The 144,179-nt window shown below is 41.9% G+C and overlaps 1 protein-coding gene across 1 annotated transcript; it reads left to right on the plus strand.

The window, feature by feature from the left end:
* Nucleotides 1-6,512: 6,512 nt before the first annotated feature.
* Nucleotides 6,513-82,433, plus strand: cfap46 (cilia and flagella associated protein 46; the record flags this gene model as incomplete). Its single annotated transcript, XM_084076051.1, has 57 exons — nucleotides 6,513-6,561; nucleotides 6,656-6,789; nucleotides 9,316-9,450; nucleotides 10,665-10,729; nucleotides 12,438-12,602; nucleotides 12,848-12,928; nucleotides 14,040-14,180; nucleotides 14,384-14,483; nucleotides 15,029-15,127; nucleotides 15,550-15,740; nucleotides 16,757-16,982; nucleotides 17,736-17,853; nucleotides 18,897-19,026; nucleotides 24,672-24,796; nucleotides 26,311-26,426; nucleotides 27,325-27,437; nucleotides 29,528-29,740; nucleotides 30,654-30,855; nucleotides 32,551-32,700; nucleotides 33,760-33,870; nucleotides 34,755-34,936; nucleotides 36,354-36,485; nucleotides 36,727-36,889; nucleotides 37,613-37,685; nucleotides 38,057-38,192; nucleotides 39,192-39,375; nucleotides 39,855-40,011; nucleotides 41,368-41,585; nucleotides 41,705-41,848; nucleotides 42,336-42,497; nucleotides 43,231-43,379; nucleotides 44,209-44,307; nucleotides 44,389-44,449; nucleotides 47,488-47,637; nucleotides 49,365-49,565; nucleotides 49,667-49,773; nucleotides 50,297-50,479; nucleotides 51,464-51,614; nucleotides 55,442-55,639; nucleotides 56,332-56,367; nucleotides 57,044-57,232; nucleotides 57,500-57,607; nucleotides 57,858-58,040; nucleotides 58,626-58,802; nucleotides 59,812-59,909; nucleotides 61,145-61,221; nucleotides 62,027-62,184; nucleotides 62,327-62,433; nucleotides 63,013-63,101; nucleotides 64,138-64,311; nucleotides 70,218-70,358; nucleotides 72,611-72,698; nucleotides 73,016-73,128; nucleotides 74,864-74,942; nucleotides 75,283-75,419; nucleotides 81,891-81,992; nucleotides 82,306-82,433. The coding sequence occupies 57 exons, from the start codon at nucleotides 6,513-6,515 to the stop codon at nucleotides 82,425-82,427; spliced, it is 7,692 nt and encodes a 2,563-aa protein (XP_083932177.1). The 3' UTR covers nucleotides 82,428-82,433.
* Nucleotides 82,434-144,179: the final 61,746 nt, after the last annotated feature.

The raw sequence follows: 144,179 nt of genomic DNA on the forward strand, positions 1-144,179 counted from the left end.
ACCAGAGATGTACAGTAGATCAATATTAATGAGCCCATTAAAATATATGTGACCTTGATACTATAATACTACCTCTTTTTTTTTACCGCTGCATAAATAAATATATTTTTCTATGAGCATTAAGACAGTGTGCGGACTACTTGTGATGAAACATAACACACAGTTCAACACACATCCAACAAGCTTGTACCCCAGTTTACCACCAAAGTAACGTCACAACATACTAAGGTTTCACATTTTCAAACAGTGCTCCTTGCAAAAACTATTAATTTATTTTATGGCCACCTATTTTCTGCCAATCTGCTAAGTCGTGCTGTCTTTAAAAGGCAGTGTAGTTCCACCAATAAACATCACCAACTTAAGAACCACTTCATTTAGTGTATGGGTCTCATGTTCCTCACATATACAGTACCGTATATTAAAAGGTTCTTAATTCTCATTACAGTTACTGTACGGCAAATGATACCTACTGTATATGGAACATTGCCATACTGTCCAGTGTCCATGGTTTGATGGTGGTAGACCTCTAGTCGATATATTATATAGTGCAATTCATTTGCCTATGGGGGCAATTAAAAACACAATGCAAGTGTCTATAAGCAAAGGACTTCAAGTCTTTCAGATTTTGCAAAGACAAGCCAAAGCTATTCGCCCACAGATGACACATTTCCTCAACCTAATCCTCAACCATCAAATAGGGTCTATAGAGGAGGACATGATCAGTATTGCGTGGTTACACAATATTCTAAAATATGATGCGGTATATAGGCCTTCGCATATCTTACCAAAAGTTTTCTGCATGAATTAATTTTTTATGTCAAATTGTGAGATTTGATCAATAATTAATTTGACCTTGTTGAGGCCCTGTCTCAACGATGTTATTGCTGTTTTTTTGTTTCGTTTAGTTTTAGTTTAGTTTAGTTCATTTCGATCCACATCACAGTTACACAAAACATTACACACTATAATTAAATGTTTTCATGCTGTTTAACCGAAAAGGCATAGGCTGAAGCTCATATCTTATTTATGCCTATCCTTCATACATGTCGGTTTAAGTTATTCATAGTTACAAGACACATTGCTATTGCAGGAGTTATCCAAGGCATGTTGAAAGTTACCTCAGCAGGGATCCAAACTAATATGTCTTGGGTGAGAGGTGAATTGTGCATGGAATAGTGAGGGATTATGGCAGCTAAAAAATACCTCTAAACAACTGGGTAAACTGCCTGAGATTCATTGTTCTCTCCCACACCCAACAGTTCTAATTCCAAACAATACAAACAAGCCTATTCAATATTGTGTTTACAAAAATAATCACTGTATTAACACAAAGCTACGGAGCCCCAGAGTAGCCATTGACAGAAAAATAAAATAACTTGTGGCCTTGAAATACTATCTTGTGGCCTGAAATTATTATTTTCTGTCAATTGCCACTCCCGGGCCCCGCACAAAGCTCAAGGGTTCACTTGAAAATATATTCCTACTTATAACAAAGCCCCATGTTACCTAGTGCTTCTAACCTCTGTAGCTCCAGTCATTGATTACTGGAAGAAATGCCATGGAAAATCAATTTGTGAAACTGTGTCTGCTCCAACTTGTTTTATCCAGTCATTTAATGAACCAGAAGTTTGGCCTGTGGGCTGCTTGGTATCTCACACTGTTCTCTATGCTGAACACTATCCAGCCCCTGTAAACTAGACTGCTAAAAGGATTAGTTTCAGCCCGAGTACTCCTCATTACCACTTTCTTTTTTCAACAAACACCCTCATTAAAACGTCTTCAAATCAAAATAAAATAATAATATATAAAGACATTAAACATAGCTAAAAAACATTTTTGATTAGTCTTCGTTCATGCCAATGCACTGCTTCTAATGTGATGCACAACGGCAGCCTTTTGGGTTATCCCTCTATTCATCCACTCTGGAAAATTCTGGCATGATGATTTGCGCTTTGTTTATCTTTGTATTCCACCTTGGAGTAAATCAATGGAATTGATAAGATTGTCTCACATGGATTTCTTCTCAGATGTGGCTGGGATGGTTCATGAAGATAACTCTACACAAGGAGTCATTCGTGGTAATATTATTTTTTTATTTGAAAGAGGCCATGAGTGTGGAGTAGTTCTTTCTCTGAGAGAATGATAAAAAAATAATGTATTGGCCATATTTTTCTTCTTTGGACTGAACATGCATGTGAAGTCATTCAATTAATTTTTGTTCATTCAATTAATTCTTTTGGTAGGTGCCATAACATATAAATGTACATTTGATAGACTGATGTCAGTCAAATGTAGATTCATACACCTTTATATGTGTGCATTTTGCATGTTTACAATCGTTGTCAACTGTCCCAATATTACCATACCGACACCGAACAGGAAAACCTGTTCCGCTGCCATCATTACGCATTCTTAAATTTGTGATGTCTTTTTGAATATAATGTTGTGTTAGCAGTACTCTTTGCAGTCGAAGAAAGTGCCTATTTGAAAGTCTCTACCATGTCCTGATTCCCGACGCTAAATGAGGACACGGGTGAAGTGGTTCCCTTCTGAATGCTGATAACCTTTTGCTGGTGTTAAAAAACACTGTCCTCCTGACACCAGGTAATCAGATCTTAAAAGGTGAAAAAATGACAGCTCTCCTGCGTTGGAGCAACCAAGGCCATGTAATCAGTGTATCTGTACAGGGAGAAGGTTGTACCTACCTGCATCTCATTTGTGTAGATTAGGAATAACTAGACCATACCCGGTCGGCGCAGCGCATCCGTGGGGGGATATGCGCACATGATCTGGCAACCCGGGAGGCAGTTTGTCCCATAGCTGGGCAGCCGCAGCTATGGGACGACATTCTTTGACACAAAAACGCTAATAAGAAGCCGAGATTTGATTAAATTGAAAAACGGGCTTCACAGTTAAGTTCAGATGGTAATGGTCAATGGCTGTGTGCAAAATCAGAGCAATTGGTCCAGCCAGTGGGGAGAACCGGGTAGCTTCACCACCACCACTACAAACGCACGCACAGAGGTTACTAGAATTATAGTAGGATAGTAGGATATTGGTGACAGGACACACAAGGAGGACAGCGCCTGACGTTTTGGCCATGGTGTTCACTAAGTAGGTGCTGGAAAAGTCTGGTGAGAACAGATTGAGAACAGATTTAAGTTGGAAACTGCAGGCTCCCCTCAAGCCATCCCTGGTGCTAACCTCATTTTCAGTTATCGCTATGAATAGTCACCGATGAACGTCACGGTGTCTCACATCAAAATAGCAGTATAAATTGTTCGAATCATCTGCGGAGGGCACATTGAGTAAGAAAAGGCCCTGTTGCTTCCTGTCTTCTCTGTCCATCTTAACATTAAGCCCAGCCCTGCCCAGCCCAGGTTCTCCTTGCATCTCCATCCTTACTCTATAATTGTCTCCGCCAGGCCGAAGGCGTGGCCGAGACTATGTTTTCGAAACTGTGCTGTGATCAAGATGTGTCTGTCAGATTTTTCGGATTCTAATCCGATTGACTATGATTGTCTTTCAAAGTTTGCTGGAGGGGCCTATTTTGCACAACATACAGTATGCTACAAGCACTGCTGGACCTATCGGCGGGAAGCTTTACATTCACACTTTCAGTAGGCCAAGGAATCATCTCCAACCACCCCCCCCCCCCCAACTTGGCCAGTTATAGCGCCACCAGGAGACAGATTTTAGCAAAACTATTTTTTTGTTAATACTCCTACATTCCAATTGGCTATGATTGGCTTCAAAGTTTGCGGGGGTTGCCGTTTTTCTCAAAATGCCACACATCATGAATGCAGTGCCCGATTGCTGGGTAACTTTGCACACACATTCCCACTAAAGCTGAGGAGCACCTTTTTCTCGTTATGCATGTTATTCCTGATGATGCCTCTGAGCTAATTTCTTTTATGTTGAACTGTTTCCATATCTCCCTTAGTGAAGGCAGCCTTCCTCTCCTTGAGACAGTATTTAATTTCTCTAGAGACCCAGTGCTTCTTGTTTGGTAATGTTTGAGGGGGGGGGGGTGGTGGCAAGGGATATAAAATAAAACAAAAGATATCTACAGATATACATAGCATATCCATCCGGTACAGTACATGAGGTCAGACATAGGGTACCTTACAGCATACATGATATTAGACATTAAGCTGCAAAAATAATATCAGCACATTTGTACCTGAGATTATAATGCAAACTGCAAAGAGTATAGTACATTGTCAGATTCAACCACATAGTCCACAAAGGTCACTTGGTCCACAATCCACACAACATCAAAACAAAAGTGGGTCAAGTGAGAAAGGTCAATTATATTGACCTTTCAAGATTCTACTTGATAAGGGTTAGGAATGGACTGTTTAATTGAACTGCCAATTAACTGGGATAAATGGGGGCAGTATTTAGTGTTTTAAATACTGTAACTTTTAATTTTATATTATTCGTAATTGTTTTTTGTTTTGTTTTTTTAATTGTGATTATTTTAGTTTACTGTGGTCACTTGTATTTAACATGGCTATCGTTCACTTTGGGACAAATGTTGTTGATTTAAATGTGATATATATAAATGAAGACTTGCCTTGACTGGTGGGACTGGGGACCGCCCAGTGATAATGTGGGGACCCCCCTGGGGGTCTCGACTCACAGGTTGGGAACAACTGGGCTACACGACGATGAGTGGGATTCATGCTCTCTGCATGTGCCAACGAGTGTAATTGAGCTCCGTTCCGTCAGCAAGGATAGGACATCCAGTTTTGGAGCTAGCAACTATAAGGTTTCCGGTTGCCTTCATAATAAGATCACGAATGTGTAATGTTTTTTAAAAGACACAAATCTATTTTAAAAATACATTTACTTTAACTGGATATTCATTTGTGTTTGTTACATATGTATTGTTTTTGAACTGTTTGTCCATTATTGTAATAATGCTGCCTCTAGGCCAGGTCACTCTTGGAAAATTATCATGATATAATATTGTTTATTGCAGAAGCAAATAAACAGTGATAAAAGTAACAACAAAATATGCTACAAATAATAATAGTAGATCAGTGCAGGTGCAGGTGTTCGTGAGAACTGTTCCATAACTGAGCGCCCCTGAACTTGATAGAAAATTGATACAGACCAGTACTACAGAATGTTGGTGAAAATTGAGAGATAATTTGTAAAAAAAACAACAACTGGCAGGCCGTCCAGTGAGGCCAGATGTAAGAAAAGAAAGTGCCGTTTTCAGACAACAGTGGACACTGGACAGGCGCCGGCGGACACTACCGACACTTCTGACATATGCACGCGTGTGGGGACACCTCCCCTACAACGGCACACTCTCGGATAAGCCCGAGAGGTGTAAAAAAAAGTGTGGCGGACTGTCCAGTGAGGTCAGAGGTCAGAAAAGTCCCGTTTTCAGACAAGACACGTGTGCGTATATCAGAAGTGTCAGCAGTGTCCGCCGGCGCCTGTCCAGTGTCCACTTTTGTCTGAAAACGGGACTTTTCTGACCTCTGACCTCACTGGACGGTCCGCCACACTTTTTTTTACACCTCTCCCGCTTAGCGGAGAGTGTGGCGCTGTAGGGGAGGTGTCCCCGCACGCGTGCGTATGTCAGAAGTGTCGGCAGTGTCCGCCGGCGCCTGTCCAGTGTCCACTTTTGTCTGAAAACGATACTTTTCTGACCTCTGACCTCACTGGTTGGTCCGCCACACTTTTTTTTACACCTCTCCCGCTTAGCGGAGAGTGTGGCGTTGTAGGGGAGGTGTCCCCGCACGCGTGCGTATGTCAGAAGTGTCGGCAGTGTCCGCCGGCGCCTGTCCAGCGTCCACTTTTGTCTGAGAACGGCACTTTTCTGACCTCTGACCTCACTGGACGGTCCGCCACACTTTTTTTTTACACCTCTCCCGCTTAGCGGAGAGTGTGGCGTTGTAGGGGAGGTGTCCCCGCACGCGTGCGTATGTCAGAAGTGTCGGCAGTGTCCGCCGGCGCCTGTCCAGTGTCCACTTTTGTCTGAGAACGGCACTTTTCTGACATTTTCTGACCATTTATCCATTTAGATAAATTATTAATGTTTAAAAAAACGTTTTTGTTACACAGAAACATAATATGTGTTGTATAGCTTCGTTTAAATGCTTAATTTGTAGTTTTAATGTGCAAATTAACCGTTTTTCTACTTTATTTTTATTTTTAGAGGATACTCTTATTCTGAAGAGATTGTCCACCGGAAGTCTTTTATAGTTGCTCCCTTATAGTTGCTGACGGAACACCGCTGTGTAATTGTACCTTTGCGCTTACCGTCCGTTCTGTTGCTTAGATACACGCACTACCAAACAAACTACCAACATAAGCGTTGTGTCCTGAATGTTTTGGCGAGGAGGAACTATATTTAGCATAGAAATGTATTGTTAAAACTTATACGCAGCCTACAAAGACGCTGTTGCTATAAATTGCAGTATCATGCTGCTAAAATCGTTGAGTTAACGAGCCATCACAACAACCACCTGTGTATATCCCACACGACAAACATGGACCTTATGATTCGCCAGTACCTGACCAAGGCACACGAACACCACGGTATTATTTATAATAATATGAATGTGTTACTTTACTAGCACGTTCTGAAACTATATCTTCTCCTTGTGTGACTGTTGTTACTCACTTTCATTAGACCCTGGAGGAGTTGAAGCAGCGTACCGCCTGATCAGAGACGCAGCTGCAGGAGATGGAGGAACAACCACACAAACAGCCTGCTGCTACTTCTCCCCTGAGCTGCACGTTCTGTGTGCAGAGGAGGCTCTGCAGGTGAGAAAGAGGACATTATTGGGCTCTTTGTTGAGCAATAAACATTCTCATTCGATTGTGAAGTTGTTGTATAAATATGCAGTGGTGGAAAAAGTAAACTTTTTTTTTTTTTTTTTACTTAAAGTAAAAGTATCAATACTGCAATGTAGAACTAACTGCTATGGAATTCAAAATTGACTTGAGTAAAAGTACAAAAGTATTGGTATCAAAATATACTTAAAGTACAAAAGTAAAAGTACTTTATGCGGAATGTCTCATTTCACAAGTTTTCTAATGTATGATATGTATAAACATCTTTTGAAAATAGCAGATCTACAAGCTCACAATGCTTCGCATGTGAAAAATTGTAGAAGTACAATATTTGCCTCTGAGATGTAGCCTATAGTGGAGTAAAGTAAAAAACACCTCAAAATTGTACTTAAGTACAGCACTTGAGTAAATGTACTTAGTTACTTTACACCACTGGCAATAAACATTCACATTTGATTGTAAGTTATATTTATGCATGATGTATACGAAGAATACATCATGCATAAATATGTGTGTAGGTTTCTAATGGGGCTTAAAGGCTAGACTAATATCCTCATATTGTACAGAAGTATAGAATGTCAACAGTACAACATACATTACAAAGTCTGAAAGTTATTACAGATCATAGAGATTAACTTAAAGAAACCCCCCAAATTAAAGTTTAGGGTGATGACACATTAATGACCTGCCTGGAACCTGGAACTGTTTTGTTGTGTAGGCGGGGAGAATGTCATTTGGGAATCATTCCTGGGGCTGGCTGTGGTAAGACATGATGTTTCAAACAGCCTCCTGACATGAGAGATTAAGCATCTGACTTTAGAAACAAAAGGAAGGCCAACCCTTCCTTGAAGTGTAGTGAAAACTTTCTTCAGTACACAGCACTTTGACCTGAAGGAATGTAAATTAATAAGTGTGTGACCCTACAGACATTGACTGACTTGTTTATACACAGAATCTAGTCACCCTCCTAATTGGATAGGAGATCTAAGCAGTGCCTGACATACACTACAGAGTCGGGTAATAATCTTGAACTGAATGGCAAAACTGTATTTCTTATTTGGTGTTATTTTCCCAGTCCAGGTTTTGAGTAGCCTTTATTGTGTAAACAGATTTCTATTACACAGCTGATATTTGGGAAATAAAGACTTCAGGATAGGGCATACTTATAGTGGTCATAGGTCACATTATGCCCTGTTATTTTTTTTCTTTATTAACTATAGGGGACAGTGCTGAGTCTGCTGACTCTTAGGTTTATTGTCACATGCATTAAAAATCTGTGCATTCCAATGAAATGAAATGCTTGTGCTTAGCTACTACCTATAGGTTATTATAACAGAACAAACACCATACAATAACATACAAAAACTGATTTGAAACTAAATGAAAAATAAAATACAGCCTAATGCAGCCTATAATCACGATGAAATTAAATACATTACTGCAGCAATACTGTACCTGTGAAAATAAAGTGCTGTGTAACATAACATTCAATAAAGTGCTGCATAGCTCATTATTAATGAGCATTCAGTTAGGGCTAGTGTATAGACATTATTGTCATTTGCTCAGTCTAACTGCCTGGGGGTAAAAACCATAAAACGTGCAGTGTGACAGGCAGTGTACTGCCTGATGGCAGTAATATAGAAAGGTGACGAGGGCGAGTGTTGTACATTAGCATCTTTCCGCCAGTCAGCAAATTATTGTCTAAAAAATCTCCATGAATTCAATGCTTCATGGGGTGTGTAATTGACAGAAAATAAGTAATTTTTTGGGTGAACTACTCCTTTAAGGGACAAGTAGCCAATTCACTAATATGTTCTGAACTGCCCTAGGGCAGGAGGATTACCATATTGGGCAGTATTGGTATCCCTAAAATGAAAAGTACTTTATATGAGCTTAATAATTTGCCCAGGCCAATGGCACATTAGTTGTACTGAAATGTGCATGAAAGCATTTTTTTCAACTTACCCCAGCATGTAAGCTATTAAAATATGCAAATATTTTGTGGTCAAATTTGTTTTCATGGGAAAAAGCTAACAAGAAAAATGTAAGCAAATCAGACATGCATTAAAGGACTTCCAAACTTATCAATCATCAGTATCAATAATGCAAAAGTAGGGGCGTCATTTTGGGTCCCAGGGGATGGCCACCCCCAAGCGTTAAATAGGGATCTGGGAAGGGGAATTGGGAAACCACCAAAAAGCGTTGCTCATGCGCTATATTGTGTGCAGAGGTTTGTGTGCAGCTGTTATCACCAAACCTGGCCACAGCGGGACATGAGTGGTGCGTTCATGCACGAACAGCTGCATTAATTAACATGGAGCGGAAGAAAATCAGCGTCTTTGCGCTTATACTTGCACGCCTGGTAGGTTTCAAGCGTAAGACATGTTTTTGCCACCCTCTAGTTTTTTTCGGACATGATGCCTCTGATTAGAAAAATGCTGATGACATATTTGAGGGTTGGATTATCTATTTTAGTTTGTGGTGCTTGTGTTTCAGCTGGGATGCTGTGAGATCAGCACAGCGTGTCTGAAGATGTACTTTGAAGGCCAACCACCTGCTAATCAATTCTTGTGTCGTGCCTACCTCTGTGAGGGCCAGCTGACGATGTCCCAGTCGACCACTGGGAGTGTGGTAAGCATAGTCAATTGGACACATCTCCAAGAGGAGTTGTGTGGGTGTGTACAGTTTTGTACAACATGCTACAAGCACCGCGGGAAACTTTACACACACACTCCCAGTAGGCACAAGATGCCACACATCATGAATGCAGAGCCCGATTGCTGGGAAACCAAGGAAGAACCTCCATCCCAAATGTTTCAATCATGGTGGCGCTACAACAGCCCACTTCACATTTTGGCCTATAACTTGTGATTGAACAACCGTTGGTTCTAGTTGGAACTCGTTGGTTCAATCAACATACGTTGTCCAAAACTCACACAAATCGGTACATATTATCTCTGGGGTCATGTGATCAAAATGTATAAGTTAGATTTAGCAGATCCCATTCCAAGTGGCTATGACCACCCGGCCTGGCGGAGACCTGTGCTCTGAGGAGGACACTTCTTGCTCTTCTTGAGTTTGTATTTTTGTTCTTATGTGTTTTTTGTTGTTGGACAGACTGTGAAACTGAAATTCCCTCTGGGACAATAATGTCTGATTATGATTATGATCTCAGACACTGCTGGAACGATTGGAGTCAACCTTTGCATCATGCATAGTCCCAGTAGACCAATTTTCTTCAATTTGGTACTATATCAGGCCACCTTATGGCCTATACAACCATTGGTTGGTTGTACAATCAATCTTTCCCCCCTGGATTCCTTGGTTCATGATGTGACTCCACATACAGTAGACTATGCCCATTTCCACTTAACTGGATTTTCTTAGTTTTCTTCAAAACACACTTTTTGCTACTACAGTACTCCTACTCATGCCATAAACATGTATCATTCAGATGTTTCATTTTCATTTCTGAATCTGATTGGCTATAATTGCCTTGCAAAATGTGCACAAGGGACCTATTTTACGAGGTGCCTCTTAAGTCTAAACAATACAGTGCCAACGGTGATTTAAGTTGCACCCATAGGTCATCACAAATGCTACAAATGAAACTGTTTGTTGCAGAGACCTGATTTCTTCACCATATTAGTTACACATGGTCTTATCAGTCTTTTGCTTTAAATGTGTGGGCGGGACTGGCACAGTAATCTGTCTTCATGGTCATGTATTTACTAATCTCTCATGTTAGAGGATTATCTTCATTAAAGTATTAAATAGCACAGATTGAAAGGTAGACGATACTTGTTTGAGGATGTAATATTTATTCTTTCCTTTCCCCATCTCAGGAGGACTTTGAAAAGGCTGCACTGTGCTTCCTGAAGGCGATTGAGATATCAAAGGACAAGCCACGGTATGCAATTCGGCAGAAGTTAGCTTGGAATTCATTGCCCCTCAAAGTGGCAGGGAAGTTGAATCATTTATCTGTATATCGTCTTTCACATTGTCTGTCAGGAGGAGCAGTAATATTTGAACTAAGTAAAAGGAATTATAAAAGAGAAAAGGGCTGGAAGGAGGAGAAGGATGTCATGTTCATGGCTCTGCCAAGTTCAGTGATAATGCAAAAAATATATTCTGGGACATTAAAGACTGTGATTTGCTGAGAGCGGAGTTTCATTTCAACAACGCTTTCTCTCCCCACCAACCACCCACCTCATGTCCGCTGGTAGTTAAATTATAATAAAATACTGCCATGTTCTTATGTATATTATATGAATGAATTGTATGCCCAGCCCGCATACGTTAAAACAAGCCAGTGTCAAACAACAACAAAAGGAAAGAAATTACTAACGCATCTTTCATAAATTCAGACAACCATCGAGTAGGGAAGAACTAAATCACGGACAGAAGCTTACTATGTATTATTGAAATTTCAAAATATACCATATATAATTAAACAACCTTTTCTTGACCTCTGTACCAGGCTCTGGAGATTAAGTTGGCAACCTTGAACAATCTCATGGGGTGAAATGCACAAAGATGTAATAAGAACCATCAAACATTATCTTGTGTCTTGAGACAAAGGCTCTGAAGCCTTCACTTAATGAACTCGTAATATGTCAAGAGATGCTGAGTGAATGTTCCAATTAGTCTAACAGCAAAGGGAATACATATCTAGCACATGTAGTCCAGACTAATGCACAGTACACTCTCTGGTGAATAAATTAGCAATATGCAAACAGCCCCCCCCCTTTCCCCTTCATTTCTCTCAAAGTTGCTAGAATACATATATAGATTCTATAAATATTCTATTTCTCTTATGGAAATGTACTATGCAGCGGATTCTCCTATGGCTCATTGAGTTGTGGTTAATAGATTTGCAATGCTCATTTGTAAATCAGACAGGTTTCCATCCAAAGTTGACACTTGGGATAAATTGGTTGGGTTAATTGAGATGTACCAAGATATTGGATAGCTCATATATATACATATACATATATATATACATATATATATATATATATATATATATATATATATATATATATATATATATATATATATATATATATATATATATATATATATATATATATATATATATATATATATATATATATATATATATATATATATATATATATATATATATATATATATATATATATATATATATATATATATATATATATATATATATATATATATATATATATATATATATATATATATATATATATATATAGCATGCAGCCATATCAATAATTGGATGGCCTGCTTTCACTGCTCCGTTATCTAGTTGTTCGCTTTCCTACAGCCCGGTTGTCTGTGTGTCCCCTCAAAAGTAGACCAGTCAAGTCATAGCTCACGCTACTGAATGCATACAATCATGATACAGAAACAGACCAGGAAATTAAGTGAAACAAGTGAAGAGAGTTTGTTGTATCATAGTTGTTAATGTATGCATGTAAAAGCTTCTGCTTCTTCTTACCTACACATATTGTAGCACTTGCGACGGATAGCATTTTTTTTACAACGAGTCCATGCTGTTATAAGGTTCACGCCTTGTTCCATTACTTTTTATTGTTTATTTTTATGTATTTATTTATTTATTTTACCAGATATCACTTTGTGGTCTTCAACGCCTCAGTGCTGTACTTCCAGGCAGTGCGGCCTCTCCTGCGTCCGGGTCTACGTACGCACCTTGTGCCTTCACTCACACAGGTGGTCAGAGCCCTGGAAGAGGTAGCAGAGCAAGACCTCAGCTGGAGGGCTCAGCTCATGATGCAAGTGCTGTTCTCTCTGTCTTTTCACTCACTACAAATCGCCTCACATCAGTGTCCAGTGCCGAGTACAATCCTTAGTGTTCATTTAACAATGAGAGTGTGCAAATGTACCCACATGGTCGTACACCCTCAAAGTTACAAATTGATAAATTAGCTGTGTATTTTACTGGGTATGTTCATATGCTGTGGAAACCGCTCTGTCAGATGACTTTCTGCTCTTCTCCGTTCCTTCCCTCTCTTTGCAGACTCTTGGTTGAGTGCCTTGTGGACTCTGGGAACATGAAGGATGCTTGCAGTTTTGCCAAAGTTACAGAAGATTTCATCAAGTTGAATCATCTCCTCCATCTTTATCCAAAGATATTTACCCTACTGGTAAACATCTTCCCTTTTTTTTGGCACAGTTACAAAGTCCTCTGTTGCATGTTCTGTAGATCTAGATTTTTTTTGTGGGGGACTCACTTACAACATCATTCTTCTCTCTATAGGTACAACACAAGCTCTTTGAAACTGACTGCCATGAAATTACCCAGCAGTGTACCGTTATTTACAAAATACAGCAACTTAAAGAGTAAGTGACTTTAAAAGAAATCGGCAATCCCTTTGAATAAAACTGTTGTTGCTATTTTAATTAGTTCTGTAAAATTGCTTCATGATTTTGTTTTATCATTTTTTTGGCAGAAAGCATTACTTTTTCACATTACAGTGATGAAGGCCTGTCTTATTTATCCCCAACAGACATAAACTGTTTTAAAAGGAGTTGGGGAGAGAGTCTTGATTTGGTTTCATAATGTTTACTTTGAAAAAGCATTTTGTGAAATTGTTCTAAAATGTTGCTGTGTGTGTTTGCCTTTTGTTTTAATGCATCCCTCCTAATCCGGATACCAATTGAGTTAACAAGGTCACAAATGCTCCATACAGTAATGAGCATTAAGGCTAACACAAATGCCTTTTGAAGCTTCCAGTCATAACCCATGAAAATGTATTTTCACAGCTTGCCGTGCCATACGAGCTAATAGGATTTACAGTGGTCTGTTATTGTTTTTCCTGCTCCTAAAGCTTTTGCTCTCTAAAGCCAACTGAGACCCACTGTGACTACTGGACTTGGGTCATTGGGGCAGTCATACTGCCTGGGCAGTTACATTATCAGTTAAGCGTGGCTTATGGTGGTTAAAAGAGGTGGACAAAACCTGCGCCCCTACCCCCCACCCCTCTCTGCGGGCGTGTACCGGACGTGTCAGGGCGCCTTATGGCTCACACGCTCAAGCTGTAGGCATAGCATGACTCACTTCGACCCCACCATCATCAGAATTACGTAGGCTATTACGCCTGCCTGGGGTTTATTCAGTGATTAATGCTTTTTTATGTGTGCGTGACTGTATGTGTGCCTGAGCGAACTCGTGCATAAACGCATGTTGGCGTTTCTCCTGATGTCAACAGCAACGCAGACGAAAGCATTGAGGATAAGCTGAAGAAGAAGGAGGACACTGCAGCCAAGCTTAAAGAAATATTTGATCTCCTTGTGAAATGCACAGTAGGACGTACTACACCCCAGAGCACCCCCATCCCTCCAGTAGACAGGTGCGTGACCCCCTGCTTACCCATCACATGTCCTCCCCAACAGTAAAGCCACAATTCCCCTCCTTCCTCGCGGTCTGATCTCTACCATCGCACCTTGAACTCCCACTATAATAAATCCCCATATGGCTAAACCATGGGATTACTGTATGGCTGTATGGTCGCGATGTGAATTGCATAAACCGTATTTTATCTTGGGTTTGCAGAGTGGCCTTGCTGTTAGAGCTGTCTCTGCTGTCCTTGCAGCTGAAGCATCCGGAGACGGCTGCTGACTGTTTGAAAGAGCTGAGGTCTGCAGGAGACACCGTGAGTGACCGATAATCACACAGGACCCACTGTGTTAGCATGCATTTAAAGCTGTGCACCGTCACACATGATGAATTTATGCAAATTAATACACGCAATTTGACGCCCACGCTCTGCGGGGGAACACATGACAAGAGATGTGATAAACCAGCTGAGGGTGTGTTCCCATAGGGGCCTGCCACTTTTCTTCATTAATTTCAGCCATTTAAAATAGATCTGGTAGAAATGAGCACTTTTACAGGCTTCTTGTCTGCTGATGGATCTTAACCACATATGCCTGATCTATACTTTGTCGTACTCCGGTATCGTGGAGTGAAATTAGCACATTTACAACGCTCACAACTTGTCTTGATGCTGTGTGTTGTACGCTTCTAGATCGACATTGTGCGCCGTGTCACCAATTCTCTTTTGCCTATAATGACATGCCCAAAGTAGAGATGCCAGGGTTTTAATCACATCTCCCCTTCATGCATAGATAGAAAGTACGCTGTGATCATTTCATGGACCCAGCCGCCTGAAATCACAACGAGAACTTGTCTTTGCAGACTGCGGGCCAGTGCATAATGATGGAGTGTGTCCAGTGTGAACTCCGTCTGCTGAGTAAAGAGGCGAAGATGAACGACTACTCCAAAGCCTGCGTGGAGGTGCTCCATCATGTCCATGACTCAACCCTAATGTGTTTGTCTCCAAACGCATGTTAATGAGTGCCGTGAAGTCTTTTTATCTCATCTGATTAAAATGTAGAATGCGTTTAATACAACTGAGCCAAGCCATCAGGCTATCTAATTGGCCAAAGATACATTCCACTAGTGCTGAAAATACCTATCATACTTGATTGATTACCATGGCGAATCTCGTGTTAACTACAGACCTTGTTAATTTGTACACCAGCTTGAAGAAATGTTTTGGGCCAACACACACACACACACACACACACACACACACACACACATTAAATCAATACCATTGAATGCTCTGCTTGGTCTTGTATAGTATCCCTCAAGCGTTGCAAAAGTCATTGCTACTGGAGAGAGATAGCCTGTCTGTCCGTATTTGTCATTGGAAGGAGCGCTTGGAGGAGATACGCAAACTGGATCAGTGTCTACAGAGCGCCGAGAGAGAGGGAGACCCTGGCTCCATGCAGGCGATGTGTGCTTCCCAGTGGAGGGCCTGTCTGCCCCTCCTGCAGCCCAACCTACGGAGGAACATCAAGGCAGAGCTCCTCAGGGTGGCCCAAGTGCTGGAGAACACGCAGAGGTGACAATGATGCACTGATGGTTGTGAGTGCCAATATGCACAAACTTGTGCTCCTACCAGAGCACGTGAGCGGAGCGGGTGGAAATGCCGCTCGGCTCTCCAGGGGGCTGGTTTCACGCTCGCTATTCGCTCACGTTGACTCCCTCCACGCTCCGCTCCCCGTCGCTCATGTTGATTTGCGCACCTCTCGCTCCATGCTCCGCTCAAACCGGGTCGCTCAACAGTAAAAAAAAAAAAAAAAAAAAAGAGAATTTTTTTTTTTTTTTTTGGGGGGGCTTTTATTGCTTTATTTGGAGAGGGACAGAGAAAGTAGTCTGACAGGAAATGGGGAGAGAGATGGGGGAAGACACGCAGCAAAGGCCGTCGGGAACGGGACGCGAACCCGCGGCACGCTGTCTGTTAAGGGATTTCAACCAAGGGTGCCTAGACCGCGACGCCACGGCCTAGGCCAGAACGAGAAATTCTAATGAAATCTCGGCTGTGCACTGGTGGATGTCTGTGTGTCTCTGACGGTACGTTTTAACAGCAGGCGACTCGGGCGATCGCGGGCGACATCGCCCAAAAGATAAAGAAAGTCTATGAGAGCCGGCAACTACTGGCGATCGGGCGAAGTGGGCAGGGGGGCGATGAAAAATGGATTTTCTTTATCTTTTTGGACGATGTCGCCCGGGATCGCCCGAGAGTCGCCCGCTGTTAAAACGCACCGTGAGTCTGTGCGACCGGGCATGCTCAAACATTCGGTGCGCGGCCCCCGCCGGGGCGGCTTGGAGCGGCAGGCGTTCCTCGCTCTGAGTACCGCTCCAACCTTTTTATAAACCAGCTCCGCACTCACGTCAAAATCGCGTGGCTCCGCTCCGCTCACATGCTCTGGCTCCTACCCGTGTAAGGGAGTTTTATATGAGATATTGTTGTTTTGAGGGATTCTTTTCAGTGATGTGCATGTACTGTTTTTATTATGTGGATTTTATTTTATTGTGTGTGTGTGTGTGTGCGCGCACGCTACATTCTTTCCACAGTATGTTGCTGGACACCCGCTGTCAGGTTCACTCTGAGCTGGCAGTGATTGAGGAGGAGGAGGGACGGTTTGATGCGGCGTGGACACACCTCCACAAAGCCTTGCTATTGGATGACGGGGCGTGCCGAGAACGTCTTTCCACAGCAGTCCACCTCCTGCAACTCAGGGGGAGCCTCTGCCAGGCCACCGCCAGGACCGAGGACAAGGCAGCGATGCTTCTGCAGCAGGTTCTCTGTCATAATCACAATATTTTTATTGGATTTACAGTAAGTAATGTATTTTCAGATACCAGTAAAGCGCTCCTTAACGCAAATTTTGAATCAGCCAATCACAAAGCAGCAACCCAATACATAGTCCAACAAAATAGTCCAAAGGATTGGTCCGCTCAACTCACAACTTAGATCAATGCCGGTTGCAGATTCTTAAACAGCGTTTGTTTTTGTGACTGCTACTGGTGCATTAGAATACATTTGAAAATCATTGTGAGTGCGGATGTTCCCTTTTGATTACACTAGATCTGTCATCTGTAGCTATCACCTAAACTGCAATATGTCATTGTACGGTCGCTTTAAGATAAAACCAGGTGACATAGGTGGAATGTCACACATTATAGGGTTTCAAAGCCACATTTAATGGTTTATGTGCGACACAGAAGAAAGCACGTCTGCTGAGTACAGATTATACAATAGAAAATGAGGAGCATCATAGAAAACATCTTTGAGGGCGCCCGCTGGCCTAGCGGTCCAGGCGCATACCACATACACTGGTAATCCAGCTTGACAGCGTGTTGCGGGTTCGACTCCCGATCTCGACGACCTTTGCTGTGTCTCCCCCCATCTCTCTCCCCATTTCCTGTCAGCCCACTGTCCTGTCAAATAAAGGCATGAAAAGCCCCAAAAAATATCTTAAAAAAGAACCTCTTTGAGCATCATAGAAAACATCTCTGTCTGTCTCTCTCATTCTCTTTCTTTCTCTCTCAGGCCAAGAACAGGCAGCCTCAGGACAAGACCGATAGCCGCCCGTTGCTGGTTGAAGTTGGTGTCCTGTTGGCCCCAGATTCTTTCCAGATGGTGCTGGATGCAGACAATTCCTCCAAAAGTACTGACCTTTTTCTTTTTTGCCCTCAGAACATTTCACCAAAACACAACATCACATTCCAATAGATGTTTTGTAAATCACAAGTAGACTCTTCATACAGCTAGCCGGTGCAGCTAGTCGGAAATCTGAAGCCCTTCCGAGCCTTATATGTTGGGTCAGTGAGCCAAGGTTCGGACATGAAGTTAAGCTGAAAGCTTGACTATCTCGAGCCCCATTCCAGATGGAGGGTTTTTCTTCTGAGGAAACTGAGTTCTGCTCGGCTGTTGTTCACAGCAAAGCCACTATCTCCATCGACCCTGTGCCGTACAGTCAGTGGAGCGTGAAGCCCTGAGGCGGAGAGGGGGATGGGTTCCAGGAAACCCTTTGATCTCAACCTCTGCAGGCTCCTTGGTGCTCAGGATCAAATGAGCATTCAGCAATCCTAATGACCCAGAGAAAGGCTTTCCGCTGACAGCTAGTCAAAGTGTCGGCTGCTTCCTCAAGTGCTGGGTCAAACATTTTGCCCCCCCGCCCCACCCCCAGTGAAACCTTCTTTGTATGAACACCTCGAGCGCATGCTCGAAAACATAGCCACTTAATGACTGTTTTGAACTTCAAGCAGCTCTTTTATCAATAATTTGTCAACACCCCTCCCACCAGTGAAATACACATCCACTGGTAATTGTGCTTTACTCTCAGATTGAACAGTTATGTTTGATCTGATAGCTCTGCTCTCGATTTGTTTTTCGTAGCCTATTTAAACAGAGGTGGAGATGTGTGAAATGGGCCTTTTTTTACGATTACAGCCCCTTTGGTTACCCTTTGTCTGCTTGAGCAAACATCATATAAATGATAAACCTATGTAGTTAGCACAATTAGAATAACACGATTGCTAGACTGTTAAGCATGCATGCTAGCTGAGCAATTTAACTGTGTGTGTGTGTGTGTGTGTGTGTGTGTGTGTGTGTGTGTGTGTGTGTGTGTGTGTGTGTGTGTGTGTGTGTGTGTGTGTGTGTGTGTGTGTGTGTGTGTGTGTGTGTGTGTGTGTGTGTGTGTGTGTTTAGTCCCTTCAGGCAGCCCTGGGTCCAGTCCAGTGGCTCAGCTCTCTGCTAAGGCTCAGCACCACTCTGGATCTGTACAGAGGGTGGAGGGGCACCTGACCAGGCTGGGAGATGACACCAACCACAAGGAAAGGTCAGCTGTGTGTGTGTGTGTTTGTATGTGCTGTAGCTACTGGCTAAATAACATTAATAAATAAAAAGTAACTGTTGGCAAGCTACTTCAGAACTATGCCAAAAAGGAGGGTGCATCTCAGAATCGAGTGCCAGATAGTGATGTGTGAATCGACCCATATACCCGCGGCCCGCGGGTATATGGGTCGATTCACACATCACGGGCCGCGGGTCGGGAGGGTTTGTGCGAGCTTCAGTAAAAATGATCACGAGTTCGGGCAGACTGGTCAACATACACCAAAAACAAACATAAAAACATTGCGGTAGCTCCTATATCTCTCCCTCCCTCTCTCTTCCTGAAATCGACCTGAAATTATGTTCAATGTGTTGCTTATTTTATCAAATTATGCATAGCTGCGTCTGTTATTATCCCCTCATTGTACAGCCATGTTAACTTTAACTATGGCTTGTAATATAGGCCACCGTATCTATCAAATTAATTTTTTGATGTTTATTCTTTAAACAGAAATATGTATCCTGTGTAAAAAACGTAACAAAAACAAAATGCTGCTAGGTCACAGCATGCCGGCCTGTTGCTGTCCATCATCAGTGGTGCTGAACCATTCACCAGTGGATGCATGTAGATCAACGTGGATATTTAAATTTCCAGTGCAGGGAGATTACAACAGTGAAAGTCTGTTATGTGTGGTTTCTGATTCTCTTATGTACACAATTACAATAGATAGATACGTAGGAAAAGGGTTAATTGTCTAATTCGTCCCTGCAGAGCACAACCCAGCCCAGCTTTTACTGAACACAAGGTGTGTGTCTGTCTGTCTGTCTGTCTGTCTGTCTGTCTGTCTGTCTGTCTGTCTGTCTGTCTGTCTGTCTGTGTTTGTGTGTGTGTGTGTGTGTGTGCGTGCGTGCATAGAAGCGTCTATGTAAGTGGGGTGCCAGGACACTGAGTCATTTCAAATTCATGTGAAAGTTAATTTTTCACTTCTAATTTGTAGGTAATGGTCTATAGAACAATTTGCCTCAAGGATAAAGAAACCAGATTGAAAAAATAAATAAATAAATTGCCCTATTTCCAAAATAAATATGATTGGAGCATATCTAATATGATATTTCACACAAATGAGACAGTATGTGGGGAACTAGAGTTGCATATGAGAATAAAATACCCCACTCCCGTGTTTTATTTTGTACATACATTTTATAATGTACAATTAGTTATACTATCTACTGCCACTATAAGGCAGGTTAGCAGGTGTGTCTTAATTGTTCAGACTTGGTAGCTTGTTAGTTAGTTATCAGACAGTTTGAAGGTAAGCAAACAAAGTTTGCTACGGATGCTTGTGCCTTTGTTCTTTGCTCTTGATCACCAGTATTACGCCAGGTGGATTCCAATCTTTATCAGAGACAATCTGGTCTCCCAGATACAGTAGCATTAAGGCAGAGTTTGAGAATGGACACTGGACGATAACTTGAAGCAATCAGCGTTTCTCATCCATACAGTACCAATCGATCAGGCACACAAGCAAGCCAACAAAAGGGCGAAAGGGGTTGTTGGGATAATTGGTCTGACAGAGAGCCCTGGAATGTTGGAACGCTGGATCGTGTGTGGCCCAGAAATCAACCGTGTCGTTGAGGAATTTACCACTACAAACAACAACGATGATTGGGAAGAACTTCATCATCACGAGGAAGGCTCTGCATCTCAACACCGATTTCAACGGCATGCCAAAGGCCTGATGGAGGTGTTGCTGAGCAATGGGAATCCCTTTGAGGAGGGCAGTAAAGACCTGTTTACTTTAGACAACAAGGTGTGTGAGTCTGCGGCTGCTGCCGTATCTGTACATCAACTTGAGTCTGGGGGACAAGACCAGTACAACAACTACAGGAAGAGTGTGCTTGAATCACATGACAAACTTCTGACGGCACCGATCAAGCGAAACAAATTATTATTGTTCCATGCGAAGAAAGCATAGAAAAAGACAGCAAATAAGCTGTGAATGCAGCACTTTAAACATCATGCAGCGCTCTATGGGAAAGCTTTTATTGTGCTAGACAGCCGCAGGGGAGATTTGGAAGGGTTTTTCGTCACAAATGTTCATCATAGCCACCTGTATTGTCATCTGAGGGAGCCCTCAACTCTTGTGCCAAGTCAGATTTGTTGGTATACATCATGGAAGCCAGTACGAGTACTGACATTTCTGTCGATGAGGAGTTGGTTGCGGCAGATGTTTACGATGATGGTGGAGTACTGATGCATTCACTTCCTGGTACAACTGTCCTTGGGAAGACCTTCGATTCCTATTTTGACATGGTATTCTGCCCAAGAGTTCAGCATGACTTGAAACGATCAACAGTAGACATCGTCTGTGACCAGTATCGTGAACTAACAATCAAAGGGGGCACAAGGGAAAAACAAGGAACAGGCACCCGACAACGTGTATCTGGTACTGCCAAAATCCCAGCAAACTGGCAAAAGTTTTTGGCAAACGTTGACAACAAGAAGGAGCTGTTCTCATTCCTTTCAAGTTAGTTAACAGATGGACCGTTTTCAGATGACATGGATGTCTACATCACTGCAGGTGATCTGGAAAAAACAGTCCACCAATGGATCAATGCAACCATGAGGAAGCTGACACTCGTGTCCTAGTACATCTTCTCCACACCCTCCGAACATCATCACTTGGGATGGCGCATACTGGAGACACAGATGTTGTTGTAATGCTTCTCTGTAATTTCCATCACATCCAGGCTCAGAATGCGGCCGCGGAAATCTGGATCTCCTTCAAAGCTGGAAAGACCACTAGAATGATCTCGCTGAATACCATCGCCACAAACCTGGGCATGACGACATGCAATAGCCTGGTAAACCCTCCCTCCGGAAATCTCATTTTCATTCGATGTCAGGAAGGAGTCTGGCATGAACGCCCATTCTGCAATATTGGGGAGTTTCCAGCGAAATCAGGACCTAACCGCGCCTATCAGCGTCGTCGCTCATCGTTCTGTGATTGACAGCTTACGTTGGCCAATCAGGTGGCGAGTTCGAGTGAGCCCGAATGAAGCCGAGTGCAGCCTGAGTGACGCCGAAAAAAGACGAACGGCAGCCATTGTTGTTCTGCGAGTGCCTTCACTTCTTACTTTTGTTGGTCTCAAACGGTCTCAAACTTCTTTTTTGAGGCACGGAATTTACTATTAAGATATCGTTTGGATAGAATTTAGTTGTTTAACTTCATATATGTGGTCAATTAATCATGACAGAGCCTATTTAAAAATATAAATTCAGAGAACCGGGAGGGGCGGGCTGTGACACGCATGTATCCGCATAAGGCAACCTATTTTGGGCTGGGCCGTCTCAAAAGTCCCGGTGCGTCATATTAGTGACGGAGGTCGTAAAAATCCACTGCAATTGGCTGAAGGGGAAAAACGATCATTGGCTGAGGGGGTTGTCAGTCAACGGTATTACTCCCGCCCAACTCCAGCCCGCAGCCAATATTGCAGAATGGGCGATCATGCCAGACTCCTTCCTGACATCGAATGAAAATGAGATTTCCGGAGGGAGGGTTTACCAGGCTAGACATGCAAGGCCATGGCTCTCTTCCATGCATTCACTGGATCAGACAGCACATCGTAATTCAAATTCAAGGGTAAGCGATCCTGATGGAGGAATCAGGTCCATGATGCCTGTCCACAACCCCACTGATTATGGGTGGAAGGAAGAGGACGGCAAGCTGCTTCCCATTTGGACCACACTGCCCCTCGCCAAGAATGTATTAAACCTAGATGTGAAGTGCACTTGTAAAAGTACTTGTATGCCTACCAACACTCGGTTCAGATGCATGAAGGCAAAGAAAGTTGAAATGCGCACGTCTGTGCAAGTGTAACTGTGAGAACTAGCTGGACCAGAGCAATTTCCAAGACTGTATGTGTGAGACATTGTTTCTTTATTAAACTATTGTACATATTGTGGTACAGTTAAACCATACATAAAAATGTAACTATTGTTGTATCGAAGTGTAATAATATGTTTTATCTCACTAGAACTATGATCCTCTTTTTGTTTGTGGATATGCACCAATACTGGAAAACATGTTTTTTATTTGTGTAATATGCTTGAAGAACCAAATGCTACTCCTGATCCTGTATCCATACATATCTCATATGTTCAGATCGGATAATCATATAAAAAGTTACAACAATTAACATATTTTGCTGGGGCTGGTAGGGGGTTGGCAACTGCCGATGCCCCCTAGAGGCCAATTTTTTATCTTTGTGCTTAAATCTTCGACCAAAATTGTTCTATAGACCCTTACCTTCAAATAAGTAGTGAAAATGAAACTTTCACATGAATTGTAAATGAAAATAAAAAATTACATTGACACGGAACCCCACTATAAATTCTCTCTCTTGCGCGCTCTCTCTCTCTCTGTGTCTCGCTCTTGCTATCTCACACGATCTCTCTTTCTCTCTCTCTGGAAAGCAATTGAATGGACTCGCTAGTGTGGTGTAGCCAGCGAAAAGCTGACACTTAGTGTTTGAATCATAACCTTTGATTGACTGATGATAAAACTTGACACAAGAAACAGACTACAGATTACAGAACATTTTGAAATATAGAAATGCATTTATCCATCTAACCATAGGAGATGTGGGAGATATTAATACAGTGCCCAAGTTGTTGTTGGTCTTGGTCTAAAGCTATAGCAATGCGCAAAAATGTGCCTGACTACACCTCATTTTAAGACCATCGGTGCAAGTACATTTGCTACTTACACAACACGGCGCTGGCTGTGAAAATGACTAAATTGATGCTGCACTGTGATGCGTCTTGTGCTTGTGTAAGATATGGCCCATATTCTTGCTATTAAAAATTGTTTTGATGTCTGCACAGTGCACAAAGATTGCAAGTCAAACGTGTGTGTGTGTGTGTGTGTGTGTGTGGGTGTACTATATGCGTGCATGCATGTACTGTATCCTGTGCCTGTGTTTGTTTGTCTGTCACTGTGTGTGCCTGTCACTGTGTGTATTGGGATTTGTGCCAGCTCTTGTTTCGATCATTACGTCTGTCAGTGTAAAAGCATTCTGTTAAGCCAGCTGATATGTCAACTCTTCTCGGTAATTGTTTATTCACTTTAAAGTTTTCCGTGAAGGTGAGTTAGAAAATTGCTTCCGTCCTGTTCCCCGCCAAAGTTATTAGCCGTAGCTTTTACTGAACACAAGATTCTAATGAATGCTTGGTCCATAGGGGCCCATCTGAAGCTGAGCGTGCGAAGTGTGTATGGGAGTCTTGTCTCCATCTGTTCACAGTAAAATCCTGAGTGTTAATTCCACTCTTGAGTGTCCAAATGGAACCTACTTAGATTATTTATATTCTCTCAAGAATTGTATTAACACTCAGGATTTTTCAGTGTTCCCACTTCTCATCCCTCCTCTTGAATCTCACTGGTTTACCGATATCATTACTGTACATCTAAACTGTGCACACATCAAAAAGCATTGCCTCTATGGCAGGGAAGAGAGCATCACCATCAAGATGGGGGGGATTCCCAAAGGAAAGCCTGCATTATTGATGCACTCCCAGTAAACAACCTCACATAGCATGCTTTCATGCTCTTGACCTGACCTCCACATTAGTTTTTCCCCTTGTTTTTCCAGGGTGAAGTTGTGGGCAGCGCTGGTGAAGACGGCCAGGAAACAAGAAGTTTGGGACGTTTGCCGAACTGCTTGTCGATTCTGCTTGCTTTATGATGATGGAAGGTGGAACGCTTCTAAAGTTGAGAGTAAGGTTCATTGAAGCTGTTACAATGAGGATCTACATTTAAATGTAAAGCCTCCGACACTTTACCAATGGGTTGCATGTCTATAATGTCCACAGTGATAAATATTCTCTATATCGCTGTAGTAAGCTGCAGCAGCCTAGTTTATTTATTCTAATGCCAATGGGTGACGGAAGAACAGGCAGAGTTGCAACTGCATTTAGTTGCAGAGCACAGAATAAACATGAATGAAGTAACCCGACCAACCCATGGTCTATTTGATGCTAAAAGTTTTCGGACTGGAAAGTTCCCCCAGCGATACCGAGAAGATGGACAAGTAGGCCTTGAGTTGCTGTCTTTTATATGCACTTCATAAGATAAATAAATGTAGATGAGCTTGAAAAATGCTGTTCCTTGAAGTTAAATTCCCATCGAATTGATTGAGAGGGAGACAGACAGATGTTTGGTTATTGCATGGCTTGAAGCAGGAAGTTTACATGTAACATCAGGCAATAATATGTAAATGAACTGCGGAACGCATCGTTCTGTCTTGGGACAGTATCGTCTGTTTTGTTAATCACAGGGATAATAAAGAAGGAAGAGGAAGTAAAAATGGAACATTTACAAACACTAGTACTTATGCAATGGTAATTCTGGTTCTTCTTTCAGCATCAACTTATTTATTGTCACATCACAAGTTTACACCAGTTACCAGTTACATTTTAAGATTGAACATCTGGATTGAATGGCTTGAATTCTGACTATTTTGTGTAGTTTCTGTCTAAGCCTAACCAGAATGTACAGGAAGCAATGTTTTATCAGCAATAGTAGTGCTCCAATAAAAAAGCTACTTCACAACAACAATGTTGGTGTAACTAAGATATAATAATACATATATTTTGCACATGCATAGAATATCTACTACGAGTCAATTCTTTTGATTTTGAGTGTAAAACCGACTTGCTGTAGCCTGGTAAACCCCCCTCCCTCCGGAAATCTCATTTGCATTCGATTTCAGGGAGGAGTCTGGGATTGCTGGGGAGTAAAGCTGCCCGGTCCGCTGCGTGTTAGAACCAATCAGCGGCTGCTAGGGGCGGGATCATCCAATCACCTGCCAAGTAGCTTGAAAAAATGAAAACGCCGTCTGTCATCGATTCTGCTACCGGAGTCTCAGATGGAAGTAGGCTGTGAAACAAAATGTGTGTCAAGCTTCTTCCATTTGACGGAGTCAGGATAGACTTGCTGCAGAGGGATAGCGACTTGGCTAGTACTGTAGATACTGTTCCATATGCCGGATGGACAGTTTGCGGCTGATTGCCCCCCCCCCCCACACACACACACACACACACACACACAGACACAGGGTATAAACAATATCTACACCCTGGCTTCTTGCATGGCGGAGATAATGGTCCATGCCACATACAGTATATAATATAGCCTGCATATCATGTCTCGGTGTCAGTAGTAAAGAGTAAGGAGAAGGTGACGGCCAATTCTCACAGGCGTCTAATTCCAATCTCATTTCAATCCAGCAGGTAAATGCTGGAAGCAAGAGATTCACAAGGAAGGTGGTAATGGTCACAAACAGACCCAAAGCTCAGAAAGGGACTTACTCTGCCTCCTAGCGGAAGTTTGCTTCATCAATGCTGAGGTAATCACAGCACTTCTCTAACCTGTGTCCTGCAAACATGCAAACTAACCTTTGTCCTGTGTCCTGCAAACACCCCAGCACACATGCACGCACACATACGTTAAGAAATAATAGAGTAAACAAATATAGCTCATTTAGTTTTCAGAGTTATACTTGCCAGCAACATTGATTGAACTATCTGAGACGATAGGAAAATTACATGAGATATATTATATTTTTTTAGGATGGATTCACAATATGACATTGAGAACAAAGAGTGCTCACAGCAGCAGACATGCATTATGGTATTTTAATAAGCCAGGGTGGGGATGGATGGTAATATACCGGATGTTGTTTTGGCTGGTGCACGAGTAGTTATACTGTTGTACCCACATTTCATCAAACCAGTTGATTTGTTTACGTCCACAGAGACCTTAACATGGCAGCACTTCCAGAATGAAAATACAGCAGATGACCTTGCCAAGACCAGATACGGTGTCTTGACGTTGCTGCTGCACTTATAAGTGTCTTTCTTTGTACTATGGCTCACAGCTGGCTCTCTCTTGCCTTATAGGAACGTTTTTAATTCCTTTTACAAATACACACCTCCAATATGATGGCAGGGGGCTATTTTCTATTTTCATCTTTCTAGGCTCATGTTAGTTGTCTGCTGCAGTAGCCGAAGACAATCATTTCCCGTATCTTTGGTCTCTAGTTGAGTTGTAGTGATAAGTCAAGCAATTTCACGCAAATGTTCAAGATCTCTTGTATGCACACATGTGATGCGTGAGCTAGTACTAATTTCACTAATTCGTCAAAGTGGCTAATGTTGTTTTTATGTTGGGGTTATGAATGGTGCAGGTCATGTCAATATTGCACTTTGAGAGGAGAAATGTAGGCGTTTTGTTGTCTTGTTTTGGCCACCATCCAGAAGCTACGAGCAGAGGGGGTGCAGTTCAACAGCCCTGCCGTCCCCCCAGGGGAGAGAGGGGCTCATGTGTCTGCAGACGATCCACACTGGGCTGTGTACAGGTGGAAACACCCACCCATTCATACGTACACTATTGCACACACACACACACACACCCTTTCACTCTCAATGTTGCATGGTGTCCTAGGAGCCATGGTAATCCCAAGCAATTCTATCTTTAGGAAAAAATATCCTTCGGGATAATTAAAATGATGTTCACGCTTTCCCGTTTAATTCATGTATTATTTTCATGTAATAACTTAAAATAACTCAAAATGACATTCACGCCTTCCCTTTGATTAATGTATTATTTTCAAGTAATTACTCAATTATTTCCAGCAGTAATTGACTTTTGCACAATTTGCATTACTTTGTCTCCCAATGTTTTGTTATTTAGTTTTCGTACACCACAGTCTGGTAAAAACATAAAAACGGATTTTCTAATACAGTATCTCATTAGTTTTTCCTTGTAAATGATGAAGAACACGTCTCTGTTGACTGTAGTAGCTCTAAAATCAGCAGGAGCTCTAATTGCTGGAGGGCAGCACATGACATCAAATCTGCATGTGCACTGCATGCACCCACGCATATGCATAATATGTACGAGTAAGCATATTTTACAAATGCTATCAATTTAGTCTACGTTTTAAAACCGGAATAAATGCATACAGTATAATGTAAAGCAGCGCTGGCAAAAGCAAAAAAATCACAAAACCTCCCAAATTCACAGTGTTACAACATACAACACTTAAATCTATAGGATATAAAAATGCTAGTGTGTGTATTCCAAAACGTTCCCTTTGGCAAAGTCATAAATGTCGTTATAACAATAGACCTTGTCACAGGAGCATCTTCAGATTTTAAAACTTTCTTTTATATAGCATAATGATACCCCTCAAAGAATAACTTTTATCAGATCTAGAATGTTTGGTGTCAAAAGGTTTATGGGTGTTATTATACACTGGGCACAGATGCCATCTGGATAATTGCCATCTGTCAGAAGTGCCAAGGGTCTGATATTTGAATGAATTATTATTCAGTGGTGGGTCATTAGAAATCACATGCCAATACTTCATGATAGCGTTTTCATCATATAGGTCTTATGAGTATACAGTAGATAGTGAGTGATTCATGTTTTTTGCACTTCTTGTTTAAAAAGTCAGATTGTGATATTGTGAATATTATAGGACTCATCAATACACTCCCTGGCTAGGAAGTGTTGTTCCTCTGAAGCCATTGGGTTTCGGGGGAGGACTGGAATGCCAGCAGGGCTATCAAACTAACCAGTCGTGGAAACAATTTGACTTTAAGTTTTTAATTGACCAAATAGTGCATGGTCAGCAATTATCCATTAATAAAATATGTGACAAAATGCTACATTAATTTGTGGGAAATGTAACCATTCGCCTGTAAATAGCCCGTCGGTGCTGATGACCTGTCCCTGGTGCTCCAGTCATTTAACTTTGCGGTGCTAAACTTGTTAAGCATCACTTAATCACTCTTGCTATATCATTAGCACAACTCTTCAAGCAGACTTCAATGATCAGCAATGTTGAAAGTTATGTTTGAACCAATCTGTTTTATTCTCATCGTAGTTGTCAGCTTTATTCTTTCCTAACAGAATCCTCCAATTAAGTTGTGTTTCAATTATTTATGTAATACACAGTATATGCTTTTACTGTATATATTTCTGTTTAATGTATTTTCTGTTTAATGTATTATCTGTGAAGCACTTGGCAACTTTGGAAAAGTGGCATTACCTCAACTCCCTTTCTACTGTGGTAACTTTCTTTCTAAATTCGATAATCACTCGAGGAGTTAGTTAGATGTTACATTTTCTGCCTTTCTTTCTCTCGCTCTCTCCAATACAAACTGTCGTCTTCTCTTTTCCTGTGTGTGTAACTACTTAAACCTTCTTTGAAACTTTGTTGATAGGAGTCCCCAGGGGTCTAGACTTTATTCCTTTTTTCCATCTACACCAAATATCTTAACCCGAAAAAATAGCCGATCTACAAGCTCGCATCTCATTGTGTTCTGATGCGTTGTGACCTTGTAGGCCGGCTATTATCGTTGAATGTTCACCTAGTATGACATGCAGAAGCAAGGTACGAACATGCATGCGTTCTCCCCCCCCCCCCCCCCCCCCCATCAGAGACTGGATCCAAGATCTGTCTGCCTATGCCACGTCCAGCTTCCTGCGGGCAGCAGAGCTGGGCTCGGAGATCAAAGAGCATTGGGTGGTGGCCAATACGGCCGTATACCTGTGGAATTACAACAAGCACCTGCTGGTGGCTGGAGAGTACCGCCACCTCATGCCAACATTCCAGAGGCTCGTGGGGATGTTCAGACAAACTGAGGTCTATGGGTGGGTGTCTGAATCACTGAATCACCAAGCATTGCTCCTTGTTTAACCCATTCAAACCATGAAAGCATCTGTGTAACCACTTTATCCATATTTTATACTTTGGCACAACATGTGTGCAAATATTTTAATATGTATTTTTAAAGGGAAACTTTCTGAGGGTCCCTATTACAACATATTTTGAGATGGGGTTGGCGGCCAAATACATATAATTTTGGGGGTCCTTGACATGAAAAAGTTTGAGTACCACTGATATAACAACATTAGTTTTTCAGAAAACTGTTAGGATTTTGAAGACATTTGTCTCAGGTCTTAATGGGTTAGAGGTCATAGTGTTATCAAGCCTGAGGGTGATACAGTCTGTATACATTTCTAGGCCTTTAGCATACCAAGCAATGGAGGAGAGTTGTTTCAATTCACAAATATGCTAGACTGTTGGAGCTACTCCATCAGCAGTGAACACGAGGCAGACTAATTAGAACTTTAAAAAAAACTTTTACAGCCAAGTAAGCCTTGCTTCTAAAAGTTCTGAAGCGTACTGAATGAGTCACCCTATTCCCACGTGCTGTCAGAGTCACCTTTTTAAGATCCTTTTTTCAGTTCATCGTCTGAGGAGCTGTGCCTTGGTGATATAACAGAATAAGAACCATGTTAAACTCCAGGCTGTGTGAGACAGAATTAAATGTTCATGAATACTGACTGAACTGACCTAGGGCGTAGGGGTAATTATGTGAATTTTGATTCATTGATATTCCCCTGCTGTAGTATCCAAAATATTATGCAGACACATTTACTCCAATTTCATGGGTATACTGTATAGTTAAGTTATCTGAAAAAGTATTTTAGGATGAAAGCACCACATCAAGTGCATTTTTTGTCCCAAAATTTTGTGGAACACTCTTTCTGTGTTGGGCAGAGATCGTATTCTGTTTGTGCTGCTGTGCGACGCCGTGGCTCGGGGCTTCATCCAACCCCTGTGTGAACCAGATGACCGCAGATCAGCTCCGGCTGAGGACAAGGCAAAGAAAGGAGCCGGGAAGGTGATGGAGAGGGTCGGTAACCTCCATGGGGTCCCCATAGACCCAGCCGCCCTCCAGGACATCCGTAAGGCTTTGGAGGTGTGTATGAGTGCGAGCGTGCATGCGTGTCATTCTACATCTATATCTGAGCATGTAGCTGTGTGTTTTGTGCCTTTATTTATATCTGTCTTCATGTATTAGTGTTTTAGATGGCGGGTGCCTTTTTGTGTCTTGACAGAGAGTAGGTATGCAAAGGTTCACGCTGTAAGCCAAAGTGTTGAGCTGGCATGGGTGGTTTGAAGTTAATTAGATTTGTCAGACCTAAGCTCTGTGCACCGTTAGTGTGTTTCAACTGTCATATCTTTCCACCCGCCAAGAGGTCTTTTGTTTCCTGCGCAAATAAAAATACTTAAATAAAAACTGCTGACTGGAACAAACACACTTAAATGCTGATTGGGACAGATTGCTCAGAAGGACCACGGATTCTTTATGAAATATCAAAGGCGGGCTTGTGTTACGACGATGGAGAGATCGTACTTTGCATAATGTACATTGACCTGCCTACATGCGTGTGATTGTGCTCTCGTATGCTTGCTGAATAAGAACCTGTCATGGAGCTAAACTGCTTCGTACCTGACACAACAGTATAATATGATGAATATGACAGTCTGAGAGTGAGATCTGAATGGACCGTGAAAGTCATAGGAATCTCTTTGAATGCATGTTTTTCTTTACATCAAAGAACTGAAGTGTGGCTTTCCTCCATCTTCTGCCACACAATCGTCTCATATACACATTAAGGCACACATGTGTGCACAATATGCATGCATGCATGCCCCCGCAAGTACACTCAAACATACACATATGTCCCCACTATTACATGGCCTCTTTGTGCAAATGAAGTCTTATTCATCCGTTCTTGCTGCTGCAGTTAAAAGCTATTTTCCTTCTTTTATTATATTCAAAGGACCTGACAATCCCATAAGTTCATACTCCAGATGAAAGGCCCCTTTATCAGTGTATTATTAACTCAACATCTTCCTTTTTTGAAGATACAGTTAAAAATACCCTTTCAAACTGTTTCATTTTGCAACTCTCACTTTCTTTATTGAGAACACTGGAGAAGGAAACGGTGGGAGATAGATTATAGGTTTATTATAGATGAATTATTCCTCCTCCTTCGGGGCGACACAGCAGGTAAGCGGTCGACCCTTTGATCATGCATCGATGCAGAGTCAAACACTCCTGTTGGATGGTGAAGGTTCAGACAGCGGGGAGTAGCAGGGGTTTAAAAGGGGAGTTTTGGACCTAGAGTATGGTAAATATATATTACAGGGCTTGCTGTGATTGGATAACTGCGGAATAAGGTAATGGTGGTGTTGGGGTTGAGTTAGTGGTACATTGAACATGAGGATCTCTCCTCGGACCTCCCGAACCTCTGTGATAAACTCCAATTTCATGTACTGTACTGCAGGCTTACATCATAGAAGACGTGTTGTCTTGCGTGAAGATTACTTGGTCTACAGTGTTGCCAAAGACTAGCATGTGTTTACTGACTGTGTTAAGACTAGCTTGCAGATACACAACATGCTGTAACATAACACCACTTTATGAACGCTCTCAGCCAAAGTGCCTTACAGTTTTTGTCAATGAAAACACTTTTAACAATGGAGGCCCCCATGGGAATTTCACCCGCGTTGATGCCATGAGCTATGCTTTGCTAGCTATACAGAAACACGCAGCCCTACACAAATTCTTTATGTTGTCGCTTACGTACAGTATATGTCTTTCTAGCTGTGCGACTATGCCCTTCGCCTATCTAACTGCAATGTCCCAGGGGAACATGTCCCCATCGCAGTGAGAAAACAAGTTGTGGCCACATGGGTACAGATCAAGACACACCTGCAGCAGCAGATCGGTCCAAAGATGGACATTGATGATGAGGTAAACCTTATGCCCTATTTAAATGTTTTAAAAAATATATATCTACAATCTCGGCGTCACATCACAACGTATTGTGAGCTTGTACATCTGTTGTTGTATTATTATTATTTAACTATTTTGAAAACTATTTTGTGTACTGGCCTCAAATGCCATCTACTGTAATCCTGAATTTGACTACCATGAAGCAGCTGCTTTGTTGGCATGCCAATTTTCTATTCAATTAACATACAACTAATTACTTCATTCTAATGTTGCTTTTGCTTCATATGCCACTGTTCATTCATAATGTGCGTTTATGAAGCGCAAGTTAAACTGTTAATTACTGTATATCCGTTCTGCTGTATGAGCTATTTCATGACTTTCTGGTGTTCTGATTATTATGGAAGTATATAAATGTGTCTCTGATCAGCAGTAGATCTTACGTGGTCCTTTGATGTGACAGCGTTCACATGCAAGTGGTCAGTAAGATGGGAAAAACAGCTTGACAATTTGCCAGTTAAATGGTTTGATTTGTCGGCAGAATACTTTCACTGTTGGTTGACTAAGCAATATACAGTCAAATAAATCCATCTGTGTATCCATTTGTAATTCTGAGAGTATACCAGTGTAACCAAATGTACCCGTAAGGGACCATTTGGTTACACTTTTATACTTGGGAGTTAAATGAACATTGAGGATTTTAGAGGACAGTCGCCCTTGTGAAATGCTTTGAATGAATCTCTGTGAAATGGGGTCACTTTCACGCATGCAAATTAAGAAATGCAGTGTTAATATAACTGGTAATTATCTGTAATTGCAATCAATAAATCATTCATCGCGTCATTTTCCACACGACGGGAAGTCATGCATTATCGACGACATGCATCTCGTATGTATTTGGAACACATGCTGTAGCGTATAGTGAGTTTAGAATGCGGGTACGCAAATGCATAATTTACCAGCATGTAGTAAAATACTGTACATTGCTCTGTAATTATACATACAGAACCATTGTATATCCATCACAGTACTACCTACAATGATTTACTTATGTGTGTGTGCATGCATGTGTCCCTGCAGTGTATAAATGAGTCCGTGTCGGCCATGACGCGCGTGCTGGTCGGAGTGGAGATGCTCCGGTGCAACAGCAACCCCAGGCAGATGGAGTTCTCTGTACCCAGCCTCTCCACAGTATGTACCTCTGTGTGCACGCACGTTCCCGTTCTATATTGCATGTCCCGGGTTGCACGAAACAGATGCCCGGCACGCCCTGTGCGTGTAGCGCTCGGATCCTCTGTTTGTGTCTGAGTCTGTGTTAAGTCCTGTAGCGCGCCCTCATCACTATGCGCCGGGTACGGTTGCTGATGGCTTTTGTGTGACTTGAGTTGTACCGTACATTGTTCTATTTTTAATTTGTGCTGCCTGCGTTAAAGAAACATTTCATCTGTTCCCCCTGATGTGTCCTACTCCCTACCTCACCATCCCCAACTCCCTCGCTCCGTCTTTCTGTCCCCTCCTTTTTTCTCTGTTTTTTTTGTCTCCCACTCCCCAACCTTCTCCTTCCCCTTTCGCCTCCCTCCCACTCTTCTCCTCTCCTTTCCTTCACTCTTCTCTTGACCCAATTTCTTTCCTCTACTCCTCCCTCCAATTTTTCTCCATCCCTCCTCCTCCCCCTCCTCCCTTCGTATCACTCTTTGCCCCCTTTCTCCCTCCCTCCCTTGCTCGGGACTCTACCTGTTTTCCACTGCTCTTCTTCTTCTTCTACTCTCCCACTCACTCTACACCTCCTCCCCACTCCCTCTACACCTCCTCCTCGCTCCCTCTATGCCTCCCTCCCTTCATGTCAACCCTGAATCTCACCCGCCTTCTCCCTCACTCCCTTGCCTTAAATTATTTCCCCTCCCCTCTCTGATGATTTCCCAAATTCCCTTCCCTCCTGCCTCGTTTTCTTGTGCCTCCTCCTTCATGCCTCCACACATTTCCCCCCCTCCTGCCGCCCCCTGTCATCCCTTCTTTCCTCTCTTCCACCTCCCTCCCCTCCCCTCTTCCCTGTGTGACATGTTCCCTCGTTAAAGCTGGTGCGCATGGCGTCCGACTGCTTCTGGAGCGATGCGGTGGTGGAACTGCAGGTGTGGGGCCAGCTGGCTGCCTTCTGCCACTGTGGCAAGGAGCACAGCCTAGTCCTCCTCTGCACACAGAGTGCTCTGCAGCTGGAGACGGCCGCGGCTCAAAGGCTCAAGGCCGCGCCCTGTGCCCTGTAAGTGTAGCTGACCCCCAGTCAGATTACTGTGACTCATGTTTCAACACCAGTGGTGGAAAAAGTACTCACATTTTTCACTTAAGTAAAAGTATCAATACTGCAATGTAGAAATACTCTGTCACAAGCAAAAGCCCGGAATTCTAAATTTACTTGAGTAAAAGTACAAAAGCAAGGGGCACGGTGGTGCAGTCGGTAGCGCTGTCGCCTCACAGCTAGAAGGTCCTGGGTTCGATTCCCGCCAGGGACGCTGTGGGCGCTGGGGGCGTGTCTTCTCCTCCGCGTCATCAGCGCCCATACCCAGGGTGGGGTTGGCGAAAGGGCCTACTCTGTGTGGAGTTTGCATGTTCTCCCCGTGTCTCCTAGGGTAGTTAATACCCTCACAAAAACATGTAGTAATCCTGGTCGCTATACCGCCTCCCCCATGACAGCCGGGGCGCCTGATGGAAGGGAAGGGAACTGGTTGGAATAACGTGTTCCTTCCACGCGCTACGTCCAACCAGGGAAACTCCCCCCTGTCAGGTGACAAGAAGGTCAGTTGGCTCTCATGCACTGAAGGAAGCATGAGCTCGGCCCTGGCCTCCCTGGCTGTGGGGGACTGGTGTAGCGCTGGTGTAGGGCTGGTGTAGCGCCCAGGATCACTTAGGAAATTGGCACCGGGTGAAAAAAATGGGTTACAAAAATCGCGGGATAAAAATTATTAAAAACAAAAGTACAAAAGTATTGGTATCAAAGTCTACTTAAAGTACCAAAAGTAGAAAGTACTCATTGTGCAGAATGTCGCATTTCAAGTTTTCAAATGTATAAACATCTTTTGAAAATAGCAGATCTACAAGCTCACAATGCGTCGCGATGCTTATCATGTTTGATAAGCCTGATGCAACGCATTGTGAGCTTGTAGATCGGCTATTTTCAAATGGCCGAAACGTATATAGGGCTGAAGTGGTTAATGTATGTTTTGTAATAATAATCAAAATCTACAAAGTAACATAGTAACTGAAGTTTTCAAATAATTGTAGTGGAGTAAAAGTACTAAATTTCCCTTTGAGATGTAGTGGAGTAGAAGTAAAAGCATTGGAAATACTCCAAATACATCAACATTGTACCTACAGTAAGTACAGTAGTTCTGTTTAAGATACACCCAGAATTTGGTTCACTCTAACCCCCTTTTTTGGGCTTGTTTCTCATGAGGCCTGTAGTTGATGTGAATGCTGGCTGTGCTTATGTTGTTGGAAAAAGTGGGTGTGGTTGAGATTTTTTTTCACGAGGTGAAAATGACACCTAGTGCCCATGAGAGAACATTGCACTCAGTGTTTGCATGATCTTATTTTTTTCTTAAAGTTTGAGACGACCACAATGGAAGAATTGGTCTGAATAACTGATGTACAGATTGATAACTGATAAACTACTGTTCCAGGTACGGTCCATCTGCAGTGAACGAGATGTTGAGCAGTGCCGCCTGTTTGAGGGGTTTGAGTTTGGTCCATGAGTCTAATGGTGATCCACGCAGTTACACCGATGCTATGAAAGTGCTCCTCTCCAGTGTTAGGTGCTGCTCACTACATAAATTAATACATTTTTCTAGCCTTTGGTATATCCTTGCATGTTTGATAAGCCTGATTTATACTTTGTTGCGTGCTGGCATCGCCCACCGAAAATAGCTTATCTACAAGCTCACAATAGCTTATCTACAAGCTTTCAGTGTGCAATACAGCACAAAGACAAATATAAACCAGGCAATGCTTTTTGGTTTCTTTCATCATTATTGCAACCATCTCTGCTCCTCTCAGCTACGCAGAGAAAGCTGAGGACCTGGCACTGTGCACGGCGGCGGCCAGACACTACTGGAACACCTGCCTGCCTTTGACACACACCCCAGCTGAGAGATGTCAACTCCAACAGCCCCTTGAGAAGATCCTGAGTGCCCTGACCATCACCGGCAACAAAGACACTGTAATGTGTAAAATCCCTGGGGGAGAAAAAAAAATTGCACTGTACACAAGTTATCTAATCTCTCTCTGATACAGTATGTGCTTCTGGACTATGGAAATGCTAACTGCCCACAATGAATGGACGATGGACACTGAACCCCCTATTGGCCATGTTCACACGCCAGCCATTTTCCTCATACTTGGAGGGTGGGAAACCACAGGAGGGTCAAAGTGACTGTATATCAAGCACCTTAAATGCAGAGTGGCGAACATTTAACGTGGCGTTACGATTTTGGGCATGTCATTATAGGTGTCATTCCAAAACAGTTTTTTTTCCACACGTGAAGTAAAAAAATTAGTTCAATCTAGAATTTTACAGTCAGAGGAATTATTGCCAGCACTTACAGAAATGTCCTTCAGGTAACTTTATTTAATTGGCACGGGGCAGGAAATTGAACAACGTGCAGTACGCGTTTCAGCACAAAGCCATGCATCTTCACTGCTACACAATCAACGTATAGCGTTGAAGAAGACTTTGTACTGAAACGCGTACGTTGTTCTGTTTGCCAATTAAATAGAAGCACCTGAAGGACATTTCTGTGAGTGCTGTATTTTATTAATCAAGGTCATGCATTGTTCTCACTGTAATGTACATGTATCTGCTGTCTCACTGTAAGCACCCACTCCCCTATCGAGGTTAAAGGCTCTAACGTGTTGATGCTTTTCTTCTTTTTTTCTCCTATAGAAGCAGGAGGAAGTGAAGTACTTGACAACCCTCACTACGGTGCCTCCTGGGAGCTCTCAGCCTGAAGCATCAAGTGAGTTTGTAAAGGAACTTCAAATACTTACATGTATGGCTTTTCAGTGTCTGTGCCTTTTGTCAACGGCTTTATAAATGTGTTATCCCATACCGCAGCTATAGTTAGAGGGCACAGAGAACGTTATTCCTCCCATGATAGAGAAGTAAGCTTTGAGGTCTGCAACATTTTGCATGTTGTACAGTGTTTTGTGCGTCTGCGCAGGCTAGTGAACCCTGAGCACTCTGTGTGCTATGGAGAAAAGATTGCGTTGGAAACTCATCTTGTGGGCTTTATTTCCTCTGTGTTTGCACGTGTGTGTGTGTGTGTGTGTGTGTGTGTGTGTGTGTGTGTGTGTGTGTGTGTTTTTGTATGTGTGGGCGCATGTACAGGTGAAAATGGTTTGACCGTTCGTGTCGCAATTTACAGCCTGCTGTTCTACATCCACATGGATAGATCAGACTGGAAAAGTGCGTTGCAGTTGCTGGACAAAGCAATCAGAGACATGCCTCGAACTAGGCACCGTCTGTAAGTACAAAACACACAATAATCTATAATCCATAGCTGAATGGGTAGAGAAGGCCGTCTGGGAATCAGAAGGTCCCTGGTTCGCCCCTCCCCCGGTCGCCCCAGTCTACATGTCAAAGTGTCCCTGAGCAAGACACTTAACCCCCAACCGCTCCCCGGGCACAGTACTAAGGACTGGTAAATGCAGAGTAAACTAATTTAATGTAAGTGCAGTGACAAAAGAAAGACCCCAACGGAGCGGAGACTATTCATATTTATCGCACGCCGGTGTCACTTGCTGAAAATCTGTTTCGTTCGGTAAGCGACACCGTCATCCTAATACGTTTTAACCCATTAAGACCTGAAGCCGATTCTACAAATGTCTTCTAAATCTCAACACTTTTCTGAAAAAACCTATGTTTCTATATCAGTGGTGCTCAAACCTTTTCTTGTCAAGGACCCCCAAAATGATATGTATTTGGCCACCGACCCCCATCTCAAAAAATATTTTGTTCCAGGGACCCCCAGAAGCAAAGATTTGAGTTAAAAATGTTTGCTTTAAAAATATATATATTCAAAGATTTGCACACATGTTCATGATTTTTCAAAAATAGCAGATCTACAAGCTCGGAGCTTGTAGATCTGCTATTTTTGAATAGCCAAAGTGTAAAATCATGCTTTTTAGCTCAAATCGAAAAATGACACAGATGCGTTCCAGGTCTTAGGATAAATAGATAGATACAAACTTACTGTATAGTAGCAGTTTTTTAGCATGTGTTTTACAGATTTTCCAAATAATCATATTAACAACCAGCGTTTCCTGCATTGCTTGGCGACGATGACTCCTTTGGTTGACCCCTGTGAATATTTGTATACATTGCATTGTATGCTCAGTCTTTAAATACACAATCCATATTTACTCGCTCTTCTTGGCGTATGAAAATGGGTTATAATATGGCATTGATTTTATCATGCCGTGGTCCCCACATCATGGCTGTGTTATCCTCTCTGTTGGCCCAGGCTGCTATATAAACACCGCGTGTTGACGCGAGCGAGGCTCGGGGAGAGTGTGTCGATGGACATGCAGAAGTTCAGGGACGAAGGCGAGATCTACTGTTCTGACATGTGGCGCCGGGTGGCTCTGTGTGCCCGGGACCTGAGCCAACAGCTGACCTGTTATCAGAACGCTATCACATCTCTGGTGGTAAGAGCTAGAATAATACATTAACGAAATGCAATTAAAGAAAATATTTCAATTAATTATTAATTCATCATTAATTCTATCGCTATCACATCTCTGGTGGTAAGAGCTAGGATAATAAATAAACGAAATACAATAAAATAAAGTATTTCAATTAATTATTAATTCATCATTATTTAAAAAAAAATGAAGAATCTACAAGTGAGCTTTTAGATTTTCCCTATGTTCATGTTTTTCTTTTAAGCCATTTGTCAACAGGGGGCCACAGCCAGAGGCTATAGCTATATGGGGGTCCTTGGCATGGAAACGTTTGGAAACCCCTGGACTATTAGCCTGTTATAGTATGCTTCACTATAGTCACTATGGTGAAGGATGTTAAGAAGTCTACATCGCCATCTTGTGGCGCCAACATGTCATTACATGTATTTTATTTTCTATTGAACTGAATAGATAATGTTGTTCTATAATGTCCTATTTTTCAGAATGTTGAGAGTCAGTGGCAGAAGGTAGGCTTTCTGCTGGAGTTTGGAGAGTGGCTTTACAGCCAAAACTTCCCTATAGCCGATACCCAGAACCAGGTCCAGTGGGCCATAGACATTCTTCTACATATGGACACAGCACAGGCAGAGGGAGAAGATGGTTAGTTGCTAAATACTAAAAATGTATTAGGTCATGAGGCCGATGCTTATTGGATTTGCCAATTATGATGGTACACCCTAATTCCCCAGACAAACCTAAAGTGACGGAGGGTAAACATTTGGATAGTTCCCCTAGAGGTAAGCATGGCCGATCTCGAAGAGGTTTCTTTGCTGTGTGTGTGTGTGTGTGTGTGTGTGTGTGTGTGTGTGTGTGTGTGTGTGTGTGTGTGTGTGTGTGTGTGTGTGTGTGTGTGTGTGTGTGTGTGTGTGTGTGTGTGTGTGTGTGTGTGTGTGCGTGCGTGCGTGCGTGCGTGCGCGCGTGTGTGCGTGCGTGCTATATAGTTGTAGGGACCCAAAGTCTCCACAAGTCCATTGATAAACATTTGCGACCCCAAGACAGGAAGGAAAGTGGTGGAAAGTTAAAATGGCATTTTTTTTAATGAAAACATTGTTTTATAGTCCTCATAATTATAGTAAAGGTGTGTGCTACACATTTTGGTGTGCTACAGAAATATATGTATTTGTTTTACATGTTTTCACCATTATCATAGCCTGAAGGAAAAAGGTACATAATGATGTGATTTGAGATAAGGGTCAATTCACAGCTCTGTAGTGTCAGCTATTATATATTTTTTTCTTCAATGGAATTTTTACACTCCATGAAATTCTCAAAACTCAGCAAATGTTGCTCAAAGGAAAATGTACTCCCAAAGGATGACTGAAAACAACCAAACAGATCAACAAACATCAGAGGGTTCTGAAAAGCACTGCTGGGTCGCATCTTTGTTTTAAGATGCCTACTGTGTACAACCCTTTAAATATTCACCATGAATAATAATGTGAAAACGCAAATAAAACAGAAAACAGTTAGGTACAGTAACAACTATAAAGCCACAAGCAGCTTCATTAACCACTTGAAACCTAGCATCCCTTGGAACATCTGTCGAGAGCAGACCAAGTACAGAGCCAAAGGTCAAGTTTATAAAGTATTGAGGGTTTAAGTGGTTAAGGGGAAAAAAAGTCAAAGCTCCTTTGCATTTTGTGTAGGAGAGCTCACTTGTGAGGCACAGCCTCACCACCAGCATCCATACTCTGTCTGGAGTACACAAGAAGGACGTAATGCTCTTCCTGTGGCCGTGATGAGGTGCATTGTAATAGAGATGGGCGAAGTTTCTGATGAATCAAGTTTGAGTCAGAAATGCTGTAAAACAAATATCAGTGTTAATCTAACTGATAGAGTACAAATGTAACATTGCAATAAGATTTGAAAACGTAATGCCTGTGGGTAAATAATGAACAGATTCTGCATTAGCAAATATAGAGATAAAGATTTAAATACATCATGTGTGTATTGTAGAGGCCCAGTCTAATGATGGTGTGATCCCAGTGAAGAGCGAGTCGCTGGTGGGAGTGCAGGGGTCTGTGTTCATGCCAGTGTTTAAACTGAGGGAGGTGAGGCGTCTGGACAGCCTGGTGAGAGCATACACCTTGCTCGCTGTCATGGAGGGCAGGACCTCACCCCAGTACCAGCTTAACCTTCTCCGAGCCTATACCTTTGTCCTGCAGATATGGAAGGTAAGGGGAACCCAACACACAACCACCACTTCTTTAGTACAAAAACATTTTAATGTGTGTTCAGTACTTTGCAAGTTCATAAACAAAATTAAAAGCTGTGAGGTCTTGTGTCTCTGCAGGTGTCTATGGCAACGGTGCATGAGGCGTTCAACGAGACGCCGAAGAATCTGCCAGCTCAGAAGTCCCCCTCCTCTGCCTCCAAGAAAGACAAAAGCACAGACAAAGACAAGGGCAAGGCCAAGAAAGCTAAAGACATTCAGCCGGTAGGATGTAGCATCACTGTTTCCAATTCACAATCAGTAACAAACAATATTTCATCCTTTGCTGTTTTCATTGAGTTTAATGTCATTTTTAACTTGAAATGTTTCCTCCTCTTGTCCCCATTAATGAATGATGGCGCTTGTAGTCTTTAGATGACCAAGGCCATTTCCATTTTCTAGACATCGATTCAGCTCATGTCTGTGTCAACAACATGAACCTGTCCTGTACCTCCAAAATGTATGAAAGAAAAAAGAAAGATTTGAAAGGCTGGTTATAGAGTGATTGAGTGTGTGTCTAAAATTGGGAAGGCGTTCAGAATTAGAAACATGTCCACTACAGCTCATTTTCACTGCTCCCTTTCATTATCTGGCCAATTAATATCGACATTGCCCTGTTGCCAGTGTTGGGTATCTGCCACTCTTAATACAGTTCTGCTGCAAGCCAATACTAATAACAAATGTCATTCCCTGCTATCATACGCGTGGCCAGCCTCCCCCCACTGATGAGAAACCTAAACGTCAGTGCCAGGAGGAGGTGCTTCCTACCAGCCCAGAGGAGTGGGCCCGCTACGCCTGTCCTGATGAGGCCCGACAGAGTTTCAGAACCAACCGCAGCCCCCACTGTATCAACGCACACAGTATCCCCAAGGAGGCATGGCCACACACACACACACACACACACACACACACACACACACACACACACACACACACACACACACACACACACACACACACACACACACACACACATACACACACACACACACACACACGCTCCACCCCATTACCCTCGTTACCCTCGCTGTGATCCCAGTCATTCCCTGTGGCAAGGTGTTGTGTTTGGCCCAATTATCCATGCAGCAAAGATTGTATCACTTGGCGACAATCCCAGGGTTGAAAGCTCAGCAGCTGGAAACACCGACCCTGGTGTTGACAAGCCATTTTTTGTGTTAACCCAAAGGGCAGGTGGACTGAAGTGGTAGAAATGACACATTATTCTGTTGAGTTTATATGACTAAAACATCAGTGAGATTCAAACATTTTGTTGTGTAATAACTGTTGACTAGTTTATAGTGAGTGGTTCTCAATCGTTTTAATTTCAAGGACCCCCAGACTGGTATGCATTAGGCCACGGACACCTAACTCTGAGACTGTACAAATGTGTACACAGTTACAGACCTGTAAGGGTCCATTTGGTTCCCAACTATGAATTATTTAGCTGGGGACCCCCTAGAACCACCTCAAGTACTCCTGGGGGTCCTCGGACCCCACTTTGATAGGGGATACACAGGTCATCATTAACACATTGATGTAACAATAATGATTTATAGCACTTCTCCAAGAAAGGTTACACAGTTATGTTTTTCCCCATCTGCCGGCAGACTCAGTGCCTGTTCTATCTTGATCTGCTGGCAAAGGAGCTGCAATCACTCTACCTCACCCACCTCACTCTACCCATTTTGCACCTTGCTGAGATCATTGCTCATGACCTTGTAGACAGGAGGAGCCTCTCTGACCTCTACCGTCTCAGGTAAGAACAAGCCTGTATGAAGTTTCATAGTGGTAACTGGCACTGGCTTGATTTACACCTCATTAAACCTTAAACCTGCACTATATATGCATGTTGGAGTGCACTGCCACACAGTTCTGCGTGAAGTCAGTTTAGAGTCTACTTACCCACGATACTATCTACACAGTCCACAGCCTGGTTTTTAATAATAGTTGTACCAGCCTGTCAAGACAAGTAGTGCTGCCTGACATGTCTCAGGATAAATAAATCTCCTCTGCTGCCTTCTCACAGTCAACTCGACAATTCAGTTGCAGCACATACAATAGCATTGTTTTAAAGTCTTGATTTGTTCTCCCTTTGTTTCTCAAGCTGTTTGCTGATTGAAAACACAGAGCTCGTCCAAGAGCTGCTACTGCTGTTGTGCCATACTGATATTTTTCAACCTTAGAGATATACTTCTTCTAGACTAATGTAGCCAGACGTTCATGTTAGTGTTGTGCCAGTCCAAGAAAGTCATCTGGCTCAAGTCATTTTTCAAGTGGCAGAAAAGGAAAAAACAATCAGCAGTGGTATTTCTCCACCCAATCACAACACAGAGCGATGCACTTTTTGTTGTGTGCCATTAATTGCTGTTGTGCCCACATGGGAATCAGAGGGCAGCTATAGGAATAGAAAAACCCTGTAGCCAACAAGTGGCTGTTACTCTAAAGCAGAGATAAAACACTATATTCTTTCTTGAAACATCCGTTGATTTTGACTACATGTGCTTGATGTCCTGGCAATTCTAGATGTACTGTGAGTGACTAAATAATAACTGCTTTTGTGTGTTCCGGTTTCCTCACCTGTTCAGAATTGTGAGAATCTGTTGTCAGTTGGGTCTAGAGACATCTTCACCGTACCATGGAAAGCTCATGAATCTGTGCAGCATCCAAGAACAAGAGCAAATGAGGTTTGTCTATGAAGGGACTCGTAATTTTTTACACTTTGTGCTTTCATGAGCAATGTAATTACATGGTATCCATGATTCCAGGTGCCGCAAAGCCATGGCTCTTCAGCAAGCGAGGAGGGGCTTGGACACTGATGTCAATGAGGTCAGTCAGCTTCGGAGAAAATGTACTGACGTAAATGACCATACCGTTGACTTTTCACAATGCTTACTGTGTTTTACTTTTTCTTTCAAGGAAGCCATTGTTTTCCGTTCATTTCATTATAGAATGAAATTCAACTTGCAGAGACTTTTAAGTCCTCTGCAAGTTGAATTTATGATGATTTCAATCATCATCGTCATTAGAATAATGATTTATGAACACAATTCTTATGTTCATGACTCATTAATGGTGAAATAATTATAATTCGGAGAAAATAGAATAAAACATGTTTATCACCTGAAAGTTTGAATACAAAAATTGCTAAATCTTGCAATTACTCCAAAATCTCACAAATGGCGGTATGCTTTGGAAAATGGTAAGCATTATGGCAATTACAGTACAGTGAATCATTGTCAGTGGGATAAACATGCCAGACCACATGATATGGTTGTATGTAATTGCTTTTCACGCTACACATGTCCCCTATCCCTCATGTGATTAACGAGACACATCAAACGTAATGGAACATAATGGGACAAATTCAAAGCATGTTCTTTTGCTCAACACAGTGAAAAACCCTGGCCAGTGTGGGTCTGGAGAGAACGGCTGTTGATAATGTCTCTGCACTGCAGCAGCCATTCAACCTCACACCTCAGCAGCATAGCATGTGGCTATCCTAGCAACAGTACACAGTAAAATCCCCCCCAAAAATCCAAATGTACACCAAATGTACACTCTCAGAGTTAAATTAATCACTGAAAATGTTACTGTGAATACTGTATCCTAGCTACTGTAGCTGTATATATCACACTGCAACATCAAGTCTAGCTTGCCTAGTAACAAAGGTAAGAGGCAGCATTCTGGTACCTTGGTGCAACAAGTTTTGATCGTTTTCACTATCTTTATTGATTAAATCTGAGAAGAAAAAAAACTTAAAATAATTATAAAAAAGAGAACCACGTACACAGCGATTTGGTCCATCCCACTCTCACTGGTGTATATTTTTTAGCGGTCCCTTTCCCTGTAACAGAACCCTCAATCCCCTACGAAAGATCGTAATGAGTTTTACTATTGACGAGAAATATATGACACTAGAAATGAAGGAGCCTTTACTTAATCTTGGTTTTATTATAGTGGTGAGCATGATTGGCAAGCACCCACCAATAATGGCTGTAGGGATTTATGACCTAACTGCTTTTTTATAAAGTGACGGCAGTAAAATTCTATTATATCAGGTTCATAGGAGTTTAATTAGTTGTGCCTTTAAAGTATGGATGGCTTTCATCACGGGTGTCAATCTTGTGAAATGACAAAGATTACTTTTTTCCCTCAAATGTATTATAGTTAATGAGGATTGTTAATAGTTTTTTCTTTAAACATCAATATATCTTTTGCTCAACCTTGATTTTATGTTCAAATCCCATTAACAAAGAGTTATCCTGCTCTTTATGTCATGTAGTGTTTGTTGTCTCCGCCAGGCCGAAAGGCATGGCGAGAGAGTATGTTTTACCGTCCGTCCGTCCGTCCGTCCATCTGTGAGCAGCTAATCTCCGGTACCGTTGGCCCGCTCGCTGTGAAACTGTGCCCACACTCCCTGGATGTCAATTCAGAACCTCTGCCCCACATTTTTTACATGGGCCTGTTATAGCGCCACCAGGAGGCCGATTTGTGCAAAACTAATTTTTTGATATTACTCCTACAGATTTTATCCAAACATCACGCAAATCAGTACACAGTATCTCTATAGTCATGTGATCAACACGGATCTGTCCGATTTCCCATATTCCTTTGGCTAAGGTTGGCTTCCAAAGTTTGCAGGATTGCTCCGTTTTGAACAAAATGCCTCAAATAATGAACGCAGCTTGCGATTTCCGTGAAATTTTACACTCACATTCCCACTAAGCCAAGGAAGAAATGCCACCCTTTTCACATTGGCCTTCTATAGTGCCACCAGCAGGTCTAATTTAGCAAAACACATTTTTGGAACAAAATGCCTCAAATCATGAATGCAGTGTCCGATTGCCGTGAACGACAGGATAGTGTGGCAGTGGTGTGTGGTTTGCTGTCAGAAGTAACTGGGGAGCCACAGGGTGCAGCAACCTGTAATCCTTATTCAAGGTTTATGACATGATCTCTGATTGGCCCTTGGGCAGTTAAGTCACAGGCCATTAATCCCGCCCACTCCCCTCCCCTATCCTTTCCTTTGGGGGGGCGGAGCAGAGGTGATAATTGACAGGCAAAATCCCTCAACAGCGACACCCGCAGGCAAAGATTTCTTTTTTCATTGCAGTTGAAAAGGCTTTAGAAATGTTAGAGAAAAACACCTGCAATGGCTAACTGGAATGGAATTTTCAGTTAAAACTTTATACACATTTGAAGGACCATGACAAAGACTTTTAATGTGTTGTAAAACGAAATGTCATGAAACCTTTAACCTGTTTAAATGGAGTATTTTAAACTGTTGAACACTAGCGTGCCCTATTCTGGGCATGTCGGACATTCCCAACACATCGCTTTGTGACGTGTTGTGAGCTTGTAGATCAGCTATATTTGGTGCAAGATTTGGTGTACATTTAGGGGAAAAGGAGGGGGCCAAGGAATTCACCAGGAGGAGGACTCCAGGGGGACTCAACTGGTCAACAAAGTATAGGGTTTAAGTGGTTAATAATGTTACCTTCTGAATTGTTTCAACCCATGGACCACCCACATAATTTGTATACATGCGGCATACGCAGCACATGCATGACATGCTCATGTATGCACATGAATTCACATGACAACTAGAAAAAATGCTCCTCGGAGCACAGGTCAGGTAGGTTATTGTGGCCTCCTGGTGGCGCTATAATAGGCCAATGTGAAAAGGGTGCCATTTATTCTTAGCTTGAATGTACGTAGATTCAAATTCAATTGAATTTGTCTTGCACCGAAAGCTCAACGATTCATGGTGTTTTCACAGCAGTGCTGTGTTGGTGTTTGTTTTGATATATTGTGTTTTTGATTGAACTGAAAATGAATTTTCCACAACCCTATTGTTTTCACAGAAGGAGGTGGACCACCCGGGTGGCTCCGGCCGGCAGAATGCTGAGGTGTGTGCTCATGGCATCTGGCTGGACAAGGCTGAAGTTTGTCTCAGCATGGGGCTCTATCAGCATGCCAGGCAGCTACTGGCAGAGGCCCAGCTGGTGGCTGTGGTGAGTTGAATCAGCAGGAGAGCGTGACAGGATTTTTATTGTGTAGTATTCATGCACTCTGGTGGTTCTGTCGTGAAACCTCACTTCAAAGTAGGATCTGCTGTCAAATCCTGCCGTTTGTCTGTGTGGATTGGGAGGGATCAGATGTTATTTTAATAGTATCTGTGGTGGAGAGCTGGGCAAAGTAGCTGATTCACTTACAATAGTGTCTTACTGTGGGTCTTCTGAGAGTACCACAAGGGTGTGATTTACCTAGTCTCACGTAGCCAGACGATCAGAGATTTACTGATACGTTTGGTGACATCTAAATTCAATGGTAAAAACAATTGAGATTTTTTTTTTACAGTTACAGAACCAATGCAGAGAATTCAGAACGGTCCTTCATATTGGGATGGTATCAGTATTGGTTTTCAAAGCAGTGCTGGATTTCATCCCAAGTCCAAATGAGCGTCTTCTCTGCAGCGTTGCTGCTCCAGTCTTCCACATCAGCTTTCCTTGACCAGACCTGTCATTGATTTCCACTGTAGCGAACTTTGCTTCTTGGAAAGAATTTATTATTTTCGCATGCTGTAGGCTCAAAGTAAGAATCACACATGGAAATAAGGATAAAAGTCAGAACATTGCGGTAATGTCCAAACTACTTGTGGTTGCGTTTTTCCACTAAGGCTCATTCATGAAACAGCTAATCACCATGAGCAGTGGAATTCCATCTCCTTTATTAGACTCCTTAGAGTCAGGTAACGTAACCTAGGTACCCCTACAACCCTGCCACAAATGTACTAACCAGTACCAAAGGAAAATCTAGTCGTAACGTCAGATTTACAACCTCTTTGTCATTAAATTGTGACCTGGATTGGAACGTAACAACAGTATGTGGTGAACTTTATGTTATATATACACTAACTTTATCAAACAGGTTTTAATTTAAAACACACACTATGATATACAGTACAGTACCTGTTCACCAGTATCTATCTATCATTCAGAAATCTGATGACAAGGCTCTCTCTCTGCATCTTCAGGAATGTAAGGAATTTGTAAGACTTGTGTGTATGTTGGGGGGGGGGGGTTCCTTGATGCTTTCTTACTCTATTTTAGCCTGTCTATGAAGCAGTTACTGCACCGCTTCTTACTTAATCCATTAAGACCGGGAGTTGTCATTTTAAGATTTCTTTGGGCTATTCAAAAACAGCAGATATACAAGCTCATAGCGCGGCACCGAGTGCCTCACTATGAGCTTGTATATCTGCTATTTTTTGAAAAAAATTGAAAATGTGTGCAAATCTTTGAAGATATATATTTTTTAAAGCAAACATTTGTAACTCAAATCTTTGCTTCTGGGGGGTCCCTGGAACAACATATTTTGAGATGTGGGTCCTTGGCCAACTGCATATCATTTTGGGGGTCCTTGACATGAAAAGGTTTGAGAACCACTGATTATAGCAACATACGTTTTTTCAAAAAAACATCTGTAGAATAGAAGACATCTGTAGAATCCCCCAGAAGCAAATATTTGAGTTACAAATGTTCGCTTTAAAATATATATATATTAAAAGATGTGCACACATTTTCACAATCTTTCAAAAATAGCATATCTACAAGCTCATAGCGCAGCGCTCGGTGCCGCGCTATGAGCTTGTAGATCTGCTATTTTTGATTAGCCAAAGAAATCTAAACATGACACAGATTCTTTCCCCGGTCTTAATGGGTTAATCCCCGCCATTCAGGAGCTGGGGGATCAGGTCTCTGTAGCGAGGACCCTGCTCGGCCTGGCCAGGCTGGCTTGTGAAGAGCAGAACCATGCTCAGGCCCTGCTGTTGCTGGAGAAGGCCCAACAACTCAGTGGGGATGAGGAGTTCTGGTACCGCCTCACTCTCACCAAGGTCAAAGCCACCGTGGGCCAGAGAGGCCAGGATGCACACGGCAAGGTCTGCAACCGCCTACTACAAGACTCAATTTACTGTGTTTGCAATGCGTTTAATGCTGCTGCTTATTCTTCATGGTTATCATCATCAATTTCCCTTTTCAGATCGATGAGATCATAAAACAGGGCTGCACAACTCTGAATTCAGCTCTGGAGCAGCGGCCGAACCGAGCTGCAGCTATCAGATTCCTAATCATGTCACTAGAAACTAGGTACAGTATAGTTCAATGTCCCTCATCTCTCTCTGTCTCTCTGTCTCTCTCTCTCTGTCTCTCTCTCTCTCTCTCTGTCTCTGTCTCTCTCTCTGTCTCTCTGTCTCTCTATCTCTGTGTCTCTCTTTCTGTGTGTCTCTCGCTCTCTAAATGTATATGTATAAGAAGTTTTGATTGATTGAATACTTTATTAGACAGAAATGTAAGCAGCACGACATTTGGGCTAAAAGGGTAAAACGGTAACACAAAAAAAAGTCCTAGGGACTTCTTTCCATTGTGGTTAACAAGGTTTGATCTCCACAGGGAGCACCTATCCCAAATGTATGCACTCATGGTACTTTAGATAAAAGCCTCGACAAAAAAAGTATCTTGATTACTACAGATATTATTGTTAACCTGAAGTGATGATGATGAGGCCATGCACAACCATAGGGGCATGACCAATCTGCGTGTGAAGACGATGGGTTATGCAATGACTAAGCCAGGCCTCTAGATGTCACCGCTATGCTATGTTGTCTTCCAGAGGTGCTGTGGAACAGTTACATGCAGGTGGTCTTCTTGAACCAGGGGAGGCCCTCTCTATCCAGGCAGTTCAGAGGCTCATGACAACATGTGACACTCTCAGAGAGTGTGCCACTGGGTTTATTCGACTTGGCTACAGAGAACAGGCAGCGGAGGCACATCTGGAGCATGCACAGGCACTAAGGTTAGTATCTTGTACACAGTAGAATCCTGGGTGTTAATGTAACTCTGACTATCTACAAATGTAACCAAGTACGTTGATTCGCTGAAGATCATTAACCTAGACCAGTGGTTCTCAACCTTTTCAGGCTGTACACCCCAAAATAATCATATTTGAACTGGGGACCCCCCCACCCTGATAAGTACATTCAAGACATTCAATTTAATTTGACTCGGTTCCACAGATGAATATTATGAAAATAGCAGATCTACAAGCTCTGTGAGCTCGTAGATCGGCAATTTTCACTGTTTTTCGCATTTTCTTATATTATTTGACAATTTGGCCTATGTTTGAAAATTGTCACTTTACTGGCATCTGGGAACCCCCCCCCCCCCCCCTAAGAAAAAAAATCATGTGGGAACCGCTGACCTAAAGGATCTGGCCTGTATGTGATTTGTCAGCTAATGTTAGTGTTGTAACGTTGTGCTCTGAATCACTTTGCAAGACACAGGGCTGTCACTTTTTCAAATGGTTGATATTCCATTTCAGAACAAACATCTCCTAAGTTATTATAAGTCACTCTAGATAACAGACTGTTTATGACATGCATTGTAAAATGTACGACACTCAATTCCAACCAGTTTCAGAAAGCATTTACACACATTTCCATGGCTTCAGTGGTTGGAATTATTTGTTAGTGTGTATGAAATTAGTTATCAGGCACCCTAACCCTAACCCATTCCATTTAGAGGCTCAAACCAATGTTAAAAAATATTTTAGTCTATTATTGTACCAAGGTTTGACTCACGCAGACTGCCTGAGTCTCCTGGGCTCACTTTCACCCTTTGAGCTAAATGCACACTTTTAACACTTATGGACAGGACAGGGCATACCAGGGCATGCCATCACTCACTTAATCATGCTTTCTTTTTGCTTTTCTCATTCACTTTGTCTCTGTCAGCCAGCCTCCTTCAGTCTGCTTACTGACTTTCATGTATTGCTCCTCAGAATCCTGGCCAAGCACAGTGCTAACATAGAAAGGAAACGGCGCCACCTGTTGGATGCCTTCTACCAAATGCAGTTTGCCGTCTCCGAACAGGAACACGTGGTGCTTTACACCCAAAATCTACTACCTACTCCTGCTAATTCACGGGCGGAGGTAAACACCAAACACATGCTCCCAAGACCTGGCAACGATGGTGACTTCACACACAAAAAAAACATTTTTATACTTCGTCGAATGCCAGTGTTGAGTGGCACAAATTCAAGCTCAATGCAGTTTGTATATCGACTATTTTTGCTATTTAAAAAGAAATACATAATTTTCTCCGAAATAAGGGTGGCTAGGTTGAAAGTGGTTAACTACACATTTCATCTGTCAGAGATCCTTCTGTCATTTATTTGTAACCACTTAAACCCTATATACTTTGTAGAGTCCCCCTCCTTTTTTCCCTGACTACACCAAATCACTTCCCTGAAAATAGCCAATCTACAAGCATTGAGTTGCAACGTGTTGTTAGATTGCAGATCTGCTATTTTCGCCGATTGTTCGCCCCAGAATCGGAACACTATAGGTTTTGGGCATTTTATGCTTTAACTCATTGAGTGCCATTGACGTGTTTCACGTGTTTTACCGCAATGGTGCAACGTGCCAATGACTTTTTGTTTTGGGGGGGGGGGACGTTCAGAACCCAAGATATCATTATCTGAAGATTTGCTGCTCCATTCACTCCTTGTTTAACTTATTACTGAAAATGGCTGTATCTCGGCTCCTGAGCACTTTTTTTTTACTATGATTTTTTTGGCCCAGACATGTTATTTTCAACATCAGACAATTAATGTCAACAAGGTCGCAATGACCTCGTTGACATTTGTGAAACCACACAGTGCAACCCTCAGTGATTAGCACCCATCAGGGGATCGATAATACTGGATATAAAAATTCTGTGACTACTTGAAAAAGGTAAGAAAATTGAAAAATTGCTGGCACAGTATAAATATATATTTTTTATTTCATTGGCACTGAATTAGTTCACAATTCAGGACAGTGAACAGAGAGACAGGAAACGAGGGATGGGGGGGTGGGGTGGGGGTGACAAGCAATGAAGTGATTCAGGTCGGATTTGAACTGAGGGTAGCTGTGAGAAGGACTATAGCCTTATTTATATGGGATGTCTTCCTAGGCCCACTTAAACTTCAGTTCTGAACGTGTGCATAAGTATATGTAACCTATCCATTCAGAACTGCTCACATACTTTGCACTATATTGCATCATGTGGATATGTAATGTTCAGATCCATATGCTTTCAGAATACATGCTCAAATATGAATGATATGAATGCAGAGAACAGAGAGAAATATCCGTACACATATTGAGAAGAGTATAAATGGCCTTTATTTGGTGAGCTACCAGAGTGCCTTGAGCTGTCAATAACCACTGCTCTACTGGCATTTTCTTTAGGTGTTGATCGACAATTACCGGTTCCAAAAATAGAGACAAAAAAAGCATGTGTTAGGGAACTCAGCAGCAAACATTCCATGCCTTATAGACTCTTCTTTTAATTGGAGAGGAAATCACATTTGCTTCTTGGCGGAGATAAGGGCATGCAGATGGCAACATTTTGTGATCTTATTTAAAGGGAAAGGGGATTTGTCTGTGAAAAAAAGCCCATATATAGCTGGCTGTCAGAAATGACAGCCTTAATCTTACGGTATGCCTCAGCCCTTCTGTGCGAAGCCGCCAGCATGATAGTTAAGTCATACTCACTTTTTGAATGAATTGAAGTATTCTTTCTTTCTTTTAGAGGATATTCATACTGCATGCCAATATTCAAAATTAAATAACATGTCAATAAATGGGCAGCCATTTCTGAGTGGGTAGAGAGGCCATCTGGGAATCAGAAGGTCACCGGTTTGACCCTTGGCTCGCCCAGTCTACAGCAGTGGTTCTCAAACTTTTTCATGTCAAGGACCCCCAAATTGACACTTATTAGTCCGCGGACCCCCATTTGAAAACATATGCCAAGGACCCCCATAAGAGAAGATTTTTACAGCTCTAGCAGTGATTTTCAACCATTTTAATTTCAAGTACCCTCAGTTTGACATGCATTAGGTTAGGCTACAGACCCATATTTAATGGCATTTCTATCACTGGGACCCCAATTTATATTGTATTATCAATGTTAATTTAACTCTAAGAGTGTACAAATGGAACCAAATCGACCCGTTAGGGTCCATTTGTACACTCTGAGTTACAGACTCAGAGTCAATTTGGTTCCTAACTATCATTTAGCAGGGGACCCCCTGGAGCTCCCTCAAGGACCCCTGGGGGTCCCCGGACCCCACTTTGAGAACCAATGGTCTACAGTGCGTGTTTGCTCATCCCTGAGCAACAAAAGTAATTTGGTCTGTTGTGGTACTTGTCACTGTATATTTGCACGTACAGTGAAATGAGGTATCTGCATTTAACCCTAAGTATCAGGAGCAGTGGGTGCTACGGGGGCAGCAGCGCCTCAGGGAACAGTTAGAGGCAGGCACACTTTGACACGTAGACCAAAGCTGGGACACAAACCGGGGGACCTTCTGTTTGCCAGGCGGCCTCTTTACCCACTCAGCTACAGCCGCCCTACACACTCAACCCCACTGCTCCCCCATCATGTGCTCATCAGAGCCATTTGAGCAGCCGTCTGCTGGTTGAAGCAGTGAAAGCAATTTCCCCTCTCCTAGGGACTAGAACATACTGCCTTTCCCTAAATATCCACTAAAGCTACCTCACTGAGGTTGTTAAGCATCACTGTTCCAAATCTGGTGTTCACCATTTCATGTCATGTATCAGCCAAATTAGGGGTGTGTTCTTGTCTGTGTGTACTTTTAGTTGTTTTGTGCGTGTGTGTGTGTGTGTGTGTGTGTGTGTGTGTGTGTGTGTGTGTGTGTGTGTGTGTGTGTGTGTGTGTGTGTGTGTGTGTGTGTGTGTGTGTGTGTGTGTGTGTGTGTGTGTGTGTGTGTGTGTGTGTGTGTGTGTGTGTGTGTGTGTGTGTGTTAAGCCATGGTTTAACAATGTCCATGAAGCAACTATTAGCTTGCCAGCAACAGATGGGTGAGATGACCATATTCTCCTTCCTCATTGACCAAGCTACACTGCAGATCCAAGAACTGTTGTGCCAGAAATCGCCTGGCCCTGGCGCTAGTGGCCATTTTGAATTGTAACATTAATCTAATCACGAGCAATTAACCGTTGATTGAAAAACTACCAGCTGTGAATCCATGTGGAATCTTGTTAGTGCACAATAAAATCCTCAGTGTACAAATGTAACCAAAAGAACCTGTAAGGATGCATCATGTATTGCCTAGATTTGTATAGTTACAAAGTGCTTTTTGAGACGAGGCAATAAGAAATGCCTGACAGTATACAATGTTAAGAATGTTAAATAAAATAATAAGCAATAATAAATGTCAGTAATATATATTTTTTAAATGATAGAATTTGATGTTATTTATGTATTTTGGGTTGATGGGCACCTACTGAACAGTATATAGGTATTTTTGTTAATATATATTCTCAATGTAATTTCAATTTTGTCATTTAATTGAAAAGCAGAAAATGAATATTTATGACGTCTTTAGTCTTGGGTTGCCAGAAGATCAGAGATATCCACTTCAAAAGACCTTTTTGATTTTAAATATTCTCATAATGTATTAGTGCCATGTGCCCTAGAAATGTGTATTTTCTGTGAGACCACTTTGAGACCACTCAGTATTTATTGTCTGTGAGAACATAATGTGTGCGTGGGAGTGTACAGTATGTGTGTGGTGTACTTGTGGGGTGTGTGTGCACTGTGCATGCATGCATGTTTGTGAGTACACAGTAATGTTTGCATGTAAGTGCATGTATGTGAAAGAGTGTGTGCTTGTACAACAACATTTGTATGTGCGTGCATCTGCCCATGTATCTTCCTTACACTAGCGTGTGTTTTATGTTGGTGCTAGAGTCCTAGTATCACGCTGCCAGCCAGGCGGAAGCTGCAGCGTCTGCGTCTGTCTCTGGCAGAGCTGTGCCTCGCCATGCTGGAGCTGTTATGTGCCGAGCAGACCAGACACACCCTGGCACGGAAACGGAAGTCGTCTGTTGAGATGGCACTGGAGGACTTTACGCGGTCCACACCTGACCCCAACTCCATAGAACAGGTTAGACGGTTGCCTGGAAAATTTTAACTGGGTTTCATTTTTGGTGTGTGTGCTGGTTTTAAATCTACAATCCCTACGTTTTCATGTCTGTGGTGTCCCTCTTACGATACAGAGAGGCAACGATTTCGAACTACAATAGTGATTGCTTTCTATCTTATGTCGATTCCAGTGCACTCTACGGGTGCACTCTACTTCAAATAACTTTATTGACATTAAGCCATTGGGTGTCCTTTTGTCCTATCTGACACCTGGGTCGAAATTTCTCAATGGAAGAGTAGGTAGACTATCTCCAACAACTGCAGATGTGCTAATTATATTGTATTTAAATGCTCTACCTACCATACAGATTAGTTCATTAAAATACATATCCAGATTTTAACTTTATATGTGCGTACTGCAGTGGCCCTAACTGAGATATCCCCTCCCACAGTGGTACATTTGCAATGTGCAGATGGGAGGGCAGCAACTAAATTGGGGAACAAAAGGATAAACAGCGATTTGCATCAATTGCTTTGAATTGAAAATTGGCCATTGAATTATGAAAGATGAACTTGCAGGACAGTGTTCAACAAAACATAAAAAGCAACTCGATTGACAACACGTGTCTTTCTTCCAAGTAATGAATAGTGAAGCAGCTCATAATAGTTCTATTCTGTCTCTCTTTCACGCTCTCCCTCTCGTTCTGTCACCAGAACGTGTGCAGTAATCAATACAGGCTCATTGTGAGAGTACACTATAAAATCCTGAGTGTAAATTTCACTCAGAGTTTAGGGGGTCCAAAGCTATACAGTAGTTAAATCAGCACTCAGGATTTTACAGAGTACTCATTCCATGTTACTGTATCTCCACAGGTCTTCAATAATGCAGCGGCTTATACAATAAAAAAATCTGATGCTGTTTTGACATTGGGGGGAATTTGCTACTGAAATAAGATTCTCTTCAGCCAAGAGCTTAACATCAATCAGTGTTCTTTTGAATTCAGAGATGTTTGTAGTTTTGCTTTTCCCAACATTGGTGTGTCCACGTGCTTGCTTGCATGTGGAATGCAGTTCCACATTAACCCATTAAGACCGGGAAAGCATATGTGTCATTTTAGATTTCTTTGGCTATTCAAAAATAGCAGATATACAAGCTCATGTCACGCTACGAGCTTGTAGACGTGATATTTTAGAAAATTTGTGCAAATCTTTGAATATTTATATTTTTAACGCAAACATTTGTAACTCAAATCTGTGCTTCTGGGCGTCCTTGGAACAAAATATTTTGAGTACATAATTTTGGGGGTCCTTGAAATGAAAAAGTTTGAGAACCACTGACATAGCAACATGTTTTTTTTCAAAAAACTGTTAAAGATTTAGAAAACATTTAACATTATAATGGGTTAACCCATGTGTCCTTGTGCAGGAATGGGTGTGTGTAGGCAAGACTTTGGGACAGGTGACCATGGGGCACCTGGCTGCAAATTGCTTTCCGTCCCTGGACAGCGTGGAGACCAGAGCGCGCTGCCTGGCCCTGACAGGGAAGTGCCTGAGGCTGCAGGCTGCCCTGAAGGACCCCATCCTTCCCTCTGCTCTCTGGGACAGACACAGCCAGGTATGCAACACAAATAACCAAACACATGACCTCACATAGACACACATAAGCACAACACAAACATAATATACAATATATATGCACTGATGCAAGCAACCCGGAAAGAGAGACAATAATGGTCGAGGGGCTTATAGTGATTAGGGAGATGACGTCAGCTTATTTAATGTAAAACCAAGGAGCTCAGGTCTCCTCAGCCTGTGATCATGAGGGGTTTGCAAACTAATCATGATCATTATTCTGTGATGTTGTGGACCAAACGTTTTGCAGGAGAAGGCCCGGTCCGAGGCTAAAGCCGTTCCCGAACAGAGGGCGGACGAAGCCAGACAGAAAGACACAGAGTCAAGCAGCACAGAGGCCAAAGCTGCAGATCTGCAGGTACCATATAAACTGAACTCATCCCTCCTGACTGAGCCCTAATTTAATGTCTTTATAAAAGAGGCTCACTTCATATCCCACCACAAAGGTCACTCTTGAAGTGCTGCTCATAGTTCTCATATGGTACACACAGTTAATGATGATGTGTGTGTTTGTGTGCGCACCAACATGTGTGTGTGTGTGTGTGTGTGTGTGTGTGTGTGTGTGTGTGTGTGTGTGTGTGTGGTTAAATTTCCCCTTTATTGCTCAGAGGAGGCAGCACGAAGCCCAGCTGCTGTTGGCCCAAGCCAGTGAGACCCTGGCCCAGGCCGTCAATTTGTGTCTCCAACATAAGTTGCCCTCCTCCACCCTGGCTGATGCTTCCCACAACATGCTGGAGTGTCATGGCCAGCTCAACCCTGTTGTTGCCGGCCAATACCTGGCCCTGCTGCAGGTACTACTACTATGCCGAGTCTGGGATCGTCTCTGCATGTCTAGCCTGGCATGGCCAGACTAATATCACTGCGTAGATATTAGTCTGGAATCTCTGTGTGGAACCTGCATTTCCGAGGGGCAAATAAAAAAAATGCCTCTGGTGATAAACCCGCCCCAAATTTGCATACTGGGCCCTGATTGGTCCGGAACCAGGCTACTGCACGTCTACCTGTTTCTGTTTAAAGATTACGTAATATAGCTACGATTTATTCCTGATGTGAAATTAGGTCATTACATGAGTCAAGAATAGCGTATTGATAATGTGCGTGGATAAATGTGCAGGGATAAATATTTAGCTTTACACATTACAAACACGAAATCTTTCTTCCTTCTGCTGTAGTTTATATTGCAGTCACGCAGAGAGAGACTGTGTATGTGTATGCATCATGCCACTCCCTATTTGCACGCCGTTCTCTCATTGATCTGTAATTGCCAGCTGGCTCACTTAATAATATGCTTTGAGATATCATCACCTAATTCCCTGACATGAAACCGGTCCTAAAAAGAATCCATTCATCCTCCCTCTTTCCCCGTTAACCTCCAGAGCTGCCGCAGTGCCGCGGTGGCAGCCAAGGTCCTGAGCTCTGCCTGCGTCGACACCGGCGCGTCCCAGCTCTCTGCTCTGCTCAACCTCCACAGGAACCTGCTCCGCTGTCAGGAGGAGACGGGCCCCAGCAGCATGCTGAAGGCAGTGGAGGATGCCCTCAGTAGCCTGACCAAGGTGCACACCACCACCACCACCACCACCACTCTCTGCACATGATTTATGGCTACTGCTGTACCCAGTTCACTAGAAACCTCTCAAAGACGATATGGAATTGGTCCCTTTATGTCCTTGGTTTCCTGAGTGTGATTAGTAAAGTTAGTAGATTCTGGTGTCAAAAGGCCAAACGTGCATTCTTTTTTTATCCCACTATAATAGAAAATTGCCTTTGAGTCTTGTAGCTCAAGACAAGGTAAATAATATTTGTATCGCCATTGTAAGTGTGATGTCTCTGAATGTTCATACAATTATTTAATGTTTAACCCATTAAGACCTGAGGCCGATTCTAAAAAAATGTTTGTCTAAAAAAAGATTTTTAAAAATTAGCAGATTTACAAGCTCTTAGCGTGGCACTCGGTGCCGCGCTATGAGCTTGTAGATCTGCTATTTTTTTTAAAGATATTTTTTGGGGCTTTTATGCCTTTATTTGGACAGGACAGTAGGCTGACAGGAAATGGGGAGAGAGATGGGGGGAGACATACAGCAAAGGTCGTTGGGAACGGGAGTCGAACCCGCGACACGCTGTCAAGCTGGATTACCAGCACATGTGGTATGCGCCTGGACCGCTAGGCCAGCGGACACCCCGTAGATCTGCTATTTTTGAATAGCCAAAGAAATCTTAAAATGACATGTGTTCCCGGTCTTAATGATTTAATTCAAATTTCAAATGTGTATGTATTTATTAATTGATTCAGTAATTTGCAGATCGACTGCTACCCACCGCTTAAGGTCAAAATCAGACCTTTCCAGTCTCTGACCTTCATCAGGATGATATACCTTTGTTACCCAGGCTTCTGTTTGAAGGGCTAGCATAATGATTTATTCAGGGCTGTTTTTCTTCCTTTTTCACTCTATACAGAACTATATAGACCAAGCTTAAATGAACTTGCTTTCGATAACATCTGCTTTGTGCATTATACATTCACAGGCATATCCTTCATATCCGTATTGACTTTCTGTTGTGCAGGTGTATGGCCATATCACTATTAATAGCAACCACCTGAGCATCCTTGGAGAGCTGCCATCCAACCTGAGGATTCTACTCCTTCAGCACACCGAGGATGGGTACTGTCTGACTGCTGGCTTTATCTCCCTGTCCCAGGGTTATATACCGTAACTAAATAACAAAAACTACAATTGACTAAACATTATAGTTAAGTGTAATGTAATTAGGCTTTGAAAAATAAAAAAAACTAAACTGTGTTGTGTTTACAAAACTAACCATGTTAGTTTAGTAAAAAAAATAGTCTGTCAAAACTAGATCTACAAGCTCACGCCATGTCGCAGCGAGACTCGTTGTGAGCTTGTAGATCGGCTGTTTTTGCTATTTTTCTTTTCAACACTAAACTAATAAAAACTAAACTGAAACTAATCATTTTCAAAATCTAAAAACGAAACTAGCAAACCCACTTTAAAATCATGTCAAAAATAAACTGAAATTGAAAACAAAAATTAAATAAGAATAAAAACTAATACAAAATGACAAACCATGATAACCTTGCTGTCTTACTGTTGGCTCTCTCTCTTTGATGTGTGGCCCCATCTGCCTTCAACTGTCTTAGGGTGTATGAGTGCATGACCGCAGGTCACATGTCACATTAGGTTTAGGTTGAAGACATCTGGAGCAGAAAGGCCTGCAGTGTGGCAGACGGGCCACTAGAGGGGTAATGTGTTTGACTCCACTATCATTTGCTGGGATGGAAAACAGAAGCAAATCATCTTTACACAATTTAAGCATTTAGCAGACACTCTTATCCAGAGCGACTTACAAAGTGCAAGACAGGGTCTGAAGAGGCGGAAAATGGGGAGTGATTCCAAAAAAGCTCAAACTGCTGTAATACAAAATCCCCCTAACTGAGAATAAACACAAATGTCCAACTTACCCCAGAGTCCCAGGTGACCTGAGACTTAAGGCTGAGTTTATAGTATTCCACTGAGGTCCATTCTAGGCTATGCAGGTTCTCTCATGAGTGGTTTTGCCCTCAGTTCCTCCATATGGACCCTAGCATCCTTATTCTGTGCATGTCATAGTAGGCAAAAATAGCAGACTCTTTTTTTCCGCCTTTATTGGTAGTATTCAGTAGACTGAGAGGAAATGGGGAGAGAGAGATGGGGAGTGACACGCAGCAAAGGTTGTCGGGATCGGTATTCGAACCCGCAGCCTAGGTGCCCGGTCCGCTACTCCAGCCGTCCGGGCCTAATAAATACTCTTTAAGAATATATGTTAATAGACCTTCTATAAATGCGTGAAATCTCTGTGTATGTGCGTGTGTTCGATTGAAGTGTTCTGTGTGTTTCAGGTCTGAGCTTTATGGAGCCTTCTATGAAAAGTCCAAGCCGGCCGACACTCCTAAAGGGAAGCCTATGCAAGCTACAAGTGAGCCTTGTTTTTCATGTTCAGCCCTCCCGCCTTTTTTAATAATACAATTTAGATCTAAATTATCTATATATTATAACCTATATGAGGGCAGATATGGAGACGGACACACAACATACTGTATGTAGTCGGTCTCCAGCCGGAATTGAACCGGGGATGTAGTGATTATGTGGTCAGCACCCTATCTAGTATCCAGCTAGCAAGCCAACATCTGAAAACCTCCAACCCCCACACATCGGTAATTCTTACACAGCTTAATTTCTTTCCTAGCTCCAGGCAAACATGACATTTGACACACAGTGCTAGATACAGCATTGTTTTGAGCATTCACATGGAATGAAATGAAATTTGTATTCTTGTGTAACATTTATCCACGAGGCAGATGGAAAGTTCAAGATTTAATGAAGGCAAGGAGAGAGAGAAAGTGAGGTGAAGAATGGCAAGGCACCCGGAGTTTCCCTCTGACCTCTTTGCAACTGGCCCGACATGGGAACGCCAGTTTTTACAAGCCCACTTCTCCCCAAAAACAATCATTAGTATAGCTCTCCAAATTACCTTTCCTCGGACAAGCCCGCCAAAATCAACTTGTGCAGCCCAAGAGATAGGATGGAGAAAACAAAAGACCATCAAGAGAGACAAAGAGAGGGAGGGAGACAGAAAGAGAGAGATATATAAATATATATATATATAGAGAGAGACCTGAGAATGAGACCGGAGGAGAGGGTGCAGCGCTGCTCAGGGGGACCAATTACAAGTATGTGTATGCCATTATGCATGTCTGTGTTTGTGAACTCTATTGCCACAGGTTCACTGAGGTGCTCCAGGGTGACCAAGGTTTCCGTCTGCCCCAGGGCTCTGCTGACGCTCCGGGATCGTGCTATGACCTTTAGCCTGGAGACGAGAAACCTCAAGGATATAGAGGGCAAGCCTGGAGCCTCCCAGGAACGGCAAACCCCCCCAACTGTGGGTCCTGGCCGAGACCTCCGATGCTTTTTGTCTCTGATAGCATTAGTATCCACTGCACACCTCACCAAAAAAAGTCTCATCTCACGTCCCCTTCTCTGAGCCTGAAACAATGTTGTCTATTTCTTGTTCCCATGTCCAGAAAACCACGGCAGATGAAAAACTTGAAACTGGCTTCAGAGACATTGTGCATAGTATGGAGGACTATCTGCATCCAATTCTCTCGCAGTTTGACTTCTCTTGCTTCAGGTGAGTTGCATAAGTCAGCAAAACTCCCCGTTGTCTCCAACAGAAATTTGGAGGATGTTGTTTTCCTGACTGCAGGGAGGCAGCTGTGTAAACAGTTGATACTTTGAAGTGAAGACCTTATTTAAGATAAATTGTACTAAAAAGAGGTTTGTATGGTGACTGCTTAGATGGTTTGACTTAACTGCTGTGTGTGTGTGCGTGCGTGCGTGCGCTTGCGACATGCATACGAACGTCTGCATTTTTGTTTGAGCTTGATCACATGTACTGTAAGAATGCCCTTCTATATACCGCTGGTTAAACAAAGTGACTCATAGCCTTGGTGAGTCTGGTCCTTCGTGTGTGTGTGTGTGTGTGTGTGTGTGTGTGTGTGTGTGTGTGTGTGTGTGTGTTCGTCTTAAAGCACATTGTTTACCTACCAACGCCGGGCAAGCGGTGGGAATCTCGGTCTCACCTGGTTGCCCTTCCTGTGTTTCTTGGGGCTTGGATCATTGCTTCCATTCCCCTAACTTACTTGTGCCGGGCCCCTACTGTAGCCTTACTGATCCCTCACTCCCTCCCGTCCTTATCTCCCTCTCTCAGGCACCGCGCTCCATCAATATCAGACAACGCCGACCCCCCCAAACCCAAAGAAAAGGAAGAGAAAGTGGGATCTGATAAAGGTCTATCAGGTACGTCCTCGCTTCGACCAGCTGATACTCGGTATCCCCCGAGGCGGGTGGGGGTTATCTGTACAGTGTACCTTATGGATCAGGATGTCGCTGTTAGGTCTGCGTTGTGTTCCTACCTGTTGGTCAGCAGTGATCAGACCCTCAGCAGGAGATTCTGCAGGCAGACATGCAGCTCTGCTTTACCCCTCTCCAAGGCTATTTGAAAATAGCCGATCTACAATGCGACGCGTTGTGAGCTTGTAGATCTGCTATTTTCAAACATTTTTGTACTTTTACTTTTGGTACTTTAAAGGTAGGGTAAGTGATATTTTTTGGTTAAAACAAAAAGTATTTTGTTAAAAGGTTAAAGCACTATATTCTGATAGTAATCATTGCTATAGAGTGTTTGCTCAGTAACAGGAGTCTCCCCATCTCTCCAGCTCTTTAATAAACAGAAGATACATTTTCCGGTAGGTGTCAAAATCTCAGCCAATCAGGAGAAAGTACCAATTTTTAAGCTTTATTTTTATAGTGTTCCAGTTCCAATTTTGTCTGCTCATTTCTGAGTGTCATCAATTCCAATTTCACTTGTTTAATCTATATCCTGATTGAGTTCTCTATCCTGATTGGATAAAATTGGAAATTAAACTGAAACGAAAATGCATTTTCTGTTTTATAAAGAGCTGGAGAGACAAGGAGACTCCTAATACTGAACAAACACTCTATAGCAATGAGTACTATCAGAATATAGTCATATTTTAACCAAAGAAAATCACTTACCCTACCTAAGTATATTTTGATGCCAATACTTTTGTACTTTTACTCAAGTAACATTTTTGAACACAGGCCTTTTACTTGTAACAGAGTTACAGTTAGATTTTTATATTGTCGGGCCATACAGCATACATGATTTCATCCCATACAAGTTGGCGTTCAGACAAATATTGATGCCTTAGGTATCTGTACAGTGTGCCGTGTGTATATATGTATATCAATGATATATAAATGTATGTATATATAAAAATGTGTGTGTGTGTGTGTACTCTGTGCTGTGTAGTGAGCTCTCCCATGGAGTCGGGGGAGACTTTAGTAGTGCTTGCAGACAACAGGCTGTTGCAGCTGCCACTAGAGGCGCTGTCCATCCTGCAGGAGGAGGGGCTGAGCTCCGTGTCCAGAGACTTCTCCTTACAATTCCTTCACAGTCGCCTGCACAGGGAAGAACCAGAGAAAGGTGCCTCTGTCTGTGTGTCTGAATGTGTCTCTCTCTCACACTCACTCACTCACATTTATTTTTGTTTATTGGCATGTTTGACACACAGTAGCAGAGTCAGTAGAGCTGTACAGAATAAAAGGTGGGCCTAATGAAAAGGGACAAGTTAACCCACCACAAGAACACTGGCTGTTATTGTGTTTTTATTTGATATGGCCAACTCGTTCTGCGCGCCTTATTTTTCATTAGCGCCTGTTGTGGAACTCGGATTAAACACTGTTCTGCATCAGTTCATCACCCTGCACTCTAGAGGCCTGGGCATGGTCATTTCAGAGTTAAATTAACATTAAGTGTTTTGCTGTGCATTCACTCACAGAGGTCGCTAGAGGGCATTGGTCTTGGTCACGCAGCCCAGTTATTCTACCACACGGAACCTAGCTACAGAGGCTGAACATCTGCAATATGTAAGCCTCTAATCCTGATTGTTAATTCAACACTGAAAGAACACTTTCAGTGCAGTTAACACTCAGAATTCTGCCGTGCCGGGCCCGGGACTTACTTCACATAAACACAAGTACACACACACACACACACAACAAACCTAATTTGCCGCAGTATTCACACGCATGTCCATACTAGATAGCTGTGAAAACAAAAGACCTGAGTGACTGTGCAGCTCTTCCTCGTTCATTAATTGGAAAAGTGCAAATGAGAATCCCGACTGGCTTGGCTGGTGGCCATGAGATGTTACAGGCAGGTCTAAGCCCAACCAGTGAGACTGCTGCTCCACATGCATCCAACATATTAAGCAAATACGTTTAACATGATTATTATTATTTCAAGCAAGCTCTAAAAATATTGGGAATACTAATACCTCTTTAACCCATTAAGACCTGAGGCCGATTCTACAAATGCCTTCTAAATCAGTAGTTCTCACACTTTCAAGATGTTTAAAAAATAACAGATATACAAGCTCACGTGAAAAAAGTGTGAAATCTAAAATAACTTTCCCGGTTTTAATATTGTGTAAACTGTAAAGGGTTTTCCAGTAATTTTCCTCTCATGTTTTTGCTTACTGTAGCAACTCTTTTTTTGCTTAAACAGCCGTACTGAAGTCAATATATCTATCTGCAGCTTCAACAAGATATCGTACAAAATCAACAATCATTTAATGATTTTCCAGTTATTGGCTTTATTTTCATGTTTTTCTATTCATAAAATGTACTGAATGTACGTGAATAAGAGTCAGGATAAACCTCATTATGCGCTTGAGAAGTACATTTTCAAATCTTTAAAATGCATCAAATAACCTCTGAAATCGAACAAACCACAGTATACTTTGGAAAATGATCTGTAGTAATGGCAAGTATACCATGAGTCATGGGGTACCATGTCCGACTGGACCCATTATAACAAACCCTATCCCTAACTTCACACTAACCTAATGGTCGGAATAATGGATGTCCGAATTACTGTATGAGCGGACCCCAGTCATAGTCAATTGGCTAATAGACTGAACGAACGAGCCCAATCGATGGTCTCGAAGGGCGGATCCAAACCCAGCCGCCCGGATTCGTGCGGCGCTTCCTATTACTTCACCAATCTATGTCCCCGCCTCCCCTCCTCTCCCCCCCCCCCGGTCTGTGCACGGAGCACGCTGACGTCACCAAAAGCGTCACCGAGGCTAATTGGCTAAAGATGTCAGTATGGTCTTCCAAGTTTGTATGGACCTTTTTTTCTTCTTTTCTTTTTTCTAAACGTCCATTCCAGATTACAAATACTGTACATGTACTTCATGAATACAATTTAATGCTGCTTAATAAATGCAGTATATACTGACTATACTTTTTCATCCCAGTCTATACACTTTTGTCAGTCACTCAAAATGAAAGCAGTCCATATAACTGCATTGATTGTAAAAGAAACGATCTGTATTTTTTTATCATCTGTTCTCCTGTAAGCCTTCAGAAGTGGAATGCCATAGTACTGTACCTTAATGCCAGGCTTTATAAGATCCAGAAGGCCATCCATAAAAACATAGAATTTGTTCAGCTGACATGCAGAGGCTCATGTACTACTGTAGACAACTGTGGACGCTGTCACTCGCTCTGCTGAAAGGAAATGGCCATTTAAGGTAGCTATTTCCCTGTCCCTGTGGATTTAGCGTGGGTGGTGGAAGTAGTGGTGGTAGTAGACAGGTATGTGATTTGAAATGCTTATGCGTGAAGGTGAGGATGACCAACCTGGTTAAACGGCGGTGCACTTGACTCCCTCTGCCTACATTATTATTATATTATTTGCAGGCTTCCCACGGTCATGAAATTCCTGTAAATATTTTGAACTTTAAAAAAAATGTTTCCCAGGCCTGGAAAAGGTTTGGAATGAATAGTTAAGTGTTTTGGAGAATGTTTGGATATGATTTACAGTTTTTGGCTTTTGATTTTGAAAACCAAAACACTGTCTAGCATTACGTGAAATACATGTGTGGCTGGCCTAATGTATACCGGACGTCACATGACAAAAATAATAGATTTACAACATACATCTGTATGTCGCACGTGCTACGCTGTTAGCTTGTAGATCTGTTCTGTTTGTCACATGACACCTTTGCTCGAGTCTGTTTTGGTGCATTGATAAAACACTGGTGTATATAGCCTCATTATTGCACCATATGATTGCTATAGGCCTGGAAATGGGGTCAAATACTTGAAGAAAGTTATGGAAAGGTTTTGAAAATTTAAAGAAGTGGTGCCATGGTTTTGCACTTTTTCAGTTTTTCATGTGTCTATGAGGTTGATATAACTTCATTAAGGCCCCTGGTGGTGTTTTATGGTGTTTTATGTCTTCTCTGACAATTTTGAGGCTGAAACCTTGAGGGTCTGAAAACCTGAAACCTTGAGGGTCAAACTTGCCAATAAAAAAACAGCGCTTTAGTGACATAGTCAAATTGTACCCTCCCCCTCATTATCACACAACAGGTGTGGGCATGAGGAGGAGGAGGGACTAGGACAGATGGGTGGTGCTAAGGTGGTGGAGGAGGTGCTAAGGTACTAATGAACTTAATGAACTGGAGGCGTGTCCACATAAAAACATAATTTTAACAATTTTTGTACACTATTTTGAAAGAAATCTTCCTCCTAGTATAACCATAATACCTGATGATTATGTTTTAGGGGGGGGGGGGAAACACTGAAAATCACGGCGCCCCGTCTTTAACATTGTTAAAAATGTGTGGGAACCCTGTATTTTGTCTTGGTTCTTTCCTTGTATGCTTTTCAAATGTTTTGTCGTGCCCCTCTGTTGTCTTTAGGTCTGAATGTGCCTGTAGGCACAGTGTCAGGTATCCACACCACGCACTAACTATGACTATATTGCAGTGGTGTAAAGTAACTAATGTACATTTACTCAAGTACTGTACTTAAGTACAATTTTGATGTACTTTTACTTTACCAGGAGTGTTTCCAATTGTCTATACTTTTACTCTACTCCACTACATCTCGGAGGCAAATATTGTACTTTTACTCCACTACAATTATTTGAAGACTTTAGTTACTTTGCAGATATAAATGATTACATTATAAAACATACATAAACCACTTAAGCCTTATTTTATACTTAGGCCATTTGAAAATAGCCGATCTACAAGCTCACAACGCGTTGCATCGCGACGCGTTTTGAGCTTGTAGATCTGCTATTTTCAAACATTTTAGTACTTTTACTTTTGTTAATTTAAATACATTTTGATACCAATACTTTTGTACTTTTACTCAAGTAAATGTTTTATTCCGGACTTTTACTTGTAACAGAGTACGTCTACATTGCAGTATTGATACTTTTACTTAAGTAAAACATTTGAGTACTTTTTCCACCACTGCTATATTGTTCACCATTGTCGTCGTTATAGTTGTGGTGTGGACTTTGCCATCCCCTTGAGTTAGAATGATTTTAAAACAATATCTTTATAGTTAGTTATAGTTGTAGTTTAAGTTATAGTGTTTGGTGTGTACGGCCCATTATTCAGTCCACAGGAGCGCTTAAAGTTGTACATTAGTCTTTTTTTCAGCAGTGACCCTCTTCACCATTGATGGAATTCTTAATAGTTTGGAATGTTAAAGGAATGAAAGGGGAGAGTATTATATTTGATGTTGCCGACAGTTTTACCCTTTTAAAGGTTGAAATATTTGCATAACTCTGGTCAGTGTTCAAAGGTTATAGTTAGTGTGTGTGTCTGTGGGTTTGTGTGTGTTCCTGACGGAGGCAAAAATAAAACAAACCATAACTTTAATCGCACATCAAAACATTAAACGTCTTCAAAGACTGAATCAGGCACATGGATGAGGAGGAATGTGGGAAAAAAGGGAGATATTCGTCTCTCACCTACAAGCAGCATTAACATAATTTTGACATCTCTAGTTTACCATTGTGTCAAGAAGATATATTGTCTGAAACCACTTTTGAAAGGGCTATTTGTTATTCTACAGTACATGGTACTCTGCATGATGCATGCACAGGATAGATTAAAGCTTACTATAAAAAAAAAGGCTGCCTTTGGATAGGAAATACTTAGTGTGTCTGTTCTCACTACAACAAATTTTACCAGAACTATTGTATGTTAGTTATACGTTTTCGCTACAACTAATTTTACCAGAACTATAGTTTGTTAGTTATACATGTCTTCTTCCTCTTCCTCTTCCTCCTTACACCCAATTTGCCAAAGGGTGATGCTAGAGGAAAAGCCATAGGGTCACCAAAATGTTTCATCCTGGAATTGGCTGAGATATCTTGTGTGGAACGGATAATTTGGCCTGATAGTTAGTGGTGCTAAAAGTCATGGGTTAGGATTCATCTTTCAGGGAGCATGAATGCGCTCAGCAAGTTTCATTACATGTTTTGCTGTAATTACTATTACAACACTCTGCATTGCATATCTCTTAATCTTATGTTGTATTTTATGTTGTATAATGTCATATTATGTGTCTTCATGTTTTTATATTGTATGTATCTTCTATGGACCCCAGGAAGATGAGCTGTTTCCCCGGCGTCAGCTAATGGGGATCCATTTAAAAAACAATAAACAATGGCAATATTCCCGTTAGATTTTGAGAAATCTTGGGTGCCAGTGGATATTGTGGCCTAATGGAGGAACTAGAGGAAAGGTCATTAGGTGACAAAAATCAGTGGACCTTTCTGTGGTTCATGAAGGAGCACGAAACATTCCATGGCAATCCTGCCAGATGTTTTTGATTCGGGAACAAAGTGGTAGACGGACAGACGTATGTACGTCTACCACTTTGTTCCCGAACAACAAACCTCAAAACGTACGTACGTATGTATGGACAGACATATGTATGTATATATGTACGTACGTATGTATAGACGGACAAGCCAACCGATCAATACAGCCTTCCTTAGAGCATTGCTGCTAGCGGGACTAATAAGAACAATATATCGTACTGTTGCTATCCAGCCGCAAATAAAGTGTTTTAATATACGTAGAAGCATGCCATAAATATATTGATTTATTTATTTGTCTATGTGTCTGTGTGAAATTACAAGGATGTGGCAGTTTGCTTTGCAAGTCACGTTTCTAGCAAACTCCACGTCTGATAATTATGCTAGGGTTCAGATTAGTTTCCTTTAGAACCAAAGTATCACTCACAGTAGTTATTCTAGTGTTTAATGTTCTTTGCTACAGAGAGGGCAACATATGGTATATTTGACCCATGATTCAAATTGTATGGCAGCTCAACCAACTAGCCAATTACATCAAAATGTCATGGGCCATGCAAATATCCTTGAAGTGAAGTTTGTGGAGGTCAAGGAGTTAGAATCAGAAAAAAAAAGTATTGACGACCAGTCAAAATGCTGCTTAATTTATCCCCTCAGACAAGCGCTCATGTATTAATTCTGCATCCTGTTTATGACAGTTGAAAGCGACAACAAAAAGGAGACCAAAGGTGGCAAGGCAGCCAAGGGGAAAGGAGATCAAAGCAAAACCATCAAAGTGGTGAGCTCAGTCATTAATCTGGGCCTGCCAGATACAGGCGGCAGTATTACTCTTACCAGCAGTCAGCACTGCCAATTATTTACTTCCACCGCTCTTTTAAGTGTGGCTTTTCAATCAATTACATAATATGTTTTTGTAAAGATCCTATTTCAGCCAGGTCTGTGAGCATTTATCATGTCTCATGCCCCGCTCTTCCAGCCGCCCGCTTTCTCTCCTTCCCCCTCCTCCTCCTCCCTGACTCTTTTGCAAAACCTTCTTATTGTTGACTGCTGCTGGCATTTGCAATAGTAAGAGAAAGTAAGTCTGAAAATAACTGAAATAACTTAATGGATATCATTTTCTACAGATGCCGGCGAATCGTGTCTTTCCTGTGAATGCAATCCCAATAGACACACGTCACTTCAAGTGTATCTTTTTGTCTTCATGTAAAAATGTATATTTTACCTCGGTTGCATATTGCTCCTGTATTGATATCGATGCCCTTGGAACATAATATAAAAATGTCTTACAAACATAGACCAAGTTTATGATGCATGTGCTTTATAACATAGACATTGCCTACATTAGACATAAACCAACCATTTCTTGCAAAACACTTAAACAAGGTCACTATTGATTCGTCATAGTTATGTGGTCCTGTATATTGTCATTGAATTGCTCAATATTGCACCACTGTAACATGGCTCAGTTTAAAAACCTTCCAATAGTATTGATAACCAATGCAATTGCAATCGTCCAATGCCAATTATGTAGTGTATGGTGACATTTTTCACATAAAGTCATTCTTAACGGACTACTAAGATATCGTGGATCTTTACGAAGGCACTCTTGGTAAGTGGACGTGGCCGATGCAAGTGGATCTGTGGACATGAATCACTTCCAAATATTATTTTAGTGCTGCCAGCATGTTAAGATCTTGGTTTTCTCTCAGGATCAGTTAAAAGATTTTAACTGGCTAGTGGCTAGAGACTAGATTTTGCATTATTACAGACATTGTGCATAATTATGCTCGTATACATGCAAAACCTCTTCCTGTATTTCTGCGTGCTTGTGATGGTGGAAAGTAACCAAGTACATTTACTCAAGCACTGTTGAGGTAAATATTGTACTTTTTACTCCACTACAATTATTTGAAAACTTTAGGTACGTTAGTTACTTTCCAGATTTAGATTCTTAAAACAAAACATACATTAACCACTTGAGGCCAATTTTATGCTTCGTTATTTGAAAATAAACCGATCTACAAGCTCACACAACACGTCATATACTTTTTCCTCAAATAACATTTTGAATGCAGGACTTCCGCATTGTGGTATTGCTACATTTACTTAAGTAAAAAATCAGAGTACTTCCTTCCACCACTGCTTGTGATATTCTTCTCTGTGATCTGCGCTAGCTGCTCTCCTGGGGGCAAGTCAATCCTGACCGTAGCAAACAACAATACAGGACACAAAGACCCCCACCCCTGCACACCCCCAATCTGGACTTAAAATACGATAGCCTGCTGATAAATGATAGCGATGTTTTCAATGCCAGTGCATCGATCTTATCTGCAGTTGGATGGATCACGGCAAGTTAAAAAAAACACGAGGTGGTCTCTTGTTGTACCACAGAGGAGTTTTTTTTTTCCCTGACACTTGGCAAGGAGAACCTTACAGTGATTAATGTCCCATTGGCTGAAACTCAGCCGGCTGTTGACGGGTCGTGCCACATCGTCTGTCCCGTCCTCGACACCTTTTCATTGTGTCCTTCGTGTCGCCAACCAACCTTTTTCTCTTACAAAAGCCTTGCCTCAGCATCCCATTACAAATCCACTTGCAATTCAGATTTTGTTTTTATTTTGGATGTCAAGTGTGTGTGCGTGGGGGGGGGGGGGGGGTCTATGGATGCTGTTCTATTTTTGGGTTAGGGTTGTGTTACAGAATTAACCCATTAAGACCGGGAGAAGTATCCGTGTCATTTTTTGATTTGAGCTTTAAAAAAAAAGCATTATTTTACACTTTGGCTATTTTTGAGAAATCATGAAAATTTGTGCAAATCTTTGAATTATGTATTTTTTAAAGCGAACATTTGTATCTCAAATCTTTGCTTCTGAGAGCAAAGATTTGAGATGGGGGTGCGCGGCCAAATACATATACATTTTGGTGTCCTTGACATGAAAAAGCTTAGAACCACTGGCATAGTAACATAAGTTTTTTCAAAAAACAGTTTTAGAAGGATTTAGAAGATATATTAGAATCGACCTCAGGTCTTAATGGGTTCATGTAGTGAGTATAATAAAAGGTGTGTGTGTGTGTGTGTGTGTGTCAGAAGGGCCCAGTCTGACAGAGAGGACGCAGATGACCCTGGAGAACCTCAACCAACATTTCACTGTGTGGGAGGGCAGCAAACGAAAACCCAGGTTAGAGGTCAGCGTTCAGCGGCGCTACAAAGCCTCACATAATCCATAGATCACTATCAATACACCATTTCCATAGGCGCTTCACATCACATTTGACTAAGCTACAGCCCCGTTACTCATGTGGATGCTATGGTAAACGTGACACGACATAATGAATACTTGTCGTTTGAGTGTTGGCTGTGTCCGTGGGTCATGTCACAGCATACTGGGAAAATACCCTGCACTGTTGGAAAATGAATGAGCCTTAGTTCAGCTGTAATAATGAACATAAACTGTTCTGTGTTCCCCTCTGCTAACCCCAATCCATGTCTGTCCAGTCTGTCCGAGGTCGAGCAGCTGCTGTGCAAATGCTGCGCCTTCATTTACCTGGGAAGGGAGCGCTTCATGGCAAACATCCCACCCACCAAGCTAGCAGCACTAAACCTATCCGGTACAGTATCTGATTGTTCATTTTACTAATACGGTAAATCCGGGATAATACCTACAGTTGCAATTATACAATCATGTATTTTCCCATTGCCCTATATCTGAATTGAGAGGGGATGACCTGAATTGAAATGTTTTTTTTTCATGGGTCATTTTAACACAGCTTAGAATTAGGTCTATGTGTGTGTGCGTGTGTGTGTGTGTGTGTGTGTGTGTGTGTGTGTAGCAATTTCCTCTTCAGCAGCGTTAAATCAATGACATCTTATTACAGCGTCTCCTTTAACATTTTCACAGCTCCAAGGAGAACTTGTAAAATGTGTCTCTAACCATGAGAACGTCGAATGAGATTTTTTTCCCCCGATGAACTTTAACATGTTTGCTAGACTCCTTGTGAAATGCAGTGCTGTTGTTACAGTGAAATTTGACAATGAAAAATGTGGAGCCCTGCGTTATGCCTATAGCACCAGACCATGCCTGGCACCGACAGCAATATCTGCACATTTAAGTCCAAATTCACAGCAGTTTATTCTGCCTCATCTTGTGACTGCAGACATGATCACTGTGTCTTATCAACCTGACGTTGGCTTGTCACGACTTATTTACAGTATATTGGGTTATGTTGAGCAGCCAACTCAAGATCACTGATAGGACAGTGAGACATGTGAACCCCAACATAACACCTACTTCCAAGTGATTTTATTCCAGGAGACTTGATTGTTTACTCCCCCAGTGTGTTGCTTAAATAAATTGCCCATCCCAAAACTGCCTTTTGGGCCTTCACACCTTTCACATGTTTCACAGAACAGGTGTGGATGATTTATTTATTTACTTATATATTTATTTATTCCTGTCAATCATAGGCAAACAAAGGTAGGCCTGGCTTAATTTGATGTGATTGACAGAGATCCCGCTGGCTTGACGCATCACCCTAGGCCACACATATGTGCCACCTGCTAGCCTGGCATTAGCGCTGCTAACTATAGTGTGGCTGACACCATGACCTGAAAGTCCAGCTGTTACCTCATAACGCTGTGACTCTTCCTTATTGTACAAGCCGGCAGGAGCATTATTATCGCAGACAATGGCAAATGTATTGCTCTAGAATAAAGGCATCTTATTTAACGCAATGTTCTTTGTCTTGGTTCACTGTCTAGGTTGTTTTAGGTCACTTTACTTCATCATATTTAGTTAAGTTTTCGTCACCAGTGTTCATTTCTCCTCACAAAAAAGTGTGGATTATGGTCAGGGATGCAGTGAAGTCTAAACTTGAATCATTTTATCCACACTACAGTATAGAGGTACTGTAGTGTGGTCATAATACTGTACCTCTATTTGTTCTAAAAGATAATAGTAATCCTTCTATAATCCTCCTATAATTTGACAAACCTCTGTAGTGGTGCGTGGTGTAGTGGTGAGGCCAAAATTGGTTCTGCCTGTTTCTCCTCAGTGGCTGGAGCAATTGATCTGAATTTGCACACAGCCACACGTTTTCTGATTACACAAAATCTCAGCTGTTTATTAGCGTTTTTGTGTTCGCTGGCTCCCGGGTTGCCAGATCATGTGCGCATATCCCCCCACGGGTATGGTGTAGTTATTCTGTAATAGTCCTATAAGAAGAACAGAACTAAGAGATGCAATTTAATTAATGACACCTTTTTACTGTATTAGAAGATTTTCTCTAAAATGAGCATTTCAAGCTGCAGTAGGTATGGTAGTAACAACTACTTTTGTCTCCTCAGAGTGCCGGATGGCTCTGCTCTTTGACCTGGTGCAGAACAGTGCTACTAGTCTCCAATCAAACACTGACATACATAAGAGGTAACTAAATTACTTTACTCAATGAATCTTGCACCGACCCTTATCTCAAACACTTTCAACCTGGCGTCCCTATTTTGAGCATGTTGTTACAGCACTAACCACTTAAATCCCTGTTTTCCACAATAAATATCTTCGTCGAAAACACTCAATCTACAGTACAAGTTCACAGCCCCAGAATAGGGATGCGAAAGTAGCATTCAAGAAGTTATGTGCTTAAGAATTAATTAGCTCGTTGATTCTGTTTTTGGATTACTTTTTTCTTGTCAGCAACCATCTCTCTTGATCCATCTCTCTCTCTTTCTCTGTTGCTCCTTATGTCCCTCTTTCTGTTTGTCTCCAGTGCTGGTCTCCTTGCTCTGGACAGACCCCTGGAGACAGCAGTCCTCCTGAGCCTGACTGGGGTCCGCTGCATTGTCCTCAACCAGTGGCACAGCAGCGTTCAGAGGAACACACACGATATGGATTCAGTCTTGGACAGTGAGTGGGTGTTCCACACACATATTCAGCATACCCATTCACTCATTTCTGATTTTAATGACAATGCGGGAAATGCAAGTGGTGGAGGAGTTTTGATTGATTGATTGAATATTTTATTAGGCAAAACAATGTAAAACAGCACAGTTACATTTAAAATACTTTGTCTAGAAGGTCCGTTCAAAAACGTCCTTGCGGTCTTGCTTCCATTGAGGTCCTTGGTATTCAATTCATAGTCATATATAGTGGCACCACAGTTCAAATATCAATACAAAAAAACAGACAAATATAACACTATGTCCAAACAAAAAACAAGAAAAGCAGGGGGAAAAAAATTATAATGCTATATGTACAAGAAAGGGGGGGGGGGGTCGTCTGTCTAACGGGAAAATAGTACTACCTCCTTTTTTGGCCTCCTGAAAGGTGAATTTTCAGGCTTGTTTTTAATGAGCCCAGCGAACTGCACTTTTTGAGGGATGGGGTTAGACTATTCCAAACCTGGGCGGCAGTGCTGTAGAAGGACAATTTGCCCATGTTTGTTTTATGGGTGGTTGGTACCAGATCGTTGTTAACGCTCCCTCTAGTTTTGTGACTGTGGGTGTCGCTAACTTTTTGGAGGTATTTACTCAGATATGCGGGTATAGGGGGAATTCAAACAACAGTTTATGCTCGCTGAGGTAATTGTTGATTTGTTCTTGAATTAATCGCTCTATAACCTTTGAGATGGAGCAAAGGTTGGAAACAGGCCGAGGGATATGCAGAGGGATTACTCTCGCCAATTTGAATTCTTGTGGGACGTGACACTGGGTGGGAAATGAAGTGAAGCCATATAGCGTAGAAGTATGCAGATGGTCATGCACTAGACAGGGCATAAACTACTAGGAAATGGGCCGTGACAATTGCGACCACTCGCCATGGTCCAGGGCTTGGTACACAGTGTAAGCTGGCTTGGGTTGAGGAAGTTAATAGGATTTGAGAATGTCTCCTCCAGAGCTTTTATCATTGATGCCTGCGTACGTTTGATATTTTGTTCACCGTTTTGTTGAGTAGATATGCAATACGGGGTGCTTTGAGTACATATGACTATGAAAAAGTCTGCTGGACTCTTCATTTGTGTCTGCTCAGACCAGACCTTTAAGAAACAAATGAGCCAAACATAAACTGACAGACAACTTTTTCAGACAACTTTTCTCATGGACAGGTCACACAGACGGGTATGCACGGACACAACAAATGACTGCTGCGTGGATCTCCTAGGCAGATGTTTGCTCAAGGTGCGCATGGAACCAAAGTGGGCATTGAGCAGACATTCGTGTTGGAGGTCTGCACAACAATCATTTTGTGGACATCTGTCTGGTTTGTTGGCAATTGTGAATTGGGCTTATAAACTGGGCTTTACACTGAGAATAGTCCTTTTACATCATCTGCTGTTGGTGGGCTGTTTTAGGTACCGAGGACTAGGAGCCATTGTTGACGACTCTGGACCTCCCGCACATTCACTTTCTTCTCATTATTTTTTTGACTCTTTATTTTTGAATTTCAAAATTGTGTAAGACATACAGTACAGACATAATACAAGAAATAAAAAAGACAAGAAATAAAAAACTGAAGCAAAAAAACAAACAATCAAACAAAAGAGGTCATGGGACATTCAGTATTACCGTAAATTTCGGACTATAAGCCGCGACTTTTTTCCCATTTTTCGACCCTGCGGCTTATATAACGGTGCGGCTTATCTATGGATTTTTATAGCTAACGGCCACTAGGGGACCTCCTAAATCTAGGGATTTTACACCCGCGGCTTATAGTCCAGTGCGGCTTATATATGTACAAATCATTCAATTTAGCTGCTGCGGCTTATATTCAGGTGCGGCTTATAGTGCGAAAATTACGGTAATAACAGAACAAGACCAGGAGACCTGTTTCTGCCAGACCCAGAATAAATTCCCTTTTATGCCCATGTATGGACGAAAGGGGGACGAAATTCAGAGGTCCATTTTATGCCCATGTATGGACGAAAGGGGGACGAAAAAAAGACAGACTTTTATGCCCATGTATGGACGAAAGGGGGACAAAGCCTCATGTAGGCCGACCCCTTGGGTCTGGCAACAAACATATGTTTACAGTGTTTGAGATACAATAGAGGAGAAATTAGGTTTCTGTGATTTTTCTTCTATGACACTGGAAATGACCAGTATTCCATTGTGAACAGTGATCATTGCCATTTGATTGGTTATGATTGAATCCACCCGCATCCATTATAATACATGCAGCCTAGCAGAAGGCACTTTGCTGCAGGAATTCCGACCCTACTCAAGTCCCCAAAATACCAAGCGTCTGTCGTCAGACTCGTCACACCCCCCACACACACACAGGCCGGATCGCCTGTTTCCTAAAAATTGGGCCTTAAATTTTATGTGGCTGTTCTTAGCACTAAGTGTACTAACTGCAGCACACTCTGCACCACGGTTGCTTTGTTTTAACCCATTCAATCCGGGAACGCATCTTGTCATTTTAGATTTTAGCTATAGCCATTATTTTTATACTTTGGCTATTCAAAAATAGCAGATCTGCAAGCTACGAGCTTGTAGATCCGCTATTTTTGAAAGATCTTGAACATTTGTTTTGAATACATGTATTTTTTTCAAACAACATTTATAACTCAAATCTTTGCTTCTGTAAGCAAAGATTTTGATGGGGATCCGATCCCCATCAAAATATGGATCGGTGGCCAAAAACATATTTGGGGGTCCTTGACAAGAAAAAGAGCACCACTGATATAGCAACAATAGTTTTTCAGAAAAATTAAGACATTTGTTGAGACATTTGACAGTTACAAATAAAATATGTTGATATGCTATTTTTTAATGGCCAAAGAAATCTAAAATGACAGAGATGCGTTCCCCGGATTCCGCCAGCGGTTAAGATCTGATTACGCCGGTCACTGGAAGATTGTTAGCCACGTTACAGTGACACACATTGGCCACAGTTACATGGACAGTTGTATTCGGAATGAATACACTTCTATTCGGAATGGATGAATGGATGAATTCATTCCGAATAGATTTGCTCATGTAAACACCCCAATTGGAATAGAATATTCCATTCCAGTCTGACCCGAATGCATTTTCATTCGGAATAGGAGGGGTGGTATAGACCGTTTGAATCGGGTTAAATCAATCGGAATTGACCATGTAAACACTTTATTCCAAACGCTCCTGTCCGTTTGGAATACATGCATTCCTTTGCGCATGTCTGTGCTTAGTAGGGCTGTCAGAATTGTCCAAAAATGACCTATCAAATCTCTAATTCAGCCATGGTTGGTGCTGAGAAGCGCTCGCTCCTGCGGGATAAAATTAATGATTCTAATAGCGTCATTTAATAAGCCTGTAATGGTTAAGCCCAGACTTGTCCAGGAGAACGGACGCTCTGAGGATTGCTGGGATCTTTTTCTAAACAGGTATTTTAGTCCTCAGTTTTGAAAAAGAATCCCTGGCCACATGACAAAGATTTAAAAAAAAAAAATCCCTGTCCACACGTAAACGCAGAAACGCATTGATCAGCATGCAAGTTTCAATTTTAAATCAGATTTTATTTTATTATTTGTATTTATTTTATATATGAGGGGCCAAATACATAATACATTTTTAATCGCATGTTAAGGCCCAATACTGCAATAGCTGCATTATTTTAATAGCATACGTGAACAAAAATAAATGAAAACAACATTATTAGGGCGCAACTGCAGCGAAAACAGATGAGTTTTACTTCATCAATTCATTACATGGGCAGCTAGAACGGTGGTCCCAAAACACCCCGCCCCACGCACCTTTTGAGCGGGCCATCCACGGCTGCTCCATGGTGGCTGGATTTTGACCCGGGGCGATTGTGTTTTAGGGCGACAGACCCGTAATATTATAGCCTACCTCTATGGACAGACCCCGTGTGCGCACCGCGCGCTACTCGGCGCAGAAAGAGGGTTTTCATTACAGTGAATGAGTTACAGCATGTTTCAAAGCTTTTTCATAATAATACAATAAAACGTGACACTCGGCATAATGAGTAGCTTATACTTTCTACTTAAGTATATTTTGATGCCAATACTTTTGTAGGCTACTTTTGCCATAAATGAGCGTGCCTTGTTTCATAGACTGTAGTGTTGCTCTCTCTCTCTCTCTCTCTCTCTCTCTCTCTCTCTCTCTCTCTCTCTCTCTCTCTCTCTCTCTCTCTCTCTCTCTCTCTCCATTTATTATTATAATGACCATGAGCGGTCCGGTGTTTAAGTATTATTATTTATTATTATAATGACCATGCGCGAATGCGCGATGACATCATCGTACGGTACCTACATGAGAAATGTGACAAATACTATAGGCTAGCCTACGTTTTACCGTGTCTGGTACCAATACAAAAAAATAAACTGGTCTGAACTTGTAGATCTGCTACTTTTGCATTAAAACGGCGAAAAGGAACACAGGCTTGCACCGCATACAACGCTGCCTGGCCAGGAGTCGGTGCGTTGCTTACCGGCCTGCCTACGACCGATAGACCTCCGCCGCGGAGGCACAAGGGGGCTATTGCCTCCTCCCATGCCCACCAGGGGAAGCTCTGCTCCGGGTAGTGGCCCCTGGTCCATGCCCGGGCGTAGGCGGGAACCACTTTGCGCATGTCAAAAGTTATATTCTGAATGAATGCTTTGGTCGTGTAAACGAGGAATACTTTTATTCAGGTCCCATGTAAACAGGTGAGTGGATCAGATTCCTCTATTCAGAATGAGTTCATTCGGAATGAATTCATTCTGAATGAATACATGAGTGTCCATGTAACTGTGGCCATTGGCTGCTGTTACATGGACAGTTTCATTCGGAATGAATACACTTCTATTCGGAATGAATGAATGGATGAATTCATTCAGAATAGAAATGCTCATGTAAACACCTCAATTGGAATAGAATATTCCATTCCAGTCGGTTAGGAGGGGTGGTATAGACCGTTTGAATCGGGATATACCAATCGGAATTGACCATATAAACACTTTATTCCGGACACTCCTCTCTGTTTGGAATACATGCATTCCTTTGCGCATGTCCGTGCTTAGTAGTGCTGTCAGAATTGTCCAAAAATGACCTATCAAATCTAATTCGGCCACGGTCGCTCCTGCGGGATAAAATGAATGATTCTATTCTATAGCGTCATTCTCCAGGAGAACGGATGCTCCGAGGATATCTGGCCTAGGCTACACTTATGGATCTAGTCCTCAGTTTTTAAAAAGAATCCCTGGCCACATGACAAAGTTTTTTTTCAAAATCCCTGTCCACACATAAACGCAGAAACGCATTGATCAGCTGCAAGTTTCAATTTGAAATCAGATTTAACATTTATTTTATATATGAGGGGCCAAATATGTATACATGTTTAATCACATGTTAAGGCCCAATACTGCAATAGCTGCATTGTTTTAATAGCATACGTGCACAAAAATAAATGAAAACAATATTATTAGGGAGCAGCTGCAGCGAAAAAAGATGAGTTATACTTAATCAATTCATTACATGGGCAGCTGGAACAGTCGTCCCAAAACACCACGCCCCACGCACCTTTTGAGCGGGCCATCCACGGCCGATCCATGGTTGCTGGATTTTGACCGGGGCGATTGTGTTTTAGGGCGACAGATTCAACCCGTGTGCGCACCGCGCGCTACTCGGCGCAGAAAGAAAGTTTTCGTCACAGTGAATGATTTACAGCATGTTTCAAAGCTTTTTCATAATAATACAAGAAAAACGTGACACTCGGCATGATGATTAGCTTATACTTTCTACTTAAGTATATTTTGATGCCAATACTTTTTTACTTTTGCCATAAATGAGCGTGCCTTGTTTCATAGACTGTAGTGTTGCTCTCTCTCTCTCTCTTCATTTATTATTATATATAATGACCATGTGCAAATGCGCGATGACGTCATCGTACCTACGTGAGAAATGTGACAAATCGTATAGGCTAGCCTACGTTTTACCGTGTCTGGTACCAATACAAAAAAAGAAACTGGTCTGAACTTGTAGATCTGCTACTTTTGCATTAAAACGGCGATAACAAAAGGAACACAGGCTTGTACCGCATACTACGCTGCCTGGCCAGGAGTCGGTGCGTTGCTTCCCGGCCTGCCTACGACCTACAGACCTCCGCCGCGGAGGCACAAGGGGGCTATTGCCTCCTCCCATGCCCACCAGGGGAAGCTCTGCTCCGGGTAGTGGCCCGTGGTCCATGCCCGGGCGTAGGCGGGAACCACTTTGCGCATGTCAAAAGTTATATTCCGAATGAATGCTTTGGTCATGTAAACGAGGAATACTTTTATTCAGGTCCCATGTAAACAGGTGAGTGGAACAGATTCCTCTATTCGGAATGAGTTCATTCTGAATGAGTTCATTCTGAATGAATACATGATGGTCCATGTAACTGTGGCCATTGCGTTTGCAGGTCTTCTTAGAGCGGGAATGACCTCTGGACAAAGTGTTCATGCCTTGAGGAAAGGAGATGTGAATGGCGCGGACAGAGATCAGAAGGGCACAGGATTAAACGGTAAATCCCTCGCTGTATTATGAATTGTGTGTATTACGAATGTGGCGTTTTTGTACAGGCATTCATTGACCGACTGTACGTTCACTCTCATCCTTCTGTCTTTCTGTGTATTTTTCTCTCACTCCGTCATCTCCCCTCATCTATCTTTATCCTCATTGCCTCTCCTTTTGTCTATCTCTAATGTCTCTAATGTCATCTCGATTTCTCTTTTTCTCTCTGTGTCATCTCTTTCTCTGCACTCCCACTGTTTCACCCTCACCATGTCTCTCTGTCTCTCTTCCTCTCCCTCCCTCCCTGTGCCTTTCCTCCGCAGATGTTGTGTCCCAGTCTGACTCTAGGAGTAATGGCAGCTCTGATGAGATCCACAAAGTGGCTCTTTCACCGTCGCCATTCAACTGCATTCTTTATGGTCTTCCTAACTTAGTTACAGTCTGATTCATTTGATTGCCCAGTTAAATTGATTTGCCCTGCTAAAGAACATTTGCAGCATGCCGTGCTGTACGTCGTCTAATTTTGTCATTCAAACAATAAGCATAGACCCAATGGTACAAATATCAAAAGGGTTTTAATCTCATCAAAGGAAAACATAACTTATTTATTGACTTATTGACTCTTTAAATTCACATTCCTCTTTCTTTGAATATTAATAAAATAAATGTTTTATAACATTAAGTTAAATGTTATGTTTTGTTATGTACAGTACATTGGGATCAAAGAAGGCCTTTTACTGCATAACACAAGAATGTGTTAGTCTGACATTCAGTCTTAATGGATTCAACTTGGAGCCCATTGAGGGAAACCTCATTCACTTCCAATAAGATGACATTGAAGGTATGGAATGCATTTTCCATGTATATTATGTGATATATTAACGCAACACCATTGTTGCCTGGGTGACGCTCAACACTCCTGTGATGCATTTGGTGTGACATCGTATATTTGTTCAATTATGGACGCTCAACACAACAAAGCAAATGATTCTTTACCAAACAAAAGCTTTGTCTGCATGGCATCTGGGTGGCGTATAGGGTAAGTACTCAACCCCTGTGGAGGCTGTTGTTCGACTCCTCCGTGGTGCCTCGGGCATGGCCAGGTGCTCCAATTAATATAATTGGCCGTGTTCGTTGATGGGAAGCTGGCAGGGATTGGGTTCTTTGATGCTGCACTAGCAACTCCTACAGGTTGGTTGGGACGCCGGTTCAGCTGGGAGCGGAACTGGAAGAGAATGTGAACCTCTGCACGTTAAGCTTTCCCAGTGAGATTCCTCACTGTCGGATGAAAAAGAGGCTGCTGACAGGGGTCAGAGTGGCAGGGCCCATGTTGTGTAGTTCAGTGGTTCTCAAACTTTTTCATGCCATGGACCCCGAAATTGATATGTATTTGGCCGCGGACCCCCATTTGAAAATATTTTGTGCCAGGGACCCCCAGAAGAGGAGATTTGGGGTTAAAAATTCTAAATTATTCAAAACCTTTCAAACAGTTTAGATATTTTCAAGTATTTAAAAAAATTGCAGATCTACAAGCTCGCAGCACGGCACGAAGTGACTCGCTGTGAGCTTGTAGATCTGCTATTTTTGAATAGCCAACGTATTAATGGGTAAAGTGGTTAAGATGATTGTAATGCTATGTGAACTACTTTTGCTGGGGACCCCCTGGAACCCCCTCAGGGACCACTGGATGAGAACCACTGCATAGGATTGACAAAGAGGAGATGTGCTGATTTCAGTCTCTCCCTCTTAGAGTGTTGGCACTCCCATCATGATGATGATGTTTTTATTGCTTTATGGCTTTTTACTCAAGCTTTGTCAACAGTATACTATATGTATAATAAACGCTGGACATGTTGTGGTAACTTATCTGGTATCTATGTGAGATCCTCTGATTACATGGAGACAAACAGATGCTGAAAATCTTCAGGGTGCTTCAGAGTCGGTAGAGAACACGTCTCTCAGATACCATTACATGTTGAGGTAGCATGGACAAGCCCAAGGAGTCTAGAAAAAAGATGTCGCCTAAAGCAGGTATGTTATGTTGTATTATCTGGTGAGTTACAGTAAACAACGTACTGTCAATGGGGGGGGGGGGGGGGGGGTCTGTATTCAAGTTGTTAACCCATTAAGACCTGAGGCGATTCTTTAAGAAAAACATTTTTTTGAAGAAAAAATAATAATAATCAAGATTTTTCAAGAATAGCAGATCTACAAGCTCATAGCGCGGCACTCGGTGCCGCGCTATGAGCTTGTATATCTGCTATTTTTGAATGGCCAAAGAAAACACAGATGCGTTCCAGGTCTTAATGGGTATGAAGGATGATCAGAGTTTGTTTTATGATAGTTTAGTTCTGTTGTACTTGTAGATGATGTGTGACTTTCCAAAAATATTTTGACATGCCATTCTTCACTAGAAAGGTTGCAGCCAGCCTCTCATTCACACTACAGCAAGTCAAACACAAGAAGGATGCCTTTCACTTCATATACCAGCTAAGAAGCCATGACTCATCTCTTCAATTAAATTGGGCTCAAATAATTTTAATTAAGTGGCTTCATGTTTGTAATTCCAATTTAGGGGATATGGTAATCAAAATATGCAATGCAACCATAAGCTTTTAATCCTGCCATTTCACAAAATGTATGGTTATATTCCACTGAATTTTAATCAATTCTTAACTGTTAATTGAACCCTAGCATCCCTGTGCTGAGGCCAATATTAGTTGAAAATAGCTGATCTACAGAATCAGTGCATCGCAACGTGATGTGTTGTGAGCTTGTAGATCGGCTGTTTTCAGCAAAGATATTTAGTGTAGAGTGAAAAAAGTATAGACCCCTGGCTGAGAGACTAGTCAACTAAGTGTATAATAGCGTTTAAGTGGTTAAATAGACTCCCTAAACATTGTGTCACTTGTGGGTGAGTGGGGAGTCAGTATGTGATGTCAACTTGTACAGAATGCCACTGGATTTCAGCAGCGTGATCTCTAAGCCTTAAAGGTAGGGTAAGTGATTTACTTTGGTTAAAATAAGTGTTAAATAGCTCTCTATTCTGAGTCTCCCATGTCTCACCAGTTCTTTATTAAACAGAAAATGCATTTTCAGTGCTCTCTCCTGATTGGCTTAAATGTTGTCACCTACCTGAAAATGTAGTTATATTCTGTTTACTAAACAGTTGGAGAAACCCCTGTGACAGAACAAACGCTCTGTAGCAATAGTACTTATAACAAATATAAATAAATAAATCAAATATATAACAAAAAAATATCACTTACCCTACCTTTAAGAAAGGGAAAGATGCAAAAGGTCACCTTGGCGTAGACGGGATGCTTTTCTGAGGATAATCTCATTTTTCCAGGTTCAATGACGTTAAACTTATTTGGGTGTAATATGTTGAATGGACTCTTAGTGTGTGTGTGTGTGTGTGTGTGTGTGTGTGCGTGCACCTGCTTGTGTGTATTTGTGTACGGTATGTGTTGAGCAGGGTCCTCAAACATACATGGAATCTGTGGAGACAAATTGGAGAGTAAAGAAGTGGACAGAGATAAGGAAGGTATTGTACCACCTCAAACCTAATCACGATTCATTGTGTGGAACCAAACATTACAGATTTTCCACGGCTGTATAACAAAGCATTATTTCGGCTTAAGGCCCAGCAATGAATCTGTCAATCTGATCTGATTAGAGATATGATTTTAGGTTTCTGACTAGAATAGCCTTGTACTGTATATTGTTGCTGTCCGGTGGAAACCATGTCCAAAGCTGTTCCTTTTTCACTAATATAAAAAACCACAACATTTTATAATAGTGAAAATAGCCGAGCTCACAAACTTGTAAATCTGCTATTTTCACTATAATTTTGTGCAACACTCTTGTATGATGATTTGATGAAGTAGGACATGAATTTACGAAACAACATAAAAAGTTGAAATATGGAGATGCAAGGTTTCTGCCCGTCATCAACTATATAGAAACAAATTCTGGCAAGATGACAGCTAAATGAAGGCCTCAAGTCTCATCCCATTGACTGCTGATGCCAATTCTGTATTTATTGCGTCAGTCAAAGAAACATACGCCATCTCCATAGCAACACCCTGAGTCATATAGCGGCTTTGTTTATGTCAAGCTCAAGATGAGCGTTTGGCTCAAGGCCATAGTTGTCCTGTGTCCTCTGAACAGACACTGATAATGAGATTACAGTACAGGCCTGCTTACCCACAGACAACACAGCCATCATCACACTGTTCATGAATGCAGAGCAGTCTAGACATTACGAACAATTTGCTTATCACCAACCAATTATACAAAATAAGAAGCAGTTTGTTCTTTGATTCCCCTCAAAGTGGATGACATGTTAGCTAACAGATGTCATTTCTGCTCCTACTGTACAAAAAACACTCCCTTCCTCACTCACTCACTCACGCACAAACTGACAAGTCAAAAGCACACACTGTTAAGCCTCAGGTCTATATAGTGAAATGTAAGTTTGAACTAAAAAGTGTGTGTGTGTGTGTGTGTGTGTGTGTGTGTGTGTAGGTGAGAATGAGCTCTCCATTTTGCAGCAGACCTACCTTCGTCTGGGGGCAGCCAGGAGAGCAGAGGAAAGGGAAGCCCAGGAGATGATTCGCAGACAGAGGTGCTGTTCCTCTGCACATACTGTAGTGTTGACTCCAACTACCTGAAATTCAAATAAGGGAGACCCGGCCGGGCGTCCCTTAAATCACAAGAAAAATAAGGGAAGCCTAGAACGTGAGCTTGTAGATCAGCTATTTTTAAACTGAAGTATGATGAAATGGGGCTTAAGTTGTTTATCAATGTTTTGTAATCTAAATCTGAAAATAACTAGTAACTAAAGCTGTCAAATTTAGTGGAGTAAAAAGTGAATATTTGCCCCTGAGATGTAGTGGAGTAGAATTATAAAATATCAAAACATTTAAATAACCAAGTAAAGTAAAAGTACCTCATAATTGTACTTAAGTACAGTACTTGAGCAAATGGGCCTCAGACTCATAGCTAAGATAAAGGCTATGTTCCCCCCAAAGACAAGGAAAGGGTAATTCATACAGTACATTCATTTCTTTAAGGCTCAATTACTGTAATTCCCTCCATGCGGGAATTGACCAGTCCTCACTCAGGCGCTTGCAGCTGGTGCAATATGCAGCTGCCCGCCTCCTCACAGGCAATAAAAACGTGGTCACATCACCCCGGTCTTGCCCTCACTCCATCCACACTGTGCATTTTAGAAGTCATTTAAAGCTTATATTGTTTGTTTTTACGGCCCTTAACGGCCCGGCTCCTTCGTACATTTCTGAACTCATACTCTGGCACACAGTAAGTAGAACCTTGAGGTCGGCTAATCAGTTGCTTCTGCCTGTGCCTAAAATCTGCCACAAAACCAGAGGTGACCGAGCCTTTGCGTCATTGGAGACTTTTAAATCATTATTGAAGACGCACTTATTTTCCTTGGCCTTCACTCTAACTGAGTGTGTATCTGTGGCCCCTCTCTTTTTCCACCTCACTTATGTAACATTTTGTTTGCTTTGTCTTTTGTCTTTTACTGTTAAATTGTTACTCTCAGAGTTGAGTTGAAAGCTATCGTAAGCACGGATTGATTTTCAAAAGCACAGCCAAATATTAACCTCACAATGAAGTTGTGATGTGTTAACCTCACAATGAAGTTTAGCCAGCATCTTACCCCAAGTCTGTGAAATGTGCTTAGTCTAAGCGACATATTTTCCAAGCAAGTGAAACATTGCTTGCCCTTTTTAGGACAAGTTGATTGTGAGTGGAATGGATGTTTCCCTTTAAGATAACCTTGAACCTCATTTGTCATTGTGCAGTACCTTACCTCACTTGTAACCACTGTAACCATAATAAAACTCTCAACATCTCGAGGTTTTCGGCAAGTGCCATTCATCATTTTGTCTCTGTTTTCTAGTCAGCTGATTTGCTCCCTGAGTGGAGAGAAGGAGGAGCTTCTGACCTCACTGGCTGGCGTTTCAGCCAGCAAGAAAGAGGATCGTCGTCTATCCCAGATCATTCATGCTCTGCACCTCCATCATGATGAAATCAGTGACCTCATTAGTCAAGAGAACACCACACAGGCCTGTCTTCAGAAAGAGGTGGGTCTTACATTAATTAACTGCTGCCTTGAACATTTTATTACAACTACTGCTGATGAAACTGAGTGGGTTCAATGTCAACACTGTATGACACCCAATGACCTAGAGTATGTTTGTCTGAGGTGAGGCCTTAAGGCAGGGGTCTCAAACACAGCTCTTGATGTAGAACGACCTGAGGATGCGTGGGCACACACTGAATTTCTTCAGGCAACGGTTTGTCGCCATGTAGTAGATGCGGCCTGGGATGTAGTCTCTCACCAGCATCTCGAAGCATTTACTGACAATAGAGATGAAGGCGACAGGTCTCTAATCATTCAGACATGAGACCTTGAATGCTTGGTTACTGGAACAATGTTGTACATCTTGATGCCTGGGGGGAACACAGCCTGGGAGAGGGAGTGGCTGAAAATGTCCGCAAACACTGGCCGCTAGCTGGCACATGCTTTGAGGATGTGGCCTGGAGCCTTACGGGTGTTCACCTGTTTGAAGGCTCCCAGAGGATTGGTGCTGTTGGAATCCTCAGGTGGTGCTGACACTAGTCCCTCAAGCCAACTTTTCCACAATCTTCAAATGCTAAATACAGAGTCTGTAACTACGCCACAGGAAGTTGTCATCATTCGTCATTTCCGTTCACAACAATATACAGTATTTGACAATATCTTCAAAATATACTTTTTAATTTCCATTTCTGTTAACAGCAACCTAGATATGCTTTGACTAATTCTGTAATTGATTTAAAGTGGGAACAATTCTTTTGACTGCAAAGAAACGGAAGTGGTAGAGTCTCTGGAGAGAGGCGTACATCCGCTTTACAGTTTGTGCTGTTTCAGCGCCTCCATTGCACAGACTGTATGGCAAAAGCATTTGTAAGTTGTGTGAGCCAATAGTCTGTCTCGAGAGACTATGCTGACACTTGGCTGTTGGTGCTGGCCTGGGTGCCCAAATTAAATGGCCATGTCTCTCCCCCAGGCCGGGAGTTTGATCCCTACCTTAAGGTCTCAAACAATTGGCCTTCCCCAAATTCCAGTGTTCCATCTATTTTGTTTGTTTTTTCAAGGCATAAGGAGACTATTGAAGATCAAATTCATGACGATAATAGACTATATGCTTTTTCAAATGCATTTTCCCCCCACCGCCAATCTTACATTTCAGAACTTTGACTCTCATTGTCCAAAAGTTTAGACAATATTGAACGTATAGACAGCAAAATCGTTTCCACTTGAAGTAGGTACTGTAGGGGGAAACACTGCCTACAAAACAGCAGCATTTCGAGTCATCGCCCATTTAACAATTAGATCAAAAAAATAATCTGCCAGCGCTTATAGGATAATACTGAGGTTAGGGCTCCCTACTAAGCGCACATTAAAATGGAAATCCCTCTGCTCCAAATTCAGTTTCCTTTCAGCAAGGCAAAAATAACGAGGTGGTTCACATTAGGCCGGCAAAGCCACAATCACGATTCATGCAAATAGAAACATAATTAGAGGGTGTAATAATATTGAAACCGTTGGAATTGTCACTTTTCCAAGGAGGCGTGCATTTTTATTGGTTTCAAAATGTAATGCTCTGAGAGACTCAGTGCAACTCTGTAATAGTTTAATAGTTGTAGTGAAGATATTATTATCTTGTATTATATTATATCTGTATGACTGGTTTATAGGGGGGCGAGCGAGCGTCGTCACGCTTGAGTCCACGATGTCTTATGATAATAGGATAGCCCTGTGAAGCAAGATGGAGGTATCTTCCTTGCTCATCTTCTTCTTTCTGGAGGTCGAGGTTGTAAGGTTTAATCTCGTGGTTTGTAGATAACAGTTGAAGTACTATGTCAAGGTGTGTGTTGGACTAGGGTCTCATGCACCTTTTGGTGCGTGAGGAACAATAGATCCATAGAAGTCACCGTGACATTACAGTATGACCTTCATCACTTGATAAGTGCACATTACTGTACTGCTCTTGAAATGCTTTTTAAACGAAGATACACAATAAAATCATCAATGTTAATATTGCTCAGTGTAATAATACAAACTTTATTTATAGTATTACAAACATTAACTTTCAGTGTTTTTCATTGGTGAAAGAAACAAATGTTAGGCTTTAGAAAGAATATGCTGACATACTGCATAATTATGTCAACATCTTTCAGGAATTTGAAAAGGGCCAGGTGCACTGAAAGTGAATTAAACCTACAAGCCATTTAAGGGGCTTGGTAATTGGGTTGGCTTTCAGAGGATAGATTAAACTCCTGTTGAAATGCATGAATCATACAGTGAATTTGGCCCCCAAACAAGACTTAGATCAAAAACAAATAAAGATCTGCCTGACAGAATGTGTGATTGCGATGCATTAGTATTCCACAGTCTATAAGAACCTAGAGAAAAGTGTTCCCATCACTGATGTTTACACCCTCTAACTGAACATTTCTCCGAAATAAATCATTACTTTTTTACCCCCCTGTGTGCCCATTTCAAAAGTAGGCCATCATTTGAAATGTTTACCCTTCACTCACTATTGATTCCCACTGGCAGCTTTGCTTTGAAGAAAGTAAACTGTCCGAAGTGAAATTAGATTTTGGTACTGCGTTTCTGATGTTCGGCAGTAGACCTTATAATTACCCAAGCAACAACTATGGATATTTATAGCAACACAGGTCATGCTTGGAATTTCAACATTTTCCCAAAATTTCCCAAAACGATGAGAACCCTTATCCTCCTGTTAACACTGTTTTATTTTATTTTAACCATTTGAACAGTTTTTGGGGTCAAACTTGAGCATTGACATTTTAGAATTCCTTTGGCTATTCAAAAATAGCAGATATACAAGCTCATGGCACGGCACTCAGTGCTATGAGCCGTGCCGTGTTACTTGGTTTGTAGATCTGCTATTTTTGAAACATTGTGCAAATCTTTGAAAATTAAAAGTTTTTTAACTCAAATCTTTGCTTCTGGCTGCGGACCACCATCTCATATTTTGCGATGGGGGTCCGCAGCCAAACACATATCATTTTGGGGGTCCTTGACATGAAAGAATTGGAGCACCACTGATAAAGCAACATACTGTTAGGATTTGGAAACATTTTTAGATCTGTATCTGGCCACGGACCCCCATCTCAAAATATTTTGTTCCAGGGACCCCCAGAAGCAAACATTTGAGTTAAAAAATGTTCGCTTTAAAAAAATAGCAGACCTACAAGCTCATAGCGTGGCACTCGTGCCGCGCTATGAGCTTGTAGGTCTGCTATTTTTTTATAGCCAAAGAAATCTTAAAATGACACAGATGTGTTCCCGGTCTTAATGGATTAAAGTAGAACGGTCTTTCTCAGACTTTGATTTTATACCGTAAAGGTCAAGCAGTGGTCTAGCGTTAGAGTTGTCTAGCGTGACACCAATGAGATTTGTTTGGCCTGTGGCTCTGTTTTTCCTGCAGATCCGGGACCTTCAGAAGAGGATTGACAAGGACAGGAAAGGGCCCGCTTCCAAACAGGACCTTAACAGGAAAATTCAGCAGCAGACTACACAGCTTGCAAAGGTTTATGCTTTCTGTTTCTCCCTCTACCCATCTCTTGATTTCCGTTCTCTTGATCACCTGTGTTTATCTCATACTGCTTCATCTCTGACATGCTGTCCTTTACTCCAGTGTTTCCCATACAGTGGGTCGGGAGTAAATATCCCTTTTATTATTCATTTCTTAAATTAAAAAATATATATATTTCAAAAGATTTCCATAAATGGCCCAAAGAAGTGCAAAATTTTTCAAACATTTAGAAAAAATATTTCATAGATAAACTAGAAAAAGTGCTCCTCGGGGCATAAGTCCCCGCCAGGTCAGGTAGGTTATTGTGGGCCAGGCATCAATGTTCGGAATTCAGTCATGTGAGGTGAGTGGAATCTGTAGAAGTTGAGGGATTCATGTTGATGAAGTTATTGCCAATCAGGATGAAATATGAAAAATCTGACAGGTTCGTCTTGATCACATGACAGACATAATTTGTGGCGATTTGAGTGATGTGAAAAGGTGAAAAGGGTGACATTTCTTCCTTTTGCCTTTCATGGCAATCGGACGCTACATTCATGATTTGCGGCATTTTGTTCAAAGCGAACTACTCCTGCAAACTTTAGATGCCAGTCTTAGCCAAAAATGCCAAAAATGTGTTTTGGAAAAATGTGCCTGCTGGTGGCGCTATAACAGGCCGATGTGAAACATTTGGGCAATTGGTTCTGCTCTGGCCTCCAGGGAGTGTGTGTGCGTGCACAGTTTCACGCCGGAAATTAGTTGTTAACAGACGGACGGACGCACACGGACAAGGGCGAAAACATAGTCGCGGCCACGCCTTTGGCCTGGCGGAGACAAAAAAAAAAAAAACAGAAATTCTATTCACCTGTTTCCTAGGCTTTTCACTTCCTCTGTGTGTTCCACTTCCTGTCGATTTGATCCAATGAAATCCAATGAAACTGGTCAGATGACTAATGATATCCAATGAAATCCGACAGGAAGTGGAAAACACACAGCCTAGGAAACAGGTGAGTATATTAGAAAAAAATAATTAGTGAAAAGAGCAGATCTGCAAGCTCACAACGCGTCGCATTAGGACTAAGGCTAGCTCAGTAGCCTTGATTTAGTATTTGTATTGTATTATGTTTTCATATTACAGTGATTATTATTATCCACTCTCCTTTGTTTTATTTTATTTTATGTTTGAAGGCTGAGACTGCTTCCTTAATAGACCTGATGTCAGGTCAGTGGAGTACATAACAAAGAAAATGTCCACACTTCATCATTAACATGTTTTAGTAGCCAACAGACACAAAAAGTTGCCATTGTATTCTTGTCTTGTGCTATGCATATGAATTTAACTAGCAAGGGTTTCAAAGCTATTCCACACTAGTGTAGTAGTGTGCTTTTACCATACATCTGTAGATGCTTGTGACTACTTGTCAGCTTGCCATTTTCACTCATCCATAAACATCAAAAACATACAGCAACAAAATCTTTCTCACTGTAACATAAAAGATAAGAGACATGGCTGTTTACCAGGCCTTTCAATCAGCCCAATAGTGCTAAAGCTTGTGTTCCTAAAACCCAGAAGTGGGTTTGCAAAGGGTTTCCTGGGCAGATTCCAAAGGTTGTAATACTGTATCTCCACCTTAAATTTTGAAGCTGCCAATGAGCTCTCTTTTTTTTCTATAAATAGATTGTTGTTCAAAAATGCTACATTTTTTGTTGAATATGGAGCTTACTGACATGATCTTCTTGAGCAAAACGTGAATCCGTTATTACAGAGGTTATTTTCTTTATGCTCATAATCAAAATCAAAAACTATTTTAGACATTTTAGGTGTGCAGTACACATTCCACACAGGTACCTTGTCCCCACAACAAACCACACTCCACTGTACATTTGTCCTAATGGCTATGACTACTTATCATTATAAATCACCATGCCAATGGCAGGGCAATTTACTGTACTGCTTGTCCACTGTTCAAGGACATGCTGAAGGACAGCTAATTGCTGGGATAGCTTTCATTGACATGTCGTGCTCCAATTCTCTTCCTCTTCCTATTCATTTTCAATGCCTTTAGAGAGCTCTTGACCTCAGGATAACAAGAACACATACTGTACTGTACAGACATTAGTGCCGCAGTGTCAACAAACACATCAATCGCCATTGAAATGGTATCTCATTACCATCTCATTTCAGGTGTGAGTGTACTCATAACAACCACTATGATTTATGAAGTAGGGCACAGTTCTAAACTCTGAGCTTCACACACTGGGGCAGTGATGCCGAGTTTGTAATCCAACCACATTCCACTCAGGGAAGTTTGCATTCCTACCGGAGAGTGGATGACACAGCATTTCAGTGAAAGATTACAAATCTCTTGCTTGTTTCCCAACAGAGCTTTACAATAATCCATTGCACGAGCACACTGCTAGAAATACAAATCTCACATGAGCATATTTATTTGCATTAATTTTGCTCCTCAAAATAGGTCCCCATTGATTGACTTATTAGTGAGGCGAAACCTGCGGAGCTAGTTATGGCAGACAAGTTACAACTCCAAGCAGTGCCAACTCAACAAAATATGCAGTACTGTATACATAATATTATGCTCATATACTACATTTATGCTCACTAAATATTTTTTGTTCAATCCAAGGGCTGTCTGACTGACTCCAAGGGTAGTCTTTGGAAAACAAGTTAATTATATTGTAAGATTGCCTTTGTGGCTTTCCTGCTTTGACAGGAAAGCCAGTAATGTTAAAAAAAAAATCACACCTGTGTGAAGGTAGCGGCGCCTTTGATACATTTTGTCATCAATAAGTGTTTATAATGTGTTTATAGCCACGTGTCACGTGAAGCTTGACCAATCACTTTGTTGACGTGTCTGACCAATCAGAACATTGACGCAAAAGCCAGGTCGGCTAGCGCCGCTAAAAATGGAATGTAAAATAAAATGTGCAGAGATGGGCAGGAAACAAAAGGCAAGAATCATGAAGAATACACTATGATAGGTTTCTGGCAGACGCCATGCGTAGCTAACAAGGAATCCCAGGTGGCTTAATTTTTAAATGGAAAGAAATGGCTTAATCTGGTCAAATCTTCTTTCTGGCATCCCCAGGCCAACTGCAAGTTAAGCACTTTGATATCCACCAATGCCAGTCTCCGCAGGGACATTGAGACCATGAGAGGAGAGAAGGACACATTTTTACATTTGCGCTGCAAACTCCAGAAGGTGAGGGAACACACCGCTGCAATGTAATTTCCCTACTGTTGTCTGGATTTTGTTGAGACCTTGCAGTAGAATCACTTAAGAACTTCATTATGCATTCTATTATGCAGGAGTTACTCTCCGCACAGCAGAGGAAGAGAAGAGTTTTGAATGAAGCCATTGAACACATTGATACATGGTACAGAAAACCCTCAAACTCTTGTTTACTGCCTCTTGTTACTCTTTACATGTGATTGACTTGCCTTTTCAGAGCTATCAAATTTTTATATAGGCACTACAGTAGTGTAGACATCGAGCAGGCACGGAAGTCAAGCTGGTTCCAATTCTCATTCACCCTCCAGTCTCCCTCCTCAACGCATACTGTACATTTTCAATTCTAATGGTTCAATCTAGGCAGTCATTCTAAGCCGAACGCCACTCTCTTGTTCATGTTACACGCTCCGCATAGCTCACCGTCACCTCTACTGCAGTTGTCAGTGATCAAACTCCCCCCACCTCCCCAGCCTCCTACCGTGGTAGCATATAGATCTTCACTGTGTTAATTGTGTGGATTCTTGTGTTTTAATATCTTATGCCCCAAAAAGGGTTCAAATGTTGTTGTCATGTCCATGTAATAACTGTATCTTTAGGCTCTGCTTCAGAGGGCTTGTGATCTCAGTCTGTGTCATACTTGCACAGAATAATCTGTAGTATCACAGAAGAGCCACACCACCAAATTCTGTGCAATATCGTTGCAATAAATGGTTTATCTTGACGAAAGTGTCTGACTGAACCAACCTTCTGCAACTCAGTGGAGATGGGAGTCCTCTTCATTTCCTTTATTTTTAAGTAATTTCTTTCTGGCTTCTCTTGCCTTTATTCATGGTTACAATGTAGAGAGACAGGAAACAAGGAGAGAGAGTTTGGGGAGTGACATGCAGTATGCATCAGTCTGTCCGCATAGTGGTTTGCTAGAATTCGGTGCACCGCTGCAAAAGAAAAATATTATACTGTGTATATATAGAGAGAGAAAATATCTGACATACTTTGCTGTCGCCTTTGCTCTTAGGGAGGAAGCTCACGTGGGAGCAAAACAAGTAAGCGATCAACGGATGAAGGACGAGGAGAATCACGCCAGGGAGGCTTGGGAGCTACGCCGAGACCTCTGCCATGCTCAGAAAACGGATCAGTTCCTGTCAGAGAAGACCAAAGCCAGGGAACATGACAAAGCCTTCCTCGAAGCCAAGGAGAGGAGAGGTGCACATCCTCACTGTGTCATTTCCTACACTCCCCATGATTCACTCTCGTTTCCCACATTCCCCATGAGTCAGTCGCTGTGTCGATTCCTACGTACACCTTGGTCCACGGACAAATGCATATCATTTTGGGTGGTCCTTGACATGAAAAAGTTTGAGAACCACTTTTCAAAAAGAACTGTTAGGATTTAGAAGACATTTATAGAATCCTCAGAAGCAAAGATTTGAGTTAAACATGTTTGTTTAAAAATATATAGATATTCAAAGATGTGGACACATTTTCACGACTTTTTTTATTAAATTGAAAAAATACCGTGGCACAGAGTGCCGCGCTATGAGCTTGTAGATCTGCTATGTTTTAATAGCCGAAGGTATAAAATAATGGTTAGAGCAAAAAATCTAAAATGACACAGCTACATATATATGTATTAGGGCATTCACGAATAGTGATTTTTAGTATTCGAATTATTCGACCTATAAGTATTCGAATATTCGATTAATCGATTTGATTATAAAAAATAAAATAATAAAAAAATAAAAAATAAAAAAAATAAAAAGTTTTTTTTTTTTTTTTTTTTTCAATGACATTGATGACTGGACTCAAGGAATGCGAGTTGACGTCACACCAGAGCTCACAGCTGCGTGTCTGCTGCAGAAAAGCCACTTTAAAAAAAAAAAATCTAAAAAAAAAAAAAAAAAAAAACTTTTTTAATTTTTTTTTTTTTTTATCGAATAATCGAATAGTGGTTTGATAGTCGAATAGTCGGTTTGATAGTCGAATATTCGAATATTCGATTATTCTGTTAATGCCCTAATATGTATATGTATACGTTCCCGGATTGAATGGGTGAAGATACTCAATAATCCTATGCTGAGTCTAAATTACCTATATTATCATCTACTGGAGGTAATATGAAGGGGATTACACTTGGCTGTCATTGTCATTACTGGCTATCTGATGTCTCCATTGGCTCTCTGGTACCAATTTCTGAATACCAATGAGCCCAGAGCACCTCTCAGCATGCAGTTCTGCCACTTCATGGCTTTGTCAATCTCGCAAAGCATGCAGTCTAATCATATACAGTTAGTATTGACATAAATAATTATTGCATTAATTGACGTGGGGAAATGCTTATCATTACACAATATACAGTCCCAGTGCACATTAACCCATTAAGACCTGAGGCTACAATTATCTGTGTCGGCCTGTCAGTTGGAAACCATGTCCAAAACTGTTACTTTTCAGGATTCAAATTCAAAAACAGCAAAAGCAGCAGATCAAAAAGCTCGAGCTTGCGGATCTGCTACTTTTGACGTTTTGCCCGACAGCAACAAAATGCCTTCAAATCCCAAGTTGCTATATATTTATATATTTATTTAATTAACCCCTATATATACTGTATATATAGGGGTTAATTACTCCATTTAATTTCCACGGGCCCTTTTCAAATGCATGATGACTGGCCCTCCCTCACAGTCGCCTCCACCTCTCTTGATTGCCTTTATCAGTGACCTTCAGAACCACTCACCTTATGTTGTTGCTGTCCCACTGTCTTGTCCTTTGCTACAGCGTGTTGAAAATTACACGTCTGATTGAAAGGGCCAAGTGAAAGAGAGCCCATCCCCCGCTCTGCAACAGACAGAAGACCTTGTTAACCCATTCAATAGAGACACACAGGGACTACACATTTCACGCCCACTATTGAGACAGTGCACCCACGCGAGGTCCGTTAGAACGATGTACTGCAGCTGTCAATGCATTCTCTATGAGAGGCAACGTAAAATACCATAATTTCACTGGTTGACTACTGAGGCTGTAGCGTTTATTTTGTGTTCTAATAAAGTGTCCCATTAGTTTTTTGTTTTTTAATATGCCATCCCAATATACTGTACAACCCACAATATACTATAATATACTCCATCAGTGTGTCAAAAGTTCTAGCATCTGAAATCTAAAGTTTAAGTGGTCGCATTGTATATACCTGCAAGCCAGCCCACCTAAACTACAAAGGTGTCCTCTTATAGAGCTACAGGAGAGGGAGAGTCGTGTGGAGCTACGGGTTCAGCTGAACCGGTATGAATGTGCAGTGGGGAAGATTGGAGAGACTGTAAAACATGGCACAAAGAGGAGACAGGCCAGGGGCCCCAAGAGCCTTGAGGCCACAGCCCAGTGCGTGGCCCCAGAGGAACGCTCTCACCCTCCACTGTGGGAAGCTGGTAAGATGTGCTATTTATTACCCTCGGCTCAGACTGTCAAGGTCTGACATGTTTTCATAATGTACCACGTTGGTCGCGTGCATACATTACGCAATCACCTCATTGTGCTCTTTGTCATGCAATGTCTTAAAGCAGGACTAGGTTACCTGCTTTTTTGATAAGAATGTTGTACTTTTTTGGTGAAATTCTTACATTCTTTATTTCATTCCGGCAGCTAACGACAATTCAAAAATCTGGTATCTGTGGCTGCTCCAATGCCTTTTAAAAATCTCACCGTGCCCTTTAGTCACTTACCAATCAGGACAGGTGTGTGTGTGTGTGTGTGTGTGTGTGTGTGTGTGTGTGAGAGAGAGAGTTGTGATGTCTCCCTGACAACGAACCAAAACGGTTTCTTGAGTACTGCGCCCGACTCAGACCTTGATTGCTCCAAAACCAGTAATCTTATCACTTTAGGATTGGCAATTTAAGAATCATGGACAAATAACAGGAAAATCCCTCGAATTTAGAGTGGGGAGCCAATGGGTTTGTGCGTGTCCTGCAAGAGGATGCAGTGGATCCGATGCATGGATTATCATAATTCCCAAACTATAAACCACAGAGCTTAGATAATGTGTGCCTGCTACGGCAATTTAGAAATAGTGGGAATCTTGAAATCTCACACTAGCCAACTGCTTGGTATTTCACATGTTTTGCTTGTATTACACATTTCTGCCCAGCTAAGGACCATACCACCATCAATGGATGTAATTGTCTATTCACAACTCCAGCCATATATCATACACAAACAGACCATTTTCCTGTTAATGGCTTTTTAGGTTTTGTTTGCAATGCATTAATAGCTTTTTAGGTTTTGTTTGCAATGCATTAAACACAACGATTACAAAACCTTTCCAAAAGTAAAGGTGACAAAGTTCAGTGTTGAATCACCTATCTCAATCAAGTGTCAAACCTCTGCCAGTTTCATGCCACTGGTTCACACTCGCAGTGCGACACCTACAGTACGTTTAACTGCCCATCTGACCAAAATGTCTGAGTCGTAGTGTTGGGGGCTTTGTCAGAATATACCCGTCTGTCTGTGTCCCTTTTATTTATGCCCATATATGGAGATATCTGTATCTGTCAGTCCCTGATGTCATCAGTATTTGCTGGTGAATCTTCTCTCAAGCCTGAGTTTTACTTGATTTGCCGTGTCGCACACCAAAAGCAGCTGATCCGCAAGCACACAATATTGTGAGCTTGTAGTTTTTGTTGCGTGACACTGATCTGTAACTAAGTATAAATCAACCTTTATTCTCCGTCCCTCCAGCGCTTGTTTCCTGACTCATCTGGACATGAGTCCAGTTCGTAATGGTTTCTGTTATGGTTCCTGACTCTAGCTCCAACTATGAGGAGCCCCCTCTCCCCCTAAAAGAATGCATACAGTACACACACACACACACACACACACACACACACACACACACACACACACACACACACACACACACACACACACACACACACACACACCAACCCTGCACGCACACGCCCTCTTTCTCTCACGCTTGCATGCCACGCACACTCTCTCTCTCTCTCCGTCTCTCTCTGTCTCTCTCTCTCACACTCCCTCTCTCTCACACTCACTCTCTCTCTCACACACACACACACACACACACACATGCGGCTGCATGCTAACTCCCCATTATTAACCTTTGACAGGCATTACATCAGCTGTGGCAGAAAACACCTATTAGCCATTTCATGGGACTGTGGAGCGCATCTCGAGATGCCGCCCGTTGCATCAGTGCCGGTGAGGCCCCTATAGGCACTGCTGCCTGACCGGCGGCTTGGTCAGTCGCACTGATTAACCTGCCGCTATAGCTTGTCCCTCACGGCTGTGGTGTGGAGCACACTGACATATTATGGTTGACACAATGGGGATGGAGGAGAGGCCTCAAGGAAAGTTGTTGCCGTGCTACCTCTCTGGGGCTTATAACCCATTTAGACCGGGAACGCATCTGTGTGTCATTTTTTGATTTCTTTGGCTATTTAAAAAAATAGCAGATCTACAAGCTCATAGCGCAGCACTTTGCTATTTAAAAAAAAATCACAAACATTTGTGCAAATATTTGTTTTATTTTGCGGACATTTGTAACTCAAATCTTTGCTTCTGGGGGTCCCTGGAACTAAATATTTTACAAATGTTAACTTTTTTTTGTTAACAATTTTTAACGATTTAAAAAAAAAATAGCCAAATAAACCTTAAAATTCTTAATGGGTTAAGACTCCAGGTGCTGGAAGGAAGGCTGGCCAGCCTGGCCTCTCTCCTGCTTCCTCCTCACCTCCCCTCATCTACAGCTCCCCTACACAGCCTTTGCCTCCTCCTCCTCCTCCTCCTCCTCCCTCTCTATATAGCCCTTCTCTCTCTCTCTCTCTCGCTCTCGCTCTCGCTCTCTCTCTCTCTCTCTCTCTCCCCCTCTCGAAAGAAAACATAACATGCATTTTAATAAAGGCTGGGTCCATAGAGAGAAGAATGGGGGCATGGTCTTTACAGTGGTACTGTGGGAGAGAGCTGAAGGTGTAGAGAAAAACGCTCTGGCACATTCTCTTCAAATGCAAAAACAGAGTTTTAATGGGAAACACAACTTTTTTTTAAAGACATGTCAGAATCATTACAGGCCACATCCATCGTAGTCTTGTGACGTGCTGAAGCATCTGCCCAATCAAAGTTTTCCTTGATGTATCGCTGTAGTACAGTAGCATTGCAGTATGCTGCTAACGCCTCATTAGCTCCATAGAGCAGGGTGAACATCTGCATGCCTGTCGATCACATGCCTAGGGTGCATGGAGGAGTGCAGCCAAGTATCATCATTTACGTTCTTTCCCCCTGAAAATCATTCTTGTGACTTGTGTCAGATCTACATTAATCCATTAAGACCGGGAACGCATCTGTGTCATTTTAAGATTTATTTGGCTATTAAAAGATAGCAGTTAATAGCGTGGCACCAAGTGTCTATGAGCTTGTAGATCTGCTATTTTTTTCTACAAACGTCTTCTAAACCCTAACAGTTTTCTGAAAAATGTATGTTGCTATGTCAGTGGTTCTAAAACCTTTTCATGTCAAGGACCCCCAAAATTATATGTATTTGGCCGCGGGCCCCCATCTCAAAATATTTCGTTCCAGGGGCCCCCCAGAAACAAAGATTTGAGTTACAAATGTTCCCTTTAAATATATATATAAAGATTTGCACAAATTATCAAGATAAAAAAAAGAGCTTGTATATCTGCTATTTTTGAATAGCCAAAGCATAAAATAACGGTTAAAGTAGTTACACACAGATGTTTTCCCGGTTTGAATGTGTTAAGTGCTGCCTCTGCACTTTTTTGGCATTTCAGAGTAATGGAAGCCATCTGCTACTGTAGCACACCTGACATTTTTGTCTCCACCAGGCCGAAAGGCCCCCCGTCCGTGTGTCCATCGACCCCTCCATCTGTGACCAGCTAATGTCTGGCACTGCTTGATCTCAGCGAAACTATGCACACACACTCCCTGGATGCCAATTCAGAACCTATGCCCTAAATGTTTCACATGGGCCTGTTATAGCGCCACCAGGAGGCCGCTTTTTGCAAAACATTTTTTTTACAGTACTCCTACAGATTTTATCCAAACATAACGCAAATCGGTACAGAGTATCTCTATAGTCATTAAACGAAATGTCTCTTTTAGATTGTTCTTATTCCATCCTGATTGGCTAAAAATGGCTTCCAAAGTTTCAGCATGAGTGCTCAATTTTGAACAAAATGCCTCAAATCATGAACACAGCATAGAATTTCCATGAAACTTTGCACGCACTAGGCCGAAGAAGAAATGCCACTTGAAATCTTTTAAATCAGCCTCATGGTGGCGCTATAACAGGCCGATTCGTGTTTTTACCTATAACTGCACCGATCTGTGTAAAACTGTGTATGTGCACTCCCTAGAGGCCATGGAAAAAAAATTGCCCTGCATTTTTCACATCTGCCTTTTATAGCGCCACCAGGAGGCCAACTTATGTAAAACACATTTTTGGATATTACTCCTTCAGATTTTCTCCAAATGTCACACAAATCGGTACACATTATCTCTATAGTCATGTGATCAAGACGGATCTGTTTGATTTTTCATATTCCATCCTGATTGGCGAATTCCGAACAATGCTGTCCCACACTAACCTACCTGACCTGGCTGGCGGAGACCTGTGCTCCGATGAGCACTTTTTCTAGTTTTTTCTTCTTTCTTTCTTTCTTTAAACAAGGCTTCAGACATGTCTTACAATGTGTCGCGCTGTTCATTCTTTTCTCAATCAAATGTTGGAATGCTCATCTCACCTCTGCATTTTTATTTTGCACGCAGCCGACTTTGCACAACAGCCGAGTTGTGCATGGACAGAGAGTACTGTATTAACGACCTTAATGACAGACTATTACAGTATGTAGGCTTGCTTTGGTAAAGGAACCTTGCCCTGGCCTTCCATCACTGCTAGTGTCATCTAGTACACTCCCCAATACATATTTGCACACGCACGCACGCACGCATGTGTGCACACACACACACGCGTCCAGTCACGCACGGGCACACACACACACGCGTCCACTCGCGCACACACACACACACACACACACACACACACACACACACACACACACACACACACGGCCACTCGCGCACGGACACACACACGCGCCATCTCACTCCAATTGTTTGTTTTTCTTCCAAGTGGCTTGAAGTGTCGAGCATGATTTCTCTCTCTCTCCCCTCCCCTCCCCTGCCCTGTTCATCCCACTAGCTCTCAGCAGGAGACGGTCTACTCTGGTGGTGCCCATGTTGCGGGCAGGAGCCGGTGGCGGGGCCGAATGGGAGCGTAGAGGACGGAGGCCGACGGAGCACAGGAGACTCTCCACCGTGCTCCCGGGGCTGCTCGCTGTGGAGCAGGAGAGACTGAGGGAGCTGGCCAGGAATGCCATGGAGGAACAGAGGAGACGGGAGGAGCGCCCCATTGCTTTTGACACTGAATTATTCTACAACGTCTATTTGGAGAGTAAGACTGTTATCAGCCAATTATTCACCACACCAGTGTGTCATGGCCTTGCCACATACTGTGGTAATATATGAGACAAATTCTATTTGAAATCCTTTGCATGTATGTTGCCACTCAAGTGCAGCTAATACATCTCAGTGGGAGCAATCATTACTAACATAATAGAAGAGAATTGAATCAGGCTGGCTCTAGCCTCAATTTGTGACTAGAGGACTGCCCAAGGCCTCTTCTATAGTGAGCACACATCTCTCTGAAACTGCTACTACTCCTGTAGGCCATTTCTGTAATTTGAAGCATGTTCTTTGTGAACCTGCCCGCTGTTGAAGGGATAGATACGGGTGGAAAAAAGAAGGGTAAAACGAGTCAAACTGTGTTAGCACGGGTGCAGTAATTTGGACTGGCTGGTATCTATAAGCCAAAACTTTTTTTCAAAGTAGGCCATATATGAAAATATACTGTACCTTAGGGCCGACTACATTAGCCTGGTAAACCATTCCGGTTGCGGAATTCACATTTCATTTAAGACGCATGGAAATGTGAATTCCACGATCGGAATAATTTACCAGGCTACGACTATATCTCTGGTCATACTGTACCTTTGGACCGTAAGGAAGGCGCATACAAGTGCATCGCATATATAACAGTTTCATTAAACTAAAGTGCAATATCAACAGTCTTTTGTAGGCGGTGTAGCCAAATGTAAGCCACTAATCTGTGCTGTGATAAAAAACAACAATTCAGCCTATTTTTCACATGCATGCACTCAGGGACGTGCTGGGCCCCTAATTCAGCCTGGGAAAAGGAGTCCGGCCGTTCAGCGAGGCCCCAAATACTAACCAATGAGCGGTGACAGTGATTTTAGGTCTCATCGTTTTTGTGGTTTAAAGAGAGTCTAATGATGTTGTAGACCCTCAAGGCACTTTAGGATGTCATGTCAACAAGACCTAGCCTAGATGACATTCACACTGTATTGCCAACTACTGCTAACTTCTGTACCAAAATGTGAATTACCTTTCACAAAATAAGAAGACAGTGCTGCATTGCTTTATAACAACACAAAGGTTTTTTTTTGTAGCTCAGGAAACATAGTCCAGGAATTCTAGCTTGATCTAATCAAGTGGTGCAGACAACCATCAAAAGAATCACTACATAATCACATACATGCACAGTGCACACTCAGATACAGATACTGTATTTTTAATACAGTATAATCAACAACAGTCCCATGAAAATATAAGCAAATAAAAAGTGTTGTCTCTCTACAAAAAATCGAATAAAATATGCATGCCCTTTCTTTCACATCTTGAGAACGACACAAGGAACAAGCAGTTAGGAATCATTTCAAATTCTACTGAGAAATAGCCTATATGCCCAGGTTAATTTCAAAACACCAAAATGTCAATATATGAATTTCACATAAACATACTGCCGAGCCACAAATTGGTCCCTGGGCTGGACTTTGCACATGCCTGTTATAAGCTAATTCAAAGCTGGTTCTCCTATAATCTATCCTCTGTAGACTAATGCTTTATTAGCTGAGCTCCCTATATGCAGACACACAAATAACGAGATTACAGTGCGTTTGTGTGTACAGTATTCAGACGTAACACAATGCAAACACAATGTGTAGGGCATAAAGAAGTATTCCCCATGGTGTCTAGGGTGATAAAGGGATATTTTGTATGCATTGTTTATTTTGTGTGGGCTTGAACAGGTAATGCTCGTAAAAAAGATGCAGTATTATAGTTGCGTTGTCCCCCCACCCCACTAAAACAATCTGCTGGGTGGTATTGGGATGTTTACCATGGGTATTGGGTAAGGTCATTGATTATTTATTTATGGAGTATACAATATTAAGGGTGTGTTACATTTCGTATGACCTGTAATTTAAATTACTGTCTCCTGCTCCTTTCCTATTCACTTCTTCCTCAAGGCTTGTCTCTATTGACAGTCCGCCACCTCTGTTCCCTAAGTCTGTTGTTTGTCTCCTTTGCTGTCAGGAGAAGAGGTCAACTTTGCCCTGTTCAATTATGTATTGGAACAGAACAGAATGATTGAGGAGATGACCGGAGACATGGAACAGGTACTTGCTGTGTATGTGTGTGTGTGTGTGTGTGTGTGTGCGCGCGTGTGTGTGTGTGCATGCGTGCTTGATGAAATGGAAGGTAGATGAGTGGTGCTGTAGCCTATTTACAGCTCAGTGACAGGGGAAAGTGCTACATGGCTTCTGTCAGACTAACATATTCAATGGACTGAACGTAACTACTTCCTTTTTATTGGGAAGATATTTATTTTGTATAAGTGTCCTCGATTGGCTATTTACCCTGGCTTTTCAAGATACAAGTTTATACATGATAAATAAGAGATATTTTCCCCCTACTCTAAGGGTCCATTTTGACCCAATTTATACTCTGAGAGAAGCCAGCTTAAGTGGTTCGGGCATCTAGTACGGATGCGTCCCGAGCGTCTCCCTAGGGAGGTCCTCGCTGCACGTCCCACTGGGAGGAGACCCCGTGGCAGACCAAGGACCAGATAGGGGGGATCTCCGCACTGGCCTGGGAACGCCTCGGATGGATGGATGGATGGATATTATTTTGCATTTGAATGATCCTATATACCTAAAGGGTTTTCATGGCCATCTACAATTTTTCAGTCAATCATGCTAGCAAACATTTAACACGCTGAAATCGAACTCTGTGTGTGTGTGTGTGTGCATCAGTGTGCCTGTCTGTCCTTGCATCCTGCATGTGTTACTTGGCATGCTTGTGTTGTGCTGTCACAATGACCTTTGAAGGGTGGTTCGTTTGAAAGCACCAAACTGAGGAAGCAGTGCTTGTGAGTTCGGAGCTCAACCGTTGATTTAAGATGGGAAATTAGAATAATTTTCACCTTCAATCAATACTCCAACTGCACACCTCAACATTGGCAAGTTTAAGATTCTTTTTAGGCAGTTCTTTTTTTTTTGCTTTTATTCAAGGAGAGGAGAATAGGAGAGTGTAGAGACACAGGAAGCTGAGAGTAGAGATGTGAAACGATCCAACACAGGCCTCAGGCTAGAATCGAACCAGTGGTTGACACTATCCAGTCATCTACTGGCTTTCTCCTAGAGGGCCACTTCTTTGATTTGTCGGCTTAATGCAAATCATTTATGATTTTTCTGTCCCATTCGGCTATCGGTTACTTCTGTTGCAGCTCAAACAACGTATGGAGCAGCAGCAGAGGGCAGCCTCTGTGGAGGACCAGCTTCGGACCGCCCGGGCCAGCGAGACGACTCTAGCTCACCAACGCACCAAAGAGGCCTTCGGGCAAATCCAAGCAAATGTGGAAAGGTCTGAGCAGATCCTCGACCTTGTCAAAGCAGGTATGCATTACACCAGACACTCGTAGTGTGTGCAGGGCGGCTGACAGGGATTTGAAAAATGCTCTGAGTCATAGAGCCTCCATCGGTCCAAAGAACTATAGCAGCAGGTGCACAAAATGTGTTGTCCCTGGGACAGCACATTTTCAGATGGGGGTCTGCGGCCAAATGCACATTAATTTGGGGGTCCTTGACTTGAAAAAGTTTGAGAACCCGAGGTTCTCAAAACTGATTGTATCAAATATGATGCAAATGACGTTATAAGGATAAGATAAGATAATTGATCCCTGGAGGGATATTCGGGTGTCTTAGCAGCAACAGTAGTGAGACTGAAACGCAGGAAAGCTACAGGTAAGAATCAAGAACCAAACCAATAAAAATAAAGATAAAAGTGTGCTCCTCGGAGCACAGGTCTCCGCCAGGCTGGGTTGCCTAGCCAGGGCCCTCAAACTTTGGTCATAGCCACTTGGAAAGGCATCTCAAACTCATGACCCCTTGGATAATGTGTACCAATTTGTGTAAGTTTTGGACAAGCTGTAGTACAAAAAAGTTTGTTTTGAAGAAGACACACTATAAGGTGCCTTGTGATCCAAGGAATCCAGGGAAAACTAGAAAAAGTGCTCCTCGGAGCACAGGTCTCCGTCAGGTACGTTATTGTGGCCTCCTGGTGGCGCTACAATAGGCCAATGTGAAAAGGGTGCCATTTACTCTTAGGCCTTTCACAGCAATCGGACACTGCATTCATGATTTGAGGCATTTTGTTCCAAAAATGTGTTTTGCTCAATTAGACCTGCTGGTGGCGCTATAACAGGACAATGTGAAAAAGGTGGCATTTCTTCCTCTGCCTAATGGGAATGTGCGTGTGAAATTTCACGGAAATTGCAAGCTGTGTGCGTAATTTGAGGCATTTTGTTCAAAACGGACCAATCCTGCAAACTTTGGAAGGCAACCTGTTCAAAACGGACGGACAGGGTGCACGACATACTCTCTCGCCATGCTTTTCGGCCTGGCAGAGACAAAAATATGTTGATTGTACGACCTATGCGGTTCAAGAGTTATAGGCCAAATATGTCTCATGGTGGCACTACACTGACATTTGAAACAAAATTGGGTGGAGATTCCTCCTTGGTCTACTGGGAATGTGCGTGCATAGTTTCCCGCCAATTGGTCCAGTGGTGCTTGTAGCATATCGTGCAAAACAAACCCCTCTAGCAAACTATAAAAAAAACAATCGTACTCAATTGGAATAGAATACGAAAGATCTGACAGATACATCTTGATCACATAACTACAGAGATAATTTGTACCAATTTGGGTAGTGTAGCATATGCTTAGTGAGTATAAAGTATAAATTGATTTTGGTCTAGTACTGCAAGTTCAGAAGTACTGTAGGTGAAAAATGGAGGAATTCAATTATATTGATGACAACATTAATTATTCTCGCGAGCCAGACTGTTGAGCTCCCACAATTTTCAAATGCTTCCGGTCATACAGTCTGGAGCACAGCAGCTCTGAAAATGATCAGGCGATAAAGTGGATGTGAAGCCTGTGATAAATCATCTAAGCATATAGCTGGCTGCTTATAAAATGTAAAGATATATCTAAATATATTTTCGTGAATGGAAATGACGAAGAGAAGATGACAGCTTCCTGCCTCGGTTTTCGGGAGGTGTAGTTCCAGACTCTATACAGCATTCGGAGATTGTGGAATAGTTGCCTGGCAATGCGATAATTAATGATCCAAGGAATACAATTTTGATTATATGACCTACGATTCAAGAGTTATAGGCCAAAGCGTGAATTGGCCTGTTATAGCGCCACCATGAGGCCGATATGAAAAATGTAGGATGGCATGTCTTTTTTGGCTTAGTGGGAATGTGTATGCAAAGTTTCACGGACCACTCCTGCAAACTTTGGAAGCCAATCTTAGCCAATCAGGATGGAATATGAAAAATCAGACCGTCTTGATCACATTACTCTAGAGATAATGTGTACTGATCTGTAGGAGTAACCTCCTGGTGGCGCTATAACAGGCCTATGTGAAAGATTTGGGGCAGAGGTTCTGCTCTTGCCTCCAGGGAGTCTGTGTGCACGAGCCAACGGTGCCGGAGATTAGCTGTACACAGACGGACGGACGGATGGATGGACACACACGCACACACACACACACACACACGGATGGACAGAGGCGAAAACATAGGCTTGGCCACACCTTCGGCCTGGCGGAAACAATAAAACTGATGATTAGGTGTAGCCCCGGGGCCCTATCAGAGCCTGAGTATGACATTGTGAAGGCACCCAGTTTGCTGACGCCAGCAGCCATTTTAAATGAACTTAGATTTCCCCATTGGACAGTTAATACATTGTTGTCTCCGCCAGGCCGAAAGGCATGGCGAGAGAGTATGTTTTACCCCTTGTCCGTCCGTCCGTGTGTCCGTGTGTCCGTCATTCGATCTGTCTGTGTACAGCTAATCTCCGGCACCGTTGGCTTGCTCGCAGCCAAACTGTGCACACACATTCCCTGGATACCGCAGCAGAACCTCTGCCCCAAATTTTTCACAGGGGCCTGTTATAGCGCCACCAGGAGGCCGATTTGTGCAAAACACATTTTTTGACAGTACTCCTACAGATTTTCTCCCAAAATCCCGCAAATCGGTACACAGTATCTCTATTGTCATTAAACGAAACGAGTCTTTCAGATTTCTAATATTCCATCCTGATTGGCTAAAAATGTCTTCCAAAGTTTGCAGGAGTGCTCCGTTTTGAACAAAATGCCTCAAATCATGAACACAGCATGCAATTTCCGTGAAATTTTGCACGCACATTCCCATTAGGCCGAGGAAGAACTACCATTTGAAAATTTTCAAATCAGCCTCATGGTGGCGCTATAACAGGCCGATTCGTGTTTTTACCTATAATTGCACCGATCTGTGTAAAACTTTGTATGCACACTCCCTATAGGTCAAGGAAAAACCTTTGCCCTGCATTTTTCATATCTGCCTTTTATAGCGCCACCAGGAGGCCGACTTATGTAAAACAAAATTTGTTATACTACTCCTTCCAATTTTATCCAAATTTCACGCAAATCGGTACACATGATCTCTATAGTCATGTGATCACGATGGATGTGTTTGATTTTTTATATTCCATACTGATTGGCTAAGATTGACATCTAAAGTTTGCATTATTGGCTTGTTTTGAACAAAATTCCGCAAATCATGAACGCACCGTCCAATTGCGCTCAAACTTTGCATGCACATTCACACTATGTTGAGGAACAAATGCCACCCTTTTAACATTGGCCTATTATAGCGCCACCAACAGGTCTAATTTAGCGAAACACATGTTTTTAACAAAATGCCTCAAATCATGAATGCAGTCAGTCTGATTGTCGTGCAAGGCCTAAGAAGAAATGGCACCCTTTTCACGTTGGCCTATTATAGCGCCACCAGGAGGCCACAATAGCCTACCTGACCTGGCGGAGACCTGTGCTCCGAGGAGCACTTTTTCTATTTTTTTCATGTCTTCGTTATAATAGCCTCACATGGCTGAGGGCTAATACAAATGGCTGACTATAGTAATTATTGATTGACTTACTGATTAATCTCTGGGCATGTTGGCTTCCAGTTATAAATAGCTGATTTGATATTTACAGAGGTTTGTTGTCTCCGCCAGGCTGAAAGGTATGGCGAGAGTATGTTTTACCCCCTGTCCGTCCGTCCGTGTGTCCATGTGTCTGTGAGCAGCTAATCTCCGGCACCGTTGGCCCGGTCGCTGCAAAACTGTGCACACACACTCCCTGGATGCCAATTCAGAACCTCTGCCCCAATTTTTTACATGGGGCTGTTATAGCGCCAACAGGAGGCCGACTGTAAAAAAAATATACAATATACATGATCTCTATAGTCATGTGATCAAGATGGATCTGTTTGATTTTTCATATTACATCCTGATTGGCTAAGATTGACATCTGAAGTTTGCAGGAGTGGCCCGTTTTCAACAAAATGCCACAAATCATGAACGCAGCGTCCGATTGCGGTGGAACTTTGCACGCACATTCGCACTACGTTGAAGAACAAATGCCACCCTTTTAACATTGCCGTATTATAGCGCCACCAGGAGGCCGATTTTTTGCACTTTTCTTTTTTCTATAACTCTTACAAATTTTGTCCAAACATCATGCAAATCGGTACACATTATCTCTATAGTCAAGTGATCAAGATGGTTCCGTCCGATTTTTTATATTCCATCCTGATTGGCGAATTCCGAACATTGCTGGCCCACAATAACCTACCTGACCTGGCGGAGACCTGTGCTCCAAGGAGCACTTTTTCTAGTTTGAAATGTGTTGATGTTGCAAAAGGCTTAGGTTGTAAGATCTTATGGCAGTCACAGTTTTGCAAGTAACATTGGATAGCAAATACTGTGCAAAACATTTATATAAGAAAAATGTTATACTTTTCTTTTTAACCCAGGGAATGTTTTCTTTACACAATGCTGCATTACATCCTGCTGCACACCTGACAGTCACAGTTCATTGACACCTGAGACATTCCCAGTACAAGAGCAATCTGCTGCTGATGGCCAATGCCTTGCGTAAAGGACCTTGGTGGTCTGGCATGTTGACAACGTACATCTTTAATAATCACGATAACGCACTCCCTCTGCTCTCGAGTAATACTGCTTAACCCATTGAGGCTTGAGGTTCCGATTCTGCAAAATGTCTTCTAAATCCTAACGGTTTTCTGGAAAACTTATGTTTCTATATCAGTGGTTTTCAAACTTTTTCATGTCAAGGACCCCCAAATTGATATGAATTTGGCCGCGGACCCCCATCTCAAAATATTTTGTTCCAGGGACCCTCAGAAGCAAAGATTTGAGTTAATGTTTGCTTTAGAATAATATATATATTCAAAGATTTGCACACATTTTCACAATTTGTGAAATGTGTCCCTCCATAGAGAGGAGGGGGCCAGACAGCAGGTCTGTGTTGTTGATGACCATGCAATGGAGAATTATGTGGAAAATGCTAAATGTGTCTCTCATGGGGTGCACTTAAGCCATTATGGATTCTTGCCCATTTAGCGGTGCCACTAGATAGTTCATGGAGACTTAAGAAATGCTCCACAATACACCTTGAAAAGGAGAGTAGCCCCAGGAGATGGAAACAGTAAACCTACTTGCATTACACGTCCTCCAGCACCATATACATTCTCATCTAAATATAGATGCAGAGGAGATCGGGAAGGAGTTCTCTATGACTTTGCTTACATTTCAATGTTTTACTCTGACAATTACGGGGCCCTGGTGAGGAAAAGTGTGTTATTCCAAAAAAATGCAGTATGCAGTTGTTTATAATATATATATATAAAAAAAAAATCACACCCAGTGTGAAGTGAGCGGTGTGTGTGGTCATCACAACATGACTCACTTTAAAAAAAGGATAAATGACTTTTTTTAAAGTCCATACTGCTATTCATAGGGCTGCACATGTGTCATGTGTTTCGCTAGCCAATCACAGTCCTGAATTTGCAAAGTCAGCCAATCACATTACAGTTAGTGGTGATGACACTAGCTGTAATGTGATTGGCTGATATGAAAAAAGTATCGATTTGCATTAACAATGGAAGGGTTAGGGGGTACACACATTTTTTGGTCGGTGTCCAAAACTCACTTATAGGGGGCGGCTACACCGCCCCAAAAATCATACCCAGTGTGAAGTGGGCGGTGTGTGGTCATCACAACATGACTCACTTTAAAAAAAGGATAAATGACTTTTTTAAAAGTCCATACTGCTATTCATAGGGCTGCACATGTGTCATGTGTTTCGCTAGCCAATCACAATCCTGAATTTGCAAAGTCAGCCAATCACATTACAGTTAGTGGTGATGACACTAGCTGTAATGTGATTGGCTGATATGAAAAAAGTATCGATTTGCATTAACAATGGAAGGGTTAGGGGGTACACTAATTTTTTGGTCGGTGTCCAAAACTCACTTATAGGGGGCGGCTACACCGCCCCAAAAATAAACTGCACACAATAACATGGTCACAGTTTCTCCTGGATTGGGTACTAAGTGGCTGATGTCTGTAAAGCCTCCTCTATACCAAATCAAATAATACATAATGTTTGGTCAAATATTCCAAGCGATCTTGATAGTGTGGGTTTTGAAGTAAGAGGAGGGGTGCCGTTGCAGGGACAATAGAGGTGTTTGTAATAGTCAATCTCTGTCGTCCATCGTCTGTCCCAGGACAGATTTGTCACCTGCTGGCCTTGGTGGGTGGAGAGGGTGAAACAACTCAAGTTGAGGGAGCATCTGTGGTGTGGGAGGGGAACAGAGCCATGTTGCATGTATTCATCCATTTATTGATTGATTGAATACTTTGCTATAGTTTGCAAAAAGTACAGGGTTACAGTTTTACAATAATGCTTAAAGGATAACACAAAAAGCCCTGAGGGCTTGTTTCCATTGTGGTCCTGTGTTTTAGTTGTATTTATTCACACAGTAAAACCAAGATAAGTATTAAAAGACACAGAAATAAGAACAGGTGAGAAAGGAACCCCATATAGGGCTTATACAAGGTTCTCACCTAAGATAAATAACAAGTAGTAAGTAACATACTGTGTTGTAGCCGTGGGTGTTTTTCAATCTTTTGTAGTAGTTTGACAGACCATGGCATCTATTGTAGTCTGGTCAGACTTGTTCTAGTTTAAATGGTGACATTTGTTGTATTATGAACATTCAGGAGTTTTTAAATCTGTCGCATAGAACATACTGCCTTGTATGTGTAGATAACACAGGACAATCACATTTGCCACTTTGTCAGGACACAGCTAATTCACAAGTTTGTCTTAATGCCAGTAGTTCTGAAGCTTTATGTTTCACAGGCCATAGTCCATATTCACACGGTGGCCATTTTGGAATTTAACATTGCGTTGCTGTGGCAACTGGGGTGGCATTTCATTGACTTAATGGCAATATGGCCGCCATGTGAATATGGTCTATGGACTGAAAATGTTTAGATTTGAATGTGAATCTTCACGCCGGGGTTACAGTTGCACATTATTTTCCCCCACTTCTTGCCTTACACCTGTCCAATGTGAAGCATGGTGAATGATTAAGCACAGCTGTCTCTTATCTCATGTAATTAAAACATGCTGCATGCACACAATCAAACTAAATAAATTGCACCCGCAGTCAAATAGACAACAGACAGTCTCAAGCTAATGAAATTAGGAATAAATGAAGCTCTGTACAAGTACATACGCCTGTGTGTGTGTGTGTGTGTGTGTGTGTGTGTGTGTGTGTGTGTGTGTGTGTGTGTGTGTGTGTGTGTGTGTGTGTGTGTGTGTGTGTGTGTGTGTGTGCGTGCGTGCGTGCGTGCGTGCGTGCGTGCGTGCGTGCGCTCCTAGCCATTACAGGCATAGCAGGAAAATCAAACGTGAACTGTGATGTGGACCGCAGTGTGAACTGGACCGATGACACAGTGACCAGATCACTCCTGTTCCTCCTGGGAGAAACGGAACAGCAGGTGACAGAGCTGCTGGCTGCACGCCTATACTGCGCACAGAGGGTGAGGCACTCTGAGGGCCAATGGTTCACATGAACTTAACTTCAAAGAGGGTTCATGTCAGAGCTCTCCATTCATCTTCATCCAACGTTCATGTACCATACAGTACACCGAGGCATTTAGCTGACTCTATTAACCACCACAATAGCCTTTTTTCCCACTTTAAAAAATAAATAATTATGCATTGTGAGCTTGTAGATCGCCAAAGTATAAAATAGGGCTTAAGTGGTTAAACATGCCTTTACGGATATTTACACTGAAAATACCTTTGTTTTCAGTCCATTTTTCGCTGGTGCCTCTTTGAGAATGAAGAATCAAGACGTTTTTAATTGTCACTGACTCATGCAGGTACAAGCAGTGAAATGTTGTTGGGACTTGTCCCGCAGATTGTGCTTTAGCACAAAGATCAGGGTTTAATTTGTGCCGGAGGTGGCCGGAGCTGGGCTCTGGTCCCTGGAACCTGCCCTGTGCGCTCTGGGACCTCTAGAAGGTGTTCCGTCACCTAAAATGCACATAACAATACAATATGTTTTATTTAGGCTATTTATTATTAATTCAGCTTTCCCATTTCCCCTCAATGTCCCTTCCCGCAATGGAAGAGGACCGTGGATGAGATTAAACAGAGTTAGGTTTGTAAGTCTTCACAATAACCACTTTAGTGTGTATCCCAAGAGAGCGAGAGAGGGAGAGAGGAGGAGAGTACTGGGTTATTGGTATGGATCCCTTTTTTCTATATTTGTTTTGACACAACTCAAGCATGGTATACTCCCTGGTATTTATTCAATCTGTTGTGAAATGTGCTGTGTACCCCGGGCCATTTGGGCTTGGCAGATGATGGGGAGAATGACCAAATAGCAAATACATTTATTTACCATAGCTCTCTTTTGAGAGGCTGTGCAGTGACTGGTTGGCAGCCTGAGACAATAAATATCTTGTGGCCTAATTTCCTTGTCATTTTTATGCCAACTCCACTTCCTGTTTAAGTTGTTTATTGTCTCTTGCACACAGAGTACAGCTGGAAGCAACATTACAGGCAGTTCAATTATTGTACTCCAAGCATTCTCCACTCCTCTAACAATAACAATCAAAACTGAGACGGTTCAAAGGCTGTTCAAGAGACAGAAACCCTGCAAATCTCCAGGGACAGAAGGGGTCTCCCCCTCCCTCAAACCCTATGCAATCAACTCACACCAGTCTACAGTGACATTTTCAACTGGTTGTTGCAACTCTGCAATGACCCCACCTGCTTCAAAAGCTCCACAATAGTTCCTGCCCCCAAAACACCAAGGAATACTGGACATAATGACTACAGGTCTGTTGCTGTGACCTCTGTAGTTGCTGATCCATCTAAAAGCAATCACAGCACCCCTGCAGTTTGCATATAGGTCAGTGGATGTATACTGTAGGTCAGTGGACGATGCAGTCAGCCAAGGTCTGGGACCTATGCAAGGACTTCAGCTCAGCATTCACCACCATCGTTCCAGAGCTCCTTCCAGTTGACTGTGCCCGAACCGCTCCATTAGTGTATAAACAACTTCCTGTTGAACAGACAGCAGCATGTAGGAGCTCCACCACCCCTCACCCCACACATCGTCAACAGCACAAGAGTCACGAGTACTTCCAAGTGCCTTGGAACTACCATCTCCAAGGTGAACATCGCGTCTGAATGTTCCCCCCAGAAAAGGGATACTGAGTTTCAAGGGGTTAGCAGGGATGCAATATTCAGTAAATACTTAAGACAATTGCATTGAGCATAAATAAGGACTTCATAAATAGTGTGACAGGCCCGGACCATTGGCGTAGTGGTCCGGGCACCTATAGGCTCAATGTAGCCTATAGGTCTACATTGGGCCTATAGCCTATACTGCTGCGTGTCACTCCCCATTTCTCTCTCACCATTTCCTGTCAACCTACTATACTATCAATAAAGGCATAAAAAGCCCCTAAAATGGTGCAGTGGTAAAGTCCCTGCCCACCACCACGGCGTTTGTGGGTTCGAATCCACCGCAGTGCATCCGGCTTTGTTGGGCGTCTATGCGAGCACAATTGGCCCGTGTTCGGGGGAGGGAAGGGAGGGTGATAATTGTAATTGCACGTACTCCTAAGGGCTGGAGGAGGGCTGGGCCTATATGTTATTTTGTCTGTAACACCCAGTGTATTCAGTCTGTGTGTACTCAGCGGGGAGTGTTGGTCGGGAGGAGTATGACGAAGGCCCTACGTCCTCCCGGTGGGGGCTCCTCACTGGCAGGTGAGTCAGTGACAACACAGAAATGTGTGTGGGGAGGAATTCATTGGCATAACAACTAAATTGGGGAGAAAAAGGGGGTAAAAATATTGTCTACTCTAAATAATAAAATAAAATGAAAAAGCCCAAAAATAAATCTTAAAAAAATATAAAAATAATAATAGATAAATAGTGTGACAAGGTCAAATAGGAGAGGTACACTGTTCTGTTTTGAAGCGGGGCCAGCCAAATAGAGAAGTACCGTCTGAACTCTGAATACCAGCGCCCACACATCCAACATAGTAGTACCGCCTGAATACCAGCACACACTCATCAAACAGAGTAGGCACCGCTGGGTGTGATTTTTTTTTCCACTCCAAGCCCCCCAAAATGTCTCTTAGCCCCCCCCCCCTACCAGTGTGGTCTAGAGCCAGGCCTGCTGGCAGGTTAATTGTCTGTGTGTTTCTTTTTCTTCAACCTAAACTGAAAAAATTGTGCTCATTGTTTTAAAATAAATTGCATCTTCGTGAAATGTGTTGAATGTGTCCCGGCTTGGCTTCCAAAGTAATGGTAGGATAATGCTGTTATTTCCTTGTTATGATGAATATATACAGTACATAGATACTTTTGATTCTGCTTTTTTTACCCTGAACATAATTGACATTTGTTTGTACTGTAGTTCAATAAAGCATAATTAAAAACATGTGTTTTGTGTTTTGTTGTGTATGGATCATACTTTATCTAGGGATCTAAGGATCCTGTTTATTCTACTGACAACTGATTTCACTTGTTAGGGTGAAGACAGCAGCTGTGGGAATATCCTCCCTGTTTCTTCAGTTCTGGGCATATCGACACCTCCCATGATGGAGAATGCTGGTGTCCTTCTGCCTCCTATCAGGTAAGATTTTCTTTTGTCAGCAACACTCATACAATATATGTTATTTTGCCTATATGTTATTTTGTCTATAACACCCAGTGTATTCAGTCAGTGTGTACGCGGAAATTGGCACGACTGCTGAAGAAAACATGAAATCAGTATTAGTATAGCATGCCGTCATTCTGGAATCACAGGTGACTTGTAACATGAGCATGTTGTGTTACTCTATGCTGTTTATGACAGCAGTTGTTGGTAGATTCTATACATTTACAACTATATACGCAGTTATTTCACAACATAATTTGTGGTCAGCATGGTATCAGATGTTAATAAAGAGTGAAAACAAGACAGCTTGTGCCTGATTGGCTAATGTAAAAAGCCCATATGATAGAATATCATATGGGCTTTTTACATTTTGGGCAGCAGTCACATTTATGAAAAAAAAGGAAGAGTGCGAGTTCTTGTGAATTGTATTTGCTTTAATACAATGAAAAGCCTTTAGAGACCGTTTTGATCTCATATCTACTGCTCACTTTAATATTGCCTCAAAGATTTAAAAAAATAAACATACATGAAAAAGCATAAAAAACATACAAAGGTCTCCACCTTTGCAGTAATTTAGCTCTCACACTCCCAGTTCTTCTGTTTCCTGAAGTCTCCTCAACTGTCCATTCCTTTGGTAGTATCTTTGTTTCTGTATTAATTCCTGATGTAGATCGATTTGGCGTAGAAGTTTCTATTCTCTTTTTCTTTTTCTTTTGTTGGCTATGTCATGTTTTCTGTTGCTGTTGGTAGTCATGGCTGCCAGTTCCCACTTGATGTTGTGTGGGAGTTCTGATTGCTCTAGACCGTACTCTATAACTGCTATCTTGCATAACATCTTCAGGCTAGGGCTTATGTCTAAGATGTACAGGTCGTCAGACACATCGATATCCTGGTAAACTTCAGTATCTTCCATATCCACTGGAACGGATGTGTATACGTATCCTCCAAAGAGGATGATATGATCTCCCACCATGCAACAGCCCATCCTAGTCTTCATTGAACATGGAACCTTCCCCCTGGGCTTAACCTTCTTCCAGGATAAGGTCTCTGGATTGAATTTCCACAGATCATTGAAGGTCTGGTACAAGACATAGTTGTGGCCACCAAATATATACAGCTTTCCATTGTAGGCAAAGGTTGAATGACACGTGCGTCCTTCTGGACGAAGCACAGCTTCATGCAGAGCAGTGCTCACCCAGCAGTTGGTCTCTGTGTCAAACACACTGATGTTGTTGTAGTTGAATCGGTCCCCTCGGCCCCCGAACACAAACATCTTTGTCCCGATGATGGTGGCAGAGTGACATAATGAAGCAGGTGCTGGAGTGCCTCTGGTGTTAATTAAAGACCAGGCCATTGTGGTGGTGTCCAACTTGTAGATGTCGTTAGTGCATCCTTCCAGGTTGGTGTATCCTCCAAAAATATACATGACCTTCCCCAAGACACAGGCTGAGTGGCCGTCCCTCGCCTCTGGAACGGTCCCAGAAACCATGGGCTTGAACCATCTGTGGGTGTCGACATTAAATGCATAAAGCATGTTGCAGTCCTGTATGTAAGCAAACCCCCCCCAGATGTAGATGATATCTTCTATCAGCACAGCTGTGTGGCCCCAGCGCTTGGAGGGAAACTCGAGGGGATGTTCTTCTATACCAGTTGTCACTGGGGACAACTTCAACCAGCGCAAAGACACAGAGTTAAAGACGTGCACATCAATGGGATCCCTGTCGTACCATGCAAAGGAGTACACCTTATGCCCCACTGCCACAGCAGCATGATAACTCTTCTTTGGTCCTCCTTTCAGGTGCACCGTCCAGTGCAACATCTCGCACAGCAGCACCACTGTGAAGAAAAGCCTCTCTTCTAAGTATCACTCTGAAAGAATAGAATGCTGTTGCGCGCGCTGCCAAATATATTGGTACTGCGGCCCAAACGTCATGCAAAGCTGGTCCAATCTATGAAGCCGGTTGGGTTAGCCCACTGTTTCTCAACGTCTGGTCCAGGGCCCACCAGGAGTACAAACTTTACACGGGGAGGGGATAAAACTAACATACTGTGTGTTAGCTTCTTTCATTGTAATTCATTGAGAATTTATTTATGCTTCATCAGCGAACATTTTGCAGATACCGATACACATGTAAGATTAATATAGGCTGATAATAATCAGTGAAGTGAGAAAAGATAATAATCAGTGAAGTGAGAAATGTCTTTGTGCTTGCGTGCGTGCGTGTGTAAGTGAGTGAACATGTATTATCGTTGCTGTTGAGTGGAAACCTTATGTAAGTATGTCCATTAAGCCTTACTTTTCTGGAAATGTCAAAAAGAATCTGTGTTCCAATGGATCCAATGAAATAAATGATTATTTAGTCATGTCTTGTTAATACGTTTGGTTCTATATTTATAAAACCCACAGACATTTAACCACTATCACTTAAAACATTTAATACATACTGTAGCAAGAGTAGAAGAGCTACAAGCTTGTAGATCTGCTATTTTTGCTACGTTGGTGAGACACTGCAGTAAAACAAGTAAGGCATTAATTTATGAAAGAACATATGTGAAATGTTTTCAGACGTTGTGGCTATTTTCTTAATGGAGGTGTGTTGAAATGTATTGTATAGTATATCCACACTGAATTACAGCTCCCAATACTTTATTGACTAGCTGGTCAATAAAGTATTGGGAGCTGTAATCCAGCTCGTGTGCCGATATCGACTTCCTTCAATATTCTCATGTACTTTTATCCTGCACCTGGCCTAAAGACACGTTGGACATGCACAAAGCTATTCCACTGTGTTTTCATTTTACCAGCCGGCCGAAAGCTATGTGCCTAAACATAATCCAAGCCCACATGTAGCATGCAGTCTCGTTTTATGTTGGCGGTTGCCCCTATCCTCGGCTCCAGATCGGTGGAGCGATCAGCAACACTTCTGCCATCTGTTTCGGTTCTGGGTTAGGCCCGCTAAATGGACCATGGTGTGATTTGTTAATGGCTGACTGTCAGAGATGGCATTCTACTTCTTGGCAAGAGCATGTGTCACTCAGCTACTCAAGCAGCCATAACACCGCATATTGGGCTGTAGAACTCATTGGCTTCCTGATGGATTCGGTTTGGTCTTGAACAGGATCAACTGCACCCCTGTACTCCTGGTAGTCTTTTCCAAGATTTTATAATCCAGATTTACTGTAGTTTGAAACAACACTGGAAACACAATAGTTTAGTTCAGCTCACAATAGCTAAAATAGAAAGATCAGGTTGATTACACTGATGCACACATTCAGTTCTTAAAGTGCATGTGAAAGCAGCCTATAGAAATGCAGATAAACTGAGGAATTGCAAGGGAAACGCACAAACCAATGACTTTTGCATGCATGGTCAATGCAAATGTCCTGCCCCCATATACCAGATCAAATGTCCCCAACCTTTTTGCACCATTGACTGGTTTTATATTGACAATATTTATATTGAATATTGTGGACCAGCCATGAGGGGATTTGAAGTGGCTGAGGTCACGGCTGGAGTATTGATTTGGCTTTCAAGTCAATGGCAGCTTTTTCATAATAGTCCAGTTCTATATGTAATTTCGTTCTAATTTTCGGGGGATTATGAAAACTATACATTTTTGGAAACTTCAGAGTATAACAAATCAGAAAATCCATGATTCCATTTGCGCAGAAGCCAATATGGTGGCCATCTTGGATTTTGCAAAATGGCGACCTTTGAATATTCGTTTTTCAATATCTCGACTTCTAGATTACATAGGATCTGGATTCTAGTGGCTAAATCTACATTTGTAAGGTCAGGAAATCCAATGGTGCTAATTAAAAATATTTACAAATGATCAATGGCACAGATGTGGGTCATAATCCTTGATTTTGGGGTAGTAGAGGCCCTAGGAGGGGTCCACGCGCGACTGCTTATTTTTTTTTCTAGTTTTGATTTTTGGCATCCATAGGACCTCTAATATTGGGATTTTGATGATCCCAAGAAAAAAAGTGGTCCCAAGTGTGTTTTTTTCAATGTTCTATTAACCCTATGAGACCTGCGGGATGGCTGGCTGGAACGAGACCGGCGAGACTGTCTTTCGGAGACTGTGGAACGCTCAAATTTAGACGTAGCTCAAAGATAGAGATACCATTTGATTCCAGACAACCTCAGGTTTCCAATGGGACCAACCTTGTCATGCTACCGTGTCGGGAAGGGGGCTAAATACCTAATGATTCAAAGTTAAGACAACATTTTGGCCAGGGAAAAACGACCATCACCATTTTCCAAATGGTCCCTTGAGCTGTCACCTCAATATATGTGAATGGAAATGGGTTACATGGATACCTACAAGCCTCCCCTGTACAGACATGCCACATTTATGCCTATCTCATGCAGTTTTGGTCAAGAACCATGCAGTGTTTTGCATGCAGTACAAATATGTAATTTTTGCCTATTGTAAAAAGTAGACCACTTCTAGGAGAGGAGACTGCATCTATAGCTGTATGAGACCACTGTACTGTATCTAGAAACCACTGTACTGTATCTAGACCACCATACTGTATCTATTGCTATATGAGACCACTTTACTGTATCTAGAGACCACTGTATTGTATATATACCACTGTACTGCATCTATTGCTACATGAGACTACTGTACTGCATCTACAGTATAGCTGTATGAGACCACTGTATTGCACCTAGACCACTGCGCTGCATCTATATCCCACTGTACTGAATCTATAAACCACTGTACTGCATATATAGACCATTGTACTGCCTCTAAAGACCACTGTACTGCATCTATAGACTAGCTACTGTATCTATAGACTGCTGTACTGTATCGATAGACCACTGTAGTGCATCTGTAGACCATCTGTAGACCACTGTCGTGATCTGTAGACCCCTATAGTGTGTCTGTAGACCACTCTAGTGCATCTGTAGATCACTCTAGTGCATCTGTAGACCACTCTAGTGCATCTGTAGACCACTCTAGTGCATCTGTAGACCACTCTAGTGCATCTGTAGACCACTCTAGTGCATCTGTAGACCCCTCTACTGCATCTGTAGACCACTCTAGTGCATCTGTAGACCCCTCTACTGCATCTGTAGACCACTCTAGTGCATCTGTAGACCACTCTAGTGCATCTGTAGACCCCTCTAGTGCATCTGTAGACCACTCTAGTGCATCTGTAGACCCCTCTAGTGCATCTGTAGACCACTCTAGTGCATCTGTAGACCACTCTAGTGCATCTGTAGACCACTCGATTGCATCTGTAGACCACTCGAGTGCATCTGTAGATCACTCTAGTGCATCTGTAGACCACTCTAGTGCATCTGTAGACCCCTCTACTGCATCTGTAGACCACTCTAGTGCATCTGTAGACCCCTCTACTGCATCTGTAGACCACTCTAGTGCATCTGTAGACCCCTCTAGTGCATCTGTAGAACACTCTAGTGCATCTGTAGACCACTCTAGTGCATCTGTAGACCCCTCTACTGCATCTGTAGACCACTCTAGTGCATCTGTAGACCACTCTACTGCATCTGTAGACCACTCTAGTGCATCTGTAGACCACTCTAGTGCATCTGTAGACCACTCTAGTGCATCTGTAGACCCCTCTACTGCATCTGTAGAGGGGTCTACAGATGCACTTGGGCAAGAACACTGGTTCTTGCCCAAAACTGCATGAGATAGGCATACATTTGGCATGTCTGTACAGGCTTGTAGGTATCCATGTAACCCATTTCCATTCACATATATTGAGGTGACAGCTCAAGGGACCATTTGGAAAATGGTGATGGTCGTTTTTCCCTGGCCAAAATGTTGTCTTAACTTTGAATCATTAGGTATTTAGCCCCCTTCCCGACACGGTAGCATGACAAGGTTGGTCCCATTGGAAACCTGAGGTTGTCTGGAATCAAATGGTATCTCTATCTTTGGGCTGCGTCTAAATTTGAGTGTTCCACAGTCTCCGAAAGACAGTCTCGCCGGCGTTCCAGCCAGCCATCCCACAGGTCTCATAGGGTTAATAGAACATTGAAAAACACTTGGGACCACTTTTTTTCTTGGGATCATCAAAATCCCAATATTAGAGGTCCTATGGATGCCAAAAATCAAAACTAGAAAAAGAAATAAGCAGTCGCGCGTGGACCCCTCCTAGGGCCTCTACTACCCCAAAATCAAGGATTATGACCCACATCTGTGCCATTGATCATTTGTAAATATTTTTAATTAGCACCATTGGATTTCCTGACCTTACAAATGTAGATTTAGCCACTAGAATCCAGATCCTATGTAATCTAGAAGTCGAGATATTGAAAAACGAATATTCAAAGGTCGCCATTTTTCAAAATCCAAGATGGCCACCATATTGGCTTCTGCGCAAATGGAATCATGTATTTTCTGATTTGTTATACTCTGAAGTTTCCAAAAATGTATAGTTTTCATAATCCCCCGAAAATTTTAACGAACCTTCTTTTTGGGACATATAGAACTGGTCTATAATGTTCCATTAAATGTTTGGAGATAATAAACCACACAGTGCATTTTGTGGGAAACATTTAGTGGGAGCCCTGGGCTTGTTTCCCTGCAACAAGACTGTTCCATCGAGGGGTGATGGGAGACATTGACACCCAAAGGGTGTTCCTCGTGTCCAGTCTACACTTTCACTTTAGTCTTTGTTGCCATCATTGTTGACAAGGACACTTTATTCAGGTCATTTTTGTGTCTATATTAATCCGTCCTGTGATGTACCAATGACAATGGTACATCTTGCGGTTAAGAAGTGCAAGCTCATTACGCAAGTGTAAATCAGTAATTTTGTTTTATCTTAACTCTGGAATTGAATGCGCTTCTTGTCTGTGGCTAGTTAAAGGGATATTTCACTTTCAAAAACATTTTGGGTCATTTTGTCGTCTACTCAGGCTTTTGTGAGCCCCCCAGACAGTATTTAAGTTGCTTGATTCAGTATTTAGATATTTGATATTAATTTTATCAGACACGTCCTATACAAACCCATTATAACTTCAAACTCCATTTTTAACATGTTAATTAATCAAAAAACGATCATTTGACTGACTCTTTGACTGAATCTGACTTTTTTTTTGGGTGTTGCATTAGTCGACTATTAGTCGACTATAGGCAGCTATTGGCCAATCAGATTCGACTATAGAAATCCTTAGTCGGGGACAGGCCTATAGTCACTGCTGAGACTTTTTCCTCACGTGCCTGATGTGTGTGTGTGTGTGTGTGTCCCACTTGAGCTCCTCCTTGATGTGTACTCTGAGGCACTTGAACTCGCTGACCTTTTCCACTGCAGCTCCATTGATGAAGATGGGCGCATGGCCTCGGCCCCCTGAAGTCCACAATCAGCTCCTTGGTCTTGTTGACGTTGAGGGTGTGACAGCTGATTGTGTTTATCCTTTGTGTTTGTATGCATGCTAGCAGCGAGACGGAGGAGGGAGAGGAAGGCCAGAAGCCACTGACCAGAAGCCAGCTGCTGCAGATCATCCACCAAAGGGTAAATCAATGTCTACCATGTCTGCTCTCAAACCAGAAAGTATAGTCAGAGAGCAAATATATAAGAGGTGAAAGTTTCTTTCTCAGTTAACCCTTTTAGCCCCATTAGTGGTAGGGCTGAATTCATACCAGTAGTGATATTGTCCGCCTCCATGTTCTGAGAAAGTAGTAAGGTTCGATGCATTGTCTATGGAGAGGAGGGATGACTGCCTTCCCTGCAAAAAGCAGTGTAGCAAAATTTCGCTAGCGTTCTGCCTTAAAATAAACACAGACGTTACCCCGTCACACTAGAAGGTGAAGCATTAGAAGAGGTGGAGAGCTTCACTTATCTTGGCAGTATCGTTGATAAACTGGGTGGGACGGATGACAATGATGTAAAAGTTTGGATTGGTAAGGCAGCGGCTTTTCCATCAGCTGTAAATGTTCTGGGGGTCCTCGGATCTGCCACAAACACCAAGATCAGGATCTTCAATTCCATGGTGAAGCCTGTTCTGCTGTATGGAGCAGAAACCTGTATAGCAATTGTCACGGCCATGACAAGAATCCAGGCATTTAACAACACTTGCTTCAGAAGAATCCTTTGATTTTGCCAGCCAAACAATATCAGTAACCTGGAACTGTGTCAGCAAATAAGACAACTCATGTAGAGGAAGAAATCCTCCAAAGACACAGACGATGGATTTGTCACACTCTTCGCAAGCCTGCATCTAATATCACAAGATGTGCTGGAAGGGAAAAGAAAAAGATTTCACACCTGACAGCGTGTCCTGGATGCAGATGGGAAGAGGTCTGGCCATAAATGCGGACAGCTGGAGAAAGTTGCCCAGGATTGGGATGCCTGGAGAGCCCAAGCTTGTTCGCAGCCTATGCCCAGAGTTAGTCTGCAGCGAGACAAAGCCGCATTCAACCAGAAGCATGCAGTGCAGTGGTCTGTCTGTAGTAGGCGTGGACAAGGCATACACATGAGGGTGACGTGGGTGTTTCAGATATTTTGTACAAACCCATTTAGATGAAAGATACTTAGAGGAAAATCGCTACAGCTGCTGTCGTGAATTCTGCAAAATGTGTGGAAACAAGTGAACCGACGTGAAGCACAGTCAACGCGTGGGGTGTGGTAATGGACGATGACATGAGAAAGTATTGCTAAGGTCTGGTGTGCAGATGGCATTGAGCAAAACAACTCAAGAGTGCCTGCGCCGGGTGGTGCTTATAGTACTCCATACCACTCTACAAGCTCACTGGTTTTTGCCTATTTCGGCTGAATGTTCACCTATCATGACATGGCCAGAATAGGGACGCTATGGTTAAAGGTAGGGTAAGTGATTTACTTTGGTTAAAATAAATGTATAAGCTCTATATTCTGACAGTACTCATTGCTATAGAGTGTTTGTTCAGTAAAAGGAGTCTCCCATGCCATGTCTCTCCAGCTCTTTATTAAACAGAAAATGCATGTTCAGTGCTCTCTCCTGATTGGCTTAAATGTTATGAAATGTTAAATGTCACCTACCTGAAAATGTAGGCCTACTATATTCTGTTTACTAAAGAGCTGGAGAGACCCCTGTGACCGAACAAACACTCTGTAGCAATGATTACTATCAGAATATAGTACTTTACTAAAAATTACCAAAAAAACATCACTTACCCACCTTTTAAAGTGGTTAAAACAATTGCCGTGAACAACCTTGTGCCTCGAATAAGCCATTTGACCTTGTCCAAGCAGGCGAGCAGTGGACAGCACAAATCATACCTTGTTGATCCCAAAATTGCAGTGTGCTGATTAGTAAATGACACATTAGTGTATGATGAGTTCCCAAAATACCAAACACACTCAACCGGGGGGAAAACATTGCACATCAGGAAATTGACAATTCCCCGTCCGCCACTCACCTCACAGCATTCCTCCTGCCTTGCCATGAGTGCAGGCGGACTGGCAAAAACCAAGGGCCCTTAGCTTATTTCTATTTATCTCTGCACGGCCAGAGATGTTTTCACCCATGTCTGTTGGAGTGGACGGAAACACTGTACACAATTTTCATTACTTAACAATACCATCTTTTTGAAAATATAAAAACAGCAGTTCCTCAGGATGAGTTGACATAAATAAAATTAATTCTCTCTTTTTGTTACTTATTAATCAGTTTGTCATGCAAATTACCTTTTTTTTGTTATTATTTACAAATAGCTGAATGACTGAATGCTCTCTCAATCACATAGAGCTCCGACTGTGAACAGCTAATCTCCAGCACCACTGGACTGATCATCTTAAAACTTGGACATACACTCCCAGTATCACGTTTTGGCTTATAACTCCCTGGGTAGCCAACCCGGCCTGGCGGAGATTTGCGGAGCGTACTTTTCTAGTTGAATCACTTAATGAAAAATCAGGAGGCCTACAGTATGAAATGTCCCTCTTCTCTTGGGTAAAGAATGTTCACATAATCCTTATACTAAGACTAATTATTTTGTGATCCAATTTAGCAGGTATTAAAGGTCATAATTTATTCTGGATGAAATGTATATCACTGTCATTAGAGCTTATTTTTACCGACAGAGGAGTCTTTTTGGCTTAGTACATGGGACCATTTCATTCAGGCTCACAATTTCACCATTTTCCGCTTTCACCTCTTTGCCGGGATTAAATATTTACACTGACGGCTTGACAATGGTGATGATGACATCTTATCAATTAATGATGATTTTCAAAGTACAATGGGAAATTGAAAGCCCCAATGTCCTTTCTCAATCTGCAAAAAAAGAAAAGATGATCATGTTTTGGAATATACAATAGCTTAGATTATTATTATCATTCTTATTATGTTTGCACTAGCTCTGACAAATACTTTCCCCCGTCCTTTTTTCACTCTCCACCAAATCTCACCTCTTTTCTCTGAATGTTCATCTATGTCTCTATTGTCACATACAGACACGGATGGAACGAGGGAGGTGTTGTGACATCACTCCGTAGAGGGGAAGAGCGGGAGGTGCGATAGTGACCAGCGTCATCCCCACTGGTTTACATTCATAGCAGCTGAAGAAGCTTTCACTTTGTTGAAGTCAGTTTGTTTCGCATATTTACACACACACACACACACACACACACACACACACACACACACACACACACACACACACACACACACACACACACACACACACACACACACACACACAAAATTGAAAAATTGAGACATGGATTTCTTTAAATCTAAAGTAAGCATGGCCATTTGCAATTATCTTTAAAGATGGCACCCAATCTAAAGATTCCTGATGCTCTTGCATTTTTCAATTCAGTTTAAACTGGGGGCCCTTAAAGATGTCTTGAAAGACAACTAAATTGTCGTCTGCTTTACTGCAGCCCTTTCAGCCAATTGCTGAACGCACTTCAAACCCTATTTGAAAGAATGCGACACAAAGTGGTAGATCTCTCTCTCTCTCTCTCTCTCTGTCTCTCTCTCTCTCTCTCTCTCTCTCTCTCTCTCTCTCTCTCTCTCTCTCTCTCTCTCTCTCTCTCTCTCTCTCTCTCTTGCCTCCCCTATCACACAGACACTCAAGATCTCTCTTGGACACACTTAACTATCAATCATCTTCACAAATTGTTCATGTTTACTTGAATCTGCACAGAGCACTTACAATCAAAGTTAATCACCTAATTACAGCAATCTACAGTACTGTATAATGTAGCTCACTTAGAATCAGCCACATGGGACAAGGCTTATACACAGCAAAATCCTCTGTAACTTTGAATCTGAGAGAGATCCATACCGTCCTCAATGCAGCTGCTCTGTGAGTGATGCCCCCCTTGATACACTGCAAGCCCTCTGGCTCTGTCATGGACGAGTCGTGACGGCTTCATTTACTAAACTGGCAGTGAGGGATCTGCATGCTTTGCCAAGCTCAGCAGCGACTCACATCCGCCAGAATGGTGAGAGAGTGCAGTAATTGCCTATTCTCAATCTCAAATGCCTATTCTCAAATAGGCAATTATATCATCACCTGCAATCTGCAGATTTACCCAAATTGCACCGGCAGAAGATGGTCTGCTGAGCAGAATTCCTCTTAGAACTGTGGCCTGACAGGCAGAGGATAAATTGTGTAATTGGAGGGACAGAGAGGAGGAAATAAAGTAGCTAAATAAGTCACTGTATCCAAAGGAGAGACTTTTTTAGCCTTATTCTCAACATTATCCCATTTTATTTTTGCCAGACCCAGGGGGTCGGCCTACAGGAGGCTTTGTCGGGCGGTCGGGCGGTCAATCTGTCCCTCTTTTCCTCTGCACACACGTCATGCGAAGTCCGGCCATTCAGATTTTAACCACTAGGGGTCTGGCAGTGCTCCGAGGAGCACTTCTAGTTAATTGTCACATTCCGGATTTTGCTAAGTTATGTTAACAGCGTCAGGTTTCGTCTCATACCAAGTTGAGTGGCATGCTTCCTCCATTTTTTTTATTGGCAACTGGTTTCATCTTATACTATGTCAAGTGGAATGCTTCCTCAATTTCTTTATCCGTTTCAACTATGCTGTGAGCTAGAGCTCAGGTGTTATATTATCCATTATCCACAACAAGTTTGGTTTAGTGGCTTGTGCACGTCACGATGGGACTTCCTACCATAAAGTGAGTGCCACCTTTTGATTTAGTGTCCTGAGAGGACTATCAGGACACTAAATCAAATAGCAAGGCAGAGATGACATGGAATGCTCTCTTTCAGGATGGGAGTCTGAGTGCTAAGTTTGGAGAAACAGCTAGATGTATTACTCACCAGGTTTTTTTCATCCAAGGAAGGATCATTGAAATGTGTGGTCTACGTATATTTTTTCTCCAACTCTTAATTGGTCGATAAAGTCTCAAAATTGTACTATTAATATTGTGTATTATTTGTAGCTTACTATTACTATCAATTTACTATTATAGACAATTAATAGTACTCTGCACTCACCACTCTGCACCCTTTCTATAATAATTTTAAATGCTATTGTTTGATTCTCCAATGTTTTTATTTGACACAGCAGATTTTATACACGTCATCGTGATTTTATTCTGTTGTTTGATTTCACTGATTCCTCAGTTTTAGCTAAAGCACTTTGTAACTTTGTTTCAATAAATGCTCTATAAATACAGTGTATTACAGTATATGCATGCCTATCCATCCAGGGTTTACCTCTTTTGCGATTTCTGAGGTCTCTTCCTTTCTTCTTTTTCTTTTTTTCCCTCTCACCCGATCGCCTTTCACAATATAGAATAAAGTGTCCAGATTAACTACAGTATGTCTAGTTTGTCAACCCATGGGTATTTATAACAAAATCATATATTTCTAATAGTCAATAATAACAATCATCATAAGTGTCCTGTTCTTCCAGAAATAAGGTTAATGAATCATACTGCTCCAATGCGAGTATCAGCTATTTTGGCCGAACGTTTCCCCCAGAATAGTGAAGCTACGGTTACATATGGGCCATTAAAGCCATTTGAGAATGTAAATGTACTTTAGTTCAGGCTGGCTTGCAGTCAAGCTCCTAGCTCTGACAGATGCTCAGCTGATGGCTCAGCTGAGCAGTTATCCACATCAGCTGACAGCTCAGCTGCAAGGTGGCCTTTTTTAAATCACCTACTACTCAGTCCTTAAGCTGCAAGCTGTAGTAATCAGCGAGCTTCAACCTCCACCCCAGCCTCCACCTGGTTCCTCAGTTTTAGCCAAAGCACAAATTGATCAGCACTCACACTGGTATTGATCAATTTGTATCATAATTGGTACAGCTTCTATTCATTCTGTATGTATATGTGTTTATTGTGTACCCCCTGCTTTGGTTGTTTATGAACACAAAAATACTGCCAAACGGAAATGTATTGCATTGTACAAGCTGCAGACTAACTTTAACAAGGGTGTGGGTGGGCATGAACAGGGATTAAAGGAGTAGTTCGCTATCAAAATTATTTGGTAGCGAATTACATCATCGGTTGGGATTCCAGGCTAATGGAAACTACAGCCTTTATCTTCCTGGGAAGTTTTAGCATACTGACATGAAGCCATTGTACTTACGTTTATTACGCTCATCGGTAGGCAGGTTAAGATAACATAAGCAAACACACGCATGTACTTCCTCTCCAAGTTCCGCACGTCCCCATGCATACACTTAAGGCCTATTCATACTCGACGTAAGACCCTTAAGCATAAGGAACGGAGGGGGACACCAAAAAGGGGAGGGGCGATGGGGGGTTTGTCCGTCGATTATGTCATCCGTCAGGTTGAGCTGATGTAACTGACGTACGTTCACTGCTTCCCTCTGGAGGATGAATAGCCTCTTGGCCCTAGTCACGCATAAGAAACGTGTCAAACTATGAATGCACTGAATGCACTGACGTAAAGAACGTACCAGTTCCTCACCCCCGTTGAGTTCATTCAAAATATGCTCCCCATTGACATTGTACGGCAAAACCACTCTGGAGGCTCTCCTTTCTCCTTTAACTTCCTGTTGATTAATTGACTAATTGAAGATCTGGATCTGGATTCAGATAGCAAAATCAATAGGAAGTTGACATTTAAAAAAAATATGAGAAAAAAAAACTACTGGGTTTGGTTGTGTTCCATACTGTCAGAATCAGCTTTGTTTGCGTTCATTTACGTGCTAAAAGAGAGCCTCCAGAGTGGGTTTGCCGTACAATGTAAGTAAAGGGGAGCATATTTTGAATGCAATACAATACAATTTCTTATTAATGCCGCAATTATTTCTTGGCCACCTTTGGAGTTACATCATGGCAAGGTAACTACAGTACACAACCCAAACCTCTACCAAAGTGGTCTTGCCCTTTAACCTGAAAGTGTCCTAGTTTTTTGTTCTGATAGAAAGCAGGTTTGGATTAGAAGATGGTAACTGTGTTCATTTTGTCCAAGAATACAAAGTACCTTGTTCAGTCACAAAATAAAATACACTGTATAAATGTTTCCATTTGTAACCACAAGACTGTACAAATGAAATGTAACTAAATGGACCCTTATGGGTACAATTGGTTACATTTGTACACTCTGAAATAAATGAACCCTCAGGATATTTCAGTGTAGAACGCCTGTCCAATGTGTCCATACCTCCATTGTTCTCATACGCAAGCCACGGTAATCCTCACAAGTGATGGACTGCACCTGTCAGTGTCTCACTAAATGAGAATACAAGCACTCATGGTGATTTACGAGAGGGTCAACAGGTCCCTGTGTGAATAATTCACATGGGGACCAAGTGAGAGGCGGGAAGGGAACAAAAGGTGGCTGTATTTTGATTTTTTTTGCTGCATCATTAATTATCCATTAACAACAGCAGTATGATAATGACAGTTTTGCTGTTGAACCTACAGTACACATGCTCATGTCTCTCATCTTATCTCTCACTTATCGTATACTGAGTGATGTCCTAATGTTTGCCTCAAGCACACAGCTGTGATGGCAAAGCATTAAGTGAATGCAACCAATTAGTCCATATGAGATTACGGTTTGCAGTATGGGCAGTGGGTAAGGCGCGTACCACATAGGCTTTGATCCCTGCATGGCAGCATGTCTGTTTCCTGTCTCTCTCCACTATCAATAAAGGCAGAAATAAAATAAAACATCTAAAAATAAGAATAAAGTTTTGTATACACGGCCAGTAGGCCATCTTACCTCCACACATTTTGTTCACATTATGTTTTAATATCTTTTTTAAACATTTAACTGTAATTTATAATGGAATTCAGTGGGGCTCAGATTGGGCTGTAATCGTGCCCAAATTTGGAGATGACTGACAATATGACGTCATCAACATGCCAGAAAAACCTTTACTGAAATGTTGCCTACTACATAATGCCTCACTAAAAATGTAATCATACAAAGTGCAGAAAATAGATGCTGAAGGAAAACAAAAGACTTGCACGACAGAAACACCAGCCATCCTCATGGGGGCCATGCCATTATTAGACCTCGTATTGTTTTTTCTTCACTTTGAAAGCCCTTGAAAGCACATTTCCACAGAGATAGGTGTGCTGGATCAATCTCACCTTGGAGTAGTTTTGGTTGCTTCACACTATAGAACACAGCTGGTGGTTGCTTCACACTATAGAACACATCCTCTTGGGTGGTGATGTCTGGTTGGCTCTGATCTCAATATAGTCTATGGTTTGACTGTAGTCATAACCATTCATGAGACAATCATGAGATACATTTAGCAGCCAATAAAGCTAAACAGATTAAATTAGATTAGATTAGTTTATTTGATTAGAATAGACCGGTCATGCGTATTGTCCTGATAGCAATTCACCTTGAGTGGATCAACAAAAAACTATCAACATAAATGGGCCTCATGCAGCAATTTTATCTTAAAATGTTCTTATATTTTCTCTTAACTGTCTGTTAAGAGAAAAAATAGGAAAAATCTACCCCAGATTCCTCAACCCGTTCTTAACATCCAAATCTGTTTTTACCCAGGTGTGCCAAATGTTGAATCCCACTTGATCTTAAATTGGGCAACGCCCCAGTTTTTGAAGATCCGGATCTGAGGATCCAGTCTTCTTCTAAATTCAAATAGTAATATCAAGATGAAGTTGTGATTTTTCTTTAATGCCCTACTAGATTTGATGGGGTTATATATTGTCAGAATCTTCTTGGTTTGCATCTGTTTATGTGCTAAAAAGACATTGAAAGCTGTTTCACCATGCAGTGTAATTCAATGAGGATACTATATTTTAAATGATCAATGTTGAAGAACTATTGAGGAAATCTTACCAAAATTTCGATAATTTCACTCACTCTGCCTGTTGTTTGTGATGAAGATGAATTTTAAATTGATGTTATTTTTCATAGTATTAACACTAGGGACATCAAAAACCCAGCAATGGCAAAACATTAACATTTGTGATGCTGTAAATACTTTGTTAAGCCAAAATTGTGCTCCATTGTACAACTGTCGAGTGGCGAAAATTGCGATCCACAAGCTCTCAACACGTCACATCTGCAACTGCTTGTGGATTGGCAATTTTCACTGCTCAATTTTCACTTGTGCACCGAAGTATAAATCAGGCTTTAGTAGAGGGCAGGTAACTGAAAATTAAAAGGGACTGAATGCATACAATATCCTCCAGGGTTTTAGATCAATGGTCCAATAGTATTTTTTAGCCCAAGAATTTAATAATCCAATCAAATTACTCTAAAACATAACATATATACATTTTATTAGATTATATTTTCAGTCAATCAGTTTTTTCTCTTATCTCGGTAAGAGTGCACTCGTCTCGACCACTCTTACATTTTTTTCTTACATAAGACAAAAGCAAAAATAGGAAAAATAGCTGAATCCCAGATAAGAACGCAATAAGAAAAAAAATACTGGTTGAGAACTAAATAAGGGAAGATCTGATCTTAAATTGCTTCCTGCATGAGCCCATCTTTGCAGTAACTACAGTAGATGGTCATCGAAAGGGTTTGCTTTATTTGCTTTTTGCTTTTAATCATCTCGCATGAAAGCAGAGGATATTGAAAGATGTACCGTTGGAGAGTTCAGCCAAAATGTTAGCTTTTGTCCTTTTGACCCTACTGCATGCATACAGCAATGAGTAGGTCAGCTGTAGCAGTTCTTTAAAATGAATGTAACCTTGTCCGTGTGCCAGTGCCAGAAATGATGTCCTTGTTGCTTCACCACATGGGGTCATTTTTATGAGTGGGTCTCTGTCACTGTCTGTGTCCAATGTGTTTAGGGCAGGGGTCTTCTACTGGGGGTCCGGGACCCCTAGGGGGTCCTCAGAGTTACTACAGGGGGTCCGCCAAATCTTTGTGTGATATGATTTTTCTTTTTACCTTAACCACTTGAACCCTAGCATCCCTTTTCTGATGAGAACTTTAGCCAAAAATAGCAGATCTACAAGCTCACAACGCCTCGCGCTATGCGATGCGTTGTGGGCTTGTAGATCGGCTATTTTTGGCAAAGAGTTATAGGTGTAGAGGGAGTCCCTGTTTCATCTCTTTCTCAGCTAGGGGGTCCTTGGCCTGAAAACGTTGAAGACCCCTGGTTTAGGGGGTCAGTTGGTGCTGAGATGCGGAAGCAACATCATACTGGAAACAGCTTCTGTGTCCACTGGGCACCTTTTTTTCATCGTTCATGTTAAAAGTATACTTACATCCACTGTAGCTCTTGTGTGACCAATGAAAACATGTTTGATCTATGTATCTCTTTGGCTAAAAGTTGACTACCGGTATTTGTCTAGTGCTTCTTTTGGTGTTCTCCGCAACAACAACAAAATGCGCACACCGAGTTTAAAAGCATAAAACTAAACTAAAGCACACATCCCAGTGGAGAGCCAGAGGAGACACAAACTTAAAATTCCATTTACCCTCACTCTAGAACCATCCCGTCCATAATCTAGAACAAGATTGCTACTGAAGTTAAATTGTTCTAAAAGCCTGCTGGTATATATATGTTGCTGAATTGTGTTTAGTCAGCCAGTCCTTCTCGAATGGAGAATAACACTCCCCTCACTGTTGGTGCTCTTGATCTTAAATTGCCATGTGTTCCCCTTTGCTCCCTCACTGCCCAAGGCTTTGTGCTTTGACTTATATAGATGCTTTCAGCTTAGATGTCATCCATGACTTGTGGTTGAGATCAGGTTTGACAGACATCCTTGGCATTACCTTCCTTGGACGGAGATACTGTATATGTGGCCACTGGTGTCACTAGCAATAGAACCTTCCAGTTCCAGTGCAGAAAGACTGTACAATAGTAACACTAATTTGAGAATAATGTATATATAACTGCAATATAACTGTAATTATTTCCTGCAACCATTCCCCTCTGGCTATTACCTTAAACAATTGTTCTCACTCAACTTCAGGTTTTCTTTTCTGACTGGACCTTCTTTTTCTATTTATCAGTTGGAGTATGATCCCTGAGTATGATGTAAGTCAGTGCAAAATGGCCGCTGTGTGAATATGGTCAATGGTTACAAATGTCCAATGAGCAGAGTCCCCACTAAACTCCAAGATCAGAATAGATCCCACAGTTATGTGATCCAAACCTGTAACTTAACCAATTTCAACCTGAAGTCCCAATTTTGGGCATGTCATTTTAGTTGGGGGGGAAAAAAATAATAAAAAAAATACAATGTTATATATATATATATTATATATATAGGTATATATATAGATACAATTTTATTTTATCAAACTTTTAATTTTATTTAAAAAAATATATAGTTCACAATCTGTCTATGTAATAATGCATTGGGAACTTGTAGATCGGCTATTTGTGAAATTCATCATACAACGAAGTATGTAGACTAGAGCTTAAATAGAGGTTAAATCAAAGTTTCATAATTTGTAATGATGATTTGGGGGGGGGGGAATCGAGATATCACTCTAGCCCTTATGACTGCAATCCACTTCTGATTAAATGCTGTTCAAACTTTACCTCTGCTCATATGACTGTTACAGCACTGACTGCTAATGTGTCTTGAGTGATATATGACTCCAATCATATTAAACATAATTATATTTAATCATACTGCATGCTATTTTATTAGGCTACTATTACATTCTATCAGAGTCTATAGGGTTAGGGTTGGATGTCCCTGTGAAACAGGTTGAGCGTTAGGGTGAGTTTATACTAAGAGTTGGACTGGGTGCATAATACAACGCGCAGAGAGGTTTGGGTCATCATTAGATGACTAGATGTCCAAATGAACTGAGAACACAGGCAGCCTGCCTGTGTTCTCAGTTGATTTGAAAGTGTTAATTGAGGAGAAGGGATGGGATGAAAATATAGCAGATGTGTTGCAGCTGGAGAGGAGAATGAAAATATGTGGGATTGATTGATTAATGGAATACTTTATAAGTCTGAAATGTAAACGGCACGTGATACATTAAGACATTAAGTCTAAAAGGATAACACAAAAAAAGTCCTGGGGACTTGTTTCCATTGTGGTTCAGCATGGGAGACAGCATGGCTTCTCATTGAATCATCATCATCATCATCATTCTGGTCCAGTCTGCCTGACTAACCCTCGGGGGAAATTTGGCCTCCATGTTAAATTATGTGACACAGTGTATTTCCAATAATGTCAAGTGAATTCGTTGCAGCTTCCTAATAGCCACTGCATTAATGCTCTTTCATAATTTGTCGTATACGACGGTGTCACACACAAAAACTAGCTAATCTACAATCTCACAAAGCACTGCGGATGCAAATTGTGTATGTGCGACACAGCTCTACGACAGAGCATAAATTAGGCATTACAGGGAGTTAGCCTATTTTGGACTTGCGTGTGTTAAGACAAACTTTATATGACTGCAAGTAGAAGCAAACATATCGATCGCTTGAATGTACGACATAACCTTGAACCTGGGGGCAGAAATATATTGTGAGAGAATGAAGACAGATGACTGTGGTGTAGATTTAGAAAGACATCCACCACCAAGTGCCCAGAACTGCCCACATTCATTCTTTCATCCTTCATCAGGTTCATATTATTTTGTTTGCGGGGTGCTTTTTACCCATGCAGAGAACAACAGGAAAGCATAAGCGCGTTTAGAAAATACACTTTAATACAGACATCTTCATAACCAGCGTGCATCTATGAGCTTTAACCTGCAAATAGAAAGAAAATATGTACAGCAGAAGACGTTTTTTGACATGCCTTTGTAAGTACGACAACAACAAACAGTTGGAGGCAACATTATATTTAGGGCCCATGCAGGAAAGCGAGAAATACAAACTTTCTATCTTTGTTTGTGTCTTGCCATTGTGTGTGTGTGTGTGTGTGTGTGTGTGTGTGTGTGTGTGTGTGTGTGTGTGTGTAATAATACTAATGATAAATAATAATAAATAAATACAAATATACATATTAGCCTACTTTTTACTGTCTATGATATTAGCATTAAGACCCTTATTGACCCTCAATGGTTCATTTCTGAAAAAGGAGGTTATTGTAAAAAGATTTACGGGTTCCAACATGTTTGTTTACAATGAAGAGTGGACGGCGCTGGTGCCTTTTGGACCCGGACGTGACGGACTACAAAATGACATCAGACTTAAGAACCGAATAGCCAATTATTGAATTCTGACATTTTGTCATTCAGTAATTGTTCTCTTCATTTGCAATTTGAATATGCAAACATCATTAGCTGTTCTCCATCTTACCCTGATTAGGTTCAGTCCCTCCATAATTAACTTGGTTCAGAAGACTTTTATTGCTGCAATCAGGGACTTATTTTAATGAATAAAATGATATTTTAAGCAATCTGTATGGTACAGTATGTCAATACAATTGCACATTTGCCGTGGTTGGAGGTGCATGGTCTCCCTACTCTTCCATTGAGAAATGTAGACCCTAGTGTTGGGTAAGACACCTATTGGTTACTTATCCCGACTTATCCCTGCCTGGAGCTCATAAGCCCAATATCTCCTCTGGCCAAGCAGGGATTCCATGTTGAAGGAGCAGCAGTTATTTGGTTTCCAATGCGGGATACTCGGGTTCAAATCCCGGGTGTTAAAGTTGCAATTACCTGTCTCTGTAGTGAGAGAACATAGTGATTTTGTCCCTTGTGGACTCCTAGTCTGTTATAGTGATTTTATCCCTTGTGGACTCCCAGTCTGTTATAGTGATTTTATCCCTTGTGGACTCGGAGAAAATAGCAACTACATTAAAATAATATATTATTTAAATGCAAGACAAAGCCAAATTTGCACACATAATTATGACCATATCATGTGATGGGGTTCAAATTAAGTTTAAAGAAGATACAAGATTTTTTATAAAAAGGTATCCCATAATTCAGAATACTCAAAATCAAGGCTTTAAAAATGTGCCCATACAGTGGTAGGCCCAAAAGCTTCATGTAAAACAATCCTAACACATGGAATGGTATGGGGTCTTGGCACATTGCAAACAGACACCACATTCATACTGTTAAACATAGTCAATGACTGTGCTGCATTACGCATAGAGAATACACCAGTAAGTAACTGACATAGATATCCAGTGAAAGTGAACAAACACGTAACCATAAAGTCTAGTAAATTACATTTTCAAAATGCATTGCTACACCTACGTGGTTGGAGGTGCATGGTCTCCCTACTCTTCCACTGTGCAACACTGTGTTGCTTTAACCACTTTAAAAGCCCTATTTTATACTTTGTCGTACAATGGGGTCGCAGGAAATAGTGCAAAATCTGATCTACAAGCTCACAATGTGTGGTTATGTGTTGTGAGCTTGTAGATCTGCAATTTTCGCTATTTTTTAACAATTTCTAAAATGCATTAAAGAAATTGAGTAAAAATTGAAAATGTTGGAATCAATAGGCAAAAATCAAACTTTTTGCCTATAATGACATGCCTTAAGTAGGGACGCCACATTGAAAGTGGCTAATATTGCTGTTTACCCATGCTTGTGAAGTGAATCCTCATTGCTTTTTTATACATGGCTGGCTTAGCTATGCTATTCTTGTGCTGTATTCATTTTTATTTTATTGAATCCAATTCAAAATCCCTATACAGTAGCGTGTCTCAGTACAGACAACAAACAGTACCATGTGTCTTTGTGTGAGTAGTGTATGACAATGACATGCATGTGAATGGGTGTACAGTATGCCTGTGTTTGTGCATGTGTTTTTGTGTGTTGCTTGGCAAAAACTCTTTGTTAGAACCTCATGAATTGTATCGCCCCTCAATGTATACCAACAGAGGCAACAGGATCTTCAAATCCCATTGCAATGGTCGTGTTTGCTAGAGATGAAAGCCTTGAACCATTCGAGTCCGCTCACAATGAACAGCAGAAAAAATGGCTCAGTTCAGAAAGCTGCCCCTTAAGCCAAATTCATGCTCCATTGCACGATGGTGTCGCATGGTGAAAATTGCAGACCTACAAGCTTACAACACGTTGCATCCGCGACATGTTGTGAGCTTGTAGGTCGGCTACTTTTGTATGTATGAATTGGGCTTTACTCTCTTCAGCAGTGGAGATGAATCAATGGACATGCGCTGGCAAAGCAAGCTAACAACATAAAAAAACAATAAAAAAAACAATGCAGCCCCCATTGCAGGGAGCTTCAAAGGCGGAGGGAGCAGATGAAAGGCTAGCTATTATTGTGATGTTTGCAAAATGCTGGCTAGCCCCCAACTACCGCATTTGAGGTTTTGAGCTTTTAAACAGAACTGCATGCCGTTGCTATCGGGCAGAAACCTTGTATCTCCATATTTCATCTTTTTAATGTTTTTTTTTTAAATAAATGAATGCCCTATACTTCGTTGTATGATATCATAGTGCAAAAGTAGCCAAGATAGTATATGAGCTCACAATGTGTTGCACCACAAAAGGTTGTGAGCTTGCAGATCTGCTATCAAAATGTTCACCTATATTGACATGAAAAGCAGGTTATTTCTTTTTTCCCCCCTGGTTTCCACCCGACAGCAACTATGTGCATTGTAAAGCCTGAAAATGTTTTTTTTTTTTTTTCTAATGCTCACATGCATACACACCAACACACTGAGGAAATGGCCTCTGATACAGTACATCAAGCTAGCAGGTGTGGGCTGATAGCAAAGAAAACATAGAGGAAATATATCTCGTGAGTAAACTTGTCAAACATTTCAGTGTGCTCAACTCACATTTAGTGGAGTCTCAATACTTCTAACCCTCGTGATTGTGCTTATTTCATATTCTGATATATTGACTGAGTTTTTTTTAAATATATTTTGGGGATTTTTTTATATTATATCAAAGAATTTGAAAGTGAAAGGGAAGAAAAGGTATGCAACTTTTATACAAAAAAGTTAGGGTAAGTAAGTGATATTATTTTGTGAAAATTAGTATTAAATAGCTCCATATTCTGATAGTACTCATTGCTATAGTGTGTTTGTTCAGTAACAGGAGTGTCCCCGTTTCATGCACTTTCCGACCTGAAAATGTATTTTCTGTTTACTAAACTTTAGTTAACAGAAAATACATTTTCAGGTCGGGATACCTATTTTATTCAATCAGGAGAGAGAACTTGCACAGAAAACAGATTAAACAAGTGTAATTGTAAGTGATGGCACTAAGAAATGAGCAGATAAAATTGGAACTGGAACACTATAAAATTGAAGCTGATAAATGGGTCTTTCCTGATTAGCTGAGATTTTTCAACCTACCTGAAAATTATTTGTCTGTTTATTAAAGAGCTTGAGAGACAGGGAGGCCTCTGTTACTGAACAAACACTCTATAACAATGATTACAATCAGAATATAGTGCTTAACAAAAAAAACGTTTTGTTTTAATCAAAAATATCACTTACCTTACCCTTAAGACTTAAGACTTTCATATTGTCATAGCATGTTGACAATCGTTTAAGGAGCACTTTAACGAGCACCCATTTTCAACCTTATCTTCATTTAATTGGTCCTCACTAATGCTCATTATAAGATGCTACCATTTCTGTCTGCTTGCTCTGCGTCTCAGAGGTGCAGCTGTGGACAGGTCAGAAACCTTACTCTAATGACATCATTGGTTTCCTCCAATGACATCATCGGTGGTCATTTCAAACGAAGATTTCAAAGTTTGTTGATGCAAGTACAATGACTTCTATTTCAGTGTGCTAACTTTCCAGGAAGAGAAAGGCTGTAGTTTCCAATAGCTTTGAATCCCCATCGATGATGTCATTGGAGTAAGGTTTCTGGACAATTCATCATAGCCCACCAAATATAGCCATTAGACAAAATGGTGCCAGCTTATCACACTGGCCGAGACCTGATAGTACTGAGAGTGCCTAACCGGAAGTACCTCACAATGAAGTTATGTTGATGCTGTGCAACCTTCTGCCTTTTCTCCTTGTGACATGGGAAAAGCTTGGAAATGAGCATTAGTGATGACCAATTGTACATTATATCTCTGCTGTCGGGCAAAAACCAGCTAACTCCATACTCCAACATGTTCAGGAAATAAAAAAAACTAAACAAAAAGTGGAGTTAGGAGGTTTTGTGAATGGACCTCCAAGCTCACAATGAGGTTGGAGGTCAAAAGGTGTGGAGCCTGGAGTCAGCAAAACCAGCTAACTCCACCCCCTTTGGTGGAGTTAGCTGGTTTAGCAGAACGTTTGAGGATCCAATGGGGGAAAAAAATAGTTAGCCGGTTTCTGCCTGACAGCGACGAATGATAATAACACTTGTCTTCATTTTTCTCCTAAGAGATCAGCCATCTTTTATGGGCTATTCATTTAGAAAATATCTTTTACTATGTGCATAAAACATTTCTATTGTTGTGGCGGGTATATTACCACATTGGAATGAGAGACAGGGAGGGAGCACAAGGCGCTAACTGTGCCGAGATGTGTCCACATCAATTTTTCTAGTTAGACAAATATGAACAGCGCACGGTGGGTGGTATTAAGCCTCTAAATTAGTTATGGGTGTGTTTTGGGTGTTAAATTAATTAAACCAATCAGAGTGTCAATTCCCATTCCCTTTAAGAGAGCTGCGCTTCAGCTATAGGCACACTTATATAACGGATTGGAGGAGAAGCAAAACATTTCTGTAGTGGAAAATTTTAAATGTGGGACCATCTAGCTGTAAACACATCTGTGCTATCTTGACATATCAACTTAATAATCACTCGCTCGTTCTCAGTTATGTTGTTCTTTATTTAAACCACCAATTAAAGCATGACAAAGACATGTGTCATGTGCTTCCTTGAGGAGCTTTATATATACGACTGTTAACTGCTGTTCATTGAGCCAACAGATAAGAAAAACCAGGACGCAATATGGTTCACGACATTCTTACAGGATGAGAGAAATTATGAAGAGATATTCTATCAGTTATAAAGTGTTGAATAAATGCATTTATTCTCTCCCTCCCTCTCTCCTTGCAGCTTGTCTTTAAACTGCATATTAAAGCATAGAGCATGACAGGAACATGCTCTGTGCGCCCCGGGATCCCCATTTGGATATTATGCTCTTACTGTAGCTACGGAGACAAGCGTGAAGTCTGCGCACTTCACGCTTCACGCCACTCACAATGCGCACAACGATGCACATCCTTCATGTCCCTGAGTCCCTCATGCAAGAACCTCCTCCATGTCCTGCCCACTAAGTCAGATGTAGTGATTTAGAACCGAGCTGGGATCTAACCCCAGTCTCCCACTCAGCAAGAATCAGAGCTGTTTTGTCCGGGTCTTGTCTGGTGCACTACACTTGCTTAATGCTTATTGTAAGTCACTCTGGATAAGAGCGTCTGCTAAATGCCTAAATTATAAATAGTTGCGTTGAAATCGGATGGACTTCGATTGCAATACGTTTGCGTGCATTGTGAACCACCTATTAGGTGCATCTTAATCCCAACAATGCTTTCACCTTATTCTTGGCCCTTCTCCAGGGCAGCGCCATTGCCCTTTCTGCTGCTTCATTCAATATCTGGTCACACCCTAATAGGCAGCAGGTGTAATGCAGGTAATCAGTCTATTGCCAGATTTTTCAAGTTTCAAGACTTTACAACGGCTATTGGAATATAGCAGATTTACAAGCTCACAACGCATCACATCGCGATACGTTGTGAGCTTGTAGATGTGCTATTTTCTCAAATATTTTTTAAGATCACAAATCTTGTGTGGGGGTCCCTGGCACAACATATTTTCAGATTGGGGCCCGCGGACAAATACATATTAATCTGGGGTCCTTGACATGAAAAATGTGGGAACCACTGGTTTAAAAAACATTAGGAAGCAAGCCCAAATAAGCAACTACACTTTAAAAACAAGCCCAAAGTCGCTTATTATAAGCAGACATGGCAACACTGGTAAACAAGAAACACCCTGATATGGGGCTCCCCACTCCCCCTACTCCCCTACCTGACGACGGCCACGGTGGGCATGGCCAGGAATAAGGTGAATAGCAAGGAAATGTTAGCTTTTTGCTGGTCTAAACACTCCGGGCATAAGATGCCCTGATGGCGCCAGATCACACCTCATTTTGAGACATACCCATGAGTTCTAAATAGGCGTAAGATCATTTTCTATTTAGACTACAGGGTCATAACACCTGCGCCGGTCGGAAGATGGCAGTAATGTGCGCTCCCGTTAGTGCCGCTTTGCGCCGGGCGGAGTGTTGTTTGATTAGTCTTCTTTTAGAGTTTTGTATTACTGAAATGCCTATAATACTACACTGTTTGGGATACACTTGGCACCCCGAAACAGGGCTCCACAACACATACACAGAGAAAGTGCTTATAATTTTCAACTTTCAAATTAAACCAAACCATCTGCTCTTAACCTTTAAAATTCCAGTGTCACTTG

This window comes from Gymnoscopelus microlampas (assembly GCF_963454915.1).
Source record: "Gymnoscopelus microlampas genome assembly, chromosome: 13".
Taxonomy (NCBI): domain Eukaryota; kingdom Metazoa; phylum Chordata; class Actinopteri; order Myctophiformes; family Myctophidae; genus Gymnoscopelus; species Gymnoscopelus microlampas.